Source organism: Ambystoma mexicanum, chromosome 12 (genome assembly GCF_040938575.1).
Source record: "Ambystoma mexicanum isolate Mex_15411 chromosome 12, UKY_AmexF1_1, whole genome shotgun sequence".
Lineage (NCBI taxonomy): Eukaryota > Metazoa > Chordata > Amphibia > Caudata > Ambystomatidae > Ambystoma > Ambystoma mexicanum.
The window spans coordinates 1,243,707,046-1,243,851,224 of NC_090936.1; the positions used below are offsets into that span (position 1 = coordinate 1,243,707,046).

Here is a 144,179-nt window from a genome sequence, read left to right on the forward strand (position 1 = left end):
AGAGGCAGAAGGCACAGGGTGAAGCAGGCTGTGCCCAGTCAGGGAGAGCCCAGGCAGGAGAGGCAGAAGGCACATGGTGAAGCAGCCTGTCCCCAGTCAGGAAGAACCCAGGCAAGAGGGGCAGAAGACCCAGGGTGAAGCAGCCTGTCCCCAGTCAGGAAGAACCCAGGCAAGAGGGGCAGAAGACCCAGGGTGAAGCAGGCTGTGCCCAGTTAGGGAGAGCCCAGGCAGGAGGGGCAGAAGGCACAGGGTGAAGCAGCCTGTGCCCAGTCAGGAAGAGCCCAGGCAGGAGGGGCAGGAGGCACAGGGCGAAGCAGACTGTGCCCAGTCAGGAAGAGCCCAGGCAGGAGAGGCAGAAGGCACAGGGCGAAGCAGACTGTGCCCAGTCAGGAAGAGCCCAGGCAGGAGAGGCAGAAGGCACAGGGTGAAGCAGACTGTGCCCAGTCAGGAAGAGCCCAGGCAGGAGAGGCAGAAGGCACAGGGTGAAGCAGACTGTGCCCAGTCAGGAAGAGCCCAGGCAGGAGAGGCAGAAGGCACAGGGTGAAGCAGACTGTGCCCAGTCAGGAAGAGCCCAGGCAGGAGAGGCAGAAGGCACAGGGTGAAGCAGCCTGTGCCCAGACAGGGAGAGCCCAGGCAAGAGGGACATACGACCCAGGGTGAAGCAGACTGTGCCCAGTCAGGAAGAGCCCAGGCAGGAAAGGCAGAAGGCACAGGGTGAAGCAGCCTGTCCCCAGTCAAGAAGAACCCAGGCAAGGAGGGGCAGAAGGTACAGGGTGAAGCAGCCTGTCCCCAGTCAGGAAGAGCCCAGGCAAGGGGGGCAGAAGACCCAGGGTGAAGCAGGCTGTGCCCAGTCAGGGAGAGGCCAGGCAAGAGGGGCAGAAGACCCAGGGTGAAGCAGGCTGTGCCCAGTCAGTAAGAGCCGAGGCAAGAGGGGTAGAAGGCACAGGATGAAGCAGCCTGTGCCCATCCAGGGAGAGCCCAGGCAGGAGGGCAGAATGCACAGGGTGAAGCAGGCTATCCCCTGTCAGGAAGAGCCGAGGCAAGTGGGGCAGAGTGCACAGGGTGAAGCTGGCTGTGCCCAGTCAGGGAGAGCCGAGGCAAGAGGGGCAGAAGGCACAGGGTGAAGCAGCCTGTCCCCAGTCAGGGAGAGCCCAGGCAAGAGGGGAGAAGGCACAGGGTGAAGTAGGCTGTCCCCAGTCAGGAAGAGCCCAGGCAAGAGGGGCAAAAGGCATACGGCTAAGCAGCCTGTGCCCAGTCAGGAAGAGCCCAGGCAGGAGGGGCAGAAGGTACAAGGTGAAGCAGCCTGTCCCCAGTCAGGGAGAGCCCAGGCAAGAGGGGAGAAGGCACAGGGTGAAGCAGGCTGTGCCCAGTCAGGAAGAGCCCCGGCAGGAGGGGCAGAAGGCACAGGGTGAAGCAGCCTGTCCCCATCCAGGAAGAGCCCAGGCAAGAGGGGCAGAAGGCACAGGGTGAAGAAGGCTATCCCCTGTCAGGAAGAGCCCAGGTAAGTGGGGCAGAAGGCACAGGGTGAAGCAGGCTGTGCCCAGTCAGTAAAAGCCGAGGCAAGAGGGGTAGAAGGCACAGGATGAAGCAGCCTGTGCCCATCCAGGGAGAGCCCAGGCAGGGGGGCAGAAGGCACAGGGTGAAGCTGCCTGTGCCCAGTCAGGGAGAGCCCAGGCAGGAGAGGCAGAAGACCCAGGGTGAAGCAGGCTGTGCCCAGTTAGGGAGAGCCCAGGCAGGAGAGGCAGAAGACCCAGGGTGAAGCAGACTGTGCCCAGTCAGGAAGAGCCCAGGCAGGAGAGGCAGAAGGCACAGGGTAAACCAGCCTGTGCCCAGTCAGGGAGAGCCCAGGCAGGAGGGGCAGGAGGCACAGGGCGAAGCAGCCTGTGCCCAGACAGGGAGAGCCCAGGCAAGAGGGGCAGAAGACCCAGGGTGAAGCAGACTGTGCCCAGTCAGGAAGAGCCCAGGCAGGAGAGGCAGAAGGCACAGGGTGAAGCAGGCTGTGCCCAGTCAGGAAGAGCCCAGGCAGGAGATGCAGAAGGCACAGGGTGAAGCAGCCTGTCCCCAGTCAAGAAGAACCCAGGCAAGGAGGGGCAGAAGGTACAGGGTGAAGCAGCCTGTCCCCAGTCAGGAAGAGCCCAGGCAAGGGGGGCAGAAGACCCAGGGTGAAGCAGGCTGTGCCCAGTCAGGGAGAGGCCAGGCAAGAGGGGCAGAAGACCCAGGGTGAAGCAGGCTGTGCCCAGTCAGTAAAAGCCGAGGCAAGAGGGGTAGAAGGCACAGGATGAAGCAGCCTGTGCCCATCCAGGGAGAGCCCAGGCAGGGGGGCAGAAGGCACAGGGTGAAGCTGCCTGTGCCCAGTCAGGGAGAGCCCAGGCAGGAGAGGCAGAAGACCCAGGGTGAAGCAGGCTGTGCCCAGTTAGGGAGAGCCCAGGCAGGAGAGGCAGAAGACCCAGGGTGAAGCAGACTGTGCCCAGTCAGGAAGAGCCCAGGCAGGAGAGGCAGAAGGCACAGGGTAAACCAGCCTGTGCCCAGTCAGGGAGAGCCCAGGCAGGAGGGGCAGGAGGCACAGGGCGAAGCAGCCTGTGCCCAGACAGGGAGAGCCCAGGCAAGAGGGGCAGAAGACCCAGGGTGAAGCAGACTGTGCCCAGTCAGGAAGAGCCCAGGCAGGAGAGGCAGAAGGCACAGGGTGAAGCAGGCTGTGCCCAGTCAGGAAGAGCCCAGGCAGGAGAGGCAGAAGGCACAGGGTGAAGCAGCCTGTGCCCAGACAGGGAGAGCCCAGGCAAGAGGGACATAAGACCCAGGGTGAAGCAGACTGTGCCCAGTCAGGAAGAGCCCAGGCAGGAGAGGCAGAAGGCACAGGGTGAAGCAGCCTGTCCCCAGTCAAGAAGAACCCAGGCAAGGAGGGGCAGAAGGTACAGGGTGAAGCAGCCTGACCCCAGTCAGGAAGAGCCCAGGCAAGGAGGGCAGAAGACCCAGGGTGAAGCAGGCTGTGCCCAGTCAGGGAGAGGCCAGGCAAGAGGGGCAGAAGACCCAGGGTGAAGCAGGCTGTGCCCAGTCAGTAAGAGCCGAGGCAAGAGGGGTAGAAGGCACAGGATGAAGCAACCTGTGCCCATCCAGGGAGAGCCCAGGCAGGAGGGCAGAATGCACAGGGTGAAGCAGGCTATCGCCTGTCAGGAAGAGCCGAGGCAAGTGGGGCAGAGGGCACAGGGTGAAGCTGGCTGTGCCCAGTCAGGGAGAGCCGAGGCAAGAGGGGCAGAAGGCACAGGGTGAAGCAGCCTGTCCCCAGTCAGGGAGAGCCCAGGAAAGAGGGGAGAAGGCACAGGGTGAAGCAGGCTGTCCCCAGTCAGGAAGAGCCCAGGCAAGAGGGGCAAAAGGCATAGGGCGAAGCAGCCTGTGCCCAGTCAGGAAGAGCCCAGGCAAGAGGGGCAAAAGGCATAGGGCGAAGCAGCCTGTGCCCAGTCAGGAAGAGCCCAGGCAGGAGGGGCAGAAGGTACAAGGTGAAGCAGCCTGTCCCCAGTCAGGGAGAGCCCAGGCAAGAGGGGAGAAGGCACAGGGTGAAGCAGGCTGTGCCCAGTCAGGAAGAGCCCCGGCAGGAGGGGCAGAAGGCACAGGGTGAAGCAGCCTGTCCCCATCCAGGAAGAGCCCAGGCAAGAGGGGCAGAAGGCACAGGGTGAAGAAGGCTATCCCCTGTCAGGAAGAGCCCAGGCAGTAGGGGCAGAAGGTACAAGGTGAAGCAGCCTGTCCCCAGTCAGGGAGAGCCCAGGCAAGAGGGGAGAAGGCACAGGGTGAAGCAGGCTATCCCCTGTCAGGAAGAGCCCAGGTAAGTGGGGCAGAAGGCACAGGGTGAAGCAGGCTGTGCCCAGTCAGTAAGAGCCGAGGCAAGAGGGGTAGAAGGCACAGGATGAAGCAGCCTGTGCCCATCCAGGGAGAGCCCAGGCAGGAGGGCAGAATGCACAGGGTGAAGCAGGCTATCCCCTGTCAGGAAGAGCCGAGGCAAGTGGGGCAGAGGGCACAGGGTGAAGCTGGCTGTGCCCATCCAGGAAGAGCCCAGGCAAGAGGGGCAGAAGGCACAGGGTGAAGAAGGCTATCCCCTGTCAGGAAGAGCCCAGGTAAGTGGGGCAGAAGGCACAGGGTGAAGCAGGCTGTGCCCAGTCAGTAAGAGCCGAGGCAAGAGGGGTAGAAGGCACAGGATGAAGCAGCCTGTGCCCATCCAGGGAGAGCCCAGGCAGGAGGGCAGAATGCACAGGGTGAAGCAGGCTATCCCCTGTCAGGAAGAGCCGAGGCAAGTGGGGCAGAGGGCACAGGGTGAAGCTGGCTGTGCCCATCCAGGAAGAGCCCAGGCAAGAGGGGCAGAAGGCACAGGGTGAAGAAGGCTATCCCCTGTCAGGAAGAGCCCAGGTAAGTGGGGCAGAAGGCACAGGGTGAAGCAGGCTGTGCCCAGTCAGTAAGAGCCGAGGCAAGAGGGGTAGAAGGCACAGGATGAAGCAGCCTGTGCCCATCCAGGGAGAGCCCAGGCAGGAGGGCAGAATGCACAGGGTGAAGCAGGCTATCCCCTGTCAGGAAGAGCCGAGGCAAGTGGGGCAGAGGGCACAGGGTGAAGCTGGCTGTGCCCAGTCAGGGAGAGCCGAGGCAAGAGGGGCAGAAGGCACAGGGTGAAGCAGCCTGTCCCCAGTCAGGAAGTGCTCAGGCAAGAGGGGAGAAGGCACAGGGTGAAGCAGGCTGTCCCCAGTCAGAAAGAGCCCAGGCAAGAGGGGCATAAGGCATAGGGCGAAGCAGCCTGTGCCCAGTCAGGAAGAGTCCAGGCAGGAGGGGCAGAAGGTACAGGGTGAAGCAGCCTGTGCCCAGTCAGGGAGAGCCCAGTGAAGGGGGGCAGAAGGCATATGGTGAAGTAGCCTTTGCCCATCCAGGGAGAGCTCAGGCAGGAGGCCAGAAGGCACAGTGTGAAGCAGCCTGTGCCCAGTCAGGGATAGCAAAGGCAAGAGGGGAGAAGGCACAGGGTGAAGCAGGCTGTGCCCAGTCAGAAAGAGCCCAGTCAAGGGGGGCAGAAGGCACAGGGTGAAGCAGGCTGTGCCCAGTCAGGAAGAGCCCAGGCAGGAAGGGGCAGAAGGCACAGGCGAAGCAGCCTCTCCACAGTCAGGAAGAGCCCAGGCAAGGGGGGCAGAAGGTACAGGGTGAAGCAGCCTGTCCTCAGTCAGGAAGAGCCGCCCAGGCAAGAGGGTTGCTCTGCTTCTCGAGGCAGATATGGAGTAAAAAGAGTAAAGGGAGGGCATTGCATATGTGTATCAGAAACACGTGCTTTTGACACATTTTCCTTATTCTTGAGACATTTTTTAAATAGGTACTTTTTAGACATAAATTTGACAATTGAGGAGAACCAATTGGAGAGATATTAAGGGCAAATTAGACACGCATTAGGGAGATGAAAAATAGTATTTAGACCAGCTACTAAGCGAATCCTGATTTCTCCGAGAGAGAAAGAGAGAGAAGAGAGACAGAGAGGAGTGAGAGAAAGAAATGATGAAATTAAGAGAGAGACAGAGAGAGAGACAGAGAGACAGAGAGACATAGAGAGAAGAGAGACAGAGAGGAGAGAGAGAAGCAGGTAGAGAGACATAAATAAGGAAAGAAAGAGAGGGAGAAGAGAGACAGAGACAAAGAGAGAGAGAGAGAGAGAGAGAGAAGGGAGAGACAGAAATAATGAAAGAAAGAGAGAGAGAAGAGGGATAGACAGAGGAGAGAGAGAGAGACAGAAAGAGAGAGAGACAAGAGGGACAGACCAAGAGGCTGGGAGAGAGAAAGAAATAATGAAAGAAAGAGAGAGCGAGAGAGAGAGAGAGATTATGGGAATCACAAAATATTGAGAGGATTTTAATTTGTGATGCCATTTGTTTTTTGGCATGTGGAGTCTACACTATGGGCCTCATTATCATTACATGTTCAATGACAAAACTGGTGGTGATTCTGGCAATCGGAATGATTGTTTCTGCCGTCATATGTTCTTGCGTTGATCAAACTGGCGGTAACAGAAACTATGTCTAGCGGAGTTATGGGTAAATCAATCTACTGAGTGCGATTCCGCCGGCCTTTGGTGGATTTACCTTTACTGCATTGTTGCCATGACAGAATAACGGAACATTAATTCCTCTAAAAAATGTACACAATTAAACCGGGTAGAAATTTGTCACAAAGGAAATGAGAACTTGCAGGGCAGCCATTTAGAAAAATCCAATCCACTTACAATCACTGCCGGAGGCAAATCAAAAGGCAAGGTGCCAGAAATTCGACTGAGAAAGCCCAAACTTACACGGACAGAACTGACTGTGCTGGCAGAGCAGGTCATGGGCCATGCAAAGGTTTGTGGTCCCTGAACAAGAAGACCACCCACCAGAGGAGGAAAAATACACAATATGGTGGTGGCTGTGGGTACAGTGCCCAGGACGGTGAGGACCTACAGAAAAGGTGGAATGACTGGAAAGCTATGATGCCATCCCTCATAGCCCTGAGCAAGCAGCTGCCAGTGGAGGAGGCACAGTGCAGCCCACGATGCGAGGGGGTGGTGAGCGGCAGAGAGGAAGGCCCCGAAGAGTACATGAATGGCCTGTAGGCTCTAAGGCAATGGCCAACCCCCCACCAGCATGCCATCCAACTCAATTGTTGTCACTTTGCAGAGCCCGCGCCAGCAGATGTGGGTGAACAATGAAGACCCCCAGCCACTGGACCATAAACGGCCCATTATGAGAGGTGGGAGGATGGCACTATCGGGCACTGATTAGTGATAGGCAGCTCCATGTATCCTGGAGTGTCCGTCTAGTTCCAGCTCCATCACCAATCACCATTGGCAGCAGCCACCCCACCCTTCTACCCCCAAAGTATGCTGGCCAAAGAGCCACCCCCCAGAAAACATGATCCTCCAAACAAGCAAACGCAATACACATGCTAAAAGGCCGAATCACACACACACACAGGCATGCAAACAAAATACCAGTTCAAAAGAGCTTCAGGAGGAAACCCTGTGTACGATGCAATCTCCAATAATTAGTGGTCACCACAACACGAGTGCTGCAACCACAACTCACAGGTGAGAGAACAACTCAGACTACTGACAATGTGCTTGGTGACCGTGCGTAGGTGAGCACCCAGTACTGTAAACAAGGTGAAAGGTGCATAAGAACACCGAGAGCAGCCATTACAGATTAGCAGCAAGCCAGGCACGTTGCCCATGTAACACAGAGTGCCGTTCCAACACTCGCCAAGTGTGACATCCTGACCCTTCTCACCATGACTTTCATCCTGTGGATGCCAAAAATGTACAGAAAACAACATTTCAACAAAGCAAATGACAGCATTTCCCAAGTCATCCAACAGGCACAACAGGCCTCCAGGAAGGCATGGAAGACTCAGCACAACTGCCACACCTGCGCCTGCCACAGGAAACACTGGCCCATCCTGTAATGCAGGGTCCAGGAAGGCATGGAAGACTCAGCACAACTGCCACACCTGCACCTGCCACAGGAAACACTGGCCCATCCTGTAATGCAGGCTCCAGGAAGGCATGGAAGGACCCAGGGCAACTGCCACACCTGCACCTGCCACAGGAAACACTGGCCCATCCTGTAATGCAGGGTCCAGGAAGGCATGGAAGGACCCAGGGCAACTGCCACCTGCTCTGTTACACTCCCAACTCACAGATGCCACTCCCCAGTTCCTCCTGCAGTCGACAGTTCTTCATTCTTTCTTGCTCATTCTGCATCTTGCATCCTTTCTCCCATTCTATCGCACTTGCTCCCAATCTTTCTTTTCTCCCAATCTGCAGCGTGCTGCCACTTTCTGGCCAACTGTTTCCTATCTGCTTTCTGGCCCACCACACCCCCTCTGGCTCATCGCCCCCCCCCTCTCTCCTTTCCCCCTAACATTGTGGCAGAGGTCGAAGTGAGTGGGAGCACAGTACCACCACTTTTATTATTGCAAAACCCCAGGCAAGGTGAGTTGCCTCTCTTCCCCCATGGCCTCATACAACCCCCCCACAACAGCGCCAGTGCCTTAAAAAGCATGCGGTGAATGGCGGCAGTGCGTTTCTCTCCCCAGGCTTCTCAGTTCCTGGATTCCCTTATCCCCGCCTTCCAATGGCCCTGATTGGCCCATTGCACCCTCATCAAGGGCACCCCAGGACAGCCCACTGCCCGGCAGCCCCCACGGCGATGCACCATGAGGCAAAGGGCGGCTCCTACATTGGCGGCTCCAAGATGTGTCTACAGGTGTCCGCAGGGGAAGCCAAGGAAGCCAGAAGCTAACAGAGACCAACAAAAACTGTGAGTGTGGCATGGGTGGGGAGTAGAGCAATCACTCCACTCCAGAAAACCCCTGCCACTCTTTCTTACCTCCCTTATTAGCATGTCCACATTTAGATAGAATTATGAATATTAGCATGTCCACACTTAGATAGAGTTGTAAATATTAGCATGTCCACACTTAGATAGAATTGTGAACATTAGCCTGTGTCGCGTCCAGATGGAATTGTGAATGTTAGCATGCCCGCACTTAGATAGAGTTGTAAATATTAGCATGTCCACACTTAGATAGAATTATTAATGTTGGCATGTGCACACTTGGATATAATTGTGAATGTTGGCATGTGCACACTTGGATAGAATTGTGAATGTTGTTATGTCCGCACTTAGATAGAATTGTAAATATTAGCATGTCCACACTTGGATAGAATTGTAAATATTACCATGTCCACACTTGGATAGAATTATGAATGTTGGCATGTCCACATTTAGATAGAATTGTGAATTTTGGCATGTCCACACTTAGATAGAATTGTAAATATTAGCATGTCCCTGCTTAGATAGAATTATGAATGTTGGCATGTCCACACTTAGATAGAATTGTGAATGTTGGCATGTCCACACTTAGATAGAAATATGAATGTTGGCATGTCCACATTTAGATAGAATTGTGAATGTTGGCATGTCCACACTTAGATATAATTATGAATGTTGGCATATCCACACTTAGATAGAATTATGAATGTTGGCATGTCCACATTTAGATAAAATTGTGAATGTTGGCATGTCCACACTTAGATAGAATTGTGAATGTTGGCATGTCCACACTTAGATAGAATTATGAATGTTGGCATATCCACACTTAGATAGAATTATGAATGTTGGCATGTCCACATTTAGATAGAATTGTGAATGTTGGCATGTCCACACTTAGATAGAATTGTAAATATTAGCATGTCCCCGCTTAAATAGAATTGTGAATGTTGGCATGTCCACACTTATAATTATGAATGTTGGCATGTCCACATTTAGATAGAATTGTGAATGTTGGCATGTCCACACTTGGATAGAATTGTGAACATTAGCCTGCGTCGCATCTAGTTGGAATTGTGAAGGTTGGCATGTCCACGCTTCGATATAATTGTGAACATTAGCCTGCATTGCATCTAGATAGGATTTTGACTGAAGGAGAGAATGCCCGCGCCTAGATGAAACTTGAATGTTAGCATGTGCCACACTTAAAGCTGTGAACACCAGCCTGCACCGCATCTAGATAGGGCTGTGAATGTTGGCATGCCCACACCTAGATAGAATTCTGAACATTGGCCTGCGCCGCATCTAGATAGGATTGTGAAGGCCAACAAGTGCCACACTTAGACAACACTGTGAATGTTAGCATGCTAAAGGTCAGGTAACCCACTAAATAATATAATCTCAAACTCTGCTTACTTATCTCACTCAAAAACTCACACAACCATCTCTCGCACCACAAGCCACACGCACTTCACAACACTGCAACAACACATAAGCCGGAGTAACAGCACACGCGGACTGACATCGATCCAATACCCGCACCAAAGCTCAGCATCTGGTGTATGCCGAGTTGAAGCTGCCAACAGAACACCACTCCTCTCACTATCCTACTCCCTCTTCACCTTACTAACCCATCCCCCCTTATCATTTACAGATCCGCCAGAGCGCCTGGGGACCAATTACGTTGGTGACGGTGCGCGGTACAAATACCTTTAACATTTAACATTTAACATTTAACAATTATTTTTTTTTAATGTAGGTTTAGGGCCCGATTCACAAACAATGGGGCATCTAAAATTAGAGCAGAGAATGTGCTGTTTTTAGATGCTCTATTTCTGGAAACTAGCAGGTCCCCTTATTCTCAAAGGTGGCCTGGGCGTTTCCATGGGGATGAGTTGTACTGCAAATGATCCACTGGGCAGCCAGATTGTATACCTTGACACTAAAGTACTACAGGTTCTCAGCGCATTTCATTGCAAAGGGCCCTTAAAGAGCTTGTCACTGAAAAATATGATACAAAAATGTTGTTCTCCTTTTTCAAGAATAGAAATGCTAGTGAGACATCAATTTTTCACAGCGCTGCTGTCACACTTCAAGAAATTGAATTAAAGGGTCTGAAAGACTCTGCCATGCAATGCGCACCCTCTGGGTTGAAATATAGCCCCTGCATGCAAGAAACAAAGAGGTCAGAGTCAGTTATGAGAGCTCACCAAAATGAAAGGCCTGCGCAGAAATGATGTTGGACATAAGGCCTAGTGAACCCAACTCAAAAGGAAAGAACGTGGGCCTCCACTTCTAGAGACTAAAATGCTCATGGTGTGTTTCATGAAGGGAAGGAAAGACACGTGGAGATAATGAGGTTGACAAATCCATGGAGAGCTGCACTGATATTCAAGAAACTTCAGTGCACAATATATTAAAAGAAATGCCAGAATTGTGTTCCCAAGCAGCCACAGTGAAACAAAGCATTTTTACACGTAAAATAAACAAATGCATGTCATTTCGTTTTTCCTCATCTAGACTAAAAAAATGCTCAGAAAAATGTTCACCAGACTTTAAAGCTTGGGAATGGCGTTCTCAAGTACATGTGTCAGTCGGGAATCATATGCATACATTGTAAATTGTGTGCCTTAATGTCATTTAAAATGCATTTATGCACGAGTTTACAGGCTGTTTGCTGAAACGCCATGAGCTGCTAGTGATTTCTTCATATGTGGAACTAAACTCTGGGCCTCCCTGTTGTCATGGAGATCCAGGCCTGGCTGCCTTCATTGTCAGTGCATTTCCTAGAATATGCAAGAAAAGAATTACTTTTGAAATCGGAAACTTGGGGGAAGACCAGATAAGGCAGGTCTGCTCTGCAGCACTTGTGACCTCAAGGTTGTCACAAGTCCCATAAAAAGTAAATTAGCTTGGCCATTAGCCCTTGAAGGGGTAGGCTAATATAAACCCCGATCCCTCTGCTTACTCATGTGCTTACCAGGAGGTGATTTGAAACTTAAGAAAAGGTGGGGCACTAGCAAATGAGTAGTGGAACTGTACATTGCTTTAAATGGCAGAAATGCATTTATTGTGCAAAAAGGACAGTGTAGATGGCACAACAGTCATTCCAGACTTTTATGAAAGGTGGCAGTTAACCCCTTCTGAACATGCTAAAACGATTCTGGTGGGATAAACACAGCTAAAGTTATCAATGAAAATGTGATGTGGGCCTCCTTGTGATTACCAGAGATGTGAAAAGTCGATAAAGTATGCCAATTATGATTAATAGGGTGTCCATAAAATGGAAGATTTTTCACTGATATGGTTCTGGAGTAAATGAAGAAAAACAGTTTCTCTGCACAGAAAGGACATGCAGAGCCCATATTAGTCTCATTTGATTCGCCTTGAAATGTAGTTATCATAAATATATTCATACATGTCAAGGTATGAAAATGAAGGGTGCTTGCTATGTGGTGAGATTTGTAAGAGCATAAACATGACCTAGGCCATCTGTCAAAGTGGGATGATGAATTTCTCTCCTCCCACTGCCAACCCAAAGCACTCCCCCATTTCCTTGTCCTAACAGCACAAAGGTGGGAGGAGGTAGTGACACTCCACCAATCCCTGTTGTTGGAATCATGACAAGTTAGTGATGTCATTTGCCCTTTAACTAAGCCACTTTGCCTCATGGCTGGACTTCTCCCACTAATTCCATGAGGTGACCTGCTGCTGAAATCTGGCGAGAAATATCCCAGCAAAGAGAGGCCTAATCTTGCAATGGAGACAGGACCCAGGAGACATAGAAACTGCTTGGGACCCTTGGAGGACTCAGAGGAAATCCTTGACGGACCCCATGCTGTCCCAGCAGTGTGTTCTAATGCTCCCTGATGCCCAGTCCAGACCTCTCCTGTAAGTAGAACTACCCCAAGCCATAGATTGTATAAGCCCTATGTTTTTCAAGCATTGTATTAGTTATTTCCCCATTGAAAAAGCCCTGATTTGCCTGTGTAGATCCTTAGCATATTTATCAAAGTAAATCAATAATTCCCCCATTGCATTCGCAGGATGGGTATTGTAGGCATTCGAAACGAACAATCTTTTCCCAGTGTTGTGAGCCGGAATAGTCGTAAATATCTGCCAGAAGAATTAGCCCCAAAAGCCCTGTTCAACGTGTGTGTGCAGGGTGCAAGAATACAATTTCCCAATGATCCCCTTCAGGGTAAATTAGAGGTGGGAAGCCCAGTAGTACCTGTGCATATGCAAGGTGCAAAACAACATTTACCCTGTGTACCCATTGTGCTTTGAAAAACGAAATCTTCCCTGTGTTCCCATTGTGCTCTCCACATTTGTTTTCCCATTTGCAGTTTCTTTCTCACGTTGCATCTGTGATTCCAACCCAAAAACGGATGTTTCCATTGTGTGCTGACTAACATCCCAAAGACCTGCTTGGCCTTTTTATGTGTAGAAAAACACATTTCCCATTTCTTTCTATTCTTTCCCATTGCAGCTGTGCTAGATAATTTAAAACTGATGTTCCCATTGTACTCTGCAAGACATATTTTCCCATTACCTTTCTGTCTCCCTTATTGTTTCTGTGAGTAAGTCTAAAAATACGATTTTCCCATTGTGTTCCCACTCCCTGCCACTGCCTTCCATTCAAAGCAATTAAACCTCATTGATGTTTGGATGGTGAGGGTTGCTGGGAGAAAAGCCTAACCCTGTTTGAATTCACTGTGTGCCTTGAACTGTTCTCTTCTTCTGTTCTGGTGGGTGACTTAAAGGAATTCATTGTGACAGAATATCTCTATGTTAGTACTTTACTGAAGTTATTGTGTTTTTGTGTTGCCACAACATTGGTGGCAGATGTAATCTAGTTGTGATCCTTGGCTAAATAAATTCATTAATAAATAATGTTTAATACAAACCGGCCTGGTTCCTAGTTCATTGTGGCACTGGGTATTTATTGGGGTTGTGTGAGAGACAGGTTGAAGGCCTTTCCATAGTGAACTCTTCAAATCAGAGGGGGCAATCTCACGCTCAAAATACGCCAGTTAGAAGCGAGACTCATCTGTAAATATCGTACTGTGTTTAGAGGTCTAAATTCAGACCATGAATTTGCAACCTATTTGTGAAAACCTACTGTTGTTCTCCTCTTTATTGTACACAGGTATCATGTTTTCCCTCCCTTTTTTTGTGGACATGAGTACTTTATTTACACCCAAGTGGTCATTTATAATCATGTGGGGTCTAGTGATCCATCTACAATGACTGTTTGCAGTCCCGTTACGTCACATTTTTCTATAGCAGCAAATTCACAGATGACAGATGCACAATTTATTTAACATCTTTCCCCACTGTGGTTCCTACGAGCATGCTCTAGTAGTCGCAATTCTTTGCGGTTTAATCCCCTTCATCTATATGAACCCGTTTTTCCTTTTGGTTATTCAGCTCAACAGCAATTGGTGCATGAGACGCAAATTTCCTTTTGTTCTCAGGCCTTACTAGTATATATTTATCTTGGCGCCCTCCGGGGCTCCATTTTTTGCAATCAGTGCATTTTTTTCTGTGCAACGCACTTTATATACATTTTTGCGGATTTCCAGCCCTGCTCATTTTTAAATTCAGAACAGGTTAATCTCTGCCTTTTTGCGGCGTTTGGTAAGCTCCTTACTGTTTGGGGCAAATTCACTCCTGAGGTATTCATTTCATTTCCATCATTCCAATATGGCGGTTTTCTTTCCTGACCTAATCGCCCATGTTCTAAAATACCTTGTGTATTTAAATAGTCCTGTTTCTATCTCTATGGGCTGGGCTTACTTTAATTTCATTCAGTTCAGCAGCATTGCACAGGTAAGACGGCTTTTCACGGCCCCCTGGCCGCTATGATACTTCTAATTAGTGCATCAGCACGTCTCAATTAAGTTTAGAGAAAGTCAATTTTTAGCTTTTGCCCATTCTTATTTGCGCACGCACGCCATGCTTTTGCGTTTTGGGTTTCCTCCTGCACTCCGGGTAGCTGCATTTTAGCAATCACAGTTGTTACGTTAATTTGTCCATGTTTAAGTGATGCTGAGGGAATTTCTTTTCCCTTACAGAGTTCCGCAATTGCCAAGCAGTGAGGTATGATTTGTCATTTAATCTCACACTCTCTTGTTCTTGCTGAATTTCACATTTGTGCTTGAACAGCGTATTTAAACAATTCATGTAAAATGCAAATCTTTTCTTCTCTCTTCCTTTGTAGAGAGTGCATCTGGCACTGGCCACAATATACTTCATCGGTTAGGCTAGCTCTTGAAACTTTCCGGTACCTTTTATTTATGATTCCAATTTGTTTGTTTTTTTTTGGCGGCTTTTGCCTCTTTGACTGCGCTGCTATAGCTGTTCCGTGGATGCATTATAACTAACTCCTTGCAACTTGTTTGTTTCTTTAGCCGTGTTTCTTACATGCATCCCGCAACCTAGGGATTCTCCATTCAATTCAATCCCCTCCTAATATGGTACTGTGCCAATCCTATTTATCTATTATTTTTTATTATTTTCGTTTGTTGCTATTTGATTTTATCTTAATATATATGCTGTAACTGCTGTTCTTTTTGGCCTACCTGCACTTGTGTTTGCCCTTTTGGTTGAATGTCCTTACTAATGTCCTTATCAATTTTTTATTGATTTTTTTCACAATGGACGACTTTCATTCAAACTGTTTATGTTGTGCTGTACTATTTGTGTTCATCATTATGCTGTGCATTATGTTCAGCCTCAGATGAAGAGTCGGTGATGACTTGAAACACGTGCCAGGCTACTTCGTTATTAAACTCATTGGACTCATGAGAAATCCCTCCTTCTTTGAATTACTTGGAACACCTGTCACTATTGCACTGTTCAGCGCAGTGAGGCTGAGAACTGTCTGTGTTCATTTAGGTTCTTAACTGTGGGTGGCATCTGGCAGTGCTCCCACACCCCTCAGCCACCTGCAGCTTTAGTGCTTCCCTAATTTCTTCAGTGTACAAGCGCTGTGGACTTTGACTTGTTCTGCCAAACCTGTGTGTTTCAACTCTTCAAATAAATCAAGTGTTTTTAACGGCGACAACACCTTTGCACCGGTTCCAAGCAGGCACCTGGGATTGCCTTCAATTTCTGTACATTTAAAAGTGCTCCTGTTTGTGAATTTGGGATGTGCTTTTAACTGTGCAGAAATGCCCCCCGATTTGTGCAAAAGCGCAAAGAGGTAAAAAAGGCCATCTGGATGTGCTGATATGAGGTGCGCCCATTCAGATGTCTTTAATGTATTGGGCTGCTCCTTTATAGCGCCAGCTACTTCCGCCCACAAAGTTTTGAGAACATGGACCGTTGTTTCTTTTTTTAAACGGCCGTTTTCTTGGGTGTTTTTGCAAAAACTGCAGTTTTCACAGTTTTTAAAAAATAAATCAGTTTTCACTGCATTTTGTGGGATTGCGAAATGGCAATAAGCAGGAGGCTCGGAATAAGGAACATGCTAATTGACCATTTGCTGACCAATTCCAGATAACCTGTGCTATTCTTGCTGTGCACTGTTGAGTGTCAGGATGTGGCAGAGGACTTGATAAATGCAAGGAACGGGGGTGGGGGAGGGCTGCTTGCATGCATTCCTGGCTGGCCCACTCAGGCGTTCACGCGGACCCCAATGTGCCCGGCAGAGGGTGAGGAATGTGCCATGAGCTAGTTCATGCATCTTGCAGTGGACAGTAAGTGACATGTGCTTCCATCACACATTGGGCCTCATTACGACCCTGGCGGAGTGGGTTTACGCCAGCGTTATTCGCGGCGGACCCGTCCGCCCTACTACGAGTTCCCGTAGCGCCATGGAACGTTTTCCGCCTGGTTTTTCCGGGCAGAGAAATCCATGGCGCTACGGGACCTTGATGTTAATTACGCCACCGTATTTTGCGGTGGCGCAATTAACGCCTTCCCCACTCCCATTATACCCTATGGGGCAAAAATGGGAATGGGGAAGGGTAAAATGGGGGATGGGGATTTACCGCCCCGCCAAGGTCGGCATGGGGCGGAAAATCCGCCATCCTCCATGGCGCTATCGGCAGCTTTCCGCCGTGCTCCGCGGTGCATTTAGCACCGCGATTTCCGCCAGGGTCGTAATGAGGGCCATTGTCTCTTCCCTTTCTGCTTTCTGCTTTCCTGCTGCCCGTCCCCATGCATCGCCAGTTCGACTACACTCCCAACATCCAGGAACACTGTCCTCTGTCGGTGTTCATGTATCCTGGCCCGGTGCTGGTGCTCGGGGCAATGGGCTCATGGGAGGAACCCGAGATACAGGCACAGCAGTGGCTGATGGTCAGATCAGCATTGCACGCCATCTGTCTGTTCATGGGATGCTGTTGTGTGTACAGTCCAGTGCTGGGATCACTTGGGAAAGTGGATATTGCGTAGAAGTGTGCCAGTGCAGGACGCACCTGGGTCTGGTGGAGGGCAGGGGGGTGTGCTGATGGGCACGCATGCCATGCAGGGACTCTGCAGTGTATTAGAATAAATGGAATTCAAGTGTGCCCCATGAATGAATGACACAATACTTGTCTGAAGTATCTGGAAGATTTGGACTCGGATCTAGAACCCTGAAGCTGTAAAAAGAAAGCTACAAAACAGAGAGTGGATCGCAGCGCTAAATCAAAGATGCTTGCAATGTAACTAAGAATCTGAAAATTCCTTGTAATGCACCTATATACCTCTGGGTTTAGAGCGCCCTATAAATAAATAAACAAACAAAGAGAACAATACCAACCTCTAATTTTGTACCCAAATGAACTACGTAGGCTGAATACCTTGCCAAAGTATCTTCAAAAGTTTCCTAGCTGACAACATCGTAACCGATTTCTACGCTTAAGGCTCAACTTATATCATACTAAAGAGATTTTATTTAGAAGAAAACAAAAGGACTGCCCTGACAATCTTTGCCGCTTCTGCAATCACGACACCACCATAGAATCAGTTAAACATCTGTTAAATCATGTGCCCTGGACTAAAAAAACAGAAAACAATATACCTAGGAAAGCACGTTATGTTATTTGGCATTTATACAGCGCTCTATATATCATTGGTATGACCTCAAAGCGCTTGTGGGTTGACTGCACTCAGGGACCGTAGTCCAGGTCAGTCAAGAGAGTAAGGTATCATAGGGTCCTTGGATGCACTCAATATGTGAGCAGCTGATGCGATTGCCTGTTGGTAGCTGCATCCTACAATTAGGTGTGGTGGTATTGAGAAATCAGTTGAAAGTGTGCAGTCTGGTGTTTGGTCTTCGAGACTGCATTCTGGCAGCATTAGGCCTGTCTAGAACGCCTATGTGTGCAGCTAGGCCGTTTTTTCATGGAGTAAAGCTGCATTATAGAAGAATGTTGAGGTGTTTGTGGGGTGTTGATCATATGTTAGCATCTAGGCCCAAATTGATTGAGGGGTGTAGCTGCACTCTATTGTGTGTTGATGTAGAGAGTGAGCATAGCAATAGGAGAGGTGAGTGTCTGGAGTGTTTTTTTTTATTCTTACGAGCCCACTGTTCCGGATTACATGTATGCATTTTGCGATAGCTGCGCTCAGAGGAGATGGCACAGGAGGGAGCTAGGCCTGTGCAGTGGCCTCAGGAAGCGGCTAGTCAGCACTCATCTATCTAGCGCCTGCAGGACGCTAAGGTTCTCATCTATGGGAGCCAGTTCCTGATTGTGTCTTGGTGACTTTATTAGTCCTTTTCAGTTCTGTTATTGCTCGGTATCTCGCCGAACATTTGTCTGCAGGTTGCAGGGTGTCAGCGGCCCTAGGTGGTCCTAATCGGGTTTATGGAAAGAGCCCGGTTTTTAGAGCTTTGCAGAAGGCCATGTAGTCTTCGGTGTGTCCTTGCTGAGTTGGAGGTTGGAATCACTAGTGGGAGGGCAGGGCTTGATGCAAGCTCACCATCTGTAGAAGAATGGTGGTGTCTATTCCTGCTTGGTGAGAAATCGCCTTGTGTATGTGCTGCTATAAACTTTCTCGACAAAATACTAGAATACATCTTTGCAGTGTTTGCAAGGAGCATATCTATCAGAGCAGCAGAGCTTCAACACGCAGCACAGCACGTACAACTGGGCTCAGACATAAAAGAGTACTATAAATGTGGGACATGTTTTTGGACAAATGTAACTGCGTTCTTCTGTGGCGAGATCAGTGGGCAAGCTGCAAATGCATCTGGCAAGTACAGCTTTGGGGGAATGTTGGGGACTGAGTGGTGCGCACAACCATGGCCCAACAATCGGCATAAGGAGGGTCTCACAATAGACATCACGCTGCTGGAGTTGTTCCATCATTGTAGCCTTTCAACTATGGAAAGACCAGCTCAGGAACAAAAGGGTTATTTTATGGTCAGACAACTTAGAAGTAGTACAGGTGATAAATAAAGGACGCACAAGCAGTGGCATGGTTCTGCGCTTACTCATGGAATCGTGCTCAGCGAGGCACATTCCGGGGGTTAAGAACATAGCGGCTGATGCTCTCTCTTGTTTGCAGTACCAAATGTTCAGAGAGAGGTCAGATGCCGACAAAAGGATGACCCCATTCAGAGAGAAACTATGGGCTGCAGATGGCAAGATCTGACCCCCCTCGTTGGCCGAGCCCTTGCTCCAAACACGGCTAAGAGGCACGAGGCCTTTTGGAACACATTTATGAATTTCAAGGAAGGACTGCAAGGTGAGCAGGCAAGGGCTCCTGTGCAAGCATTCATCGGGTGGACGTGGCGCAATCACACGACCAGGGCATGGGCATCATACCATTTGACAGCAATCGCCCATTGCTTAGGGAGAAAGACTGATCCAACCAAGGAGCATTATGTCAGGATGCAATGAAGAGGTGGCCAGACAAACAGAAAAGGCAGAAGATGCAAGACACCCCATAGATATTGTAAAACTACGTGGACATGCTCGGAGGGTTGGGGGTAATATGCAGAGACAGCTTTGAAGCCTTCATGTTTAGAGCAGCATTTCCCTGCCATGTTTGGGGCCCCAGGATCAGTGAACTGGTACCATGCAACAGAGAAGTGGGAGGAAAAGGCTTCCTCAGGATGGATGATGTAACAGCCGCGGCCGGAACAGTGCAGCCGCACCTGTGGAGGTCATTCAATGGCCCGATGGGGAACGGCAGGGCGATAGTGCTGCACTGCATTGATAACAGGCCGTGCTGCCCGGTGTGCAGCCTCTTGGCATATTTAACACACAGACCCCACAGCAGAAGCGGGGCATTAGAGCAGATTTCAATTTAAAGGGGTGATGGACATGGCGCTGAAACACATGGGAGCAACAGAAGGGGTCTTTGGCGCTGACTCGATTAGGATCAGACCTGCCACGTCTCCAGCAGGGGCGGGCATGCCCCCTCAAATCATCAAGAGAATTGGGGGTTGGAAGTCAAACTGTTTTAAGAAATTTGTGAGGCTGGAGAAAATGTGATAGGACAGAGTTTATCGTCATACCCACCCCACCCCCCCCATCCCCAATACACAGCATTAAGAAGCAACAGAAGAACAGTGTGGGTAGTGGGTCATTCGTTTGTGATGTAGGCAAATGCAAGGTGGACAGTCTGAAGAGAGCTAATGACTGCTAGGTGCTTCAAGGACGAGCAGGTGGCATACATAGGTACCCAAAGCAGAGGTCTTCCTCGTACATCTGGGTGGCAACCATCTTACCAGTCTGGGGAGAGGAGTGTTGCTTAGAGAAATTATGGCAACCTTGCAATGCATGGGTGCTCGTTTGGGGGACACAGACATTATGCGGTCAGAGATCATACCCAGGAGAAAATATAGAGGTGCTGAGTCACATCGGGTGATCGCGAAGTCTCGGAGGAAGTTGAATGGAGTGATGGCGAACTTTTGCAAAGGCATGGGGTTCACACAATTCTGCCACACCCTGATCAATTTAAATGCGCCAGAATATTATGAAGGTGATGGGGTACACATAACAAGGAGCAGCATGGATCTTTTCTTTTGGAACATAAGCATGAAATTGATGGAATAGTGAAATATCACGACAGGGGGGAGCCAAAGAAGGGCGTAGACCCTTCTGTGGCGTGGCGGTATGTAAGCGACCAGTTGGACCATAAAGACTATAAAGTGAGCTTATTCGGAATGAGGAGGGGTTTTCGCTCCACTCGGGACCATTCCCCTTTGAGGTCCAGCGGCGAAGGGGCTTGAGTATAAGAAGAGAGCTCAGCTTCTCCCCCGTCAGGAACGGCGCTCCTGCAGCCCAAGATCCCCTGCGATGGCAGGCATATTGAGGACATTTTTGGTTGGGGGAGCTTTGTGGAGTTGGTTGTAAATAAGGGAGCAAGGAATTTGTGACTTAGCTGACTGGTCGCCGCACAAGAATGACAATTTTGCCAAAATGTGTTTTGCAGTGATGACAATCATGTAGTCGTTTTGTATTAGCTGATTGGGGTGTCAATATAATAAACCTGCAGCCTTTATGCTACAAAGAGACAACTGACTCTGGCAATACCGTATTGGAGTAGGAAGAAGGTGGCAATACCGTATGGCGCTAGGAAGGAGGTGGCATTTCCGTATGGCGCTAGGAAGAAGGTGGCATTTCCGTATGGCGCTGGGAAGAAGGTGCTGGTATGAGCTGTAAGCGATTCACGTGTTGGGGTACAGGAAGTGGCCAAGTGCCTAGGTTAGAGTGCCACAGCATGTCTTTTTCTGGCCTATAACTGGCGCAAGGTTGTCAGTGCTCACAGCTACATCTCCATGCCCTGTGGGTGTGCATAAGGTGGGAGGTCTGTTGTGGTGTCAGGAGCCACTACATCCCCACTGGTGTCACTGGCACTGGGACCCCAGTAGCTGCTGCAAGATCTTCACAGCCAGCCAAAGCTCTCTATGTGCATGTCAGCATGTAGAGCACTTATATAGCGCTCTATGTTGGCTAAGCCTTCTCTAGGTGCGCTATATCTCTCTCAAGCATCACAGTAGCACATGTGGGCACATAGAGGTCGGCAGGTGGGAAAAGGTGGGGGCAGTGCCCTGACTCAGGAGCAGCAGTGGGCATCTACGGAAGTAAGAGTAGATGTGCCCATTGCCATAACAACCAACTCCACTTCCCACATCCAATTCCCACCCTAAAAGAGGATGACCAGGACCGAGATGCAGAAAACTTCCACCTAGGTTGAGTGTGTGCCACCTAGGCTGAGTGTAGGCCACCTAAACTGGGTGTATGCCACATAAACTGAGTGTAAGACTCTTAGGCAGGATGTATGCCACCTAAGCTGAGAGTAATGCCACTGTGCACCGTGGCCGGCTTGGGAGGATCATTGCCTCTACAATTAAGTGAAATGATTGCCTATGCTGAGTGTATGCCACTTATGCTGAGTGTATGCCACTTATGCTGAGCGCATGCCACTTATGCTGAGCGCATGCCACTTATGCTGAGCGCATGCCACTTATGCTGAGTGTATGCCACTTATGCTGAGTGTATGCCACTTATGCTGAGCGCATGCCACTTATGCTGAGCGCATGCCACTTATGCTGAGTGTATGCCACTTATGCTGAGTGTATGCCACTTATGCTGAGTGTATGTCACTTGTGCTGAGCGCATGCCACTTATGCTGAGTGTATGCCACCTAGGCTTAGAGTAATGATACAGTGCTCTGTGGCTGGATTGGGACCATCATTGCTACTACTCGTCAGTCACATGATTGCCTCTGCTGAGTGCATGCCACTTATGCTGAGTGTATGCCACCTAGGCTTAGAGTAATGATACAGTGCTCTGTGGCTGGATTGGGACCATCATTGCTACTACTCGTCAGTCACATGATTGCCTCTGCTGAGTGCATGCCACTTATGCTGAGTGTATGCCACTTATGCTGAGTGTATGCCACTTATGCTGAGCGCATGCCACTTATGCTGAGCGCATGCCACTTATGCTGAGTGTATGCCACTTATGCTGAGCGCATGCCACTTATGCTGAGCGCATTCCACTTATGCTGAGCGCATGCCACCTAGGCTTAGAGTAATGATACAGTGCTATGTGGCTGGATTGGGACCATCATTGCTACTACTCGTCAGTCACATGAGTGCCTAGGCTGAGGGTAATGCCACTTATGCTGAGTGTATCTCACTTATGCTGAGTGTATGTCACTTGTGCTGAGCGCATGCCACTTATGCTGAGTGTATGCCACCTAGGCTTAGAGTAATGATACAGTGCTCTGTGGCTGGATTGGGACCATCATTGCTACTACTCGTCAGTCACATGAGTGCCTAGGCTGAGTGTAATGCCACTTATGCTGAGTGTATCTCACTTATGCTGAGTGTATGTCACTTGTGCTGAGCGCATGCCACTTATGCTGAGTGTATGCCACCTAGGCTTAGAGTAATGATACAGTGCTCTGTGGCTGGATTGGGACCATCATTGCTACTACTCGTCAGTCACATGAGTGCCTAGGCTGAGGGTAATGCCACTTATGCTGAGTGTATCTCACTTATGCTGAGTGTATGTCACTTGTGCTGAGCGCATGCCACTTATGCTGAGCGCATGCCACCTAGGCTTAGAGTAATGATACAGTGCTATGTGGCTGGATTGGGACCATCATTGCTACTACTCGTCAGTCACATGAGTGCCTAGGCTGAGGGTAATGCCACTTATGCTGAGTGTATCTCACTTATGCTGAGTGTATGTCACTTGTGCTGAGCGCATGCCACTTATGCTGAGTGTATGCCACCTAGGCTTAGAGTAATGATACAGTGCTCTGTGGCTGGATTGGGACCATCATTGCTACTACTCGTCAGTCACATGAGTGCCTAGGCTGAGTGTAATGCCACTTATGCTGAGTGTATCTCACTTATGCTGAGTGTATGTCACTTGTGCTGAGCGCATGCCACTTATGCTGAGTGTATGCCACCTAGGCTTAGAGTAATGATACAGTGCTCTGTGGCTGGATTGGGACCATCATTGCTACTACTCGTCAGTCACATGAGTGCCTAGGCTGAGTGTAATGCCACTTATGCTGAGTGTATCTCACTTATGCTGAGTGTATGTCACTTGTGCTGAGCGCATGCCACTTATGCTGAGCGCATGCCACCTAGGCTTAGAGTAATGATACAGTGCTATGTGGCTGGATTGGGACCATCATTGCTACTACTCGTCAGTCACATGAGTGCCTAGGCTGAGGGTAATGCCACTTATGCTGAGTGTATCTCACTTATGCTGAGTGTATGTCACTTGTGCTGAGCGCATGCCACTTATGCTGAGTGTATGCCACCTAGGCTTAGAGTAATGATACAGTGCTCTGTGGCTGGATTGGGACCATCATTGCTACTACTCGTCAGTCACATGAGTGCCTAGGCTGAGTGTAATGCCACTTATGCTGAGTGTATCTCACTTATGCTGAGTGTATGTCACTTGTGCTGAGCGCATGCCACTTATGCTGAGTGTATGCCACCTAGGCTTAGAGTAATGATACAGTGCTCTGTGGCTGGATTGGGACCATCATTGCTACTACTCGTCAGTCACATGAGTGCCTAGGCTGAGTGTAATGCCACTTATGCTGAGTGTATCTCACTTATGCTGAGTGTATGTCACTTGTGCTGAGCGCATGCCACTTATGCTGAGTGTATGCCACCTAGGCTTAGAGTAATGATACAGTGCTATGTGGCTGGATTGGGACCATCATTGCTACTACTCGTCAGTCACATGAGTGCCTAGGCTGAGGGTAATGCCACTTATGCTGAGTGTATCTCACTTATGCTGAGTGTATGTCACTTGTGCTGAGCGCATGCCACTTATGCTGAGTGTATGCCACCTAGGCTTAGAGTAATGATACAGTGCTCTGTGGCTGGATTGGGACCATCATTGCTACTACTCGTCAGTCACATGAGTGCCTAGGCTGAGTGTAATGCCACTTATGCTGAGTGTATCTCACTTATGCTGAGTGTATGTCACTTGTGCTGAGCGCATGCCACTTATGCTGAGTGTATGCCACCTAGGCTTAGAGTAATGATACAGTGCTCTGTGGCTGGATTGGGACCATCATTGCTACTACTCGTCAGTCACATGAGTGCCTAGGCTGAGTGTAATGCCACTTATGCTGAGTGTATCTCACTTATGCTGAGTGTATGTCACTTGTGCTGAGCGCATGCCACTTATGCTGAGTGTATGCCACCTAGGCTTAGAGTAATGATACAGTGCTCTGTGGCTGGATTGGGACCATCATTGCTACTACTCGTCAGTCACATGATTGCCTCTGCTGAGTGCATGCCACTTATGCTGAGTGTATGCCACTTATGCTGAGTGTATGCCACTTATGCTGAGCGCATGCCACTTATGCTGAGCGCATGCCACTTATGCTGAGCGCATGCCACTTATGCTGAGTGTATGCCACTTATGCTGAGTGTATGTCACTTGTGCTGAGCGCATGCCACTTATGCTGAGTGTATGCCACCTAGGCTTAGAGTAATGATACAGTGCTCTGTGGCTGGATTGGGACCATCATTGCTACTACTCGTCAGTCACATGATTGCCTCTGCTGAGTGCATGCCACTTATGCTGAGTGTATGCCACTTATGCTGAGTGTATGCCACTTATGCTGAGCGCATGCCACTTATGCTGAGCGCATGCCACTTATGCTGAGTGTATGCCACTTATGCAGAGCGCATGCCACTTATGCTGAGCGCATGCCACTTATGCTGAGCGCATGCCACCTAGGCTTAGAGTAATGATACAGTGCTATGTGGCTGGATTGGGACCATCATTGCTACTACTCGTCAGTCACATGAGTGCCTAGGCTGAGTGTAATGCCACTTATGCTGAGTGTATCTCACTTATGCTGAGTGTATGTCACTTGTGCTGAGCGCATGCCACTTATGCTGAGCGCATGCCACCTAGGCTTAGAGTAATGATACAGTGCTATGTGGCTGGATTGGGACCATCATTGCTACTACTCGTCAGTCACATGAGTGCCTAGGCTGAGTGTAATGCCACTTATGCTGAGTGTATCTCACTTATGCTGAGTGTATGTCACTTGTGCTGAGCGCATGCCACTTATGCTGAGTGTATGCCACCTAGGCTTAGAGTAATGATACAGTGCTCTGTGGCTGGATTGGGACCATCATTGCTACTACTCGTCAGTCACATGAGTGCCTAGGCTGAGTGTAATGCCACTTATGCTGAGTGTATCTCACTTATGCTGAGTGTATGTCACTTGTGCTGAGCGCATGCCACTTATGCTGAGTGTATGCCACCTAGGCTTAGAGTAATGATACAGTGCTCTGTGGCTGGATTGGGACCATCATTGCTACTACTCGTCAGTCACATGATTGCCTCTGCTGAGTGCATGCCACTTATGCTGAGTGTATGCCACTTATGCTGAGTGTATGCCACTTATGCTGAGCGCATGCCACTTATGCTGAGCGCATGCCACTTATGCTGAGCGCATGCTACTTATGCTGAGTGTATGCCACTTATGCTGAGTGTATGTCACTTGTGCTGAGCGCATGCCACTTATGCTGAGTGTATGCCACCTAGGCTTAGAGTAATGATACAGTGCTCTGTGGCTGGATTGGGACCATCATTGCTACTACTCGTCAGTCACATGATTGCCTCTGCTGAGTGCATGCCACTTATGCTGAGTGTATGCCACTTATGCTGAGTGTATGCCACTTATGCTGAGCGCATGCCACTTATGCTGAGCGCATGCCACTTATGCTGAGTGTATGCCACTTATGCTGAGCGCATGCCACTTATGCTGAGCGCATGCCACTTATGCTGAGCGCATGCCACCTAGGCTTAGAGTAATGATACAGTGCTATGTGGCTGGATTGGGACCATCATTGCTACTACTCGTCAGTCACATGAGTGCCTAGGCTGAGTGTCATGCCACTTATGCTGAGTGTATCTCACTTATGCTGAGTGTATGTCACTTGTGCTGAGCGCATGCCACTTATGCTGAGCGCATGCCACCTAGGCTTAGAGTAATGATACAGTGCTATGTGGCTGGATTGGGACCATCATTGCTACTACTCGTCAGTCACATGAGTGCCTAGGCTGAGTGTAATGCCACTTATGCTGAGTGTATGCCACTTATGCTGAGTGTATGTCACTTGTGCTGAGCGCATGCCACTTATGCTGAGTGTATGCCACCTAGGCTTAGAGTAATGACACAGTGCTCTGTGGCTGGATTGGGACCCTCATTGCTACTACTCGTCAGTCACATGAGTGCCTAGGCTGAGTGTAATGCCACTTATGCTGAGTGTATGCCACTTATGCTGAGTGTATGTCACTTGTGCTGAGCGCATGCCACTTATGCTGAGTGTATGCCACCTAGGCTTAGAGTAATGACACAGTGCTCTGTGGCTGGATTGGGACCCTCATTGCTACTACTCGTCAGTCACATGAGTGCCTAGGCTGAGTGTAATGCCACTTATGCTGAGTGTATCTCACTTATGCTGAGTGTATGTCACTTGTGCTGAGCGCATGCCACTTATGCTGAGTGTATGCTACCTAGGCTTAGAGTAATGATACAGTGCTCTGTGGCTGGATTGGGACCATCATTGCTACTACTCGTCAGTCACATGAGTGCCTAGGCTGAGTGTAATGCCACTTATGCTGAGTGTATCTCACTTATGCTGAGTGTATGTCACTTGTGCTGAGCGCATGCCACTTATGCTGAGTGTATGCCACCTAGGCTTAGAGTAATGACACAGTGCTCTGTGGCTGGATTGGGACCCTCATTGCTACTACTCGTCAGTCACATGAGTGCCTAGGCTGAGTGTAATGCCACTTATGCTGAGTGTATCTCACTTATGCTGAGTGTATGTCACTTGTGCTGAGCGCATGCCACTTATGCTGAGTGTATGCCACCTAGGCTTAGAGTAATGAAACAGTGCTCTGTGGCTGGATTGGGACCCTCATTGCTACTACTCGTCAGTCACACAGCTAGAAGGACGTCCGGCGCATGATGGCATCTGCTAATTCAGCCACGACACCTGCTTCTCAATAAGCGTGCAAGACACCACCACCAGCATTAGTGCATTAATTCACAAGACCAGTCTGAGGCAGATTTTGGTCCAGACAAAATCACAAAAGAAATGATAACGCGTACCTGCTCATTACTACATGTGTCAAAATGTTGCCAGTCAGTAATATATTTATTTGTGGAAAAAAGGCCTTTATGGCTAATGTCAATCTCTAATCAATGCTGGGAAACATGCTGTGATAGTTACCTTTCCTGCAGTACTTTAACAGCCAAGTTAGCACAAGAAAGTTGAATGTTGAGACCGCGGGCTTACACACCAAAGAAAATAAGGACACCCCACTAGGGAATAAGGCAAGGAGATGTATATAATATAAATGCCAGCCAAGAACTCGGCTGCCCGAGGTGCTACTGCCAAAAATGACATAGGGGATGGCAGGCGCTAATTGGCGGTCTTTTCCCAGTCGATCTTGGTGCACGTGGGTCAGCTGGGCTCATCCACGCGGTGAAGGTCAGGCCGCATGTTAGAAACATTCTCTCTAATCTAAGCTAAACAGCAGGAACCAATTATTCATTAGCATGTCATGCACATGAACGTTACATGGCTAGGGCGCCTACAAGAAGGGAGAATAATATATAGGCATGCTGACCCCTGCATTCAGGACTTTGTTAATACCGTACTTCCCGCACCCAAGTTTCTCCCCCGGGGGTTTGATCTACAGTCCCTGGTGCTTCATGATACGAAGAGACACATGTTACTATTAGAAAGATATGCAGTCACGCAGGCTTTAGATCTGTGCTGGGTAATCTAAAATGGTCAGGATCAAAGGGTCGGATGTTTATCGAATGAGAAGAGTCAGAGGATCGAGGTGAGGAGGTGTGGTTGGCTCTGCTCTGGCGGGTGGAGGTCAGAAGTGCAATGGCAGTTTAGCGGAGATGGATAGACACTGCGCTGGGGCATGGTACTGTCTCACGCTTTGTAACAATGAGAGGACAGGGAAAGGATGGAATTCTGTGGTAACAAGGATTGTGCAGAGTTGGCGGATGGCACGGTACCACTGTGTGAACTCGAGATGAGAGCGCTGTAGCCTTCATTGTGTCTGTCGTGGGCCTAATACAAAATGGAGTCGCTGGGCAGGGCAGACCATATGTTATTCACCAATTTCTATGTGCTATTGGGCTTTTGTATGCACCCTGCAGGTTGGGGCTCCTGCCCCTTGATATGCATATGGTGTTTATTTAAGTCAGCCGTGACTGGGGGGGTGGCAAAGGACCACTTCCTTCCCAATATTTCCCCCTTTTGTTACTTCTACATTAACACCATTTCTTCACTCTGTTCAGCTTTGTCCCACGCTGGGCTACCTTTTAAAGGCATGCACGCTCTGCACACACTTCTCAAGCTTCCCCGCCCCCCGCTGGGCATATTGTTACGGGGTGCAGGTCACATATATATACATCCTCCATCACCAGCCAAATCTACACATACTTCTTTATAATTGTCGGGGTCTGGTGGGGTCCAATGGTCATATGATATAGACCATGGCCATTGTATGTTGCGACCATACGATATTTGGGGCCATCATTTTCTCCTGTCTGTATTTGCGCTTCCTGTGTATTACAAGGCACCTTTTGTCATTACTATTCCCAATTGTCACCATCATCATTGCACTATTAGGTATTGCTTTTGCACAGCATCAGAGACCCAACTGCCATACACAAAAAATCAGCAAGACGAACACAGCGATGGGGATCCGCATTTTCATAGTTGTTCCGAGCCACAAGGGTACCCAGCCGAATGCCATGTTGACCCAGTCGTCTTCTTGTATTCCTGCTTCCTTTTTAATTTTTACACCAAGTTCATGCACCACTGCTATCACGTGCGATAGTGTGCCGTTTTCAGCATCTGCATAAGGTACAAACGTGGAACATGAACTCCTGATCATTTTACAAACTCTGCCCGCTATAGCTGTGAGGAGGTCGAAGACATAGCAGTTCTGCATTATCATTAGCCAAAGTGCTCTCATTTCCACCAGGTTGACGTTGAACCCTTATTCAGTGTCATTTGCTCGTTGGATCAGCTCCCACCGGAAAATCTGGAGCCATCTGGCATTTGCTCTTGCTTGGATACTGGGCGCAAGAGATGCAAAAAATGTCTCTGCAGAGCTGAAGAGTTTGTATTCATCTGGTATTTGAGTGAGCAGGTCAGAGGAATCTTGGATCAAATAGTTGGAAGATCATTTTTTCCTAGGCGATCATGTCGCTCATCTTCTGGGAGTATTCGGAAGAAGAGGGCTGGTGTAGTAGGAATGGCTTGCCCATCATCCAGCACTGGTCCCCCTTCAGATGGTTTTTGGCTACTACCAACAGGGCCAAATGTAGCATTGCGAGCAAATAATACTGCCTCCCATGATATCGAGAGGTGCAAGTACACTTTTTTGTCAAAAACCCAGTAGTAGTCCATCAGCGTTGCTGTTCCTTTTCGAAGGTCAGGAATGATTACTGTTCTGTTGCAGTGTTTGTTGGTGCCCACAGAAACTCTTCCCTCACCATAGAAACAAAGTTCATAACTTTCCTCTTGCTGTGCTTTCACTGGTTTTTCGATAGTGGTGACCCATGTCAGCTGTGTGATATGCTCTGTCCATATTTGCGCACATGTTATCTCTGCAAATGCTAAGTTCTCATTGGAAAGGCCACAGAGTCTTTCTGCTTTGCACATCAACATTGACTCTCGCCATTTATTTTCTGTGAAGCTGGTTCCATCTATATCCAGGAATGGCTCCTTGAAGCATTTGGGATCGGTTGAGTCCACTTTACATTTTCGACTGTCTGGGTTAAGGTGCTTTTGTTTGAGGCTGCGTGCCTGAAAGGTGCCCTTCAACCTACATAGTGCAAGGTGGATGAGACGTTGTGACTCTACAAAGGGTACCTTATGAGGTACTAAAACCTTAGGTGCTCCAGATGCATGCAGTATTAAGGAACACATGTAGCAACTCCTGTTGGTCGTTCGCCTTCCCATGGCGCTCATATCCGAGTACCAACTATTCGACTGCCCGGGTTGACGGGGGTCCTCCACGTTATCTAGTCCTAAACTATGATATGCATCATATTTATATTGGTGTGTTTGCCTTCTCCTTCTACTGTTCTGCAAGAGAAGTTTTTGTTTCCCTGCCACACTTCTACATGATCTATCATTGTTGCATAGTGACTTTTGTACACGTGCTGGTAATAGCTGGACCATCAAACTACTGCACAGTGTGGATCAGGAGTCAGTACACGTGGCTTTTGTGATGTTAGGTATTACAGACTGTTCACTACTCCTTGGTAAAACATTATCATGAAAAGCAAACGCAGACTCTGACAACAGAACTGCTTTGATATTTCTATACCTCTCTGAGGCATTCGACAGAGTTAACCACGAAATCCTCATCACGATATTGGAAGAACTTGGAATCACCGACCGCACCCTATTGTGGATCAAATCCTTCTTAACAAACAGAACAGAGACCATATAGATAAAACCTCTCAAATCCAACCCAAGAGAATCCTCATGCAGAGTTCCACAAGGATCATCTTTCCCCCCGTTATTATTCAACATCTACCTGTCTCAACTAATCAAGCTCATTAAAAGACACGGCCTCACCTGCTACAACTACACTGAGGATACACAAATAGTATATAAAATACAAGACATTCAAGAATAAACCATAATATTAGAGAACTGCCTTCGTGAAATATACAACTGGATGAACTCAAACTACCTCAGACTCAACCCAGGCAAAACAGAAATAATGATCATCACAAAAAATGGAGGAGATAACCACTACATCCCTTGGCCAAGGGATCTCAGTACAACTCCAGCCCCATCATCGATTGTAAAAAACCTGGGAGTCCTGATGGACATCAAACTTACTCTAGAGCCACAAGTAAATGCTCTAATCAAGAAATGCTTCTTTTTCATGCAGGCGGTAAAAAGGATCCTACCATTCCTGTCATTCGGCAACAAAACACTCACTGTCATCACTTGCATCATGTCCAGAGTAGACTACACCAATAGCCTATATTTGGGTATGCCAGAACGACCTCTAAAAAAACTACAAAGCATACAAAATGCGGTGGTCCGACTGCTCCTCAAATTACCCCGAAGAGAACACATCACACCAGCACTGAAAAGACTGCACTGGATACCAATAAAACAGCGAATCAAGAGCAAATCAATGTGCATCACACAAAGAGCAATCCACAACCAAGGCGTGGAATTCCTGAGAGACAAATTAAGCCTGCATCACTCAACAATGACGCTCAGATCGTCATCGACATTCGCTTGGAACCAAACCCAACAACAAAAGAAAATTCGGAGGATCTTCTTTCTCTCACCTCACACCAAAATCTTTGAACGATTTACCAAAGAACATATGTGACACGAGAAACCACCTACTATTCAGATAACTCCTCAAATCCTGGCTCTTCAGCTCATAACTAGAAGAACGCCTAAAGGGGCATATACACAGCTGAAATGATGATGAGTGAAGAAAAGCGATCCTGGATCCCCCTAAGCTATCGTCCATAAACAGAATCTATGGAAGTAGATCTATGGCATTCCGACTTATCAACTGAGAGATAGATATGATAGGATCATAACATGGATTAAACACAGCTAGATTGGGATGCAAGGACACGGATTTATCAATAGCACCATGGCCTTCAAATTACACAGAATCACCAATGGACCAGAGACTGAAATCGATAGTGAGGGAGTAGGTGACTGCTAATCTACAGCACCAGTACCAGAGAGGGGGACTAGATGGACACCCAGTCCCATTACACTGAGTTCAAATACAACGCAGCCGGAAATGTGCCACACAATCACTTTTAACAATTAGATGGACAAGAAAGAAAAGTAGAAATAATGCCTACACACAGTGCAACTGAGTACATAGAACACGATCTGTAAGGACTGGGATATATAATCCACTAACCATATGCTCAAATCTCTGCATACCTAACTCATCCGAAAATTCACATGACCATCTTCTCACCCAGGGAACCGCGCACACTTCACCACACCACAACAACAAACAAACAAAACATAAACCGCACCAACAGCACACGAGGTCTCGCATTGGTCCAATATTCACACCAAAGCTCAGAACACGGTGAAAACCGAACTGAAGCTGTCAACAGCACACCACTTCTCTCACTTTCCTACTCCCTCTTCACCCAACTAACCCAACGTGCCTTCTTGTTTGCAGATCTGCCTGAGCTCCTGGAGAGCAGTTCCATTGGTGATGGTGCTTGATAAAAATACTTTAAACTTTATTATTAACATTAACATCATTTACACTCATTCGTTCATTTAACAATGTAGGATAAACAAAGCTTATTTCTGCATTAGAAACACGGGTAGGGAATTTGTTTCATACTGAGGTAAACAATATATTAGGTTGTGAGGTAGATTGTTGAACTGTAAACATTCTGGGGGGTGCGACAGTGGCATTTAGTACATCCAATAGTCTTTCAGTTACATTGTCATTGAATATAGGAACACCTGGGGCGGTTCTTGTTGCATTTTTATGCAAACCTGTTAGTTCAGGGATATATTACTTTCCCACTTCCATTTGACCCCCCCCTCTTTTATCTGGGATCCCCAGATAAAAGCTGCCCCCAACAAATCCCTAAAATAAACATTCATATTGGGAAAAGCATTGCACTAAAATGTAGCCCACATGTAAAACTATGGGTCCTAGTTGAGATAATTCTATTTCTACTCCTGTCTAAAATTACATTCTCATTGAGCGGAGTCAATTCCGTCTTCGTTGCACCTCGGGAGAGGAATAATAGAAGTATAGATGGGACAAAGGAAGGTTGATAGTGGATGAGAGAAGAGAAAGAGAGAGGAGCTCATAACATCTCATATCTTCAATATCTGCGTATGCTCTTCTTCTTCACACACATTTCGTGCGACAGTCACATGTGCACTTATGGTCACTGGCAAGGGGGCAGTGGCAGCATTCTGGTTTTCAATCTGGAGGTTTGGGGCCACATTACCCTGTGCTTTCTGAACATCTGAGAGATGGATCCAATACTGCAACCCTTTCACTTTTACAGCGAGCAGGGTGTAGTATACCACCTCATATACCACCTCATACGGACCATGGAACCTTGGAGAGTTCTACTTCTGAATGAAGCTTCTTACATAGGCCAATTCTCCTGGCATAAAAGGCTGTCTGCAGGACTCCCCGTGATTGTATCACTGTCTACTGTGAATGGAGGTGCAATTTGCTTTGATATGCACCATATCGCACGTGTAAACTGTGTGAGATTTTGTTTGAATTCTTCACCTAGAACTGTTGCTGTTTGATGAGCGTCATAGGCCCTTCTCACTGGTGACAGTGGTGTTTGCATGCATTGACTAGTTACAATTTCATGTGGGGACAGGCGTTGGTCCTTGCTAGGCTTTGTGCGCAGCTGGAACAGTGCCAGAGGCAGGCAGTACACCCAGTTTTTCTTCAGGGAGTTACACAGCCTGGACAATCTACTCTTGATGAGGCCATTTATTTCCTCTACCTATCCATTTGCTTGTGGGTGGTAAATCGAGCACATTTTGGGCCTGATTCATGGAACGTTTTCCTATGGGATTGCACCATTATAAAACACTTCCAATAATCAGGCCCTTTATGTTTTATTCCTAGCAGTGAGGTTACTTCTTTGAACAGCTCATTAAAGAAGTGTGTTCCATTTTCTGATAGAATGACCTCACACACTCCCCATCGGGGGAATACTTCTCTTACAAGGAATTTCACCATGCACTTCACATCAGGGTGGGCACAGGGCCCTGCCTCCACCCACCAAGAAAAAGGACATCCCACCACAATCAAGTATCAGGGCCATTGCATCTCTCACCCATGTCTGCATAATCAATGTGTAGTAACCCACAGGGTGGGGCAGAGTTTCCATTAATGTTCTTAGAGTCATGCATGTACTGAACACTTGGTACGTGGTGCACTGGGCCACCATTTTGTTTAGGTATTCCTGCAGGTTTGGGATAAACAAATCTCCCTGGAGATCGGCAGATATGTGTTGTTTAGAATTGTGTGCTGCGTAGTGTAGCTGTTTGAATACAATGTACAGTAATTCCACCGGCATGACAGCCTTCCCTGTCATTTGTTGTCGCCATAGCAGATCAGTGGTGACTGTGTACACCCACTTTTAAGCCATAGCTCTTGCCCCGCACTCGGTGATCTACTCTACAGCTCTATGACCTGTGCAACGGGGAGTGCATTGTAAGCGTCTGTTTTGGGAGTTCCTTCTTTGCTTGCTACAATGCATTCATAGGTATCGGGAGATATGCTGCTTGTTTGGCTGCTGTGTCTGTGGCTTCGTTCCCCAAAGATATTTCATCTGTGTTCTGTTTATGTGCTTGGTATTTAATGATGGCCACCACAGAAGGTTCTGTAAGGGCCAGGATCAATTTGTTCAGCAACTCTGCATGTTGCACTAGGGACTCGTCTGCCCTCCTGAATACTCTCCTTCTCCACCTTGATAGACCAGCATGTACCGTCGTGGTGACGTATGCTGAATCAGAATAAATTGTCACATAGCATCCCTTGGCTGCATGAAAGGCTTCAATTAGTGCTACGAGTTCTGCTGCCTGCGCAGAATAGTGCATGGGAAATTGTTTTTTGATCAGTGTTTCATATTCTCCTCTTCCATTCTCACTACCGCAGCCCTTACATGATTCTTTCATGTTTCTTGGTCAATGGACGCTGACCCATCAATGAAGAACACTTCCACCTCCTCTAAGGCATGCTCTTTGGCCTTTGTAATGTCATCCCTTTCTCCCTCATATGTTGCACATTCGTGTTCTTGCATGCCCTCAACAGTACATGGTTCTGTAACGAATGTGGGGATTTACTGTCTCACACCGTACCACATGGATATTGGGGCTGGACAGAATTATTTCATAAGATGATGCTCTTTGTGTACTCAGAGTGGATTTTGATTGTTCCAAAATTGAGAACAGCGAGTGTCCAATGCACAAAGTGACGGAGCATCCCATGACAAATGCAAAGGCGGCAGCTGCAAGGGCCTGTACACACACAAACTGACCATGCATTACCAAATCGAGTGTACCACTATAGTAGGCCAGCGGTTTGTGTCTCATTGATCATTTCTGTGTCAGCACTGCGGTCATGAGGGTGCCATTCGAATGTCAAAATAGATAGCATTCCTGATCATAATCAGGGGTTGCTAGGATGGTGCTGTTGAGATCAAACTCTTCAAGTCATTGAAATCTGTCACCATATCTGCTGTCCATGTAATGCCTGTTTTTTTCTTTCTGTGCTTCTTTTATCCCTTATAAGAGGGGCCTGGTGTAAGCTGCATATTCTAGGATGCAGGCCCTGCAATAATTGCAGAGGCCTAAGAACTTCTGCATTTCTATTTCTGTATTTGGTTTGGCAGTGGCTCGTACTGTTGCCACTCTTTCCATCTTTGGAAATAAGTTGGCCCATGTACAGGACCTCTGCCAAACAATACTGGAGTACCCTTTTTGAGCTAGAAGTTGGAGCAGGGTGATGTAATCTCTTCGACAGCTCTCTTCGCTCTCAATACAGACCAGTAGGTCGTCTACGTACTGAATGATTGTGCTAGGAACTTGAATATTGCCAAGGTCTTCGTGCTGCATTATTCTATTTAATATTCTGGAACTTTCGCAATAACCCTGGGGCAAGCAACAGTGTTCATATCTCCTCCCTCCAGGGTAAAGGCTGTGAGGTATTGTGAGTCTGGGTCGAGAGGTACTGAGAAAAAGGCGCTCTTCAAATCCACCACAATGAAGTGGGGGGCTTGCTTTGGGATGCAGCACAAGATGGAAGCCGGATTCGGGACAAGAGGAAACTCTTTCTGTACAATATCATTGAGGGGGCGAAGGTCCTGGATCATCCTCCAACTACCCCCTGTAGCTTTCTTAATGGGGTACACCGCAGTGTTTCAATGGGAAGTAGAGGGGATGATTATGCCTTGCATTGAGAGGGCTTGCAGTGTCTCTTGTATCCCCTCCTCTGCTTCCCTCGACATGGGGTATTGCTTCACTCTGGGTAGTATACCTCCTAGCTTAAGAGTTATTTTTACATGGTTCACTTCTTTTAACATTCCCACATCATGGTTGTTGGCGGTCCACAGGTGGGGCTGCACCTGCTGCTTGTCTAAGAGAACGGTGGTCTGCTGACAATACCCATGAGGGGGCTTGGCACTTTTCTGTACTGCACCATGATATCACAAGTGATGCTTATTTCTAGCACAATTTCCCCAACTCTGTTGCTGTCAGCGAACAGCTCTTCATCAGTTAATTCATGCAATGGTATATTGGGGCCAATGCACAGCACTGTGCGCCACTCACACCCATGAATGTCAGTACACATCACAACAATTCTTTTAGCAGACACTTGCACCCCTTCTAGACCTAGAGAAAAGATTGTGTAGAGGTGGAGTCAAGTACCCCACCCAAAGCTCCTCCCCCATGTTGCCTATATGTTGGGAGCCAGAGTGTGAGATACGTGCAATGCCAGTGAGAATACCTATACAGAAGAGAATCCTGGAAGTAAGATTCCCATTGTGAAAGCCATACATGCATTTACGAAAATATGATGGCGATTTGAATGAAATTCCGGAAGAAGTGTGAATACTGAGCAAAAGAGAAGATTGGTAACGTCACGAAGAACAGAGCTGACACACCCAGAAGAGACACAGAGACGGGGGAAAATAAACACTCTATAGGAACTCTAAGGAGGTGGTGCCACAGATTAACAACATTTTGGGCTCGAGATGATGATGTTCATGCTGCAGAAATAATTAAGAAGATATCAGGGCATTTTACAATTGTACAGGTGCAGTAACGCAAGTAGACAAAGTATTCTTAAAGGGTGGCTATGTAGTGAATAGATTACAGTGATGCGGCAACGTATATGCACAGGAATCTGATGAACTATGGATGATTCCACAGCGCACTTTAGCAGAGCTAGATCCAGTGAAAAGGATCGGAAAACGTAACCATGGAGGTGAACCAAGGAAGGGCTTGGTTGGCTCAACACCAAGAAGGCAAGGCCACTTTGGGCCTGAATGTTCGCACAGTGGTTACAAAACGTGTGAGAAGAACAAAACTCCTGTCTTAGGTGAGGAGTGAGAACATTGAAGACATCAGAGGTCCAACATTTAATAGTATTTTAAATACAGAAAGACTTGAAAACATGGTCTGCAGTCAAGTGGTTGGATGAAAATAAGACACTCGGGTGAGCTGTATCGAAACCGAGAAGACAGAGCAAGCCTATACTCCTTCATATTCTCAAGCTCAGAGAACATTTCCAATTCTAAGTTCAAAGCTTAATTGACTGGCAGAAGGCAAGAGTGATGATAGATGAACGGGCTAATTGGTGGGAATCTATGGTTATGACCAGCCGACCAGGAGGTGCTGGGCTTTTCACATCATCAAACAGCTTTAACCAAATAGAAAATGTCTGCTGATGTAGTGCCCATCATATCAAAGAACTAGTGCTGAGAAATAGTTTCACAAAAAATGCTGTTTGCTCAAAATATTGCTCACAAAAGAATATTCTTCCAGGTCAAAAGGAAGATAGAGATGATATGTGTACTGCAGGCAGCAGGCAGGATGGAGACAGGACAGCACTTGTACTCACAGTTTTTTCTTGTGGCCTTCTCTCTGCCTTTTGCCTCTTTCTACGCTCTCTCCAGGTCTTTCCTCTCTTGCCTCTCCGCTTCTTAAACTCCTCCACCCCCTCCTTCCTGCCAGCCCGCTCTTCTCACTCACTCAATCACTCACTCACTCACTCACTCACTCACTCACTCACTCACTCACTCACTCACTCACTCACTCACTCACTCACTCACTCCTTCTCTCTCTTCGCCATTCACAGAGTGTTCAAGCGGCTGCCACCAAGGCAGTGGCTGAGGGTCGCAAACACTGTTCTTCTGTGGAACTCAGGCTGGGGGACAGCCCCACTAATCATGCCAGGCGGGGGAGGAGGGGAGCTACACCATACATCTGAGAGGAACACCACACCATCACAACTGACCTTGGCTTGGAAAATGAGGCAAAAGGGAGGCGGACACTGCAGCAAGAGAGTGGATGGAGAGAGAGCAGGTGGACACTAGAATACCTCTAAGTAAAGGGGAAGTAAAACGTGTGAGTATGAGGGACGATATGTCACAATGGCAAGAAAGATGGGAAACAGCAGTAAAGGGGGTCATTAGTTACCTACAAAAAGAGGTTTGAGCTAGGAATAGGGGTCAGATAATTCATACCTAGAAAACAAGACACCATAATAAAATGGCCTTCATATGATCGGGCCAAATTAAAGGACCTGTTCTTCAAAGTGGGCATGCATGGGTCATGAGAGTGTGAGACTTGCGGGCAAGCAGACATAGGGGGTCATTCCGAGTTGGGTGGTAAGGGAAAAACGATGCTGTTAAAGGACTACCGGCATCGTTTCCCGTTACGGCCCATTCTGACCCACCAGACCGTTATTTACGGCGCTGTAAAGTACGAGGCCGTAAATAGCGGTTTAGTGGCGCGCGCCCGACACGCCATTCCGAAATTAGCGGCATGGCGTAAACCGGAGCTGATCCCAAGTAAAGCGGACATGGAAAAAATGGCCTCCACAAGACCGCAAAGTACCTTACCGCCATGGAGTAAATACCGGCATCGCTGAGATGGTGTAAAGAACCCTGAGCAGTGTTTCCAAGAGGAACAGGTGCACTCAATTAGCACAGATGGAGGCAATGGAGTCTGGCACAGCACAAAAGGAGCACACCCACACACCACACCCCCCTCCCACACCAAGATGATACCAATTGTAGCAGCATTCCTGGAGCTGGAGGCCCTGCTTGCAAGGCAGCAACTACAACAACCACAGCCCCCACCACAGAGGATACACAGGAGGAGAAGGAGGGTGAGACAGGCCCAGCATGCCCTACCGGTGCAGCCACACCGGCAGTCCCCAATCCCCCGCATCAGAGCCACTCCCTTCAACCTCACACCAGAGCAGATCCACACCCTGACCGGCTTGACCGGGACACCATTACCACCATAGTGGACCTGATACATGACGATATAGTGAGCCGCATAGAAATCAGCACTGCCACCCCCCCTCTACTGAAGGTAGTGTCTGTGCTCCACTTCCTTGCCACAGGCACCTACCAGCATACAGTGGGGCACATGCATGGCATTTCACAGCCCACATTTTCCCGGATACTCAACCAAGTGCTGGATGCCCTCCTCAACCACACAAGGGACTACATATCCCTACCCCGGACTCAACAGGAGATATATGACACCAAAGTTGTCTTCCATGCACTGGCAGGCATGCCAAATTGCATAGGTGCCCTCGACTGCACCCACGTTGAATTGGTGGTCCCGCATGCCATGGAGGTGCTGTATCGCAACCGCAAGCAATACCACTCCATCAACGTCCAGATGGTGTGTAATGCCAGTAAAGCCATCACACATTGCAATGCCCGATACCCCGGATCAACTCATGACTCCTTGGTCCTGCGGAACTCAACACTACCACGCTGCATGGAGCGACATGCTGGACGACGTGCCTGGCTGCTTGGTGAGTAACCTGAATGGGCCATGGCAGTGCATTGGGGCTGTGAGTAGGTTGTCTGCATACTCCACCTGGGTGGGAAAGGGGGGGGAGATACATACTCCACCTGGGTGGGAAAGGGGGGGGATGCATACTCCACCTGGGTGGGAAAGGGGTTGGATGCATACTCCACCTGGGTGGGAAATATGCATACTCCACCTGGGTGGGAAAGGGGGGGGAGATGCATACTCCACCTGGGTGGGAAAGGGGGGGGGTGCATACTCCAACTGGGTGGGAAAGGGGGGGGGTGCATACTCCACCTGGGTGGGAATGTTCACGCCAGTGCACGATGTTCACCTCACAGCACACTGTGCCCCAAGGCAAGTGACATGGCACATGACCACATAACCACACAGTGATGAATTCGAGCCGACACCTAACACTACATGACTAACAGGAAACCTGGCCAGATACCACAACACATGTACCACTCATTGGCAGCCCTTACACACCGTAGGGGCATCCTGCACCATGCAGTGCAATAGCACCATGTCGCAGACTCCTGCATCTCACCACACAGGACAGTCATCCCTGGGAGTGCATAGAAGTGAGTCTAACAGGGATCCCACAGCGTGTCACTGGTCCTGCACCCCCATAGGATTGCTGCAAGTCACCATGGCACAGATCAGTGCAGAATGACGAGTATGCTACTAACTACAGGCAACCCCCCCCTGTCACCAGAACTCGCACAACACATCAATGAATGCAGTCCAACACTGCTGCATGCATGTACGATGCACATGCAACAAGACGTGAGTGCACACCATGACCCATCAGGGAGAAGCTACCCCCTCCATCATTCCATTGCACATGACACATAGCCGGGCCAGTAATGGGGTGACTGTATCCTGGGACATGTGTGTATGGCCAGTAATCACCTGCGGCCATGTAAGACTAGTACAATTCTCCACCATGAATGCACAAACACTTACCTTCATTCCACTCTCATGCAGGTGATGCTGGCTACCCTTTGAAGCCGTGGCTCATGACCCCGGTCTGCAACCCACAGAACAGGCACGAGGGGGACTACAATAGATCCCATACCCGTACACGGGTGGTGATAGAGCAGACCTTCGGCCTGTTGAAGGCACGATTTCGTTGCCTCAGCCGGTCTGGTGGGGCACTCATCTATAGCCACGAGAAGGTGTCCAAGATCACCATGGCATGTGTAATGCTGCATAACATGTGCATCCGTCGGAACGTGCCACTGCCCCCTGACGTGGAACTGCTAACACCAGATGATGATGAGGGGGAGGAGGAAGGAATGGCAGGACAGCATCACGGTGCCGATGCATAGGAGGGACGTTCCGTGCGGCAATCATTGATCGGACAATATTTCTGACTCACAAGTCAGCTGAGGGTGTGAGGATGACAGGACATTGGGTACTGGGTGTGGGGATACATGTACACCATGCACTGTGCGACATTAAAAGACACATGCACAATGATCAATGTCCACTCTGTTTTTTAGGGATGATCAACCAGTGTATTGAATAATAATGTAGAAACGTGTACAATAAAACCTCCACCCTCACCCCCCTCCCCCTCCCCCCCAACTCCCACACACACCCTCACCCCTCTCCACCTCCCCCCCAACTCCCACACACACCCTCACCCCCCTCCCCCTTCCCCCCAACTCCCACACACACCCTCACCCCCCTTCACCTCCCCCACAACAACCCCAAAATAGTCCCATCAGTGCAACATAGGCCACATGTGTGTGGCAGTATGGTCAATGTGCACTCCCAGAGCCAGGGGGATCCATGTCGTGGCGGCGCAATGTACGCAGTGACCGACGGACAGGGCTGGTCTTCGTGGAGGAGCTTTGGGAGGGTGGGTACTCCCACTGGGGCTGTGGTCTGGGGGGTGCTGCCTCCAGGGCATCTGCGATCCGGCCCAGCACTTCACAGAGCCGGTTTGTGCTCGCAGTGATCACCTCGCCCAGAGCCTGAAGGTCATTGTGCCACTCCAACCTTGATTCGCGGTTGTCCCGGATAAAGTCCTCAATCAGGCCTGTGAGGTGCTGGGAGCGCACTGCATCCATGGCCGGTGTGGCCGATGTGCTTGGCAGGCTTGGTATTGAGACTGCAGCCCTTTCGGGACTTTCTGCAGGGGAAGTGGATCCAGGACAGGCAGGTGGTACTCCTTGGCCTGTGAGCCCTGGGGTGTCACTCTCCACAGAGTCGCTGTGTGCCACCTGGCTGTATAATAGAGTGTCTGGGCTATGTCCAATGTCATTGGGGTCCTCCACGTTGGCCACGGAAATTGATGTGGGGCTGTCTGGCACATCGAGGAGGCACATGGCAGCATTCTCCCCTGCCACACTGGACTCCTCAGAGTGCACCGTGGGGCATGTGTCCGGCGGCACTGCAGGCATGGGTAGGGGTGCGGGTGGGGGTTGTGCACCCTCCATGGGGGTTGCTGGAGCAGGTGGTGTTGCATGTGTTTTCTTCCTGCTTGCAGGTATACGGTGTCCCCTGGCTCTGCCCCTGGAGTTACTGGCCCGGGTGGCTTCCTGGTCCTCACTTTCATGCCCGCTGCCTGTGGGGGGGAAGAGAGAGATGGCATGAGCAATGATTTGGGGGTCAGCATTTCTTCAAGCCTATGGTATCACAATGGGATTGCAGCGTTTTGTTGACATTTGGGTGGTGAGTGGGACAGTGATCTGGGCTTGGATGGAAAATGCATGCAGATGTCTAGGTCACTCATGTTGGCGGAGTACTGTGTTGACTCACATTGTTATGTTATGTTACCTGGACTTGTAAAGCGCACGGTCGCCCAAGGGCATCATGGCGCTGGTGAGGAAGCTACCAAACAGGAAGGGCAGTAATAGTCAGAGAGCTAAAATAAAGTAGTTTTCAGGGCTTTCCTGAAAGCCAAATGGTTAGAGGTAGACTTGAGTGGCAGTGGGAGGGTGTTCCACAGCCTGGCTGCAGCAATGGAAAAGGCTCTGCCACCGAGTCTTTCCCGATTATACCTAGGAACCACCAAGAGGTTGGTATTCAGGGAGCGAAGATTACGTTCCTGGATATATCGGGCAAATTTGGTTTGAAGAAACTCAGCACCTAGGCCCTGGATTGCTCGGTGGACAATACACAGTGACTTAAACTTAACTCGCTGGGCCACTGGAAGCCAGTGAAGTTGGCGAAGCACTGGCGAGATATGTGCTCCATAGGGAGAACCTGTGGCCAGTCTAGCTGCCAGGTTCTGCATGCGTTGGAGACGTTGGAGAAGGCCCACCGGCTGAGCGAGGTATAGGGAGTTGCAATAGTCCAACCGTGAGAGGACTAATGCAGCCACCACAGGAGGGCGCATAGCTTCTGGGATCATAGGAAGGACCCTCTTAAGTACCCTAATCTGGTGGTGGGTAGATTGACAGACCGTTGAGACCTGATTTGTCATGGACAGGGAGGTGGAGAGAATGACCCCTAAGTTCTTTACTTTGTCCACTGGACAGGGCAGAGGGCCCAGTGAAGTAGGCCAAAAAGCAGGGGTCCATAGTGACGGGCTGGGAGGACAACCCACCAACATCACCTCAGTTTTATCGCCATTGAGCTTGAGCCAATTTTGGTCCATCCAGACACCGACTGATGTTAGACAGTCATGAAGACAGGCTGAGACCTCGGTATGATCCTGATCCAAACGGATCAGGATTTGAGTATCATCCGCGTAGGAATAACAATTAAGTCCATACGAACGGATAAGGCAGACAAGTGCCCAGATATAAATATTGAATAAAATAGGGGAAAGAGAGGAACCCTGGGGGACACCACAGGTGAGGACACAAGGGACAGAGAGGAAAGGGGGCATAGCAAGGGTCTGAGTGCGGTCTGCAAGAAAAGAGGTAAACCAAGCCAGGACTGAGCTGGAAATCCCGATTTGTGCTAGACGAGAGAGGAGGATAGGATGGTCCACCGTATCAAATGCGGCGGACAAATCCAACAGAATCAAAGCTCCAACTCCACCTGCGTCCGCGAGTCTGGACATATCGGCCCTCATTAGGACCCTGGCGGTAAGGGGTTTACGCTAGCGTTAGCTGCGCCGACCCCTTACCGCCAATTCCGAGTTCCCAGAGCGCCATGGTCATTTTTCCGCCCGCTTTTTGCGGGCGTAAAAATCCATGGCGCTATGGGACCTCGGTGTTAATTACGCCACCGTAGTGTACGGTGGCGTAATTAACACCTTCCCCACTCCCATTGAGCCCTATGGGGCCGAAATGGGAATGGGGAAGGGTAAATGGGTCAATGGGGACTTACCGCCCCGCCGACCTCGGAATGGGGCGGTAAGTCCGCCATCCGCCATGGCGTAAAGGGACTTTGCGCCATGGCGGAAAAGTCCGCCGATGGCGGAATAAATCCGCCAGGGTCGTAATGAGGGCCATCGTCTTGCACTGAAACAAGCACACTCTCCGTCCCTCTTCCTGGCCTAAAGCCTGCCTGGGCAGGATTGAAGATCTTAGAAGATTCTAGAAAGGAGGACAGAAGGGGCGTGACCAGAGATTCCAGGAGTTTAGACAAGAACGGGAGCAGGGATATGGGGCGAAAATTAGAAGGGATAGTGGGATCAAGTGACGGCTTCTTAAGCAGGGGAATAACCCTAGCAGATTTGAGTTCCGGCGGAACCAATCCAGATTGGCAAGAGTTATTTATAGCCACTGTGACGTCGGACAGAATGTCTGAGGCAATTGTCTTCATCATACTTGCCGGAATAGCATCCTCTGAAGAGGAGGATTTAATTTTAAGGATCGCTGCTAGAACCTCTGCCTCAGTGAACAGAGGAAAGGTAGACCAGCTAGCAGGGGGGTCAGTGAGGGTGAGTGGCACAAAGCTGGTAGTGCCGGAAGATTGCATAGCGGGAGATTTGGCGATGTTAGATCGAATCACATCAATTTTCGTGATAAAAAAAGATGCCAGGTCATTGCATAGCATTTGCGATGGTTTAACCGTAGAAGTGAGGGGCTCAGAGGAAGAGAGTGATTGAACAATAGAGAGTAGTGTTTTAGGTTTACATAGAGCACTTTCAATTTTTTGAGCAAAAAAAGTGGCTTTGGCCAGTTTGACATTGGCTAAGTAGGAGGAAAGACTAAGCTTGTACAAGTCTTTAAGTAAAGGGTCATAACTTGTCCGCCATTTGCGTTCAGCTTGTCTGAGTAGCAGGCGGGTGCTTTTAAGCTGATCAGTAAACCAGGGCTGAAAGAGTAATCTCCGACTCTGGGTAAGTTTAGGTGGAGCAAAAACATTGGCGGCGGACAGCAGCGACAATGAGAGCGTAGATAGAGATACAGGTCCCAAAGAGGTGCACTTAGAGACGATACAGGCACCAAGTGCCTTGGGATCAACTGATCGCCAGGAGCGAAGTAGCGTCTTAGGGGGGAGAACTTTACAGACAGGAGTGGCTGGGATGAACGGGCATGAAATCAGATGGTGATCAGACCAGGTCACTGGCTCAATAAGGCCTGGGCCAAGTAAAGCATCATTGGCAAATACCATGTCAAGAGTATTTCCATGCAGGTGAGTGGGTGCTTGGATCAATTGACAGAAATGAAGATCAGAGAGGCTATCCAGAAGCAAGTTGAGTTCATCCGATCTAGGAGGGTTAAAATGCAGATTTAAATCACCTAATACCACAGGATTGGTATACTGCAGGTTTAGGGCAGCAATGAGGTCAGCTAGGCCCTTCCCAAAAGTTCCTATAGGGCCCGGAGGGCGGTAGATAAGCAGGAGGTGGGTGACACAAGATGTCGACAGCACGCATCGACAGAGGAGGGCTTCCATATTAAGTGTATGTGAACAGGGTATCTGGCTAACCATGTACCTGTCTCTAAAAATAACTGCAATGCCTCCACCGCGCTTGGGGGGCGGGCGATCATAGTGGGTGATGCGGTAATTGGGGGGGAGGGCTTGCACTACCGTAGGCGCCGAGCTCGGTGTCAGCCAAGTTTCGGTTAAGCATAGGAGGGCTGGTTGCCTATTTGTTAGCAGGTCCCAGATCTCGCCCGTGTGAGCTGGAAGGGACCTTGTATTTAGCAGGCACAAAGTGGGGGCATCCAGTGTGGGCTCAATGCTATGAGTGCTTCTGGTGGGGGAGGGGGTTGGTAAGGCTGTGTTATGATTCCAGCCCGTTGGCCACCTAGTGTTGGGGGGCGCCAAAGAAATTAAGAAATTTCTATCTAAGTATCTCCTCCAGCACGTCCCGGCACGGACGGGAACAGACGGGCTTGCCTTAAGCGCGCCTTTGGCGCGCTGGCGGCGCGCCCGCTGCGCCCGCCCGCTGCGCGGGCAGCCGATCCAGCACATAAGTGCCTGATGCGGGATGAAAGCGAGGCGGGAGGCGGAGGCTAAGCCCAAGGCAAAGAAAGAGGACTAGCGGGTCGTCTGAGCCCAAGGGATTCCCCTCACCAATGCCGGAAGGATTTAGCAATCAGTCGGTACCTTCAGTCATTCAGTAACTTCATGCACTCAAGCACGTAAATACACACCACTACACATTTGTAATGACAGAAAGCAGTAATAAGATTAGTAAAGCAATACTTGAAATAAAAATGGTTTAAAAACCGATTTAGGAGCTGTCCTCGAGTGGAGCAGCTTCCTCAATGTGCGCGGGCGGCCTCTTTGTGTGGTATGGCCAATATGGGTTGCAGCCTTGCACCTGACATCAGCCTGGGTCCCACTTGTTACGGCATGATTTCATTGGGCGGGGGGGTTTCCCATACATGATGTGACAGCTTGCCCAGCCCTTGGCGGTGCCTTACATTAGGAATGCATTTACTGTCCTGACTCATGACACTCACCTCCATCAGCGGATGACGGAGCACCGCACCCCATTTCGCCAACCCCTTCTATGGCTTCTGTGCCCATCATGTCCGCACACGTTTGTCCCAGGGCATCATTTTGATGGGAGAAGCTGGGCCTCCTCCTGTCTCCAGGGCCTGACTTCGGTTGGCCTTTAGGATGGCCCGCACCCTGAGACGGAGGTCATCCCACCGTTTCCTGCAGTCCTTCGTGGTGCGGGGGGTGTTTCCTACGGCGCTCACCCTCTGTGCAACCAAGTCCCCGATCTCCTTCTTCCTGACGACGGTGGGCCTACGCATGTCACTGCTGAATACTATCTCTGCATGTTCGTGCAGAGTGTCCACCAGTACCTGGAACTCGTCCTGTGTAAAGCGCTCCTTCCTTATGCGGGCGGCACCCTTTTTCAGTGCTTTCGGCATGATGCTGGTCTATAATGGCTATTTTTCCGATCCAAATATGCCTCCGGGTCCTGTATGAAGAGGATGCCAATGGATTGTGTTTTTAAAGATGGCCGCCGCGCTCCTTCCCGTTCCTGTGCGATGACGTAATTTCCGTATCCGTTAATTAGCGGTGACCGTAATTTACGGTATCCGTAAATTACGGTCACCGCTAACTACGGACGGCGAAGCTTCGATGGCGGTGTTGTAAAGAACGTCTCACTTCATGCCGCTAAGGGGTTTAACGGGTCCTTTAGCGGTATGCCGCTAGGGGATTTACCGGCATGGCGGAAAGCTCGTGCCCGCGAGGTCGGAATAGCCTGTAAATAGCGGCGTGGTACCAGATCGGACTCGCTCTTTCCGCCATGCCGGTAAAAACCAATACTTACCGCCAACCTCGGAATGAGGCCCAAGGTCCAGACATGGTCCAGTGCTCTCTGTCTAGAGTATGGTGCTTGAGGCCAAGCAGGCATGGTGCAGTGTTCTCTGTCTAGAGTATGGTGCTTGAGGCCAAGCAGGCATGGTGCAGTGTTCTCTGTCTAGAGTATGGTGCTTCCGGGCAAGCAGACATGATGCAGTGCTCTCTGTCTAGAGTATGGCATTTGTGGGCAAGTAGACATGGTGCGGCGCTCTCGGTCTAGAGTTTGGCGCTTGCGGGCAAGCAGACATAGTGCGGCGCTCTCTGTCTAGAGTATGGTGCTTGCGGGCAAGAAGACATAGTGCGGCACTCTCTGTCTAGAGTATGGTGCTTGCGGGCAAGCAGACATGGTGCGATGCTCTCTGTCTAGAGTATGGCGCTTGCGGGCAAGCAGACATGGTGCGGCGCTCTCTGTCTAGAGTATGGTGCTTGCGGGCAAGCAGACATGGTGCAGCGCTCTCTTTCTAGAGTATGGTGCTTGCTGGCAAGCAGACATAGTGCGGCGCTCTCTGTCTAGAGTATGGTGCTTGCGGCCAAGCAGACATGGTGTAGTGCTCTCTGTCTAGAGTATGGCACTCGCGGCCAAGCAGACATGTACAGTGCTCTCGGTCTAGAGTATGGTGCTTGCGGGCAAGCAGACATGGTGCGGCGCTCTCTGTCTAGAGTATGGTGCTTGCGGGCAAGGAGACATGGTGCGGCACTCTCTGTCTAGAGTACTGCACTTGCAGGCAAGCAGACATGGTGCGGTGCTCTCTGTCTAGAGTATGGCGCTCAAAGAAAGAGCATGGAAGAAGGTCTGAGGACATTGAGGATAGAGGTTGGCTCTTTGAGGGAAGTCTTGAGGGAGGATGAGTATGACTAACAGAATAGACAGAGTCAGATACTCCCATAGCTGAGGGCGACCGGAAGTGGGGAGCGCTGTAATAGACAGGTGTCGCAGCGGACCTGGGTGCAAATCGTTAATATGCTGATGGCCGTCACCTAGCAACACCCTGGCAAGAGGCAGGTGCTCCTGCTGGCAATGTTTCTTATTATTATTATTCAGGATTTCTTCTTTAAGGTAAACATGATGAGCCTTGCCTGGGAGTGATGTGCTGCTCACATGTATACTCTAGACGCTTCTCTTCTGATTTTGGTTGCTTTTGTTGGGGGTTGAACCCTTTCTAAGGGAGGGCATTTGATCTAAACGCCACTTCATCTAGACTGGATGGAAACCATTCCCTCAGGGTCTTAAACCTTCCTGCGGTTCTCCCGGTGTTTTAGCCTCTGACTCCCATGATAGCTCACCCTTGACTCTGCTGGCTAGGACTAATGGTAGGTCTAAAACATCTGAAGAGCCATAGGTTGCAGACCACCCCAGCTGTTTGAGCTGTCCACCTGGAGCCATCTCCTCACCTGGAAGATTCTGGAGAGAAATCTTCCCATTGCCTTGTGGGCAGCTCCCCATACCACAGCTTAACGTTCTCCCTAATTCAAAGTTCTGAGTTCCTGAACGTGCACTCTACGTCCTTATATTTAATATGTATTTAAACCACAAAGGAGCTCATGTTTCTCCTGAGCAGCCTGTTACGTGTGCACTCAGGCATAGACAGGTCCTTACCGCAAAATGTTTGTCATTTGCACTGCGTGGTGCAAATGTGAAGGGCAAAAGGCGCCGTACATGAATGTATGCCTCCTTTTCCCTTTCTTATTTGCACTTTGCAGTTCAGAGTGAGTAAACTTTGCCTGGCAGTCTAGCATTCCAGGCAGCATTCACTTTTTATTGTGAGCACCGCTTGCCATGTTTGCATGGCAAGCAGTTGTCACAATTTAAATGAAACCCTCCCTGACATGATGGCATGACAGGGAGGGTTTGATTTCATTTGTACACGCTCTCTGTCATTCCCATAAGGGAGCGTGTACAATGAATCCCCATGGGGTTCGCCTGCTTTATGCTGGCGGATTACGCAGGCGCACCTCCACAGGGTTCTCCAGCAATTTGCGCCGGCAAAAAAATCCATGCCAGTGTAAATGCTGTGCGTTTGCCTGGTGGAGAGGAAGTGATGGAGTGTAAAAGCAAGATGCGTTCCGCCCGTCCTCACAGCTATGCCAACAACTGAACATGAGCCGTGGCAAGAATGCAAGGCCTTAAAGCCCTGCCTTCACGCCACGCCTCTAATGAACATGAGCCCCACAGTCTTTGTTCTTAGATCCAGTACATATCTTGCTTTATTGCGCACGACATCACACTTTACCCCTACACGAGTTTCCAGCGAGGTTTCCTATATCATTCACTTTGATAAATACCAGTATGAGTTTAACCCTGTGCTTTCAATGGTCGGTTTACTTCGATTAATCTTGATTCACTTTTGTCTACCTCTGCGCTTTGAGTCGTCTTTTTTGTCCATCAATGGATTGCTTCTTGAATAGTTCTGGTATTAGTTAGTATTAGTTTAGTGTGACTGAACAGCTAAGTTTAGACTCGGGAAGGCATGAGAGTGAAGAGTTGCACCCCCAGACATGTAGGCAGAGGCATCGATGAGTCACGCCAAGAAAGTACAGAGCACGCACAGAAAAGACCCCATGCACCCCCAGGTACAGGAACCACACCCTCAGGTACAGGACCTGCACTCGGTCTCAGCCATGACTCACGGGCCCGTATCACACCCCATCTAAATGGAAGAGCGCCGTAGCCCTCCCACGGCAAGGCTACCCACCCGCACTCATCTCCAATCACCTGCGACCTGATCTCATATCACACATCACCTCTGCCACTGGAATGCTGCTAAATCCCACGATAACTGCATCCAGCTGGACACATAACTAGTCTTCTAGAGTCGCATACTCTCCCGACAGCCTTCACAGCACCCAAGCACAAGCCAGCTCTACATGGCTCGCTGGCAGGGACTTAGCCCCCTACCTACCTTTGCACTGTCTAAAATGCACACAGGCCAATATCTCACACCTCTGACTTTGGTCCTCCAACGGTGTTCACCTCCAGCGCTTTGCGCCATACCAATAGTAAAAGGCGCTATACAAATGCCATATTACATTACAAGAAATCATGGTGTAAAAGCAGGGTGCAGTGCTTGTATGCACTGATTCGCTTCTCTGCCCCATTGGGATGCAGTGACGAGGTGGAGGAGGGGCACGGAGCAGAGATAAGCCGCCCCTATCTTGTCCATAAATGAGTACCAGCACAGGTCGGGTGATATTGTGTGCATATTTGTTCTATAAGAAAAGAGCTTAAGCATAAGTGCTAGACAATAACATTATCATTTGGCCTTGGACTTCTGCATTGCATTCACAGTAATTCAGTGCACTTAGGAACAATGCTATTTGATGCCACTTCCTGTTTTGTCAAGTGGTGAAAGGTCGTGTTTCATCACTTCCCGGGATGTCACTTTGAGGTGGGGTCAAATGACATCACTTCTGGTGATGTCGTCAGTGGTCAAGGGTCATGAGGCGAGGGGTGGGCCACTTTTTTGAGGCGATGTGTGGGCCACTTTCTTTTGGGTGACCGGGCCTATTTCTTGTCCCAGTCCGACCCTGCCTGCGACAGATGGAAAAGTCATGCATCCAGAGGGGGGTAGAGAGGTGCAGAACCCCAGGACTGTAGCAAACAGGAGACAGGTGGGAGGCCACTTCTCCCCTCCCCGCTGAGAAGGCACCAGTTCAATTAAGCACGTAACATTGTGTCATATTAGCGCAGATAGTCCCTGTTATTGCCAGTCATTCCACACGGGGGCAGCATTGGACCATCATCTTCTTTGAAAATATTGATTTTCTTTTCAAGAGGTGTGCTGACATGTTAAACACGAAAATCACATATTGCCTGATGTGTAACATACTGAGAACATGATTAGATCCACCTGTCCCTAAGTCGTCACCTGCCTCTTTCTGATTGACATCTTAACTATGTGCCAAGCACGTTCTAGAGAGATGAAAAGCAGCAGAAACTCCAAGGCGAGTACGTTGCCCCTGAGCTATCCTCCCTCGAAAGAGGAGAACTTTCAGCTCCTTCATGAACTGCTGAAGCGAGGGGTGAGTCTGGTGTTGATGGGGAGGAGGTTCTGGAGTCTGGGGGCGTAGACAGAGAAGGCCTGTCTTCTGATTCTTTCTTTCCTGCACTGTGATCTCAGCAGAAAGCAACACACTCAGTGAGCTCCATAGCCTTGTACGTGACTATACACTAAGCAGGTGTGTCTGACGAGTACCCAGCCTGTGTGCAAAAGATTAGCAGAGCCTGTTAGTGTGCACTTGTATTGACATACCTGGGGACATACGACTTTGTTACTTCATAGGACCAAGGAAAGTAAAATTGGAGTGAAATAACAGCAAAGGACATCAGTAATATTGGGTAATAAATTAATTATAATTGTAAGTACATGTTATGATTAAATATGCTACAGTGGACATTGTTGCTTCACACCACCGTTGCAGGCGGTGTAAGTGTCTGCTATGCATGGCCGCTGAGCTGCAAGGGGTGCTAGAAATCTAACTGGGCGGGTCTCGGGGCACTGGGCACAGACCTGGAGGGAACCTTGGAATCATGACTGGATCAGCCTTCGCATTGTTGAGTAAAATGTATGTCCGTTTTTCTTTGCATAGTTTTTTGGTTCCTAACATAAACTGCTAGGCGATGTCTGTAGCATAAAGAGCTTCTACTGGCATTGTGTCATGACTGGATGCGCCATGGACCATGGTGCCAATAGCGCCATGGTCCTCCGCCAAGTTCGTAATGAGGCCCATTGTGTCATGACTGGATGCGCCATGGACCATGGTGCCAATAGCGCCATGGTCCTCCGCCAAGGTCGTAATGAGGCCCATTGTGTCATGACTGAATGCGCCATGGACCATGGTGCCAATAGCGCCATGGTCCTCCGCCAAGGTCGTAATGAGGTCCATTGTGTCATGACTGGATGCGCCATGGACCATGGTGCCAATAGCGCCATGGTCCTCCGCCAAGGTCGTAATGAGGCCCATTGTGTCATGACTGGATGCGCCATGGACCATGGTGCCAATAGCGCCATGGTCCTCCGCCAAGGTCGTAATGAGGCCCATTGTGTCATGACTGGATGCGCCATGGACCATGGTGCCAATAGCGCCATGGTCCTCCGCCAAGGTCGTAATGAGGCCCATGGTGTCATGACTGGATGCGCCATGGTGCATGTTGCCAGAAAGAGCCAACACGTGTTTCTCACCCCTCCACTCGCTTTATCAAGGCATGGAAGGATCAGGAGTGAATGTCACGTTGATTAATGTGGCTATTTAAAGCCTCACACGCCCGGGGTGCCATCGCAATATGGCAATGTGATAGCGGCGGTGCTCCCCCATTTCAGAGCGTCTCCATCATTGAGCAAGTGAGTGCCAATGTGTGGGTGGTAACACTTCATTTTCAGGCACTTGGAACGAATTCTCTTTGTGGTGTACATTGCAAATGGGTCTCCAGGCTCAAGACCCTACCCCCTCCCCAATACATGCCATTTGGGACCTTTTGCCTCCTCGATTACTACTCCTGGCCTCACATCAACCATCCATAGATATTTGGCTCCGAAAGGCCTCTAACCAAAAATAGTACCACATTCAACCCCCATCAAAAGATGCCTAATGATGCCTGCCTACACACGCTCTGGCGTAAGACTGGTTCCAGGGAAGCACCTCAACTCCCAACTCTGTCCTTTGTTGGTCGTGACTCGAATGTCTCCAAGGCTGTTGCATTCTCTGAGGGTGACTGGGTGTGGTAGGAGTGAAGTCTTTGGTTCAGCTGAGTGTGTGTGGCTGGCCGTCAGACCCGCCACGCAGTCCCTTCTCTACTTACGTGCTTCCCTGTCACTGCAGCCTGTCTGCCAACCGCATTGCCATGCCACGTGGTCGAACCACTTGCCATTGTAGGCTCCTCTCCTTCAGATCAAGGACTCACTGCTTAACTAGTCCCTTCCCTTCTGGGTTTACTCCCACTGATACATTACTTCACCTTCCCCTGTGCTTTCCATAGACTTCTCACCTTCTCCAACAAATTGCCCTGGTTAAACTCTGCAACCTCCTAGTTAAACCCTGCAACCTCCTGGTTAAACCCTGCAACCTCCTGGTTAAACCCTGCATCCTCCTGGGTAAACCCTGCAACCTCCTGGGTAAACTCCGCAAACTCCTGGTTAAACCCTGCATCCTCCTGGGTAAACCCTACAACCTCCTGGGTAAACCCTGCAACCTCCTGGGTAAACTCTGCAACCTCCTGGTTAAACCCTGCATCCTCCTGGGTAAACCCTGCAACCTCCTGGGTAAACCCTGCAACCTCCTGGTTAAACCCTGCATCCTCCTGGGTAAACCCTGCATCTCCTGGGTAAACTCTGCAACCTCCTGGTTAAACCCTGCATCCTCCTGGGTAAACCCTGCAACCTCCTGGGTAAACTCTGCAACCTCCTGGTTAAACTCTGCAACCTTCTGGGTAAAGTCTGCAACCTCCTGGTTAAACTCTGCAACCTCCTGGTTAAACTCTGCAACCTCCTGGTTAAACCCTGCATCCTCCTGGGGAAACTCTCCAGTGTCCTGCAACAGCGGCCTTATATCTTCCTTACCTTCCATAACCTCCTCCAAAAACATTCCCAACGCCTTCTTAGCTCTCCAAACCTCCTCCAACAAGTCTCCTCCATCGTCCTCCTTTTCTCTAGATAGTGATCCCCTCTGTAGCCCTTTCCACCCTCTAACCTGCCACAGCAGTCCTGATGTTATGCTTTTCTCCAATCCTTCTCTTCCTGCAGAAATCTACTGCCAGTCTCCTCTCCATCTGAGATGATACCAGCTCTCCACCACACTCTGTTCCTCCAATCTACATTTCTCTGATCCAAATGGCTCCTTCCTCCCCTTCACTAGCTCACTCTAGACGGGCTGTCCTCCTCTCCAGTACCCCACGCACTGACTGTGTTTGGATCTGTTTTTATAGTGTTGTGGGCCTGCCTCTGGGATGGTTCCCAAAGCAATAGGTTGCAGCTGTGACTCTAGGCGGTTCCCCAATGTGATTGGCTGGGTCTTCTTCCTACCTGTGACACTGTGGATTGGGCTTAGTGCCAGATGCTCTTAAGGCTGGGGCGGCCATCTTGTTTTTCACAGGTCTGCCCCGCCTCTCTCTGTCTGCTGCTGCCTGTAGTTCCCGCATTTCAGAAACAATTTTCCCTACAGTCATTTTTTACGGCTGAAACAAATAGTATCAGAGGAGGAAGTCCCATTAACAGAAAATATAAAAATGGCAGATAAACACATCGAGAGGGTATATGCGGAGAAGGTCGTGGGGACAGTGCGGATGAAAGTGAATCAGCTTAAACAGGAAGAACTCCTCACGCCTAAGACAGAGGGCCTCATTACGACCCAGGCGCTAAGTGGTTAATGGGGCCGTAAAAGGCTGCGGCGCCGTTAACCACTTAACGCCTTACTACGAGGTCCCTTTGCGGGACCCGACCTGAATGGCTGGTCTGGACCAGCCGTTAAAGTAGGGACCCGCAAAGGGACCTCGCAGGCAATTACGGGACCGCAGTTTGTGGCACCGTAATTGCCGCCTTCCCCATTCCCATTGAGCCCTATGGTGCAAAAATGGGAATGGGGAAGGGCCATGGTGAAATGGGGAAATACCGCCCCGCCAACCTTAGAATGGGGCGGTATTTCCCCATTTTACCATGGCGGACTCGTTACAACACAGGCACCAACCATGATGCTAATAGCGCGATGGTTTAGCGCCGGTGTTGTAATGAGGGCTAGGGACTAGAGCGATACCATGGGCCTCATTACACGTTAGGCGGTAAAAAATGCGATTTACCGGCATGGCGCTATTAGCGTGTCCGCCCTCGCAGGAGACCGCTAATAGCGTTCCATTACGAGTAAGCGGACACGCGCATAGGGCCATGCCGGTAAGTGACCCTACCGCCATGGCGCAAAAGCACCTTTCCGGCTCCGACCAAAGTGCTGATAGCACCTCCGCCCTCATGCTGCATGCTATTAGCGGTCACCGCTATTAGCGGTCACTGCTATTAGCGGTCACCGTAAAACACCGGAACCGGAAATAGCGTCATCGCACAGGAACGGGAAAGAGCCCGGCGGCCATCTTTAAAAACACAATCCATTGCCATCCCCTGCACTCAGGACCTGCAGCAACACCACAACTGGCAAAACCACTTCCCACAATAACAAACAATGGCCAAGGCCCTAAAGAAAGCCGATGTGCGCCAGCGCAAAGAACGCTTTTCAAACGAGGAATTGAAAATGCTGGCAGACACCCTGGCTGCAAATGCAGACGTAGTGTTTGCTAGCGACATGCGGCGCCCTGCACTCCTGAGAAAAAAGGAGATCTGGGCTGAGGTGGCGCAGAAAGTCAGTGCGGTGGGCTCCACCCCCCGCACCGTAAAGGACGTGCGCAAGCGGTGGGATGATCTGCGCCTCCGTGTACGCAGCATATTATCGGCCAACAGGAATCTGGCCATGGGCACAGGAGGCGGTGGAGGATCCCCGATGAAGATGCAGGAGTGGGAGGAGACATGTGCCAGCACCATTGGCATTGAATCCATCGAGGGAGTGGGCCGAATGGAGTGCGGTGTGGCAACAACGTCAGACGGAGGTGAGTGTCCACGCAAAACACTGCAATGCAAAGCATGAGTTCCTCCCCCAAATGTGAAATGGGAATTAGCTAATGGATGGGGTCATCACACACACATGTACACAACCCTGCATGTATGCCGTGCACATCCCCACACAACCACATGCATGCAGCACCTCACACACGTGTCACCCTGACTCATGTCCGGATGACCCACCCATCTGGCCAAATACCTGCAGGCCCAAACTAGATGTCCAAATCCAAAGAACTGCAGCAACAACAACATATGCATGATGCACGTTGACCCATCACTGATGCTATCCCTGTCTTGCTCCCCCACAGGCTCACAATCTGACAGTGAGGAGCTGGACTCTGCAACGCAGGCCCCACCACCCAAAAAGCAGGCCAAGGGCAAGGATGCAGGCACCAGGCCCAGTACATCGAGGGGCACTGGGAAATCTGGAGTGGCCCAGCGTTCACAAGCCACACACGCACCGACCACACCAAGGGTCGAAATGCCATCCGACACTGTGGTAGCACCCACACCACCCACCCCCACCACTCAGGAGCCAGTGCCAGAAGGCACGCCATCCGCAGCCAATAGCTCCATCGGGGAAGCAGCAGCCACGGCACCCATGAGTGATGTGGACGACCCATGTCCGACACCGGAAGGGCAGCGTACACCCAGCACCCAGCTGTCCCCACACCACAGCCCATGCAACACATCCAATGGCAGCATGCATGAGGTGCATGCCGGAGATTCAATGGATGGGTCATTCAGTCCCGTGGCGAGCTCACCTGATGTCGGCCACATGCAGCAAGCTGCGCCGAGGAGTAACAGGGGCAGGGCCGCAGACGACAGCATGAGCCTGATACGACAGCGCCAGGAGGAGCTCAATGCCCTGGTTGCCCGGCAAGTGAGCGAGGCTGCCTCGACCAGGGAGGAGATCCGGGGGTTATCAAGGGACATGAAAGCTGCCTTGGACAGCAACACAACACGCCTATGTGACGAGATGGCCGCTGTGAGGAAGGTCCTAACGCGCATTGCTGAGGCGATGGAGAGCATGCGTCACACACAAGGAGCAGATCAACCAGCCACCCCCTCGTCTACTAGCTCCGACCAAACAACCATCCTGCGCAGGTCCAGCCGGTCCTTGCGGTGGTCAGACTCACAACCCCCCAATGGTGGTAGTGGAGGAGGGAAGAAGGGCCAGCCTGTCACTGTTGACACTTGGAGACTAATGCAGCACTGATGTGCACACCATGTTTGGTGGAGTTGTGGGGGGAGGGGGGTGAGGGTGTTTGGTGGAGTTATGGGGGGTGGGGGGGAGGGTGTTTGGTGGAGTTGTGGGGGGAGGGGGTGAGGGTGTTTGGTGGAGTTGTGGGGGGAGGGGGGTGAGGGTGTTTGGGGTGGAGGGTACATGCACGTTTGAATGACATAATGCTCAATACACACGTAATGGCATGGATAATCACATGACTGGACATTGATTATTGTGTATGTGTGCTTTATTGTTGAAGGGTGCACTGTGTTAATGTCCTCCATACACCCCGTGCCCTGAGCTCCACATCAATTGCACCCTCCTAATCCATGTGCATCAGAAACAATGGTCTATCAGGTGCTGCCGCACAGCACGTCCCTCATGGGCATCGCCACCTGCATGACCTGCAGCCCCCTCTCCTCCATCCTCATCCCCGTCATCATCCTCAGACGGTGGTCGCAGTTCTATGTCAGGGGGCATTGGCACATTCCGTCTGATACACATGTTGTGCAGCATGACACATGCCATGGTGATCTTGGCCACCTTCTCATGCCCGTACAGGAGTGCCCCGCCTGACCTGCTGAGGCACCGGAAGCGTTCCTTCAATAGGCCGAATGTCTGCTCGATCACCACGCGGGTACGGGTGTGTGCATGATTGTAGTCCTCTTCGTGCCTGTTCTGTGGGTTCCGCACAGGGGTAAGGAGCCACCTCTTCAGGGGATAACCTGCGTCACCTGCATGGGTGCAACAATGGGTATGTGTAAGTGTCTACATAAAGTGGAGCCTGCACATATCACACAAACAAACATAGCATTTTCAACGACATCCACTGATCCAAGCACGCATGGCAATCAGGGTAACTGCAATGTGGGAAGGTGAGGTGGTCCTTGCAAGTGGACATGCACCATGCATGCATACAGCAGGGATTGCCATGTCCCGCCTGAGTTTAAGTCATTTGTGTTTCCTGGCCCTGGCAACGTTAGTGCCACACTGCGAGTACACTGCCATTCCTTTGTTGATGTCCCCATGCTGTTCAATGGCAATTCAGTGGTGGGTTACGGGTGTGGCTCACTACAATGGCTACAGGAGATCCATTTGTATGCACTCATGTGCGCGGATCATTTCTGATGTTGTTCAGCGTAAATTTCAGATGTGATTTTTATATGCATGTTGCTGATTTGTGTAATGGGGGAATGGTGTGTTGTGCGGTGTGCATGTTGTTTGGAATGGCCTGTTTGGCGTAATGGATTGATATGTTTGTCGTGGCACTCACTTCTAGCATGTGGTTTTGTGTCTGGTCCATTGTGGGCTGCCTCACTGTACAGTGATGCAAATATGTGTGTCCATTCTTCTCCTGACACCAGTTCACGCCCAGTTGGAGTATGCATCTCCCACCCCCCAATCACGCCCAGTTGGAGTATGCATCCCCCCCCAATCACGCCCAGTTGGAGTATGCATCTCCCCCCCAATCACGCCCAGTTGGAGTATGCATCTATCCCCCCACTCACAATCCACATCACACTGCCATGTGGTTGGTCTGCTACTCACCAAGTAGCCACGAACGTTGTCCAGCATGTCGCTCCATGTATCGTGGTATTGTCGAGTTCCGCAGGACCATTGCATCATGGGTTGAACCGGGATATCGGGCACAGCAATGTGTGATGATCTTGTTGGAGTCACATACCATTTGGAGTGGTATAGCTTTCTGTTACGGTACACTACCTCATTGGCATGTGGGACCACCAGTTCAACATGGGTACAGTCGATGGCCCCGATGCAACTTGGGATGCCTGCCAGTGAATGGAAGCCAACTTTGGTGTTGGAGATCTCCTGAGCAGTCCGTGGCATGTATATGTGTTGACTTGTGTGCTTCAGGAGGGCATTGAGCACCTGGTTCAGTGTGCGTGAGAATACTGGTTGTGATATGCCATGCATCTGACCTACCGTAGGCTGGTAGGTGCCTGTGGCCAAGAAGTGGAGCACAGTTACCACCTTCAGTAGAGGGGGGATGGCAGTACGGATGTCAATGAGACTCACAATGTCGTTGTATATCATGTCTACTATGGTGGTGATGGTATCCCGGTCCAGACGGTACAGGGTGTGTATCTGCTCAGGGGTTAGGTTGACTGGACTGGCTCTGATCCTGGGAATTGGTGGCTGCCTCTGTGGTATCACTAGGTGCACTGGTAGTGCTTGCTGCACCTGTCTTGCCCTCCTCCTCCTCCTCCTCCTCCTGCGTCTCCTCTGTGCTGCCTGTTGTTGTAGCTGCTGCACTGCAATCATGTCCTCTAGCCCATGTAATGCTGCTAGTATTGCATCCATCTTGGTGTGGGAATGGGTGTGGGAAGGGGTGTGGTGTGCTCTTTTGTGCTGCCAGTCTCCATTGCCTCCACCTGTGCTGATTTTGTCAACCTGTGGCAGGTGGGAACACTGCTGTGCTCTTTTAACGTGTGGTTCGCGATGCCGGTATTAGCGCCTTGCCGGTAAGGGGTTTTTGGGTCTACTACATGCCGGTATTGTCATGTCCGCATGGCTCGTGATGGCGTGCTATTAGCGCTATGCCGCTATTTCCGGACTGAGGGGGCGCGCGCTCACGGACTTGCCGCTAATAGTGCCACCGTACTTAGCGGTGCCGCTAATGGCGATATGTCCGGGTCGTAATTGGGGAGGGGATTTACCGATACCGGTAATCCCTTACCGGTAACGGTAAATCCCTACCGCCTAACGTGTAATGAGGCCCCATATCTGTGTACCCTAAAACACTCAAGTCAAAGTCACGATGTCATGAGACTTCTTAAGAAGAACTGGAGAATGATCCCATTGGATCCCCAGTGACAGACACTCTTTCCAAAGCCACCAATCATAGCGCACAAAAGAGGTTGCACTTTTCAAGATCAATTGCTAAGGGCAGAAAGATCGAAAACCAGCAAACAGTTAACACTGCACAAGAAAAAGACATGCACATTTTCGTGCCTTCATTGCAATAATTGCAATAAAATCATCAAAGGCAGTTATGTAAAACGTCCACGTACAGGAACCAAAATTAAATTAAAGAACTTAGCCAATTGTCATACACACTCAGTCAACAAGAATAGCGAAGGTACGCTGGAATGAACATACAAGCAACATAAGAACAAAATAGACTTGCTCCCCAGTCACAAGACATTTTGCAGAGTAGAGGCACACAGTGGCACAACTCATGGTGATCACACTAGAAGTAGTGCAACAATCACAGAGGGGTGGCAACCTAGGCAACAAACTAGAAGAAAGGCAACTCTGGATTGATGAATTAGCCAGCGTGACTCCAGACGGGATGAATGAGGGCTTCTATTTAGGAGCCACAGTGAAACATGGAAACATAGGGTTCATGACACGGTAGGCGGTAAACCATGGTGCTATTAGCACCATGGTTGCCGCCGGTACCATACCGGTACCACCATGGAGGAAAGGGGAATTACCACCCCATTCCGAGGTTGGTGGGGCGGTAATTCCCCCTTCCTCCATGGCCCTTCCCCATTCCCATTTTTGCCCCCTAGGGCCCAATGGGAATGGGGAAGGCGCTAAGTACGGTGCCTCAAATTGCGGTACCGTAATTAGCACCAAGGTCCCTTTGCGGGTCCCAACTTTAACGGCTGGTCTACATCAGCCATTCAGGTCAGTTCCCGCAAAGGGACCTCGTAGTAAGGCGGTAAGGGTTAATGGTCACCGGTACCCTTACGGTCACCGTTAACCCTTACCGCCTTCCGTGTAATGAGGCCCATAGACTTTAAACATCTGAACTAAGGCTCCACTGTATATGTGTATTTTAGATGGACCATAGCTACTCCAGCTAAGAACTGAGTGTAAAATAAGATTTGGATCTGCTTATAATTGGTAAATAATGACTGAAACAAATGATAAGCAGTCAAATATATCTTCTGTATGACACAGAGTTGTGTATGTTGGACTTATAAACCAATGATGTGGACACAGAAAAGGAACAGTGTTGTGTGTAGGTCATGGTCCATCACATGGAAATGATTGCTGCAAACAGTTGAGCTACATGAATGATTAACTAAAATGATGCAACTTAAAAATGATGACTGTGTTGATAAGCGCCGTTGCCACGGGGAAGAAGTGGAAACCAATACCATAGGAGAAATAAAGTTTGCATTAAAGTGTTTCTCGATTATCATGAATTTAACTGTGATACTTAACTTGCACATGTCATCAACATTATCATTTGAAAGTAAATTGTTATAGACTGGAAGCACGATCTGTTATCCTAATACTGCAACTGCGGTAGCACCATCGATTTTCATTGCTTACGGGGGTTTCACGCGGATCACAAGTGAATACAACATCTCCCCACTTCCTTGCAACACCTCATTACTTTATGAGCGCAATCATATTCTATCGCTTGAGCCACATTAGGTAGGCTTGCTGCGATTCCCGAAATAACATCTGGAACGGCATCCCGCTTATTGACGTGATGACGTCACACTGCACATGGTGGCCGTGGAGGAGGATCTAATTTGTTAATGACTAGCTTGGGCTGTGTTAGGCAACCTCCCGGCAGGAGAATATTAGGAAACAGATTGTGATAGACCCTTACTCTTGATGTGTTCAGATTACACATGCTTTGCAGAGAGCAGCTCACTAGACAGAAATACCCTTTTTCTATAATTTGTAGAACAAAGCGCATTGGAGGCACAAAAAAACATTGAGAATAGCTCCAGATAAAGGAAAAGGTATTCTCGAAACGCGTTGAGCAATTGCAAATAACACATTGGGCCTCATTATAAGTTTGGCGGTAGCCGTGCCTTTATTAAGAGCATGGCTACCGCCAAATTCGCTACCAGCCCTGGCACCCACGAATGGGCAATTACCGGCCCATCACCAGATGAATCGGCCAGTAATTGCCCATTCACGGGTGCCAGTGCCGGTGCAATCACGAGTTCTGCTTGCGGGTGCCGGGCTGCACGCCTGATCAGAACATGCGTGCAGTCCAGCACTGGCAAGCAGAACTCGTAATTTGGCGGAGAGGTAACAACGGCACCGGTAGCACTACTACGATACCGGAGGGTTCGTAGCGCTATATAAATGAGGCCCATTGACTGTTGTTGATCAATATTGTTCTTTGATTATTGTAAAAATGACTGTGATTAGAAAAACAGTTGCATGAAATGTATTGTGTGTAAAAAGAAATGTAATATATGAAGGGTCAGGGAGATCCTCATTTAACCAACACTGAAGTGTAATTTATTCCAAAATGACATATTTCTTTTTTTTTTTTTTCCAATTATCGAATGCGTTGTACCCACGCAGGCGCTTCCCCATCCAAAAGGATGATGCGCACCTCCCCACCAATCTTACACACAACCCTCACATTCTCATAACTCCTCCCACCGCCCCGTCTGCCCCACAAAATCCAGCAGCACACTGCTCCTCTCCCTACCTCTCACCCCGACCCCTCCCAGCAAAGCCTTCCCACTCAGTTCAGCCACACCCAGCGCAGACATCCGAACCTTCATCAACTCTCTCTCCTCGACATGCCTCTCACACGCAAGCAAAAAATGTCCCACAGTCTCAGGCACCCCACACACCACACAGTCCCTCGACTCACGCTTCCCCACTCGAAACAGACTGTCATTCAGCCCCACATGCCCTATCCTCAACCGGTTCAGCATCACCTCCTCCCTCCTCCTCCATTCCAGTTTCCCTGCCTCCACCTTCACAGACACTTTCTCACGAACACCAAACATCCACCTGCCCTTCACCCCACTCTCCCACCTCTCCTGCCACTCATCCATAACCCGCTTCACCACCACAGCCTTCACCTCATCCACACTCAAAGCTATCCTCACATCAACCGCTCCTCTCCTCATACCCGCACCCACCGCCAAATCCACCAACTCATTACCCAAAATTCCACTGTGACTGGGGACCCACGCCAACTCCAGATCCATCCCCCCACGCACACACCGATCAATCTTCCTCCTGATGTCCAAAATCACATCCTTCCTATCACCATCCCCTGCCACAATCGCCTGCAACCCACTCAATGAATCCGAAAACACCACCACCTTCTCAAACCCCAACTTGCACACCCTATCAATCGCCAATGCAATCGCCACCAACTCAGCCGTACAAATTGACACGTCACTCGTCAGTCACCCACTTTATACTCCCCAGTGCTTTCCAGATAAAATGCCATACCCACTCTCCCAGACACAGGATCCTTCGAACCATCCGTGAACACCTTACACCCTTCCTTCCCTGCCACATACGCCTGACCCAAAGCCTTGATCTCACCCCACAAATCCCGCTTCTTTGACACCACACTCGCCAACTCTAAACACACCTTCGGAGACCCCATCATCCACATTGGCCATCTCACCAAATCTGTACACGTCACAGCCAACAACTCGCCTACACCCCACTTCACCCCCTTCTCCCACATATGAAACCCCAAAGTGCCCCCCTTCCTCCTCCACCGGTCCCTATAGTAGTCAAACCTACAATTATACTTCAAACATTCACGCACCGGATGAGCCACACTCTTCGCACTACACTTCACCCACCACCTCATATTTAACGCATCCCTCCTCATCCCCAACGGCATCTCCCCCACAAGCACCTGCACCACATTCACTGGAGAGGACCTCATCACAACCAAACACACCCTCAATGACCTCGCCTACACCCTATCTAACCGCAACTTCTGACTCGATGTATAACCCACTGACACCTGACACCCAAAATCCATCACACTCAAAATCAACCCCTTATACAACATTCGTAAACACTTCTGTTGCGCACCCCATTCTTTCCCAGTCACCGCCCGCAACAAATTCAACCTACGTTTACACGTATCCACCATACCATCCGCCTGCAAATTCCAGTTCAACTTCCTATCCAAGATCACCCCCAATTACCGAAACTCCTCTACGCTCTTTACCCTCACACCTTTCAAAACCAAGTCCAACTCCTGTTGCACCCTTCTCCTCGAGAAAACAATACTCACACTTTTATCCACAGACACCGAAAAGCCCCATTTCCCACACCACTCCTCCATACGCCCAATCGCAGCTTGCAGCCGACTCTGCACCAACAACAAACACCGCCCTCTTACCCAGACCACACCATCATCTGCAAAGAAATCCACCTGACATCCGATTCCCGCCAAAGCTCGAATCAACCCATCCACCATCACATTAAACAGCATCGCACTAATCACACTCCCCTGCGGCGTCCCATTCTCCATCTTCCAAACCCCAGACAGCAACCCCCTCACTCTCACCTGAAAGGTCCTATCAGCCAAAAACGCCCTAATCCACTGAAACATCCTCCCCTTCACACCCATCTCCAACAGTCTCACCAACAACCCACTCTTCCACACCATACCATACGCCTTTTCCAAATCCAAAATGAACGCTCCCACCAACTCCCCATCACACAACGCCTCCTCCACACCAGTCATCAACCTCACTAACGGATCAGCCACCGACCGATTCCTCCTGAACCCACTCTGAAAATCATTCAAACACCCATTCGACTCCAAATAAAACCCCAATCGCTCAACCACCATCCGTTCCATAACCTTACACAGCACAACAGTCAACGCAATTGGCCTATATGCCTTACACTCTGTAGGAACCTTGCCACCCTTCAAAATCGCCACTACAATCGCTCTTTTCCACAACTTTGGCAAAACTCCGCTCTTCCAGATCTCATTGAACAGAGCCAACACCTCCAACTTAAATTCCACTGGCAACTTTTCCAAAAATAGATACATGACCCCATCCACCCCTGGGCTAGACCACTTCCCCTTCCGAATCGCTCCATCCAACTCCACCATAGAAAACGGAACCTCATTCTGCTCTTCCCAAGGCTCAACATCCGCCAACAACTCCCGCATCTCCTCCTCAATGACACCCATACCTAGCCTCACCGCCTCCGGGAAGTTCCCTGAACTGTGCAAATTAAAATGACATATTAATGTGCAATCATAAACATTAATATAATTTATATAATTCACCTTAAATATTGATTGTTGTGCAGTGGACAGGGGTGTGCAGGGGACAGCGGTGGGCACGGGGCAAGGGAGTGCAGGGGGCAGGGGTGTGCAGGGGACAGCGGTGTGCAGGGGGCAGGGGTCTGTAGGGGACACGGGTCTGCAGGGGACAGCAGTGTGCAGGGGACAGGGGTGTGCAGGGGACAGCGGTGTGCAGGGGGCAGGGGTGTGCAGGGGACAGGAGTGTGCAGGGGACAGGGGTGTGCAGAGGACAGGGGTGTGCAGGGGACAGGGGTGTGCAGGGGACAGTGGCAGGGGACAGGGTTGTGCAGGGGCAGGGGTGTGCAGGGGACAGGGGTGTGCAGAGGACAGGGGTGTGCAGGGGACAGTGGCAGGGGACAGGATTGTTCAGGGGACAGTGGCAGGAGACAGGGATGTGCAGGGGACAGGGGTGTGCAGGGGACAGGGGTGTGCAGGGGACAGCAGTGTGCAGGGGACAGGGGTGTGCAGGGGACAGCGGTGTGCAGGGGAAGGGGTGTGCAGGGGACAGTGGCAGGGGACAGGGTTGTTCAGGGGACAGTGGCAGGGGACAGGGGACAGGGTTGTGCAGGGGACAGGGGTTTGCAGGAGACAGGGGTGTGCAGGGGACAGCGGTGTGCAGGGAACAGGGGTGTGCAGGGGACAGCGGTGTGCACGGGACAGGGATGTGCAGGGGACAGGGGTGTGCAGGAGACAGGTGTGTGCAGGGGACATGGGTGTGCAGGGGACAGGGGTGTGCAGAGGACAGGGGTGTGCAGGGGAAAGAGGTGCGCAGGGGTGTGCAGGGAACAGGCGTGTGCAGGGAACAGGCGTGTGTAGGGGACAGTGGTGTGCAGGGAGCAGGGGTGTGCAGGGGACAGGGGTGTGCAGGGGACAGGGGTGTGCAGGGGACAGGGATGTGCAGGAGACAGGGATGTGCAGGGAACAGGCGTGTGCAGGGGACAGCGGTGTGCAAGGGGCAGAGGTGTGCAGAGAGCAGGGGTGTGCAGGGGACAGGGGTGTGCAGGGGGCAGGGGTGTGCAGGAGACAGGGTTGTGCAGGGGACACGGGTGTGCAGGGTGCAGGAGAGGGCAAGGGGCTGGGGTGTGCAGGGGACAGCGGTGTGCAGGGGGCAGGGGTGTGCAAGGGTCTGGGGGGTGCAGGGGGCAGGGGTGTGCAGGGGTCAGGGGTGTGCAGGGGACAGGGGTGTGCAGGGGACAGTGGCAGGGGACAGGGTTGTGCAGGGGACAGTGGCAGGGGACAGGGTTGTTCAGGGGACAGGGTTGTGCAGGGGACACAGGTGTGCAGGGTGCAGGGGAGGGCAAGGGGTTGGGGTGTGAAGGGGACAGCGGTGAGCAGGGTCAATTGTGAAAAGGTCAATTGTGACCCTTTAAATTCGGTCAATTGTTCATTCGAACAATTGTAAAGGAACAATTTGGGTAATACCGTGCAAAGACAGGGGACAGGGGTGTGCAGGGGGCAGGGGTGTGCAGGGGACAGGGGTGTGCAGGGGCCAGTGGCAGGGGACAGGGTTGTACAGGGGACATGGGTGTGCAGGGGACAGGGATGTGCAGGGGGCAGGGGTGTGAGGGGACATGGCTGTGCAGGGGACAGTGGTGTGCAGGGGACAGGGGTGTGCAGGGGACAAGGGTGTGCAGGAGACAGGGGTGTGCAGGGGACAGGGCTGTGCAGGGGACAGGGGTGTGCAGAGGACAGGGGTGTGCAGGGGACAGGGGTGTGCAGGGGACAGTGGCAGGGGACAGGGTTGTGCAGGGGACATGGGTGTGCAGGGGACAGGGGTGTGCGGGGGACAACAGTGTGCAGGGGACAGGGCTGTGCAGGGGACAGCGGTGTGCAGGGGACAGCGGTGTGCAGGTTGACAGGGGTGTGCAGGAGACAGGGGTGTGCAGGGGACAGGGCTGTGCAGGGGACAGGGGTGTGCAGAGGACAGGGGTGTGCAGGGGACAGCAGTGTGCAGGGGACATGGCTGTGCAGGGGACAGCAGTGTGCAGGGGACAGGGGTGTGCAGGGGACAGGGGTGTGCAGGAGACAGGGGTGTGCAGGGGACAGGGCTGTGCAGGAGACAGGGGTGTGCAGAGGACAGGGGTGTGCAGGGGACAGGGGTGTGCAGGGGACAGGGGTGTGCAGGGAACAGGTGTATGCAGGGAACAGGCGTGTGCAGGGGACAGCGGTGTGCAGGGGGCAGGGGTGTGCAGGGAGCAGGGGTGTGCAGGGGGCATGGGTGTGCAGGAGACAGGGGTGTGCAGGGGGCAGGGGTGTGCAGGGGACAGGGGGGTGCAGGGGACAGTGGTGTGCAGGAGACAGGGGTGTGCAGGGGGCAGAGGTGTGCAGTGGTCAGGTGTGTGCAGGGGACAGTGGCAGCGGACAGGGTTGTGCAGGGGACAGGGGTGTGGAGGGGAAAGGGTTGTGCAGGGGACACGGGTGTGCAGGGGGCAGGGGTGGGCATGGGGCCGGGGTGTGCAGGGGTCAGCGGTGTGCAGGGGGCAGGGGTGTGCAGAGGACAGGGATGTGCAGGGGCCAGGGGACAGCGGTGTGCAGACGACAGGGGTGTGCAGGGGACGGGGTGTGCAGGGGGCAGGGGTGTGCAGGGGACAGCAGTGTGCATGGGACAGGTGTGTGCAGGGGACAGGGGTGTGCAGGGGGCAGGGGTGTGCAGGGGACAGGGGTGTGCAGGGGCCAGTGGCAGGGGACAGGGTTGTACAGGGGACAGGGGTGTGGAGGGGACAGGGTTGTTCAGGGAACACGGGTGTGCAGGGGGAAGGGGTGGGCAAGGGGCTGGGATGTGCAGGGGGCAGGGGACAGAGGTATGCAGGCGACAGGGGTGTGCAGGGGATGGGGTGTGCAGGGGACAGGGGTGTGCAGGGAACAGGCGTGTGCAGGGAACAGGCGGGTGCAGGGAATAGCCATGTGCAGTCGACAGTGTTGTTCAGGGGGCAGAGGTGTGCAGGGACCAGGGGTGTGCAGGAGGCAGGGATGTGCAGGGGACAGGGGTGTGCAGGGGACAGTGGCAGGGCACAGGGTTGTGCAGGGGACAGGGGTGTGGAGGGGAAATGGTTGTGCAGGGGACACTGGTGTGCAGGGGGCAAGGGTGGGCAAGGGGCCGGTGTGTGCAGGGGTCAGCGGGGTGCAGGGGGCAGGGGTGTGCAGGGGACAGGGATGTGCAGGGTGCAGGGGACAGCGGTGTTCAGGCGACAGGTGTGTGCAGGGGACGGGGTGTGCAGGGGCAGGAGTGTGCAGGGGACAGCAGTGTGCATGGGACAGGTGTGTGCAGGGGACAGGGGTGTGCAGGGGGCAGGGGTGTGCAGGGGACAGGGGTGTGCAGGGGCCAGTGGCAGGGGACAGGGTTGTACAGGGGACAGGGGTGTGGAGGGGACAGGGTTGTTCAGGGAACACGGGTGTGCAGGGGGAAGGGGTGGGCAAGGGGCTGGGATGTGCAGGGGGCAGGGGACAGAGGTATGCAGGCGACAGGGGTGTGCAGGGGATGGGGTGTGCAGGGGACAGGGGTGTGCAGGGAACAGGCGTGTGCAGGGAACAGGCGGGTGCAGGGAATAGCCATGTGCAGTCGACAGTGTTGTTCAGGGGGCAGAGGTGTGCAGGGACCAGGGGTGTGCAGGAGGCAGGGATGTGCAGGGGACAGGGGTGTGCAGGGGACAGTGGCAGGGGACAGGGTTGTGCAGGGGACAGTGGCAGGGGACAGGGTTGTGCAGGGGACATGGGTGTGCAGGGATCAGGGGTGTGCAGGGAACAGCAGTGTGCAGGGGAAAGGGGTGTGCAGGGGACAGCGGCGTGCAGGGGGCAGGGGTGTGCAGGGGACAGGCGTGTGCAGGGGACAGGGGTGTGCAGGGGACAGTGGTGTGCAAGAGACAGGGGTGTGCAGGGGACAGGGGTGTGCAGGAGACAGGGGTGTGCAGGGGACAGGGCTGTGCAGGAGACAGGGGTGTGCAGAGGACAGGGGTGTGCAGGGGACAGGGGTGTGCAGGGGACAGGGGTGTGCAGGGAACAGGTGTATGCAGGGAACAGGCGTGTGCAGGGGACAGCGGTGTGCAGGGGGCAGGGGTGTGCAGGGAGCAGGGGTGTGCAGGGGGCATGGGTGTGCAGGAGACAGGGGTGTGCAGGGGGCAGGGGTGTGCAGGGGACAGGGGTGTGCAGGGGACAGTGGTGTGCAGGAGACAGGGGTGTGCAGGGGGCAGAGGTGTGCAGTGGTCAGGGGTGTGCAGGGGACAGTGGCAGCGGACAGGGTTGTGCAGGGGACAGGGGTGTGGAGGGGAAAGGGTTGTACAGGGGACACGGGTGTGCAGGGGGCAGGGGTGGGCATGGGGCCGGGGTGTGCAGGGGTCAGCGGTGTGCAGGGGGCAGGGGTGTGCAGAGGACAGGGATGTGCAGGGGCCAGGGGACAGCGGTGTGCAGACGACAGGGGTGTGCAGGGGACGGGGTGTGCAGGGGGCAGGGGTGTGCAGGGGACAGCAGTGTGCATGGGACAGGTGTGTGCAGGGGACAGGGGTGTGCAGGGGGGAGGGGTGTGCAGGGGACAGCGGTGTACAGGGGACAGGGGTGGGCAGGGGCCAGTGGCAGGGGACAGGGCTGTACAGGGGACAGGGGTGAGCAGGGGACAGGGGTGTGGAGGGGACAGGGTTGTGCAGGGGACATGGGTTTGCAGGAGGCAAGGGTGGGCAAGGGGCTGTGGTGTGCAGGGGACAGCGGTGTGCAGGGGGCAGGGGTGTGCAGGGGACAGGGATGTGTAGGGGGCAGCGGTGTGCAGGGGTGGGCAATGGGCCGGGGTGTGCAGTGGTCAGCGGTGTGCAGGGGGCAGGGGTGTGCAGGGGACAGAGATGTGCAGGGGGCAGGGGACAGTGGTGTGCAGGCGACAGGGGTGTGCAGGGGACGGGGTGTGCAGGGGACAGGGGTGTGCAGGAACAGGCGTGTGCAGGGAACAGGCATATGCAGGGAACAGCGATGTGCAAGGGACAGTGTTGTGCAGGGGGCAGGGGTGTGCAGGGAGCAGGGGTGTGCAGGCGACAGCGGTGTGCAGGGGACAGGAGTGTGCAGGAGGCAGGGGCATGCAGGGGACAGGGATGTGCAGGGGGCAGTGGCAGGGGACAGGGTTGTGCAGGGGACAGTGGCAGGGGACAGGGTTGTGCAGGGGACAACGGTGTGCAGGAAACAGGGGTGTGCCGGGAACAGCAGTGTGCAGGGGACAGAGGTGTGCAGGGGACAGGGGTGTGCAGGGGACAGGGGTGTGCAGGGGACAGTGGCAGGGCACAGGGTTGTGCAGGGGACAGGGGTGTGGAGGGGAAATGGTTGTGCAGGGGACACTGGTGTGCAGGGGGCAAGGGTGGGCAAGGGGCCGGTGTGTGCAGGGGTCAGCGGGGTGCAGGGGGCAGGGGTGTGCAGGGGACAGGGATGTGCAGGGTGCAGGGGACAGCGGTGTTCAGGCGACAGGTGTGTGCAGGGGACGGGGTGTGCAGGGGCAGGAGTGTGCAGGGGACAGCAGTGTGCATGGGACAGGTGTGTGCAGGGGACAGGGGTGTGCAGGGGGCAGGGGTGTGCAGGGGACAGGGGTGTGCAGGGGCCAGTGGCAGGGGACAGGGTTGTACAGGGGACAGGGGTGTGGAGGGGACAGGGTTGTTCAGGGAACACGGGTGTGCAGGGGGAAGGGGTGGGCAAGGGGCTGGGATGTGCAGGGGGCAGGGGACAGCGGTATGCAGGCGACAGGGGTGTGCAGGGGATGGGGTGTGCAGGGGACAGGGGTGTGCAGGGAACAGGCGTGTGCAGGGAACAGGCGGGTGCAGGGAATAGCCATGTGCAGTCGACAGTGTTGTTCAGGGGGCAGAGGTGTGCAGGGACCAGGGGTGTGCAGGAGGCAGGGATGTGCAGGGGACAGGGGTGTGCAGGGGACAGTGGCAGGGGACAGGGTTGTGCAGGGGACAGTGGCAGGGGACAGGGTTGTGCAGGGGACAGGGTTGTGCAGGGGACATGGGTGTGCAGGGAACAGGGGTGTGCAGGGAACAGCAGTGTGCAGGGGAAAGGGGTGTGCAGGGGACAGCGGCGTGCAGGGGGCAGGGGTGTGCAGGGGACAGGCGTGTGCAGGGGACAGGGGTGTGCAGGGGACAGTGGTGTGCAAGAGACAGGGGTGTGCAGGGGACAGGGGTGTGCAGGGGACAGGGGTGTGCAGGGGACAGTGGCAGCGGACCGGGTTGTGCAGGGGACAGGGGTGTGGAGGGGAAAGGGTTGTGCAGGGGACACTGGTGTGCAGGGGGCAGGGGTGGGCAAGGGGCCGGCTTGTGCATGGGTCAGTGGTGTGCAGGGGCAGGGGTGTGCAGGGGACAGGGGTGTGCAGGGGGCAGGGGACAGCGTTGTGCAGGCGACAGGGGTGTGCAGAGGACGGGGTGTGCAGGGGGCAGTGGTGTGCAGGGGACAGCAGTGTGCAAGGGACAGGTGTGTGCAGGGGCAGGGGTGTGCAGGGGACAGGGGTGTACAGGGGACAGGGGTGTGGAGGGGACAGGGCTGTGCAGGGGACACGGGTGTGCAGGGGGCAGTGGCAGGGGACAGGGTTGTGCAGGGGACAGGGGTTTGCAATGAACAGGGGTGTGCAGGGGCCAGTGGCAGGGGACAGGGTTTGTTCAGGGGACAAGGGTGTGCAGGGGACAGGGGTGTGGAGGGGACAGGGCTGTGCAGGGGACACGGGTGTGCAGGGGGCAGTGGCAGGGGACAGGGTTGTGCAGGGGACAGGGGTGTGCAATGAACAGGGGTGTGCAGGGGCCAGTGGCAGGGGACAGGGTTTGTTCAGGGAACACGGGTGTGCAGGGGGCAGGGGTGGGCAAGGGGCTGGGGTGTGCAGGGGACAGCGGTGTGCAGGGGCAGGGGTGTGCAGGGGACAGGGATGTGCAGGGGGCAGCAGTGTGCAGGGGGCAGGGGTGGGCAGGGGACAGCCGTGTGCAGGCGACGGGGGTGTGCATGGGGCAGGGGTGTGCAGGGGGCAGGGGTGTGCAGGGGACAGTGACAGGGGACAGGGTTGTGCATGGGACAGTGGCAGGGGGCAGGGTTGTGCAGGGGACAGGGGTGTCCAGGGGATATGAGTGTGCAATGAACAGGGGTGTGCAGGGGACAGCAGTGTGCAGGGGTGTACAGGGGACAGCAGTGTGCATGGGACAGGTGTGTGCAGGGTCAGTGGTGTGCAGGGGGCAGGGGTGTACAGGGGACAGGGGTGTACAGGGGACAGGGGTGTGCAGGGGCCAGTGGCAGGGGACAGGGTTGTACAGGGGACAGAGGTGTGCAGGGGATAGGGGTGTGCAGGGGACAGGGTTGTGCAGGGGACACAGGTGTGCAGGCGGCAGGATTGGCAAGGGGCTGGGGTGTGCAGGGGACAGCGGTGTGCAGGGGGCAAGGGTGTGCAGGGGACAGGGATGTGCAGGGGGCAGCGGTGTGCAGGGGGCAGAGGTGGGCAAGGGGCCGGGGTGTGCAGGGTTCAGCGGTGTGCCGGGGGCAGGGGTGTGCAGGGGACAGGGATGTGCAGGAGGCAGGGGACAGTGGTAAGCAGGCGACAGGGGTGTGCAGGGGATGGGGTGTGCAGGGGACAGGGGTGTGCAGGGAACAGGCGTGTGCAGGGAACAGGCGGGTGCAGGGAATAGCCATGTGCAGGGGACAGTGTTGTTCAGGGGGCAGAGGTGTGCAGGGAGCAGGGGTGTGTAGGAGGCAGGGATGTGCAGGGGACAGGGGTGTGCCGGGGACAGTGGCAGGGGACAGGGTTGTGCAGGGGACAGTGGCAGGGGACAGGGTTGTGCAGGGGACATGGGTGTGCAGGGAACAGGGGTGTGCAGGGAACAGCAGTGTGCAGGGGACAGGGGTGTGCAGGGGACAGCGGCGTGCAGGGGGCAGGGGTGTGCAGGGGACAGGGGTGTGCAGGGGACAGGGGTGTGCAGGGGACAGTGGTGTGCAGGAGACAGGGGTGTGCAGGGGACAGGGGTGTGCAGGGGACAGTGGTGTGCAGGGGACAGTGGCAGCAGACTGGGTTGTGCAGGGGACAGGCGTGTGGAGGGGAAAGGGTTGTGCAGGGGACACTGGTGTGCAGGGGGCAGGAGTGGGCAAGGGGCCGGCCTGTGCATGGGTCAGTGGTGTGCACGGGGAGGGGTGTGCAGGGGACAGGGATGTGCAGGGGGCAGGGGACAGCGTTGTGCAGGCGACAGGGGTGTGCAGAGGACGGGGTGTGCAGGGGGCAGTGGTGTGCAGGGGACAGCAGTGTGCAAGGGACAGGTGTGTGCAGGGGCAGGGGTGTGCAGGGGACAGGGTTGTGCAGGGGCCAGTGGCAGGGGACAGGGTTGTACAGGGGACAAGGGTGTGCAGGGGACAGGGGTGTGGAGGGGACAGGGTTGTGCAGGGGACACGGGTGTGCAGGGGCAGTGGCAGGGGACAGGGTTGTGCAGGGGACAGGGGTGTGCAATGAACAGGGGTGTGCAGGGGCCAGTGGCAGGGGACAGGGTTCTACAGGGGACAGGGGTGGGCAAGGGGCTGGGGTGTGCAGGGGACAGTGGCAGGGGACAGGGTTGTGCAGGGGGCAGTGGTGTGCAGGGGACAGCAGTGTGCATTGGACAGGTGTGTGCAGGGGCAGGGGTGTGCAGGTGACAGGGGTGTACAGGGGACAGGGGTGTGCATGGGCCAGTGGCAGGGGACAGGGTTGTACAGGGGACGGGGGTGAGCAAGGGGCTGGGGTGTGCAGGGGACAGTGGCAGGGGACAGGGTTGTGCAGGGGACAGTGACAGGGGACAGGGTTGTGCAGGGGACAGGGGTGTGCAGGGGACAGGGGTGTGCAATGAACAGGGGTGTGCAGGGGACAGGGGTGTGCGGGGGATAGGGGTGTGCAGAGGACAGGGGTGTGCAGGGGACAGTGGCATGGGACAGGGTTGTGCAGGGGACAGCGTTGTTCAGGGTGCAGGGGTGTGCAGGGAGCAGGGTTGTGCAGGGGACAGGGGTGTGCAGCAGGCAGGGGTGTGCCGGGGACAAGGGTGTGCAGGGGACAGGGGTGTGCAGGGGACAGGGGTGTGCAGGGGACAGGGTTGGGCAAGGGGCTGGGGTGTGCAGGGGGCAGGGGACAGGGTTGTGCAGGGGACAATGGCAGGGGACAGGGTTGTGCAGGGGACAGGGGTGTGCAGGGGACAGGGGTGTGCAATCAACAGGGGTGTGCAGGGAACAGGGGTGTGCAGGGGACAGGGCTGTGCAGGGGACAGGGGTGTGCAGAGGACAGGGGTGTGCAGGGGACAGGGGTGTGCAGGGGACAGTGGCATGGGACAGGGTTGTGCAGGGGACAGCGTTGTTCAGGGGACAGGGCTGTGCAGGGGGCATGGCTGTGCTGGGGGCAGGGTGTGCAGGGGGCAGGGGTGTGCCGGGGACAAGGGTGTGCATGGGACAGGGGTGTGCAGGGGACAGGGGTGTGCAGGGGCTAGTGGCAGGGGACAGGGTTGTGCAGGGGACAGGGGTGTGCAGGGGACAGGGGTGTGCAGGGGGCAGGTGTGTGCAGGGGACAAGGGTGTGCAGGGGACAGGGGTGTGCAGGGGACAGCTGTGTGCATGGGACAGGGGTGTGCAGGGTGCAGGGGTCTGCAGGGGACTGGGTGGTGCAGGGGGTAGGAGTGTGCAGGGGGAAGGGATGTGCAGGGGACAGGGGTGTGCAGGGGACAGTGGCAGGGGACAGGGTTGTGCAGGGGACAGTGGCAGGGGACAGGGTTTTTCAGGGGACAGGGGTGTGCAGGGGGCAGGGGTGTGCAGGGAACAGGGGTCTGTAGGGGACACCAGTGTGCAGGGGACAGAGGTGTGCAGGGGACAGATGTAGGCACGGGACAGGGGAGTGCAGGTGGACAGCGTTGTGCAGGGGACAGGGGTGTGCAGGGGACAGGGGTGTGCAGAGGACAGGGGTGTGCAGGGGACAGGGGTGTGCAGGGGACAGTGGTACGGGACAGGGTTGTGCAGGGGACAGTGGCAGGGGACAGGGTTGTGCAGAGGACAGGGGTGTGCAGGGGGCAGGGGTGTGCAGGGGCAGGGGTGTACAGGGGACAGGGGTGTGCAGGGGCCAATGGGAGGGGACAGGGTTGTACAGGGGATAGGGGTGTGCAGGGGACAGGGGTGTGGAGGGGACAGGGTTGTGCAGGGGACACGGGTGTGCAGGGGGCAGGGTTGGCAAGGGGCTGGGGTGTGCAGGGGACAGTGGTGTGCAGGGGACAGTGGTGTGCAGGGGACAGGGATGTGCAAGGGGCAGCGGTGTGCAGGGGGCAGGGGTGGGCAAGGGGCTGGGGTGTGCAGGGGTCAGCGGTGTGCCGGGGGCAGGGGTGTGCAGGGGACAGGGATGTGCAGGGGGCAGGGGACAGTGGTATGCAGGCGACAGGAGTGTGCAGTGGACGGGGTTTGCAGGGGACAGGGGTGTGCAGGGAACAGGCGTGTGCAGGGAACAGGCGGGTGCAGGGAATAGCCATGTGCAGGGGACAGTGTTGTGCAGGGGGCAGGGGGGTGCATGGAGCAGGGGTGTGCAGGAGGCAGGGGTGTGCAGGGGACGGGGTGTGCAGGGGACAGTGGCAGGGGACAGGGTTGTGCAGGGGACAGTGGCAAGGGACAGGGTTGTGCAGGGGACATAGGTGTGCAGGGAACAGGGGTGTGCAGGGAGCAGGGGTGTGCAGGGGACAGGGGTGTGCAGGGGACAGCGGTGTGCAGGGGACAGGGGTGTGCAGGGGACAGGGGTGTGCAGGGGGCAGGGGTGTGCAGGGGACTGGGGTGTGCAGGGGGCAGGGGTGTGCAGGGGACTGGGGGGTGCAGGGGGTAGGGGTGTGCCGGGGCAGGGGTGTGCAGGGGACAAGGGTGTGCAGGGGACAGTGACAGGGGACAGGGCTGTGCAGGGGACAGTGGCAGGGGACAGGGTTGTTCAGGGGACAGCGGTGTGCAGGGGACAGGGGTGTGCAGGGGACAGATGTAGGCACGGGACAGGGGAGTGCAGGGGACTGCAGGGGGCAGGGGTGTGCAGGGGACAGCGGTGTGCAGGGGACTGCAGGGGGCAGGGGTGTGCAGGGGACAGCATTGTGCAGGGGACAGGGGTGTGCAGGGGCAGGGGTGTACAGAGGACAGGGGTGTGCAGGGGCCAATGGCAGGGGACAGGGTTGTACAGGGGACAGGGGTGTGCAGGGGACATGGGTGTGGAGGGGACAGGGTTGTGCAGAGGACACGGGTGTGCAGGGAGCAGGGTTGGCAAGGGGCTGGGGTGTGCAGGGGACAGCGGTGTGCAGGGGGCAAGGGTGTGCAGGGGACAGGGATGTGCAGGGGCCAGCGGTGTGCAGGGGGCAGGGGTGGGCAAGGGTACAGTGGCAGGGGACAGGGTTGTGCAGGGGACATGGGTGTGCAGGGAACAGGGGTGTGCAGGGAACAGCAGTGTGCAGGGGACAGGGGTGTGCAGGGGACAGCGGTGTGCAGGGGACAGGGGTGTGCAGTGGACAGGGGTGTGCAGAGGGCAGGGGTGTGCAGGGGACAAGCGTGTGCAGGGGGCAGGGGTGTGCAGGGGACAGCGGTGTGCATGGGACAGGGGTGTGCAGGGGTGTGCAGGGGACTGGGGGATGCAGGGGGTAGGGGTGTGCAGGGGGCAAGGGTGTGCAGGGGACAGGGGTGTGCAGGGGACAGTGGCAGGGGACAGGGTTGTGAAGGGGCCAGTGGCAGTGGACAGGGTTGTTCAGGAGACAGCGGTGTGCAGGGGACAGGGGTGTGCAGGGAACAGGGGTGTGTAGGGGACAGCAGTGTGCAGGGGACAGGGGTGTGCAGGGGACAGATGTAGGCACGGGACAGCAGAGTGCAGGGGGCAGGGATGTGCAGGGCACAGCGGTGTGCAGGGGGCAGGGGACTGCAGGGGGCAGGGGTGTGCAGGGGACAGCGTTGTGCAGGGGACATGGGTGTGCAGCGGAGAGGGGTGTACAGAGGACAGGGGTGTGCAGGGGCCAATGGCAGGGGACAGGGTTGTACAGGGAACAGCAGTGTGCAGGGGACAGGGGTGTGCAGGGGACAGCGGTGTGCAGGGGACAGGGGTGTGCAGTGGACAGGGGTGTGCAGAGTGCAGGGGTGTGCAGGGGACAAGCGTGTGCAGGGGGCAGGGGTGTGCAGGGGACAGCGGTGTGCATGGGACAGGGGTGTGCAGGGGTGTGCAGGGGACTGGGGGATGCAGGGGGTAGGGGTGTGCAGGGGGCAAGGGTGTGCAGGGGACAGGGGTGTGCAGGGGACAGTGGCAGGGGACAGGGTTGTGAAGGGGCCAGTGGCAGTGGACAGGGTTGTTCAGGAGACAGCGGTGTGCAGGGGACAGGGGTGTGCAGGGAACAGGGGTGTGTAGGGGACAGCAGTGTGCAGGGGACAGGGGTGTGCAGGGGACAGATGTAGGCACGGGACAGCAGAGTGCAGGGGGCAGGGATGTGCAGGGCACAGCGGTGTGCAGGGGGCAGGGGACTGCAGGGGGCAGGGGTGTGCAGGGGACAGCGTTGTGCAGGGGACATGGGTGTGCAGCGGAGAGGGGTGTACAGAGGACAGGGGTGTGCAGGGGCCAATGGCAGGGGACAGGGTTGTACAGGGGACAGGGGTGTGCAGGGGACAGGGGTGTGGAGGGGACAGGGGTGTGGAAGGGAAAGGGTTGTGCAGTGGACACTGGTGTGCAGGGGGCAGGGGTGGGCAAGGGGCCAGGGTGTGCAGGGGTCAGCGGTGTGCAGGGGGAAGGCGTGTGCAGGGGACAGGGATGTGCAGAGGGCAGGCGTGTGCAGGGGACAGGGATGTGCAGTGGTGTGCAGGGGACAGCAGTGTGAATGGGAACAGGGGTGTGCAGGGAACAGCAGTGTGCAGGGGACAGGGGTGTGCAGGGGACAGGGTTGTGCAGGGGACATGGGTGTGCAGGGAACAGGGGTGTGCAGGGAACAGCAGTGTGCAGGGGACAGGGGTGTGCAGGGGACAGCGGTGTGCAGGGGGCAGGGGTGTGCAGGGGACAGGGGTGTGCAGGGGACAGGGGTGTGCAGGGTACAGTGGTGTGCAGGAGACAGGGTTGTGCAGGGGACAAGGGTGTGCAGGGGACAGGGGCAGGGGACAGGGTTGTGCAGGGGACAGGGGTGTGGAGGGGAAAGGATTGTGCAGTGGACACTGGTGTGCAGGGGGCAGGGGTGTGCAGGGGGCAGGGGTGTGCAGGGGACAGGGGTGTACAGGGGACAGGGGTGTGCAGGGGCCAGTGGCAGGGGACAGGGTTATACAGGGGACAGGGGTGTGCAGGGGACAGGGGTGTGGAGGGGACAGGGTTGTGCAGGGGACACGGGTGTGCAGGGGGCAGTGGCAGGGGACAGGGTTGTGCAGGGGACAGGGGTGTGCAGGGGACAGGGGTGTACAATGAACAGGGTTGTGCAGGGGACAGCAGTGTGCAGGGGGCAGTGATGTGCAGGGGACAGCAGTGTGCATGGGACAGGGGTGTACAGGGGACAGGGGTGTGCAGGGGCCAGTGGCAGGGGACAGGGTTGTGCAGGGGACAGTGGCAGGGGACAGGGTTGTGCAGGGTACAGGGGTGTGCTGTTGCCAGGGATGTGCAATGAACAGGGGTGTGCAGGGGACAGCAGTGTGCAGGGGACAGGGGTGTGCCGGGGACAGCGGTGTGCAGGGGACAGGGATGTGCAGGGGGCAGGGGTGGGCAAGGGGCCGGAGTGTGCAGGGGTCAGCGGTGTGCCGAGGGCAGGGGTGTGCAGGGGACATGGATGTGCATGGGGCAGGGGACAGTGGTATGCAGGCGACAGGGGTGTACAGTGGATGGGGTGTGCAGGGGACAGGGGTGTGCAGGCAACAGGGGTGTGCAGGGAACAGGCGTGTGCAGGGAATAGCCATGGGCAGGGGACAGTGTTGTGCAGGGGGCAGGGGTGTGCAGGGAGCAGGGGTGTGCAGGAGGCAGGGGTGTGCAGGGGACAGGGGTGTGCAGGGGGCAGGGGTGTGCAGGGGACAGGGGTGTGCAGGGGACAGTGGCAGGGGACAGGGTTGTGCAGGGGACAGTGGCAGGGGACAGGGTTGTGCAGGGGACATGGGTGTGCAGGGAACAGGGGTGTGCAGGGAACAGCAGTGTGCATGGAACAGGGGTGTGCAGGGGACAGGGGTGTGCAGGGGACAGGGGTGTGCAGGGGGCAGGGTTGTGCAGGGGACAAGGGTGTGCAGGGGACAGGGGTGTGCAGGGGACAGCGGTGTGCATGGGACAGGGTTGTGCGGGGTGCAGGGGTGTGCAGGGGGCTGGGGGGTGCAGGGGGTAGGGGTGTGCAGGGGGCAGGGGTGTGCAGGGGACAGGGGTGTGCAGGGGACAGTGGGAGGGGACAGGGTTGTGCAGGGGACAGTGGCAGGGGACAGGGTTGTTCAGGGGACAGGGGTGTGCAGGGGACAGGGGTGTGCAGGGAACAGGGGTGTGTAGGGGACAGCAGTGTGCAGGGGACAGGGGTGTGCAGGGGACAGATGTAGGCACAGGACAGGGGAGTGCAGGGGGCAGGGATGTGCAGGGGACAGCGGTGTGCAGGGGGCAGGGGACTGCAGGGGGCAGTGGTGTGCAGGGGACAGCGTTGTGCAGGGGACAGGGGTGTGCAGGGGACAGGGGTGTGCAGAGGACAGGGGTGTGCAGGGGACAGGGGTGTGCAGGGGACAGTGGTAGGGGACAGAATTGTGCAGGGGACAGTGGCAGGCACAGGGTTGTGCAGGGGACAGGGGTGTGCAGGGGGCAGGGGTGTGCAGGGGACAGGGGTGTACAGGGGACAGGGGTGTGCAGGGGACAGGGGTGTGGAGGGGACAGGGTTGTGCAGGGGACACGGGTGTGCAGGGGGCAGGGTTGCAAGGGGCTTGGGTGTGCAGGGGACAGCGGTGTGCAGGGGGCAGGGGTGTGCAGGGGACAGGGATGTGCAGGGGGCAGCGGTGTTCAGGGGGCAGGGGTGGGCAAGGGGCCGGGTTGTGCAGGGGTCAGCGGTGTGCCGGGGGCAGGGGTGTGCAGGGGACAGGGATGTGCAGGGGGCAGGGGATAGTGGTATGCAGGCAACAGGGGTGTGCAGTGGACGGGGTGTGCAGGGGACAGGGGTGTGCAGGGAACAGGCGTGTGCAGGGAACAGGCGGGTGCAGGGAATAGCCATGTGCAGGGGACAGTGTTGTGCAGGGGGCAGTGGCAGGGGACAGGGTTGTGCAGGGGACAGTGGCGGGGACAGGGTTGTGCAGGGGACATGGGTGTGCAGGGATCAGGGGTGTGCAGGGAACAGCAGTGTGCAGGGGACAGGGGTGTGCAGCGGACAGCGGTGTGCAGGGGGCAGGGGTGTGCAGGGGACAGGGGTGTGCAGGGGCCAATGGCAGGGGACAGGGTTGTACAGGGGACAGGGGTGTGCAGGGGACAGGGGTGTGGAGGGGACAGGGGTGTGGAAGGGAAAGGGTTGTGCAGTGGACACTGGTGTGCAGGGGGCAGGGGTGGGCAAGGGGCCAGGGTGTGCAGGGGTCAGCGGTGTGCAGGGGGCAGGCGTGTGCAGGGGACAGGGATGTGCAGAGGGCAGGCGTGTGCAGGGGACAGGGATGTGCAGTGGTGTGCAGGGGACAGCAGTGTGAATGGGAACAGGGGTGTGCAGGGAACAGCAGTGTGCAGGGGACAGGGGTGTGCAGGGGACAGGGTTGTGCAGGGGACATGGGTGTGCAGGGAACAGGGGTGTGCAGGGAACAGCAGTGTGCAGGGGACAGGGGTGTGCAGGGGACAGCGGTGTGCAGGGGGCAGGGGTGTGCAGGGGACAGGGGTGTGCAGGGGACAGGGGTGTGCAGGGTACAGTGGTTTGCAGGAGACAGGGTTGTGCAGGGGACAAGGGTGTGCAGGGGACAGGGGCAGGGGACAGGGTTGTGCAGGGGACAGGGGTGTGGAGGGGAAAGGATTGTGCAGTGGACACTGGTGTGCAGGGGGCAGGGGTGTGCAGGGGGCAGGGGTGTGCAGGGGACAGGGGTGTACAGGGGACAGGGGTGTGCAGGGGCCAGTGGCAGGGGACAGGGTTATACAGGGGACAGGGGTGTGCAGGGGACAGGGGTGTGGAGGGGACAGGGTTGTGCAGGGGACACGGGTGTGCAGGGGGCAGTGGCAGGGGACAGGGTTGTGCAGGGGACAGGGGTGTGCAGGGGACAGGGGTGTACAATGAACAGGGGTGTGCAGGGGACAGCAGTGTGCAGGGGGCAGTGATGTGCAGGGGACAGCAGTGTGCATGGGACAGGGGTGTACAGGGGACAGGGGTGTGCAGGGGCCAGTGGCAGGGGACAGGGTTGTGCAGGGGACAGTGGCAGGGGACAGGGTTGTGCAGGGTACAGGGGTGTGCAGTTGCCAGGGATGTGCAATGAACAGGGGTGTGCAGGGGACAGCAGTGTGCAGGGGACAGGGGTGTGCCGGGGACAGCGGTGTGCAGGGGACAGGGATGTGCAGGGGGCAGCGGTGTGCAGGGGGCAGGGGTGGGCAAGGGGCCGGGGTGTGCAGGGGTCAGCGGTGTGCCGAGGGCAGGGGTGTGCAGGGGACATGGATGTGCATGGGGCAGGGGACAGTGGTATGCAGGCGACAGGGGTGTACAGTGGATGGGGTGTGCAGGGGACAGGGGTGTGCAGGCAACAGGGGTGTGCAGGGAACAGGCGTGTGCAGGGAATAGCCATGTGCAGGGGACAGTGTTGTGCAGGGGGCAGGGGTGTGCAGGGAGCAGGGGTGTGCAGGAGGCAGGGGTGTGCAGGGGACAGGGGTGTGCAGGGGGCAGGGGTGTGCAGGGGACAGGGTTGTGCAGGGGACAGTGGCAGGGGACAGGGTTGTGCAGGGGACATGGGTGTGCAGGGAACAGGGGTGTGCAGGGAACAGCAGTGTGCATGGAACAGGGGTGTGCAGGGGACAGGGGTGTGCAGGGGACAGGGGTGTGCAGGGGGCAGGGTTGTGCAGGGGACAAGGGTGTGCAGGGGACAGGGGTGTGCAGGGGACAGCGGTGTGCATGGGACAGGGTTGTGCGGGGTGCAGGGGTGTGCAGGGGGCTGGGGGGTGCAGGGGGTAGGGGTGTGCAGGGGGCAGGGGTGTGCAGGGGACAGGGGTGTGCAGGGGACAGTGGGAGGGGACAGGGTTGTGCAGGGGACAGTGGCAGGGGACAGGGTTGTTCAGGGGACAGGGGTGTGCAGGGGACAGGGGTGTGCAGGGAACAGGGGTGTGTAGGGGACAGCAGTGTGCAGGGGACAGGGGTGTGCAGGGGACAGATGTAGGCACAGGACAGGGGAGTGCAGGGGGCAGGGATGTGCAGGGGACAGCGGTGTGCAGGGGGCAGGGGACTGCAGGGGGCAGTGGTGTGCAGGGGACAGCGTTGTGCAGGGGACAGCGGTGTGCAGGGGACAGGGGTGTGCAGAGGACAGGGGTGTGCAGGGGACAGGGGTGTGCAGGGGACAGTGGTAGGGGACAGAGTTGTGCAGGGGACAGTGGCAGGCACAGGGTTGTGCAGGGGACAGGGGTGTGCAGGGGGCAGGGGTGTGCAGGGGACAGGGGTGTACAGGGGACAGGGGTGTGCAGGGGACAGGGGTGTGGAGGGGACAGGGTTGTGCAGGGGACACGGGTGTGCAGGGGGCAGGGTTGCAAGGGGCTTGGGTGTGCAGGGGACAGCGGTGTGCAGGGGGCAGGGGTGTGCAGGGGACAGGGATGTGCAGGGGGCAGCGGTGTTCAGGGGGCAGGGGTGGGCAAGGGGCCGGGTTGTGCAGGGGTCAGCGGTGTGCCGGGGGCAGGGGTGTGCAGGGGACAGGGATGTGCAGGGGGCAGGGGATAGTGGTATGCAGGCAACAGGGGTGTGCAGTGGACGGGGTGTGCAGGGGACAGGGGTGTGCAGGGAACAGGCGTGTGCAGGGAACAGGCGGGTGCAGGGAATAGCCATGTGCAGGGGACAGTGTTGTGCAGGGGGCAGTGGCAGGGGACAGGGTTGTGCAGGGGACAGTGGCGGGGACAGGGTTGTGCAGGGGACATGGGTGTGCAGGGATCAGGGGTGTGCAGGGAACAGCAGTGTGCAGGGGACAGGGGTGTGCAGCGGACAGCGGTGTGCAGGGGGCAGGGGTGTGCAGGGGACAGGGGTGTGCAGGGGACAGGGGTGTGCAGGGGACAATGGTGTGCAGGAGACAGGGTTGTGCAGGGGACATGGGTGTGCAGGGATCAGGGGTGTGCACGGAACAGCAGTGTGCCGGGGACAGGGGTGTGCAGCGGACAGCGGTGTGCAGGGGACAGTGGCAGGGGACAGGGTTGTGCAGGGGACAGGGGTGTGGAGGGGAAAGGGTTGTGCAGTGGACAATGGTATGCAGGGGGCAGGGGTGGGCAAGGGTCCAGGGTGTGCAGGGGTCAGCGGTGTGCAGGGGGCAGGCGTGTGCAGGGGACAGGGATGTGCCGTGGTGTGCAGGGGACAGCAGTGTGATTGGGACAGGTGTGTGCAGGGGGCAGGGGTGTGCAGGGGACAGGGGTGTACAGGGGACAGGGGTGTGCAGGGGCCAGTGGCAGGGGACAGGGTTGTACAGGGGACAGGGGTGTGCAGGGGACAGGGGTGTGGAGGGGACAGGGTTGTGCAGGGGACACGGGTGTGCAGGGGGCAGTGGCAGGGGACAGGGTTGTGCAGGGGACAGGGGTCTGCAGGGGACAGGGGTGTGCAATGAACAGGTGTGTGCAGGGGACAGCAGTGTGCAGGGGGCAGTGATGTGCAGGGGACAGCAGTGTGCATGGGACAGGTGTGTGCAGCGGGCAGGGGTGTGCAGGGGACAGGGGTGTACAGGGGACAGGGGTGTGCAGGGGCCAGTGGCAGGGGACAGGGTTGTGCAGGGGACAGTGGCAGGGGACAGGGTTGTGCAGGGGACAGGGGTGTGCAGGGGACAGGGGTGTGCAATGAACAGGGGTGTGCAGGGGACAGCAGTGTGCAGGGGGCAGGGGTGTGCCGGGGACAGCGGTGTGCAGGGGACAGGGGTGTGCAGGGGACAGGGCTGTGCAGGGGATAGGGGTGTGCAGAGGACAGGGGTGTGCCGGGGACAGGGGTGTGCAGGGGACAGTGGCATGGGACAGGGTTGTGCAGGGGACAGCGTTGTTCAGGGGGCAGGGGTGTGCAGGGAGTAGGGTTGTGCAGGGGACAGGGGTGTGCAGTGGGCAGGGGTGTGCAGGGGACAGGGCTGTGCAGGGGGCAAGGGTATGCAGGGGGCAGGGGTGTGCAGGGGACAGGTTTGTGCAGGGGACACACGTGTGCAGCGGACAGGGGTGGGCAAGGGGCCGGTGTGTGCAGGGGACAGCGGTGTGCAGGGGACAGGGGCGTGCAGGGGACAGGGATGTGCAGGGGACAGGGGTGTGCGGGGGGAAGGGGTGGGCAGGGGACAGTGGGTTTCAGGGGACAGGGGTGTGCAGGGGACCGGGGTGTGCAGGGGGCAGGGGTGTGCAGGGGACAGCGGTGTGCATGGGACAGGTGAGTGCAGGGGACAGGGGTGTGCAGGGGGCAGGGGTGTGCAGGGGACAGGGGTGTGCAGGGGACAGGTTTGTGCAGGGGCCAGTGGCAGGGGACAGGATTGTACAGGGGACAGGGGTGTGCAGGGGACAGGGGTGTGCAGGGGGAAGGGGTGTGCAGGGGACAAGGGTGTGCAGGGGACAGGGGTGTGCAGGGGACAGCGGTATGCAGGGGACAGGGGTGTGCAGGGGGCAGGGGTGTGCAGGGGACTGGCGGTGCTGGGGGCAGGGGTGTGCAGGGGGCAGGGGTGTGCAGGGGACAGGGGTGTGCAGGGGACAGTGGCAGGGGACAGGGTTGTGCAGGGGACAGTGGCAAGGGACAGGGTTGTTCAGGGGACAGGGGTGTGCAGGGGACAGGGGTGTGCAGGGAACAGGGGTGTGTAGGGGACAGCAGTGTGCAGAGGACAGGGGTGTGCAGGGGACAGGGGACTGCAGGGGGCAGGGGACTGCAGGGGACAGCGGTGTGCATGGGACAGGTGAGTGCAGGGGACAGGGGAGTGGAGGGGGCAGGGATGTGCAGGGGACAGCGGTGTGCAGGGGGCAGGGGACTGCAGGGGGCAGGGGTGTGCAGGGGACAGCATTGTGCAGGGGACAGGGGTGTGCAGGGGACAGGGGTGTGCAGAGGACAGGGGTGTGCAGGGGACAGGGGTGTGCAGGGGACAGTGGTAGGGGACAGGGTTGTGCAGGGGACAGTGGCAGGGGACAGGGTTGTGCAGGGGACAGGGGTGTGGGGGGCAGGGGTGTGCAATGGACAGTGGTTTTCAGGGGGCAGGGATCTGCAGGGGACAGGGTTATGCATGGGACAGCAGTGTGCAGGGGACAGGGGTGTGCAGGGGACAGGGGTGTGCATGGGAAAGGCGTGTGCACAGGACAGGGGTGTGCAGTGGGCGGGGGTGTGAAGGGGACAGGGGTGTGCAGGGGACAGCGGTGTGCAGGGGACAGGGGTGTGCAGGAGACAGGGGTGTGCAGGAGACAGGGGTGTGCAGGGGACAGCGGTGTGCAGGGGACAGGGGTCTGCAGGAGACAGGGGTGTGCAGGGGACAGGGGTGTGCAGGGGACAGGGGTGTGCAGAGGATAGGGGTGTGCAGGGGACAGGGGTGTGCAGGGGACAGTGGCAGGGCACAGGGTTGTGCAGGGGACAGGGGTATGCAGGGGACAGGGGTGTGCAGGGAACAGGCGTGTGCAGGGAACAGGTGTGTGCAGGGGACAGCGGTGTGCAGGGGGCAGGGGTGTGCAGGGGACAGCAGTGTGCTGGGGACAGGGCTGTGCAGGGGACAGCGGTGTGCAGGGGACAGCGGTGTGCAGGGGACAGGGATGTGCAGGAGACAGGGGTGTGCAGGGGACAGGGGTGTGCAGGTGACAGGGGTGTGCAGACGATAGGGGTGTGCAGGGGACAGGGGTGTGTAGGGGACAGTGGCAGGGGACAGGGTTGTGCAGGGGACAGGGGTGTGCAGGGGACAGGTGTGTGCAGGGAACAGGCGTGTGCAGGGAACAGGTGTGTGCAGGGGACAGCGGTGTGCAGGGGGCAGGGGTGTGCAGGGAGCAGGGGTGTGCAGGGGACAGGGGTGTGCAGGGGGCAGTGGTGTGCAGGGGGCCGGGGTGTGCAGGGGACTGGGGTGTGCAGGGGACAGTGCTGTGCAGGAGACAGGGGTGTGCAGGGGACAGGGGTGTGCAGGGGACAGGGGTGGGCACGGGACAGTGGCAGGGGACAGGGTTGTGCAGGGGACAGGGCTGTGGAGTGGACAGGGTCAGGGTTGTGCAGGGGACATGGGGGTGCAGGGGGCAGGGGTGTTCAAGGGGCCGGGGTGTGCAGGGGACAGCGGTGTGCAGGGCGCAGGGTTCTGCAGGGGACAGGGATATGCAGGGGGCAGAGTTGTGCAGGGGACAGCGGTGTGCATGGGGCAGGTGTGTGCAGGAGATAGGGGTGTGCAGGGGACAGGGATGTGCAGGGGCCAGTGGCAGGGGACAGGGTTCTACAGGGGACAGAGTTTTGCAGGGGAAAGGGGTGTGCAGTGGGCGGGGGTGTGAAGGGGACAGGGGTGTGCAGGGGACAGCGGTGTGCAGGGGACAACGGTGTGCAGGGGACAGGGGTGTGCAGGGGACAGGGGTGTGCAGGGGCAGGGGTGTGCCGGGGACAGGGGTGTGCAGGGGACAGTGGCAGGGGACAGGGTTGTGCAGGGGAGTGTGGCAGGGGACAGGGTTGTGCAGGGGACAGGGGTGTGCAGGCGACTAGGGTGTGCAGGGAACAGGGGTGTACAGGGGACAGCAGTGTGCAGAGGACAGGGCTGTGCAGGGGACAGCGGTGTGCAGGGGACAGGGGTGTACAGGAGACAGGGGTGTGCAGGGGACAGGGGTGTGCAGGGGACAGGGGTGTGCAGAGGATAGGGGTGTGCAGGGGACAGGGGTGTGCAGGGGACAGTGGCAGGGGACAGGGTTGTGCAGGGGACAGGGGTGTGCAGGGGACAACGGTGTGCAGGGAACAGGCATGTGCAGGGAACAGGTGTGTGCAGGGGACAGCGGTGTGCAGGGGGCGGGGGTGTGCAGGGAGCAGGGGTGTGCAGGGGACAGGGGTGTGCAGGGGGCAGGGGTGTGCAGGGGGCCGGGGTGTGCAGGGGACAGGGGTGTGCAGGGGACAGTGCTGTGCAGGAGACAGGGGTGTGCAGGAGACAGGGGTGGGCACGGGACAGTGGCAGGGGACAGGGTTGTGCAGGGGACAGGGCTGTGGAGTGGACAGGGTCAAGGGTTTTGCAGGGGACAAGGTGGTGCAGGGGGCAGGGGTGTTCAAGGGGCCGGAGTGTGCAGGGGACAGCGGTGTGCAGGGCGCAGTGTTCTGCAGGGGACGGGGATGTGCAGGGGGCCGGGGTGTGCAGGGAGCCGGGGTGTGCAGGGGGCAAGGGTGGGCAGGGGACAGCGGTTTGCAGGGGACAGGGGTGTGCATTGGATAGGGGTGTGCAGGGGGCACGGTTGTGCAGGGGACAGCGGTGTGCATGGGACAGGTGTGTGCAGGGGACAGGGGTGTGCAGGGGGCAGGGTTGTGCAGGGGACAGGGGTGTGCAGGGGACAGGGGTGTGCAGTGGCCAGTGGCAGGGGACAGGGTTGTACAGGGGACAGGGCTGTGCAAGTGACAGGGGTGTGCAGGGGGCAGGGGTGTGCAGGGGGCAAGGGTGTGCTGTGGGCAGGGGTGTGCAGGGGACAGGGGTGTGCAGGGGGCATGGGTGTGCAGGGGACAGGGGTGTCACGGGGACAGCGGTGTGCAGGGGACAGGGATGTGCAGGGGACAGGGGTGTGCAGGGGACAGGGGTTTGCAGGGGGCAGGGGTGTGCAGGGGACAGGGGTGTGCAGGGGACAGGCGTGTGCGTGGGACAAGAGTGTGCAGGGGGCAGGGGTGTGCAGGGGACAGAGGTGTGCCGGGGGCAGGGGTGTGCAGGGGAGAGGGGGGCACAGGAGACAGGGGTGCGCAGGGGACAGGGGTGCACAGCGGACAGGAGTGCGCAGGGGACAGGGGTGCTCAGGGGGCAAGGGTGTGCCAGGGGACAGGGGTGTGCAGGGGACAGGTGTGTGCAGGGGACAGGGGCGTGCAGTGGGCAAGGGTGTGCAGGGGACAGAGTTGTGCAGGGGACAGGGTTGTGCAGGGGACAGGCGTGTGCAGGAGACAGGCTTGTGCAGCGGACAGGGGTGTGCAGGGGACAGGGGTGTGCAGGGGCAGGGGTGTGCGGTGGACAGGGGTGTGCATGGGGTAGGTGTATGCAGGGGAGAGGGTTGTTCAGGGGACAGGGATGTGCAGGGGACAGGGGTGTGCAGGTTGTGGAATCAGAAAAATACAATATTAAGGCTTTTACACTATGCAAAAGGAAAATACACCGACACAGGTTCCCAGAATCTTTATTACAAAACAGAACAGTTACAAAACTAAGTACACAAATAGCTATTTGGCCGCCAATACATCACAGAGACCACCAGCAGGGTTCAATGTGAGCAGTGAGCAGGATTTGCTAGCTAGACATCGGCGTATTTATACATTTTCGTTATAACGATTTCCAGCCTCTTTCAAGTTAATCATGTACTGGGCTATGGTCATGCCAGGTTCGTTCCTAATTTACATATCTCGTGCATGCGGTTTACTTTTTAATACATTTACTAACAAACATTATTATTCCCTAAGTTTAACGTTACACTCTTTACACATTACTTTTATACAGATCAAACAAATGTTTTGCATGTCGTATTTGGATAGCGTTATTGTTCTTGTATACTTGTAGGTTAACATCACTGATTCAAGTAATCCCCTGATCCCGAGGTCAACAAACGACAAGGTCTACATGTCCCTAACATGTAGCCTGAAGGCAGGTTGGACATTAACTCTCCTACAGAGGTTGAAGAGGTTAAGGCAAGAACAAGAGCACACGAGACGGCCATTTTAGACCACAGGGTGACTTTGTACAATAAACTAAAATGGTGGCTCTAACCTAAAATGGAGGCTTGATTCACTTAAGGTCACGACCTTGTAATACGAATTTCCTCGCAAAGCGACTGGGCATAGGCCAACATATACAATGAGGACGAAACAATATTATATCAGTTCTAACAAACCCTCCTTTTGGCCTATGCCAAGCGCTAAACTACCTTCAATCATTTTGCGATTAACTCCACATTTCAACGTCTATACACCCCGAATCATTGTCGGACATATCTATTGCCATTAGATCAGACACTAGAGTTTCTTTCAACACATACTCTTTGGAAACCTTATCTGGGGCGTATATTTTATACCCTAATACACTTGTTTCTTGCGCGCAACACCCCCCTAATACTGAACATATACCAGGGAGACACTGTATACAACAACAATGGAATAGAAAACTTCCCAAGATAATCAGCAGGGCCGAAAACAACTTCCATCCCCACGACCGTAGGAGGTCCCAAAACCATGCACGAAGTTCCCAGTTTCCCTCAGGAGCATGCACTTCTGAACTAAGAACATGTAGATTTTGGATAGCCCTAAAGATCGTTGGAGAGGAGTCTGGAACATAAACGCAGCAAGTGGACCGCACTAATTTACATACTCCTCCACGCTCAGCCAGAATGACATATAATGCCATCCGGTTCTGAAGAGCCACTAATCTTATCGCTTTCTGTTCTAACATCATATTACAGAGTATGTCAATGGTCCGGTTAATGGTTCTCTCCAATACTCTCGCTAGTCCCCTGATATCTTCTGAATTCGTAATTTGCCCAAATAATGGCACAAAGGATTTCATGATGTCCCCTAGAGTTTGCGCTGGAGTATCCCCTTTCACACCTCGTTGTGGACGAGTTTTCAAAATTTCTGCAGTACTGGCAATAAATACCCCAGGTAATAGAATCCCTAAATAGCAGGTTCCTTGCCAATCCCTGGGCAACCATGGAAATGCCACATTACCACAAACAAATTAGACAGGTTCGCCTACGTACAGAGGTCTGTTCTCACTAATCAAATTCGCAACGTTGGCGCACTTTCTAAAATTACCCATTGACCGTGATCCATTCCTCTGTATGCAGAAGGATACTGAATTGGGGCTATGATTAACAGATTAAGATGGAGGCGTGGCATCCTTATTGCCTATAGGAGCCATTTTGAAAGAGATCAAAGACTGAAAAGGACGAGACAATCTATCAGAGGGTTTAACAGAAGCAACGTTCGGTTTACTCCTATTTGCAAACAGCAAGCATCCCAGGGGTATCAAAACACGTTTTTCAAAACTATTCAAATTTGTACCATCAAAGTTCCCTGAGATGCTGTCATTCCATCGGCCAAAGAATAGTGCTCTAAGAGAAGCGTAGCAGGCAGTTGTTAAAGGTAGGGGATGAATATACCAACCTAGCCCCTTACCCCCATGTTGCGGTAGATGTGAACAGATACAGCAATTGGTTCTATTTAAAATTGCATGAGTGGCATTCATGATTAACAAAAGGGTATTATTCTGATAGTTCCGTCTATGCGAAGAATCTCTAGGCGATAAAGTATGCAATTGCACGGAAGGAGTAGGGATAACAGATACATTTTCAATAGGTAAAAAGTCCTCTAGCGGATATGCTTCCTCCAGATACCATAACCCAAATCCAAGAGTTACTAAAAATCCCGTTATTATTACAAAAAGGCAACAATACACTTTTTGGTACGAGCGGTAGCAGGCATTGTAGTCTTCAATCGAAAAAACACCAATTGTTCGTTTGCTGGCAACTCCAGTCGCGCGTCTTCTTAATGTCTTTCCCACAACCCTTAGCCAACAGAATCCTCCCGTCCAGTCGGGCCAAAAGGCAAGCCCTCAAATGATTTTCCTCAATCGCACAGTCAGACCGTGTTGTACGTCTATTTCCTTGGACGTAAATTATATTTCACAAATTCTGGTAAGAACAAAGTGTCGTCACTTCCTAATGGAGGTGGCGAGTGAACGGAAATGGGATCAGAAAAGGATTGATCCGGAAGTTCCACTGTTGGAGAGTGCGGAGACAAGATGGCCGTTTTGTCTGAATTCTAGAACGGTCTCCGATACTCTCTTGTCGGTTGTTGCTGTTTCAGGCACGTTAGTTACAGCAGTGGGAAGGGATTCTGTGTTTTCTGTATCGTATGGCACGGGCTGCGGGATCCGTTTGGTGTGCGTCGCATGGATCCAGTTCTTACGCCCCGCTACCCACACAGCAGTCTGGGTGACTAGCAGGACTTGGTAGGGACCCCTCCACCGAGGTGCAAGTGAAGATGACCTCTCAAAAACTTTCATGAGGATCCAGTACCCCGGTCATAGACTGTGACCAGGACCCTCGTATCGTACAGGTAATGCCTCTCACACCTGGTGATAAATTGAAAACAGATTTTTAGTCAACTGGTTACAGTAATCTGAAAGAAGCACATTCTCTATATCCCGCAACAAACTGCGTTTTGGCAAACCCCAAATATTAGCAGGTCTCCCCATTACCACCTCAAAGAGAAAGAGCCCAGTCTTAGTTTGAGGGGTTGTTCTCATCGTCAGCAACACGATCGGTAAGGCGTCCGGCCATTTTAACTTGGTGCCAGCACACGTCTTAGCGAGCTTGTTCTTTATAATGCCGTTATGCCTTTCCACTAATCCGGCACTTTGGGCATGTCTGGCCGAATGGAACCATTTATCAATCTGTAATCCTTCACATATTTCTGGGATTACAGCAGCGATAAAGTGTGGCCCATTATCCGACCAGAGGAGTCTCGGCAGCCCGAACCTATTAAAAAACTCTTTCAACAGAGTCTTTGCCGTGGTTATGGCCGTTGCATCTCTAACCGGGAAGGCCTCAACCCATTTACTGAAGGCACAAATGACAACCAACACATATTTAAGATTGTTGCAACGTTCTATTTCAATAAAATCAAAGTGAATAACCTCAAACAGAACAGACGGTGGAGCGAAACTTCCTCTAGGAGTCGAGGTACCTTTTCCTATATTATGCTGCAAGCATACCATGCACCCTTGGACAAATCGCTCCGCAGTTTTGAAAATCTTATCATTGGCCCATACACTGTGTAGCATTTTAGTCAATTTACGCACACAGACATGTGTCGGACCATGAGCCATAATAACCATCATTGTAATATAGGCGTCAGGGAGTAACCATTTTCCTTCAACATTGTCCACCCAACACCCATCATCATCCAGTCTTCCTGCACCCTCGACCCATCTCTTAGTTTCCTCTATAGTAGCATCTGCTTGAATGTCTTTTACATAATCGATACTTTCACTCAAAGTGCATATATTTACAGTTTCTCTTACAGCATACATTTCTGAACTAAAATCAGTGGCAGTTTGTTTAGCTATCTGATCAGCAAAAGCATTCCCTTTTCCTACATCATCTGTAACCTTTTGATGTGCTGCACATTTTATGATAGCTAGCTGAACAGGGAGTGCGAGTGCCGAAAGTAATCGTACTATTAAAGTGCCATGCTGAATTTTCGTGCCATGCGAGGTCAAGAAACCTCGTTCTTTCCAAAGTCTACCGAAGTTGTGGACCACCCCAAAAGCATACTGACTATCGGCATATATATTTAATGTAAGCCTTCAGAAAGGTCACAAGCTCGAGTTAACGCTATAATTTGTAAGGCCTGCCTGCGCGGAATTATGCATAATTATTTTGGTTTCCATAATCGTGCTTAAAGTAGTAACAGCATAAGCAGCCGCGGATGTACCATTCGGAAGTTTAAAACAAGAGCCATCACAAAATAGCTCTCCTTGTGGGCTATTCAAAGGCGTGTCTTTCAGATCGATTCTACCTTTAGTCTCTTTTTCTATCGCATAAAGGCAATCGTGTGACGTTTTGTCACCTTCAACAGTATCTTGCGGGACAGGTAAAAGCTCAGCCGGATTTAATACACAGCACCTCTGAATTTGAATGTGGGGGGCAAACAAGATTAGTTCATATCTTGTCAATCGTGCGGAAGTGAGGTCTTGCGTTTGAGTTCTATTCAATAAAATATCTACAGAGTGAGGTACCATTAGGGTTAACGCATGACCCAGGACCATTCCCTCACTCTGTTTTACAGACGCAGCAGCAGCAGCGACAGCTCTCAAACATCTCGGCAAAGCGCATGCAACAGGATCAAGGATGGATGAGAAATAGCCGCACAGCCTATTCTTCCCTCCATGTTCCTGCATTAACAAAGCCAAAGCACATCCATCACGTTCATGCACATACAACACAAAGGCCTTGTCATAATTCGGAGTTCCTAAAACCGTCGCTGAACACAGCGCGGATTTGAGCAAATCAAATGCTGTCTGGTGTTCCAAAGTCCATGGCAATGGCAAAGAAATGCCCTTCTTTGTCAAAGCCAGCATTGGTTTAATCGTTAACGAAAAGTTAGGGATCCACAATCTACAGTTAGAAGCTATACCTATCAGGGCTCTAACTTCCTTCTGCGTATTTGGGACAGACATGCCAGAAATAGTCTTTATTCGTTCAGGTGTCAACCGTCTTCCCTCCTTTGACAGGAGATAGCCTAAATAGGCGACCTCCTGACAACAATATTGGAATTTTTTGAGTGAAGCTTTGTGGCCATGTTTTGCTAGATGACAAAGCAACAACACGGTACCTTCTTTACAGGCGCTCTCAGAATCAGCAGCCAAGAGGAGGTCTTCTACATACTGTAGTAACGTGCAAGTAGTAGGTAACTCGAGAGTATCGAGCTGCTCTTTTAATGCCCTACTATAAATACTTGGACTCTCAGTGTACCCTTTTGGTGGATGAGTGAATGTGAACGAGCGTCCACCTAGGGTAAACGCGAACAAATACCTGCTATCCTTGTGTATAGGAATACTGAAAAACGCGTTTTTCAGATCAACAATGCTAAAATGCGTGGCAGAAGCCGGAATCATGGTTAGTATCGTTGTAACATCAGGTACAATAGGAAATTGAGGAGCCACAATTTTGTTAATAGCGCGTAAATCAATTATAAACCGAAAGGGAATCACATTTTCACCTTTTTTGTATACTGGCAAAATGGGGATGTTACATAGGCTACCCGTAATTTCCTCAATTACTTCACGATGTACAAAATCAGAAACTATACATTTCAAAGCCTGCTCGCCTTCAACTGAGATCTTATATTGCGGGATGCGAGGCAATTTTACTCCATGTTTCAGAATAATTTTAACAGGTTCAATTTGAAGAATGCCCACATCATTATCATCAATTGCCCATAAGCATTCCGATACATTACTGAATTCTGGTGGGAAAGGTCGAGTCAAAAACTGATAGGCGAGTGATTGCTGAGGTGAAATTGTTAACCGAACTCCGTCCGGAGAACAATGTATTACTGCATGCAATACCTTCAACAAATTTAACCCCAGCAAGTTCTCCCCACAGTTTGTGGTAAGTAGAAATGGACACTGCTCCGTGAAGGGACCCAGTGTTATCGGTACCGGCAAAGAGACTGGACAAACTACAGGTGTGCCTGAAAACCCTACAGAAATGTTAGACTGCCCTGACAGGGGAATATTTGGAACCCATGAATGGTCTACTAAAAATAGATGCTTCCTATTTCCCACCGCCATCTCAACATAGGGGCCTTTCTGATGAACGGGAATAGGCGTCAGTTCCAAATCCTGCTTTGGGCAATCCTAGCGAAACAGAATGTTATCAAAAGGAAGCTCTTCAGAGAGGTATGCGGCAGAAGGGTGATCAAAAATGTTTCTATTATCCACATTCGAAACATGCTTATCTTGTGAAGGATGTTGCTGTGATTCTGGTGCAAACTGACCTCTACCAGGGTCCCCTGTACCTGGGCGACCTCTGGATCATCTACCCATGTTTCCAAATGACCTTTGCTGCAAGGTCGGACATTGTGCGCGCCAGTGGCCTTCCTGTCGATAATAGGCACACTGGTTAACGGTTACCGGAGCCAGGGGCGTACTTCCCTGTGGAAAGTACTGACCTCTAGATTGATTGCCCCCTCTAGGGTTTCTAACAATCTGTTGTAATAGGACTTTTGTTTTCAGGTCACCCTTTTTTTTCTCAAGTTTTTCCTTTTCATTATTCACACGATTTTCATAGTACTGAGCCATATGCAGTACTTCTGATTGAGACTTCGCCTGCCAAGCGCTTTCAGAAGACATAATCTGTAACTGGATGTCAGGCAGCAATCCACATACAAATTTGTCGACAAACAGCCTTTTCCCTGACTCTGTGCCTAAGTCTTGTCCACTGAAATCTGAAAATACCTGTTCAAACCAATTGAAAAAATCGGTAGCACCCTCAGACTTTCCTTGGACAAAGGCCGTAAGCTTGTCCCAAATGATTCTTTTTTCAGGAACTATAGTTTTCAGTTTTACAATAATCCTATCAGGCAAGGTTAATATCACTTGAGGCGGTCGTTCGCCAGCTGGTCTTTCTCTGTGGAGCCTACCCATGTTATCCCATGTATCTCCTAACCCAGGTATGTCATCTACAGTCCTAATCTGTTTCCATAAATCAACTGGCAGGAGTAGGGGAAATAATAAATCAATATCATTTGAGGTGAATGCCAACGACTGTAAGACCGACTCTATTTCTTTATAGAACCCGGTCGGATTCTTTCTTACATCGGGAATAGATTGCTTTATGGTGTTCACTTCCTGTCTTGAAAACGGGATGTGAACAAACTGCGATACTTAATGTGAAGGAATGTCCACCGCAAGTATTCCTCGCGCAGCATCGGCCGTAATCTCAACTTTCGGGACAAATGTCGGAGGGACCTCTCTCATAGGCAACTGAGAAGTAGGCAGCTCCGAACGCTTACTAAGCAACAGAGCCAAATCAAGCGCTAAGGCAGTCAAAGAAGTATCAATCGAAAAGGCTCTCTTATAAACACTCAACAATTCTGCGGGACAACAAATCTTTCTTTTTACACACTCATTCTGCAGGTATTCTACCATCACCTGTATCACGTTCTTTTGCGTTTCTAACGTGTACTGACTATATGTGTCATATACTTCATCTGGAGTTATCGACATATCCAAAATCCATCTTATCGCATCCTTTGTACAAATTCGCGCTTCCTCACCTTTTAATTCACGGCGAGGAGAAAACCGTTTGTGTAAGTACATAATACCTAAACTACCACCATCTGCTTCCTCATTCTGTAACCCTTCCAACTCCTTCCTATACTCAAAAATCTTCTCGACATGTTCGTATACTTTCTCTGCAGTATCTCTGGACAACGCTAAGGTGTTCAAATCCCGTAACCCTTGTGGGAAATCTACATTGTTTAATCTATTCCACATTATACTCAAATGAGTCCCTAATCCTTCAATAAAAACATTTTTCTCAGGAATACTTTTTAAATTTTCGAGTGTGGAAAAAACATCAGCTTGTTCACCCTTTTCCATACAATGTTTAGCCCAAGCAATCAATTCACTTTTTTGTTCTGGGGGCACAGTATTACGAGTCACATCCCTTGGACTCGCTCCCTGGTCTACTACAAGCGATGCAGAATCACTTGGAAGAGGAAGAGTAGGCACATTCTGAATATCAATAGGTGGAGGCAAAGGGGCAGGCAAAGGAGCGACGGCTGGAAGAATAGGAAGAACAGCAGGGGGGACCGGAGGAACTATCGGAGGGGGAATAACAACGGGAAGGGGCAAAGCACCAGGAGGAGGGACGTACAGAGGTGGCGCGGAGGCACCGGGCCTTCGTTCATGCAAAAGTTTATTAATCAATTCATCTGACGTATGAAAATCTTTTGAAGGGTAAATTTTCTGAATGCCTAATTGAAACGCCCTGTCCGTGTTCCTAACTGAATCCAATTGTTTATTTTGATCATATAACCGTGCCTTTTCAACACTTGTCATATGTCTACGCATATGTTTCTCTCTACTCTTTTGTTACTGCAAAGCTTCTGTTTTCCAACCATGCAATGCGTCAAATGCTGCAGGTCTAGCCTTTTTTCTTTACTAATACTGTAACGCTCACCTGATTCCCATAGAGGCGCCGGTCTTGACTGGGCGTATACCGTATCTTCAAAGTTGACGTGTAACACACGGCTGGCTCTTTGGGCTGGACCTCTGTGCACTGTATGTTTGACTCGAAGGGTAAGATGTCTGCAGATAGAAAATATGGGATTAATGAACTGGGTTATTGAATGTCTCTCTCTTCTTCCCTTTCTCTTCTCCTGTAGAACCCCGAAGGTTAACGCTCTCACCTTAGGTAAGTGAACGCCGTGCTCTCCATCTGCCTCGGGGCAGGGTGCTGTAACCAGTTTCTTCACTGGATAAGGGAAGCAGGCCTCTTGACTTCAGAGGACTGCTGTCCGTCGTTTACTGCACGAACGGTAAGTTTCGAGTAATTCTAATGTCTTTAAAGTCTTTAGTAATGATGTCTCTTGTTTTGCAGGGTTCCGGCGATGGTGGATGACGGGCTGAAGTGAGTTGAAGATGGAGCCCCTGTGATGAATAGAAGCACCTGGAAGCACGTAAGTAAGCGCTTGTTGCCTGCTTCACGATGCGCTCTAACTGTCTTTTTATTTTGCAGGTACAAGTTCGGAGCGGCTGCAGGGTGCCGGAATACCCACTGGGTTAGATGTGGAAAGGAGTAATGGCACGTGAGTATTAAAGTTCCCCAATGTCTTTAAACGCACCTTGTTTTGTCTTTCAGATGCGGGATGCAGCGCCGAAGGCCTCCGGAGAGTGCGAAGAGTTGGTAAGCTTTTGTCTTTCAGATGCCGGAATGCAGTGTGAAGACCTCCAGAGCGCACGAAGAGTAGGTAAGCCTTTGTCTTTCAGAATGCAGCGTGAGGCGTTGGTGACAGCCGATGGCCCAGGTAAGTGAAGAGCTGTCACTGAAGACCGTAATGCTAACCTGTTCTTTCTTGTCTTTATAGGTGTTGCTGAAGACTGGATTCAGGATGGTAAGCCTTTTTCCTTAGGCCCAGGATCAGATGCAGAAGACACGATGAGCGTTCTGCTGCAGAGGATGCAGAATAACGCAAAGCAAGATTCATCCATCGGGTGTGGTTTAAATAGCCTCCTGTAGTGCTTAGGTGTCTCCTTCCACAGCCACGCCTAGGTAAGAAAAGAGTTCCTGCTTTCCAGAAGAGTTCCAGTGTTCTGAACCTAGGGAGTGGCTCCTGCCCCACCCAACAGGAAAAGTAGTTCCAAACAGAAGAGGATCAGAGGCTCAACTGGCAGGCAAGTAAGCAGCATGGTCTGCTGCAGGTAAGTCCACCCAAGCATTATGAGCCCGGCGCTTCCAGCGCTGGGACTGGGCATATTTATGAGCCTGGTGCCACTGGCGCCAGGACTGGGTCCAAAAGGTCCCAATTGGGACTGGTTGGCACTCGGAACCTGGGTTATGAATCTGCTTCCAAGGGAGTTAGGAAAACCCTGACCTTTTGGAAGCAGAGATCATGACAGTACCCCCCCCTCAAGGCCCCTCCCAAACCGGGCTTCTCCGGGGGTTTTGGCTTGTCAGGAAATGTTCGGTGAAATCTTTTGATTAGGCGAGGAGCGTGGACATATTCAGCAGGTTCCCAGGATCTCTCTTGGGGGCCGTAGCCTTTCCAGTCAATTAGGTAAAATAGTTTAGATTTGGAGATCTTGGAGTCCAGAATGCTTTTGACTTCAAACTCGAGTTCCCCATTGTAAAGAAGACCGGTGGGGGGGTCTGTACTTCTGCTCTCTATATGGTAGAGGGGAGGCACAGAGGACCCCAGCCAAGATTCTCTAATACGGTAGCGATGGGCGAGCAATCAAGGCCTAGCTTCTCAGGAGGTGATGCAGGCTGGTTCTTAAGTACAGTGTATCCCCAAGCCCCCACAAAGGAATGTCCACACACTGTATTACTGAAAACACAGTCTTTATATAATTAATATTCAAGGGTTATGTACACTTATCACAATAACGCACTTTGTGCTCAGGAAAATCAGCAATGGTAAATATCTACAATTCTAAAGTGGTACCACTAATATTAGACCTCATTAAAGCGCATTCACAATACTGTAGAAATGGCACACAGATCAATAAGAAGGAAACCAGCAATAGAGAGAGGAGAGATAACAGAGGGTTGAAACAATAGGCAGAATACTGGCCCTTGCTACTGGACACAGTTCTGTGTGGAGATCCCCCCACCTGGGCAACCTGCAAAATAAAGAGATATAACACCAGCCCAGTCCAGATATTGTTCAATAGTCTATTTCTCTCCTATAATGTTTTTACCCCCCCAATGTACCTGGTGGAGTCGAGTTCCTCGAAAAGGCGTCGACAAGCGTCGAGAAACGTCGAAGACCTCGGGGTTCGGCGACGGGGAATCGACGGCCCTTCTTGAATGCCTTCCCTTTCAAGCGGGAGGCACGGGGCGTCGAACGTCCGTCGACGAACGAGGTAGAACGATGTCGAAGAGGCGGCAGCTTCGTCCGAGCGGTGCTCGTCGGCGTCGGGGCGTCGGCGTCCTGCAAGGCGGAGGTGTGCGGGGCACCTCGATGACAATAGTTCTGGACCGCAAAGATTGTAGAGACGGGAGCCCAGCAAGGGCGTCGAGTCGCTCGAGTCTTTGGGATCGTGAGGTGGCGGGAAACCCACCGGCAGGTTTCTCCTCGGCGCGTTGGTCGTCCTCGACTTTCTCCGGCAGGATAAGCGGTCGACGATGCGGTCGAGGGAGTCCTTCGATTGAAACGTTCTTAGGCAAGGAGCGGACGGCTCCGGTCGTCGGCGGCACGGCGTCAAGTGGTTCCCACGGCTGGGCAACACAACTTCGACGGGCCTACAGCGGTTACACAGACCTGCGAACCCTGGTCGACGGCAATGGACTTCGACAGCGTCGATGTCCGGGTGCTTCACTTCGATCTCCTCGGCGGTCCCGTCTCGGGTCGGCAGCCTTTCGAGGGTCTGACTTCCAGGGCGCTTCGGCGAAGATTCAGCGGTGCTCGATGGTCCCTCGGAGCACGGGAAGAGGGCGCCTTACCAGGTCCTCTCTCGGGTCAGTCCTCGACGATTTCGACAACCTTCAGTTCCGTCGAAGCAAATGCCACAGCAAGTCTTCTTCTTCCAGCTGGACGTCGAGGATCAGCAAATCCAGTTACTCTTGAGTGGAGACTCAGCTTCTGAATGCTTCTGAACAATTTCCAGTGGTGAGAGGTCCCCAGATATACTATTCTGTCTCTCATCCACACTGCTGGCACACACACAGCAGCCAATCACACAGAAGGGCATTCATGCAGTCAGTCAGCCAATCAGGCACACAGTGCATTCAGGCCACACTCCTCCCTTTCAGACACTCACAACAAGGAATGTGGATTGGGACAAGTACCCAGCCATTCAACACTACACACTGCATTCAGGCCAGTTTCGGGCAGGGCTGTCTCAGTCTTTGTCTCTCATGCCAGAAACCAGACAACCACAACAAGGAGTGTATATTGGTCACACACTCCATTCACCCAGGTCCCACCCACAGGAGGTACCCACAACATACAGTCACTGGGAAGGCTCCAGTCAGTCTAGCTGGGCCTTCACAACAACACCATATATGGAACTTCCACCCAACAGCCAGTCAGGGGGAAGGGACAGAGTCAGGGCTTCCCAGGACTTTGGGAAAAACAAGATAACAGGCAATAGAAAGCAAGAGGCCACAGGGGCCATCTTGTTTCCTATCAGGAATCAACTGATTCCAATGGCAGGGCCTGGGTATCCCAAAATGGAGGACACCCAGAGCACCTGTCAAATTCAGCATGGAGCTGCCACCAGCCCATACCCTGCTCTGTGGGCCACCCACAGGTGCCCAAAAACATACACTAGGGGCACAGGGTTGTACCCCTACCCATGGGTGCCATAAGGGTATCCCATGGGTCTGTTCACCAAATCAAAAGAGAGCTGCACTGCCAGGAGTCCCTCATGGACTCCTGGGCAGAAAACATGACAGAACACACGGTAAAAACAGAGAAAGGACAAGGATTCAGAGGCCCTGTCCCTCAGATGCATTTCCGGCATCACAGTCGCCCCCCCCAGACTGAGGTGGAGGGTGCCTAATCTCCCACGGGATAGACACCCTCATCCAGACGGTCAACATACCTTCTGGAAAGGCCATCTGCATTATCGTGACTCTTCCCTGGTCTGTGCTCTATGGTGAAGTCTAGCCCTTGTAGGCTAATCGACCACCTGAGCAATTTCGGATTCTCACCCTTCATCTGCATAAGCCACTTCAGGGGCTTATGATCTGTTTGGACCTTGAAGGTGGACCCCGTAAGGTAGGGCCTAAAACGCCTAAGGCTCCAAACTATACTAAAACATTCCTTTTCAACAGTAGCCCACCTAAGTTCTCTACCCTTGAGTTGTCTACTGATGAATATGATAGGATGTTCTCTCCCTTTGTCATCTAACTGGGACAAGACAGCTCCAATTCCGGTGTCGCAGGCATCCGTCTGGACGATAAAGGGTCGGCTGTAGTCAGGCGCACTCAACACAGGTGCCCTACACAGACTTTCTTTCAAGCCATCAAAGGCCCTCTGACAGTCTTCAGTCCAATTAACCTTCCTAGGCTGTTTGGGTGAAGTTAGAGCTGTCAGGGGTGCAGCTATGGTTCCATAGTCTGCCATGAAATTGCGATAGTACCCAGTGAGGCCCAAAAAGGCTCTCACCTGGGTTTGAGTAGTGGGCGTCTCCCAGTTCTGTACGTCCTGTACTTTACTGGAGAGAGGTTGGATTTGACCCCCTCCTACCTCATGACCAAGATAGGTAACTTTCCCCTGAGCTATCTGGCACTTGGTGGCCTTGATAGTGAGGTTAGCCCTTTTCAAGGCCTGCAACACCTTATCCAGATGTGTCAAATGCTCTTCCCAGGTGGAACTGTAGACGGCAATGTCGTCTAAGTAAGCCACACAAAAGGCTTCCAGCCCACTGAGCGCATGGTTGACCAATCTCTGGAAGGTGGCAGGGGCATTCTTCAACCCAAAGGGCATGACCCTAAACTGGTAGAGTCCCTCAGGTGTGGAGAATGCCGTCTTTTCCTTGGCATGGTCCGTCAGAGCTATTTGCCAATAGCCTGAGGTAAGGTCAAAGGTGCTCACAAATTTGGCAGCACCTATAGTGTCCACGAGCTCATCAGCCCTGGGCAATGGGTGCGCGTCAGTTTTGGTGACGGCATTGACTCCTCGGTAGTCCACACAGAACCTCCAATCCTTGGTACCCGCCGGGGAACTTGCCTTGGGGACAAGGACCACTGGACTGGACCAGGGACTGGTGGAGGGTTCAATAACACCCAGATCCAACATCTTGGCGACCTCAGCCTGGATGTGGTTTTTGACGGTATCTGACATACGATAGCTCCTGCTTTTGACAGGCACACTGTCACCAGTGTCAATTTCGTGCTTACACCACGGTGTAAGGCCCGGTGTCAGTGAAAACAGAGGGGCATACTGCTGGAGCAAAGCCCGGCAGGCCCTCTGCTGCTCTGTTGTCAAATCGGGAGAGAGTTGTACTCCCTCCACTGAGCCATCCTGAGGGTTGCTATGCAGCAAATCAGGAAGGGGCTCACTCTCATCCTCTTCTTGCCCTGAAGCTAGCAAGAGACATGAGACCTCTGCTCGCCTGTGGAAAGGCTTGAGCCTGTTGACATGGAATACCTGGGGGGCTACCCCAGAGGCTCCCATGTCCACCAGATAATTGACTTCGCCCATCTTGGAGATGATCCTGAAGGGTCCAGTCCACTTGTCTGCCAAAGCTCTAGGCTTGGTAGGCTCCATCACAAGGATTTCCTGTCCCGGAGTCCAATCCACTTGCGAAGCTTTCAGGTCATGCCAGTACTTATTCAATTCCTGGCTGGCCTTGAGATTTGCTGTTGCCTGACCCATCATTTGTGTCATCCTCCGCCTGAGGCCTAACACATAGTCCCCCACTTGCTTGGCGGGACCTGGAGGGGTGGCTTCCAAGCCTTCTCGGATCAAGGCGAGGGGCCCCCTCACGGGATGTCCAAAGAGTAACTCAAAGGGGCTGAAACCAACACCCTCTTGAGGTACCTCTCTGTAAGCAAACAGCAGGCATGGCAGGAGGAGATCCCATTTCCTCCTTAGGGGCTCTTCCAAAGCACCTAGCATGCCCTTGAGAGTTTTGTTAAATCTCTCAACCAGACCATTGGTCTGGGGGTGGTAAGAGGTGGAGAACTTGTAGGTTACCCCGCACTCTTTCCACATGGTTTTCATGTAACTAGACATGAAGTTGGATCCTCGGTCAGAGACAACCTCCTTGGGGAATCCAACACGGGTGAAAATGCCCAGGAGAGCCCTGGCAACCACCTTGGCAGTAACAGTCCGAAGGGGTATTGCCTCAGGGTACCTGGTGGCATGATCTACCAAGACCAGGATGAACCGATGTCCACCTGAAGTGGGAGGGTCAAGGGGACCGACGATGTCGATGCCCACCCTCTCAAATGGTGTGCCAACCACTGGTAATGGCTGCAGTGGGGCAATGACCCTGCCTCCAGTCTTGCCAGACAACTGACAAGTTGGGCAGGTCCTGCAGTGGGACTCCACCTCTACTCCCATCCGTGGCCAGTAGAAATGGGCAGAGAGCCTCTGCTTAGTCTTCTTGGTCCCAAGATGACCAGCCAAGGGCACCTCATGCGCCAACTGCAGTAGGAAGGGCCTGTAAACCTGGGGTACCACCAACCTCTTGCGGGCACCAGGTTCGGGCTTAGTGGGCTCACTAACAAGGAGCTCACCCTCCCAATAAATCTTGAATGTCCTAGGCACTTCACCTTGTGCCTGGGACAGGGCCTGTTTCCTCAGGCCCTCGAGAGAGTGGCACTCTCTCTGTCCCTTACAGAAGTCTGCCCGGGAGGGTCCCCCTTCAGCTAACAAGCATTGAAGGTCGGGATGATCCTCCGGGTTGAGAACCTCTCCCACAGGAGAGTCTTCTGTCTCTTCTCCCACAGGAGTTGAGTTTGGGTTTTCCGCTGGACCCAGCCCGTCCGGAGCATGGATCCCATTGGGTGCTGTCGGAACAGCAGGAAGAGAAGGTGTTCCCTCCACAGAGGTGGCCTTCTTGGTCTTCCTTCTTCTTGCCTTAGGCCTCGCCTTTGGCTCGGATACCTGACTCACAGCCAGACCCGGTGTCACCTGTGACCTAGTGACTGCAGCAGCAGTCATGGGAAGACCATCCGAGATCAACCCCAACTCTACTAGATCATTTCCTAACAGAATGTTAGCAGGGACATTGTCCTGAACCAGGACAGGAAGCTTTGCTGTCTTGTCTCCAATCATGAGTGTGACTAGGGCTACAGGCGATAATTTGGGAGGCCCACCAGCTAACCTGGTGGTTTGCAGAGGAGCACCTTCATAGTCCTCTGGCTTGAGCAGGGTCCTGTCCACCACTGTCATGCTTGCCCCAGTGTCTCTCAAACCAGTAGAAGGCTGGCCATTCAAGAGGACACTTCTCAAAAATCTACGGGTGTTCTGTGGGATAGTCGCCAGTACTTCTGCGTACTGGTCCCAGGCCCCAAGGGACACTAAGGAAATCTCTACTGGAGCACCAAATGTGATTCCTGTAGAGGAGGGGAGGACAGTGGCCTCCACCTCAGACACGGGGTAAGGGTAGGTCAGGCTGACAGCCTGTACTCCAAGTGCCTTACCTTTACACTTGGGGTCACCCCTTTTGTGATCCAGAGCCCCACAATCCCAACAAGTGCCAGGAGTGCGGGGTACGGTACTGGAACCACTGGGAGCCTGCTTTGCAGCAGGTGGACCACTACTCTTATTCCCACCCACAGAGGACTTATCCCCACTAGATTTTTGGGTCTTAGGAGAGGAAGGTTTTGGTTTACCCGACTGTGACTGCTTTTGGGACTCCTCAGCTTTCTGAGAGGCCCCCTTTTCTTTGTCCTTGTCCTTCCCACTGGAGTCCTTAGGGGACACCCGGTGGGAGACCCACTTGTCAGCCAACCTAGCCAGCTTAAAGGGGTCCAAAATGTTCTGGTCAGCCACATACTGACGCAGCTCTGGTGAACAGGCTTCAGAAAAATGCTCAAAAAACAAGAGGTGGGACAACTCAACAAAAGTTTTCACCTTGTATCCATCAATCCACCCCATCATGTTCATGTGCGCAGTACTCACCCAGTCAACCCAAGACACATTCTCTCTTTTCTTAAATTCCCTGAACCTTTTAAGGTATTGGGCAGGTGTCTTGCCAAACTTGGCAATCAAAGCAGACTTCATACACTCATACTGACCCCTTTCTTCCACACTCAGCTTCAGAATACAGTCATATCCAGTTTGAGGCACTCTGCTTAACAAACACTTAGCCCAATCTCTTTTATCTACATCATGAATTGCACAAGCCATTTCAAACGCTTCAATCCATTGGAGGATATCTGAACCCTCCACAAACACACCAACCAAATCTTTCATAAACTTGGTGGCTGGGGACCTGCCACTCTCAATTGGTCTAGCTGAAGTCTCCACTCTAGCTCTCTCTAGCTGGATTCTCTGACATTCAGTGTCCTTGTCTTTGAGCGCAAGATCCCTATTCTTGAGTTCCACTTGCTGTGCCAGCTCCTCTTTCTTAAGCTCAGCTTCTATTTCCAACTTGCGATATTCAAAGGCCAATTTCATCCTTAATAACTCAAGTTCCATGGAATTGCTGGGGTTTGGAACAGAGGCAGCAGGAATGGTGGCATTCCCAGAAACAGATTCAGCGACAACCCCAGGGGCAGAGTCCTCACTGGTTGCATCCCCCCCTTCATCAAGGGTTTCACCATCAGTCTGGTAGTCCACCAGGGCAGCTATCAGCTCAGCCCTAGACTTATCCACAAAGTCCAACTCCCTGGCTTCACAAGCACTCTGGAGAGCCTCTAAGCTCATCCGAGTCAATTTACCATTTGCAATGGGCTCCATTGCCTGTAATGCAGTTATTTGGTACACACCCAAACCTTAATCTAATAAAGTGCGGATATTTTGTAAGTGGCACGGTTATACACTGAGTCTTAAAACCATAAGCATCCCACCGCTGCCACCAGCTTTGTAAAGAAGACCGGTGGGGGGGTCTGTACTTCTGCTCTCTATATGGTAGAGGGGAGGCACAGAGGACCCCAGCCAAGATTCTCTAATACGGTAGCGATGGGCGAGCAATCAAGGCCTAGCTTCTCAGGAGGTGATGCAGGCTGGTTCTTAAGTACAGTGTATCCCCAAGCCCCCACAAAGGAATGTCCACACACTGTATTACTGAAAACACAGTCTTTATATAATTAATATTCAAGGGTTATGTACACTTATCACAATAACGCACTTTGTGCTCAGGAAAATCAGCAATGGTAAATATCTACAATTCTAAAGTGGTACCACTAATATTAGACCTCATTAAAGCGCATTCACAATACTGTAGAAATGGCACACAGATCAATAAGAAGGAAACCAGCAATAGAGAGAGGAGAGATAACAGAGGGTTGAAACAATAGGCAGAATACTGGCCCTTGCTACTGGACACAGTTCTGTGTGGAGATCCCCCCACCTGGGCAACCTGCAAAATAAAGAGATATAACACCAGCCCAGTCCAGATATTGTTCAATAGTCTATTTCTCTCCTATAATGTTTTTACCCCCCCAATGTACCTGGTGGAGTCGAGTTCCTCGAAAAGGCGTCGACAAGCGTCGAGAAACGTCGAAGACCTCGGGGTTCGGCGACGGGGAATCGACGGCCCTTCTTGAATGCCTTCCCTTTCAAGCGGGAGGCACGGGGCGTCGAACGTCCGTCGACGAACGAGGTAGAACGATGTCGAAGAGGCGGCAGCTTCGTCCGAGCGGTGCTCGTCGGCGTCGGGGCGTCGGCGTCCTGCAAGGCGGAGGTGTGCGGGGCACCTCGATGACAATAGTTCTGGACCGCAAAGATTGTAGAGACGGGAGCCCAGCAAGGGCGTCGAGTCGCTCGAGTCTTTGGGATCGTGAGGTGGCGGGAAACCCACCGGCAGGTTTCTCCTCGGCGCGTTGGTCGTCCTCGACTTTCTCCGGCAGGATAAGCGGTCGACGATGCGGTCGAGGGAGTCCTTCGATTGAAACGTTCTTAGGCAAGGAGCGGACGGCTCCGGTCGTCGGCGGCACGGCGTCAAGTGGTTCCCACGGCTGGGCAACACAACTTCGACGGGCCTACAGCGGTTACACAGACCTGCGAACCCTGGTCGACGGCAATGGACTTCGACAGCGTCGATGTCCGGGTGCTTCACTTCGATCTCCTCGGCGGTCCCGTCTCGGGTCGGCAGCCTTTCGAGGGTCTGACTTCCAGGGCGCTTCGGCGAAGATTCAGCGGTGCTCGATGGTCCCTCGGAGCACGGGAAGAGGGCGCCTTACCAGGTCCTCTCTCGGGTCAGTCCTCGACGATTTCGACAACCTTCAGTTCCGTCGAAGCAAATGCCACAGCAAGTCTTCTTCTTCCAGCTGGACGTCGAGGATCAGCAAATCCAGTTACTCTTGAGTGGAGACTCAGCTTCTGAATGCTTCTGAACAATTTCCAGTGGTGAGAGGTCCCCAGATATACTATTCTGTCTCTCATCCACACTGCTGGCACACACACAGCAGCCAATCACACAGAAGGGCATTCATGCAGTCAGTCAGCCAATCAGGCACACAGTGCATTCAGGCCACACTCCTCCCTTTCAGACACTCACAACAAGGAATGTGGATTGGGACAAGTACCCAGCCATTCAACACTACACACTGCATTCAGGCCAGTTTCGGGCAGGGCTGTCTCAGTCTTTGTCTCTCATGCCAGAAACCAGACAACCACAACAAGGAGTGTATATTGGTCACACACTCCATTCACCCAGGTCCCACCCACAGGAGGTACCCACAACATACAGTCACTGGGAAGGCTCCAGTCAGTCTAGCTGGGCCTTCACAACAACACCATATATGGAACTTCCACCCAACAGCCAGTCAGGGGGAAGGGACAGAGTCAGGGCTTCCCAGGACTTTGGGAAAAACAAGATAACAGGCAATAGAAAGCAAGAGGCCACAGGGGCCATCTTGTTTCCTATCAGGAATCAACTGATTCCAATGGCAGGGCCTGGGTATCCCAAAATGGAGGACACCCAGAGCACCTGTCAAATTCAGCATGGAGCTGCCACCAGCCCATACCCTGCTCTGTGGGCCACCCACAGGTGCCCAAAAACATACACTAGGGGCACAGGGTTGTACCCCTACCCATGGGTGCCATAAGGGTATCCCATGGGTCTGTTCACCAAATCAAAAGAGAGCTGCACTGCCAGGAGTCCCTCATGGACTCCTGGGCAGAAAACATGACAGAACACACGGTAAAAACAGAGAAAGGACAAGGATTCAGAGGCCCTGTCCCTCAGATGCATTTCCGGCATCACACCCATCAACTAGGATAGGTTTTGGAGATTTAGTTAGTCGGGTTTGAGGTTGCACGGGTTTTAATAGAGAGACGTGGAAGACCGGATGTATCTTCATGTGCGGGGGCAAGTCCAACTTGACAGCTACTGGGTTTACTATGGTAGTGATGGAATAGGGACCAAGGTATCTTGGGTTGAATGTGCGTGGCCCTTTTAGATGTCGATATTTGGTGGATAACCAGACTTGATCCCCTACTCGATATTGAGGGGCTTCCTTCCGATGTTGATCTGCTCCTTTCTTGTATTGTTCTTTAGCCCTTTGAAGGTGAGAAACAGCTTCCTTAAAGGCTTGGGTGATTGTAGAATGCAGGTAGTCTACTGCTGGTGTTTCAAGATCTTGGAGGGGATCCAACTCTGAGGTTCGAGGGTGTCTGCCGTACAAAAGAAAAAACAGGGTTTTCCCAGTTCCCGAATGGACAGAGTTATTGTAGGCATATTCGGCTATCCAAAGGATGTCTTTCCAAGTTTTTTCAGTTTGTTGCAGCATGCAGCGTAAATACTGTTCCAGAGTTTGATTGGTCCTCTCGGTTTGTCCGTCGGTCTGAGGGTGGTGACTGGTCGAGAGTCTCACATCAATTTGAGCCGACCGACAGCAACTTCGCCAAAAATGAGAAATAAATTGACTACCTCGATCCGAAATTAGAACCGAAGGAAAACCGTGCAGTCGGACGATGTTTTCGAGAAATTCTCGGGCCAGAGTTGCTGCTGTTGGCAAGCCTTTGAGCGGAATGAAATGCGCCATCTTGGAGAATAAGTCCACGATTACTAGAATCGTATTGTATCCGGAGCATGGAGGTAGATCGGTGATGAAGTCCATAGAAAGCGTATGCCAAGGGCGAGGTGGGATGTCAATAGGGCGTAAGAGGCCTGCTGGTCTTTCCTTTTGACTCTTGTTTTGGGCGCATACTCCACAGGACATTATAAAGTCTCTGATATCTTTTTTCCAAGACGGCCACCAGAAGTAGCGCTTGATCTTTTCTGAGGTCTTGGCTATACCGGGATGTCCTTCCATTAAAGAATCGTGATAACAAGAGATTACTTCTTTCTGTAAATCTGTGCTGGGTAGGTATAATCGTTCTTGGAAATACAATAAGTTGTCCTTTACTGCAAAGTCCTTTCCTTGCAGATGCCAATTCTGCCTGTCTGCTGGAGTTACAAGTTGCCTGGCTTTATCCTTAACTTCCTCTATTGATTGTGTGGCGATTACACCCAGAATTCTTTGTTCGGGAATGATTGGTACAGGTTTAGGGTTGATCAAGTGTTCTTCCACTCCCATCCGAGAAAGGGCATCAGCTTTACCGTTTTTTGTACCAGGTCGATAGGTAATTATGAAGTCAAACTCGGCAAAGAATAATGCCCAACGGAGTTGTCTAGAGGATTGGGCTTTTGCGGTTTTCAAATATTGCAGGTTTCGGTGATCCGTAATCACAGTAACGGTGTGTCGGGCCCCCAGCAGATAATGCCGCCAAGCCTTAAAGGCAGACTTGATAGCCAGAAGTTCCTTGTCAGTAATCGTGTAATTGATTTCAGGAGGCGAGAATTTGCGGGACCAAAATGCCACGGGATGCAACTGATTGGTTACCGGGTCCTTTTGTGATAGAACTGCCCCCATGGCAAGGCTTGAAGCATCAGTTTCCACGATGTAGGGGAGTTCGGGGCGAGGGTGTTTTAAGATTGGTGCAGAGATAAATTTAGTCTTCAAATCCTGGAAAGCTTGTTCCGCCTCGGTAGACCATTCAAAACGTTTGTTTTTCTTTAACAAGGCAGTGATGGGCTGGACTATTCGAGAGAATTCGGGGATAAACCTGCGGTAAAAGTTAGCGAAGCCTAACATGCTTTGCACACCTTTTACGGAGGATGGTGATGGCCATTTGAGAACTGCATCGACCTTCTTTGAATCCATACGCACTCCGCCAGGTGATAATATGAATCCCAAGAATTCAACTTCAGTCACATTGAAAACACATTTTTCCAACTTAGCGAAAAGTTTGTGTTGACGCAATCTTTCGAGGACCATTTTCACGTGTTTCCGATGTTCAGATTCCGATGAAGAATAAACGAGGATGTCGTCAATGTAAACAACAACACACACATCTATGAGCTCTCTGAGGACATCGTTCATAAAATATTGAAAGGCGGCCGGGGCATTGCAAAGTCCGAAGGGCATGACCTGATATTCAAATAGCCCATACTTGGTGCGGAAGGCCGTCTTCCATTCATCGCCCTCTTTTACTCGTACCAAGTGGTAAGCTCCTCTAAGATCCAGCTTTGTATATATGCATGCTTTTCTGACTTGGTCCAGGAGTTCAGGGATCAAAGGTAATGGATATCTATTCTTAACGGTGATCTGGTTCAGGGAGCGATAATCTATACAAGTTCTAAGGTCTCCTTCCTTTTTTGGAACGAAGAACAAAGCTGAAGAACCAGGGGACTTGGAAGGACGAATAAACCCATTTGCCAGGTATTGATCCAGGTATTGTCGAAGGTGAAGGTTCTCAGGCTCGGTGAGGGCATACATTCTACTACAAGGAGGAGTAGATCCAGGTATCAGGTCTATCTGGCAGTCATAAGACCTATGAGGAGGTAGAGAGTTAGCCTGATCCTTCCGGAAAACATCTTGGTATTCTAGGTATTCGGGAGGTAACTGGGGAGTCTCTGAAGAAATTGCTGCCAGTGCAACACCAGGTGGAGGGTGACAAGTAGAGACACATTCTGGAAACTGGACCGTTCTTGCTTGCCAATCGATCAGAGGATTGTGTTTCTCTAACCAAGGTATTCCTAGAATAATCTGAAACTGAGGGGCCTTGATCACATCGAACACGATCTTCTCATGGTGTCCATCTTGACTTATTAGCGTCACTTCTTGAGTGGTATGCGTTACTGGCCCGGAGGCTATCTCCGTACCATCCACCGTAGTAATGACGTCCTTTACAGCCTTGGGACAAAGAGTTAGATTCATCCTCAAAACCATTTCATGATCCACATAATTGCCGATGGCACCGCTGTCGACGTAAGCTTCAATTGCATGTAATCGATCCGGATTATCAGGGCTAATGAGGACCATAGGTATCACGAAATGCGAGGTCACGGAACTAGTTTTCACGCTCGGCAAGAGGACCTCTATTCTTGTCGGGCGAGGTCGTTTCCCTGCTCAGAGTTTGTAACTTTGGTAACTGCAGCTCCTACTGCCTTCTTAGCAGGTTTCACCGGACAGTCTCGAAGAAAGTGCCCTGAGTTTCCGCAATAGGGGCATAATTGCAACTGTTTTCTCCTTTCCCGCTCCTTTTGTGTTAGAGGACCTTTCAGACCCCCTATTTGCATGGGTTCCCCGGAGTCTACTCCTTTGGAAGGAGTTGGCGGTTTGGAAAATACTCGAGCATCAAACTTGGAACGATCGGCCTTCCTGTTCTGCAGTCTGTGATCTATTTGAACGACTAAGTCTATATAGTCCGAACAATCTTGTGGGGGATTCACTACTTGGGCTAACACATCTTTGAGCTCTCCACGTAGACCTCTATAAAACAGCGTAATCCTTTTGTCCTCAGGCCATTGAGTTTCCACTATCAGTCTGTTGAAAGACGCAATATAAGCCAAAAGGTCTTGATTACTTTGTCGCAACGAAAGAAGCTCATTGTCCAAGGCCTGCCCCTGTGAATGTCTTGCGAACAGTTTTTCCATACTGAGCTGAAAAGCTTGAAAATCATGGAGGACCGGATCATCTTGATTTACTAGAGGGATCGACCAGTCTGCCGCATTGCCACTAAGGTACGAAAGCACGAAAGCTACTTTAGCTTGATCAGTTGGAAAGGCTGCTGGCCGGCATAAGAAATGCAACCGGCACTGATTGATAAATACTGCAAACCTCTTTGGGTCACCAGAAAATCGTTCGGGCGGAGCCAGAGGTACATTCCCAGGTAGGTTGATCTGCACTGGATTCATAGAGGGTGTAGAAGGAAGATTTCCCCCAGATGCAGGTAACGGGGTCTGTCCGGATTGTGACTGTAGCAATTGTCTAGCGAGATCATCTGTTCGCTCCTTGGAAATAATCAGTTCCCTTCTTAGAGCGTTCGTTTCCTGACGGGCTGCATGCACTTCTGTCCTTAGTTCCCCAAGTAACTGGGCTAGTTGGTCGGTATCCGAGGTTTCCATAGCGCCTGGACGGGAGTTTTGTGGTAGGCTTTGCGTTCTGTAACGCTCACCTGATTCCCGTAGAGGCGCCGGTCTTGACTGGGCGTATACCGTATCTTCAAAGGTGACGTGTAACACACGGCTGGCTCTTTGGGCTGGACCTCTGTGCACTGTATGTTTGACTCGAAGGGTAAGATGTCTGCAGATAGGAAATATGGAATTAATGAACTGGGTTATTGAATGTCTCTCTCTTCTTCCCTTTCTCTTCTCCTGTAGAACCCCGAAGGTTAATGCTCTCGCCTTAGGTAAGTGAACGCCGTGCTCTCCATCTGCCTCGGGGCAGGGTGCTGTAACCAGTTTCTTCACTGGATAAGGGAAGCAGGCCTCTTGACTTCAGAGGACTGCTGTCCGTCGTTTACTGCACGAACGGTAAGTTTCGAGTAATTCTAATGTCTTTAAAGTCTTTAGTAATGATGTCTCTTGTTTTGCAGGGTTCCGGCGATGGTGGATGACGGGCTGAAGTGAGTTGAAGATGGAGCCCGTGTGATGAATAGAAGCGCCTGGAAGCACGTAAGTAAGCGCTTGTTGCCTGCTTCACGATGCGCTCTAACTGTCTTTTTATTTTGCAGGTACAAGTTCGGAGCGGCTGCAGGGTGCCGGAATACCCACTGGGTTAGATGTGGAAAGGAGTAATGGCACGTGAGTATTAAAGTTCCCCAATGTCTTTAAACGCACCTTGTTTTGTCTTTCAGATGCGGGATGCAGCGCCGAAGGCCTCCGGAGCGTGCGAAGAGTTGGTAAGCTTTTGTCTTTCAGATGCCGGAATGCAGTGTGAAGACCTCCAGAGCGCACGAAGAGTAGGTAAGCCTTTGTCTTTCAGAATGCAGCGCGAGGCGTTGGTGACAGCCGATGGCCCAGGTAAGTGAAGAGCTGTCACTGAAGACCGTAATGCTAACCTGTTCTTTCTTGTCTTTATAGGTGTTGCTGAAGACTGGATTCAGGATGGTAAGCCTTTTTCCTTAGGCCCAGGATCAGATGCAGAAGACACGATGAGCGTTCTGCTGCAGAGGATGCAGAATAACGCAAAGCAAGATTCATCCATCGGGTGTGGTTTAAATAGCCTCCTGTAGTGCTTAGGTATCTCCTTCCACAGCCACGCCTAGGTAAGAAAAGAGTTCCTGCTTTCCAGAAGAGTTCCAGTGTTCTGAACCTAGGGAGTGGCTCCTGCCCCACCCAACAGGAAAAGTAGTTCCAAACAGAAGAGGATCAGAGGCTCAACTGGCAGGCAAGTAAGCAGCATGGTCTGCTGCAAGTAAGTCCACCCAAGCATTATGAGCCCGGCGCTTCCAGCGCTGGGACTGGGCATATTTATGAGCCTGGTGCCACTGGCGCCAGGACTGGGTCCAAAAGGTCCCAATTGGGACTGGTTGGCACTCGGAACCTGGGTTATGAATCTGCTTGCAAGGGAGTTGGGAAAACCCTGACCTTTTGGAAGCAGAGATCATGACAAATACAGACTCTAGATATTCTATACGAGGGATTTCAAAACTTCCATTGGTTGGCCACCGAAGATTAGAATTATGTCTGGTCTGTCTGTGCCAAATGTCATTAAATGCTATGCTACCGAAGCCTTTCTTACAGTACATAGTACATGCCGGCGACCGCTCCTGTGGTGCGGGACGGCTATCTTCCAAAGATTGTCTGTCGCTGCGGAATAATGCCCTAAAGCAGGCAGACAATTTCCCAGGCATATCAAAGTTCTGGTGTTATCTGGTCAAGTAATTGTGCTCGCGAGTACAATGCGTCAAATTCAAATTGTCAGGGTTAAATTAAGAATCGGGTCACGATTCACCTGACCAAAGGACTGGGAGACTCGATCGGGTTACTAAGGACAATGCTAAGGACCCACGTGTCTGGTGATTTTCGGCAAATTTACCCACCTCGATATATGGTCCCTCATCAAGACGTCATCTCGGGTTACAGCTCACCGTTCAGGGATCGGATTGTGCAGTTTTTTCGAGGAATTCACTTCTCGTCCAGAGTGGCCGTTTCTGTTGGCACCGTCCGATCCCGGTCCGATAGCCGAGCCAACCTTCAATGAGACAAAGTCGTTCTTGAGGGTCCCTATTCGGGCGCCATCTGTGGAATCAGAAAAATACAATATTAAGGCTTTTACACCATGCAAAGGAAAATACACCGACACAGGCTTGTAAAGATTCCCAGAATCGTTATTACAAAACTGAACAGTTACAAAACAAAGTACACAAATAGCTATTTGGCCGTCAATACATCACAGAGAACACCAGCAGGGTTCAATGTGAGCAGTGAGCAGGATTTGCAAGCTGGACATCGGCGTATTTATACATTTTCGTTATAACGATGTCCAGCCTCTTTCAAGTTAATCATGTACTGGGCTAGGGTCACGGCAGGTTCGTTCCTAATTTACATATCTCGTGCATGCGGTTTACTTTTTAATACATTTACTAACAAACATTATTATTCTCCAGGTTTAACGTTACACTCTTTACACATTACTTTTATACAGATCAAACAAATGTTTTGCATGTCGTATTTGGATAGCGTTATTGTTCTTGTATACTTGTAGGTTAACATCACTGATTCAAGTAATCCCCTGATCCCGAGGTCAACAAAGGACAAGGTCTACATGACCCTAACATGTAGCCTAAAGATTGGACATTAACTCTCCTACAGAGGTTGAAGAGGTTAAGGCAAGAACAAGAGCACACGAGACGGCCATTTTAGACCACAGGGTGACTTTGTACAATAAACTAAAATGGCGGCTCTAACCTAAAATGGAGGCTTGATTCACTTAAGGTCACGACCTTGTAATACGAATTTCCTCGCAAAGCGACTGGGCATAGGCCAACATATACAATGAGGACGAAACAATATTATATCAGTTCTAACAAGGTGACAGCGGTGTGCAGGAGACAGGGGTGTGCCTGGGACAGGGGTCTGCAGGGGACAGGGGTGTGCAGGGGACATGGGTGTGCAGGGGGCAGGGGTGTGCAGGGGACAGGGGTGTGCAGGGGGCAGGGGTGTGCAGGGGACAGGGGTGTGCAGGGGACAGCGGTGTGCAGGGGACAGGGGTGTGCAGGGGACAGGGATGTGCAGGGGACAGGGGTTTGCAGGGGACAGGGGGTGCCACATATTTTGTGTTTCTGTAGTTCCTGTTTTCCCAGTAATAACATGAGCTTACTTCTCTAACTTTACTTTTCTGGGCTTTTCTGGTCAGAAATACTCTCTCTGAGGCTTGCAGGGCACATGTAGGTATTTTCTAGGTCATTTCTAATGTTTTTGTCATTTTTCAAATTCACTGGTTTGTGGTTTCCATCAAATTTTTGTAATTTTGTTTTTCGTTTTTCTATCAAAATCTCAACCTACAGGGAGCCACTCCTCCAAAAGACCAGGATTTTTCTGCCATCCCAAAGCGGCGTCCAAAGGGCTGGATTTGTATCCCTTCAGGGGGTTTTACACCCTGGATGTACCTTTGTGCCGCTGCCCCATCCCTCCCTCTTGTCCCTGCCACATCCTGGACCTCAGACGCCCCCCCCACACTTCCTAACCAAAGCAAGCAGGGCCCAGCACAGTAAGACCCACCTCTCTGTCCCTGTTAGCGCCCGGGACTTCCCTCTTCCGGGGCGCTATGGACCACCCGACCGACATGTGGTTAATAAGCAGTGTTTCCTGGGCGGGCTTTTTAAAAGGTGGCCCAGAAAACACCATCTAAAGGCCCTGTACTGGGGTCTGTGGTAGGGGGTCCTCTCGTAGGCCCAGTATGAGTGTCCAGGTGATGCCACATTGTGATGGATTTAAATTGTCCTGTTCAGGTTTTTCTTGGGTGTTGGGGTTGTTTCTCCAGTGGCCTTTTTGATCTATTATTATTATTATGTTTTATTTGTATTTTTGTTGTTTTATTTGGTTGGCTGATAACATCAACTTTTCAAATACAATGTTAAATACAAATAATTCACAACATTTACAAACTTAAAACATTTGAAATACATTTAAAATAAAATAATGTCTCAATTAGATATTCACCTACACATTAAAAACAAAATTAGCATTACAAAATTAGACTCATTTTCAATTCTTTCTATGTAACTTTAAGTCAGGATTTCTCTGTTGGAAAAGGAACTCATAATTATAGTAATGCTCCTATATTGAGATCCCATTTTACTTGTGTGTGAGTATTATGTTGTAACTGTTGTTGTCTTGTCATTTGTTAAAGGTAAGGCTGAATCCCAAAAGTGTACTAATGCAAGTCTAACTGCACGTGTGGTACTGGAGAACATAATGTGCTGTATTTGATTGGAATCCAAGGGCCGGTATATGTTGAATAATTTTTTGGGAAAAATACTTGTCGGTTTGTGATTAAAGAAGGACAGTCCACAATTATGTGTTGTAAAGTTTCTTTCTGCAATGAATCGAAGCAAAATCGACAAAAACTATGTTCTTCAGGTATTTGCCTTCTCCTAGCGAAGACATCTTTGGTGTGCCGCAGATTGAGCCTAAAACACAGATATTGATTTCTGATGGGCGGCGAGGAACATTTTACCAAATAATCAGCCATCATTCGATATTTCTTAATACCAAATAGAAATACATTAACGTCTTCGGAAGTATTACATTTAGTTTGATTCCAAATACAATTATATAGGAAAGGTTGGATCTTGACTCGCCCTGAGTTCTCTATTAAGAGCTCAAAGCCAATGGATGCATCTGACAATGTTATTGGCATTAAGACCCAGCAAACGCTTCCTTTACACGATGCACATTTTCCATAGAACCTGAGAGAATAAAGACAGTGAGACCAGTTCAAAGTGTATACTAGGCAAAGGAGTATATTTCGGTAGTTTCAGGACTTGTTTCCAGAAACGGGACTCAAGTCCCTGCGTTTCCGGTCTCTCTGAAGCTTCGTTTCTGAGCCATAGAGCAAACTAGGTGTCACTTTCTGCTGGTCATATGGCTATAAGAACATTTGCCATATATGTAAACTAGAATTTCTACCTGTGATACCAGGGTTTGCTCTTTGAGATCTAAACTGTGGCTATAGGCGTCATCAGTAGGAGTGTTGTCAACAAACACAGCCAAATAGTTATATTACGATACAATCAATAGTTCAGAGTTTTGTAAAGTCCACTTGTTTTTGGAAAGTTTGTATCTAGCATTTATTTTGCAAACCATGATTTGTTTTTTTCCGTGTTCATCATCAGATTGCTTTCTTGTTCATATGCATCTAAATGTTCAACAGATTTTGCAGTCCATCTGGTGTTGGTACAAAAGGAAAAGATTCTCCGCGTACAGCAACCACGTTGTTTTGTGAGTGCCAAGTTTTGGAGCATCTCCATAAAAGTTTCACCCATGTCTAATATAAACAAATTAAAAAGTGTGGAAGCCAAAATGCATCCCTGTTTTAAGCCTCGTTCTGTGGAGAAGGAGGCAGATAAAAGGCCTTCAAGTGACATGTTCACCTGCATGGCTGTGTACGTGGGAAGCTGCACGGTCAGGGAAAGCAGCGAGGCTGGACACTGGTAATGGATGAATCAGAGGCCGCCCGGAAATCCACAAAGGCCAGGTATAGTGCTTGTTTCCGGGTGGCACAATGTGACTTAATCATGTTAAGAGAAAGAATGTTAAGGGCTGTGCCAAGAGCAGCTATGAACCCTGGTTGAAATGGATCTCTCCTGTGAGCCTCAGGGTCCATTCGTTCAGATCTCTAAGCATTGATTCGGCTGAAGATCTTCCCAGGAGCATCTAAAAGGGCGATCAGCCTATAGCCTGATGAATGTTGCCAATCGCCATTCCTATAAACTGGTAATATGGTGGAATGCTTCCACGTCTGAGGTAGAGTTTGGGTGAGATTTATGTGGGCGAATATATTATACACAATTGTCACCCAGATCTCAGGATGTTGTTTGAGAGTGTGATTTGGAATATCTGGGTAAACAATACACACAGGGCTGATAGAAGATGAATAAAGCTGCGAAAATGAGCTCCCAATTGTGCTCTGTGACATTAGTCTGAATCGCTACTTCAGAGCCATTTGTGGCTTGATTTAAAGTTGACCATATTTCAGCTGTGCTCTTATACTGCAAGACGCTTAGCATCTTGGCTACGTTGCTTTGGTAAATGAGAGATTTCCCACCTCACAGCCAGTTTTTATACCTGGGTTTAATTTAAATGAGGGGGGAATCTCTGTCTTCAAGTGGTAGTTTCAATGCTTCACGCTTTTGTGACCTAAACAAAGCTTTCCTCATTTTGATGTCATGATTATAAGCACGTAGCTTCAGCACATTTTTTGGATGTTTTCGAGAGTTAGTTTGAAAAAGCTGCATCCAATCGTAGTAAACTGTGTCCTGACTCACTACACCCCAAAGTAGCTTTGTGTATCTCTGAGGCTAGATGGCTACTAAAGAACTGCAGAGAGTCCTCAGACCAGCAGAGTCCGTTGTGACTGGGCTCAAGTGACATAAAACCTTGACAATGCGTGCTAGAGTGATCCACAGGGAGCATGTCATGGTCACTGGAGTCAGACTCCTGAATACACAATGGCGTAACATGAGAAATAAATACAACATCCACACATATGTAATCGATTGTGGCCACAATCCTAACTCTACGCCAAGTTGGGTGGGGAGGTATGTCATCTTTATAGGCTCCATTCAGCATATGTCCATTACGAGATTTAACAAGAGGATTCCATTGAGACAGTCTGCCCTTGTGCTGAGAGGCGTCTTATATGAGCAATGAAGGCTTAGGCTCCTGCCAGTCTAATGTTGGAAATGTTTGTGTCAAGGAGAATGAGACCCATTAAATCATTCAGGTCTTTGAAGAAGCGAGCATCGCTATTCCCACAGGATTCCAATATAAGTTCACCAAAGCACCGGAAGTGAACTGCAAATGCGGTTTTACTAGCAGCATGTATGCATTTGGAGATGCTCAGGTTTCTGACTTGAGCCTCGGGATTGATTTGATAGCTATTAATAGACCAGAGGTGGGTCTCCCATGCCTCGCTTTACTAGCTGGATTCAGATGGGTGTCATGATTATCCCAAATAGGGGGAAGACGTAAGCCACGTCTCTTGGTAAAGAACCACATCATACTTTTCAATGTGATTTACAACCGCCCTGGTAGCGTCTCCAGTATATGCTGTGCTGGGTTCGCCCACGGCTAACCCTACTATATCTCCACGCTTACTTCTCTGTACTCTGTTCCAACCTAGGCAAGGGATTGTCTTTAATAACACGCTTGTGCATTGGTTACAAGTTGTTTACACCTCGATCCACTGATAACGAGGAAGGTGTTTTTCTGCTCCTTTTTGCAGCGGGATCACTGACCGTGGCTTGCAGAACGCTCAGTTTCTGGTCACAGGCGCATGCATTCTTGCCAGCGCTCTAAGGTATTTATCCTCCCGTTGCTCTGTTATATCCATATATATATCCCGAAGGATGTAACTTACTCACTATTTTATATTTATTTTTATTTGTAGACCAGATGGATTTATATGATCCTGACACACATGAGGTCCTTTGACATCAGTACCCGTTTCCTACTTAGAGAGCCACCACAATCAGCTATAAGATGTTTGGCCCCTCCTAAGGTACTTTTGGCCTTATTCCTTGCTATCTCTTTTGTATTGCCGTGCTACCAATTCCCTGAGAGACTGTGCAAACTGCCATAGTAATTATAGCTGTCCCTGTTACCTTTCTAGGTGATATCTTCACTGTGTGGAGCCCCAGTCTCCTGAGGACCAATTGTCCTGAAAGGTGAGCATCCATGTTGACTACCTCTCCACCGTGTCTGCCCTACTGCTATATATCTAGGTGGGTTCTATTTTGTTCCACCGCTCTTTTTTATAATTGTAATTCTAAAGGTTGGTTGTTCTGGTCTGTTCTAAACCTGCTAGCGATCTAAAAGCTATTTATTATACTTTTTTGCAGTAACGCCTAAGGAGTACTGCGTGTATCCTTTGACTCTTCTCTGCTGAGTTGCCGCCCCCACTAGCACCAACTCGAGGTAATCTTGCTGCCTTGTTGTACTGGTTCACAAACCACATTTGGGTTCTTTCTGGAGATCAACACAGCATCTGTAGCTGACCCTGTCCTCCTTTTTTATCTTATGACAGGTCTGGCGAGTGGCCTACGCCTTTTGGTTGAATATAGGAAATCCATGTGTACCTCTCACCTGAAGAAAGTTCTGTACATCTGACATATGAACTGAAACATGTCGAGACTGTATGACTCTGTATAATACCAGAGATGTTGGAATTAAAATTTGTGCTAACCTACTGCAAATTGAACACAGTGATTTACTACTGATTTTTGTACTTACGCTTGCAATTCTCTTTCCATTAAGAGGTTTCTGTTTCCTATGATATATGGTGTGAAAAATCACGAAATTGTTTGATCTATGAATATCATTTCACACTATTGTTGATTTAATACTTGTTTTAAAATGTATTTGTTTTTGATTTAAACTTTGTTTTTAAGTGGCTGTTCTATTCTTGTGCACCCAGTCACTCTTTTCACTGGACCTGTCTACCCTTGTTCTATCTCTCTTTATTTACTGTCTATCCGACCCCCGATCAGATAGAAGCAGACACTATTGACGTTTAGTGTCGTCAAGTGTCACCCAGGATTCCTCCCTTCTTACTATATATACCCAGAAGGAGACACTTCACCATCTAACAAAGGTGAATGACTGACGGCTGGTAAACTCCACACATTTACACAAGGCATAGTTTGACAAGAGTTGGAGAATAACACAGTACGAGATCTTATGGAATCAAAAATGGCACCTGCTTTAAGGTTCAAGGAGTTCTTTAGATTATTTTGCCAAGTCAGAATGTTTTTATTTGTAGAGCTTGTGCGGACATTTGAATGTCAAGGGTCTCAAAGAGTTTTCCCAGAGATTGTATGGCCAAGTTCATCGCATTGTGTTATCTCTAGAAGTTTATTTGTGTGTTCTGAGTTGTCTGGAGTACTAGCTCCAATTGAAGGTACTTGCGATTTTTCAGGAGTGGGAGCAGTGTAAGAGACAGCTAGTTCGGAATTAGGTTGGCTGATATCGGGGAAAAGAACCGGAGAACCAGATACGTTTTTAGATAATTCCCAAACTGATAAAGAGGAGCCATTTGATTCGAGGTCTTTTATAGTCCTATCGACAGGTTCCGTGCATAACTCTTCATTTGCACCAGTTAACGCTGGCGCTGTTAGCACATTACCCAAAATCACGCTGTCAGACAATGACATATTGTTTGTATTCGCTGTTAGAGCAGAGAAAACAGCAATAGATGATTTGCCACATTTTTGGGGATCAAGAGTTGTTTTTCGAAGAACTTGGTCCAAATGTTGAGGCTGCACCATAATTGATCCTATAGCCACTGACGGCGCAATCAAAGCGGCATTCATGTTGGAAGACAGGGGGCCTCATTACAACCCTGGCGGTACGGGGTTAACGGCGCCGTAAAAGGTGCCGGCGCCGTTAACTCGGTACCGCCTCATTACAAGGTCCCCTCGCGGGACACGTTAAGCACACCTGGCAAAACCAGGCGTGCTTACCGGGTCCCGCGAGGGGAAGAGGGAGCAAACAACGGGCCAACTCGTAATGGCCCGTTGTTTGCTCCCTCTCCCATTCCCATTCAGCCCTATGGGGGCTGAAATGGGAATGGGGAAGGACCGGGTGCGGGTCCTTGGAGGGAGGAATTACCGGGCCTTCCGAACTCGGAATGGCCCGGAAATTCCTCATTCTGTGGACACAGACCCAGACGCAATTTCGGTGGAAGACATGCCACCAATAGCGGCATGGCTACCGCCGAGGTCGTAATGAGGGCCAGAGTCCTTATTTTCATCCGAGGGTCAGGGGGCAACCTCATTTCGGCTGATGAGGGAGTAATGTTATGCGTATGTCAGAATTCTTAGCAGCATTAGATGACGGCATGAGGGATTTCCTGTTAGCAAGAGCTATCGGAGTTGAGCAAGTTTGGTTAAATGTCCTTTTTACGGGAGAACTGAGTGGGAGTGCTCCGTTTATCAGCTGGCATGGACATGTGATCAGAAGAAGGCATGCCCGTCATCAGCGTGAATAGGGTGTGCTGCATTTATCCACAAGTAATAGAACATATACACCAGAATTGTACTCATGAGTAGCCGGCGAAGAAACCGGGTTGCCGCGACGCTGCGATGCACGCGGTGAAGCGGCAAAGCGGTACTTCGCTGGTACTTTGCTTTGGTGCGCACACATGGGTGCGTGCGCATTCTGGGTTATAAGGATTCATGCCCAAAGGGGCGGGGCTTATGGTTTGGTAATACAAATAAGCCTTAAAACGAGCCCTCAGAGGATCTAAATAACAAAAGAAAAGTGTATATGTGTTAGTTGGAAGTTCTCTGGAAGAGATTTATAACAGCAAGTTATACCATGGAGTGTTGATTGTAGAAGTCCAAGTCCAAATCCACAGAAGAACGAGCAGAGTGAGCGGCAAAGCGGTACTTCGCCAGTACTTCGCTTTGGTGCGCGCGTGGACTGAATTATTGATGCATGCCTCTACAGATGATTGTACTCAAGTGCTGCAGGGCTTATGGGAATTGTAGTCTCCCTGTGACTACCCCCAGCTAAGTGGAAGGGCCGCAGTGCAGTGTCACAGGGGAGCACACTGCTTGCTTCTTGTCGCAGAGATTGCGAGTGATTAGGTGATGTGCAAGACCCTTAGACTGATGCTTCCCTCCTCTGTACAAAGGACCTCAAATTATCAATCGTAGGATTCTTGGTTGGGGTGCATTGTAGAAGTCCTCGAATGAGGTCCTGTGGAACAGCTCGACATCTGGAGTTACACCCAGGTAATTATTCATGAGGGACAAACAACCATCCCTTTTCTCTTGAACCTTGCTCAGACTTCAATCTTGCAGAAATGTTTTTTTTCAAACCTTGCTGTGGCTCGGGCAGACCATGGGATATGGCCCGGCACACAAGAGGCTCTCCTGAGGCAAAGCTCCTTATTACTCACCCATTTCCTTAGTTTTCTTCTAATACAAAAGGTACTGAAACGCACAAAATTGAATGGGACTCGGGCTGTCCCTGCAATAGTGACTCCAAAAGGACAGAGACGACATCAAGGACACAAAGGAGGCTTGGAATCCATGCAGGGAAACTCATTTTATAAGACACTGATTTCATTTGGGGAAGAGTGGCTAACTATTAGAACAAACACAAGCCAATGTGATAGTGTTTTGGAGTTCTTGGTCATCACCTCTACGATCGGGGAGATGAGGAGAGATTACGCAGACACATGCTTCCTACTCGGTGGGGCACAAGGTCCAGCATCCTGGTGAAATTGACAAAGGATGTACTGTGCTATTGCCTGCACAGGGGGGTACTTTGGTGATTGTGGAGTACTTGATGCACTGGTCATGGCTTGATCCCCTTGTAAAGGGGCTTGCCTCAATGAACAATAACTCCCTCAAAACTGTAGCTCACAAACTCTTAAAATACAATCCTGGAACAGCTGTGCTTTCAAAAGCCTATTTTCTTGGCTGAGCTCTTTAACCATACAGAATAAACCATCCACCCTGTTCATTCAAGAAACCACTGAAAACTCTGTTTTTCATGTTAATGGTTATTCCACTTTTACTCAGGCTGTCTCTTTGGGAAACTCAGACCATCCCATAGGAGACCTGGCTATACTAATTGATAATAACTTGAACGTGTCGGCAACCAAATTAATTGACTCCAATGATTTACTTGTACTGGAACTCATTTCCCTGACAGACAAGAACATGGTTTTCATTTTAATATGTCTATACTGGAATCCCATTAAAACTCTAATTGATAGTATATTCTCTCGACTGGACAGACTTCTTGAAGAAGCCTTCTGTCGAAATGTAAACTTTCATATCATCCTCGGTGGTGACTTTAATGCTCACTGCCTGTCTTCCTTGATAGTCCCTGATCATGCCTTGTTTGGTCAAAACAGCTCAAGGAAACACGGGCTTCAATGGAGAGAATTTTTTGCAAATTGGGACTTACAGTTGGTCAACTTTGCAGACAAGGGTAACCTCCTCACTTGCCGGTGTGGTTTGTCTAGCTCGTGCATTGACTACATTTTAGTCTCCTCAACGATTTACGGTCTCACAGACCCTATAGACATCAGCAATCCCTTCTTTGGTGATCAAATGCTTCTTACCTTAACATTGCATTTATCTATCAGTGCCTACAACACCGATGTGAGGCTCGCGCTGACCTCTATTGATAGGCCAAATGTGTCTGTACATTGGTGATCTTTGCTATGTCGTGAACTAACCTATAGGGTTAGCCCATCCTCGCACTCAACTTCCCAAATGTATACAAATGATATGACATTTTATCAAATTGAGAAATGGAATCGAGACTTAATTGATTTCCATCTTAATGCACTTGCTCAGGCAACCAACAAATCCATAGCCCGCCTTAAAGGTGAGAAAAACAGGCAAATGCGTACGTACGCTTATGAAACTGGGTCAAACAAATTCAATTGTTATTCAGCAAAAACACCATTGCATACAAGATACAAAGGTAAACTCAAATGTTTCAAATGTCAGCAACATTTGGAGGATAATCAGAAGATGGTATTGCATCCAAGTAAAATGAGAAGCATTTGGGAAATGTTAAGAGGCATACATTCTCCTTCTTCTGCCAGTACACATTGCTCTAAACCCTCGGAAGGCTGGCAATCCTACATATTGAATACATTTCAACTACCAATCAAATTCAAAAGTATTTCTTGTACCTCCGCCAATATTTGATCGTTATTCCATAATGGACCCTCTGTCCTAGATATTAGATCAGCAATTATCCAATTGAAAGCATCTAAGGCTGCAGGACGTAATGGTCTCCCCGCATGCGTCCTCAAGGCAGATCCATTTTTTTGGGCGACAGTAAAAAAACTAAAATTTGACAACCTCTTTTGTTCCAATCGCATTCCTGTTCCATGGCTCGCTGCCACTATTATTCCAATATATAAAAAGGTTGATCCTGGCAAGCCTGCCAACATTTGACCCATCACCCTAATGGACGCCTCTGCTAAGGTGTTTGCTCTCATTTTGCTGAAGCATTTAGAGGAATTTATTATCAGTCATGACACTTTGTCACAATGCCAAGTAGGATTCAGAAAAGCAATGGGCACTGCATTAAATGCGACTATTCCTGCGCATATCCTGGCTAATGTCAAAGCGAGTAACACTGGTCCCATATACATGGCAGCTTTGGACCTTACGACTGCATTGGATTGTGTCATTAGAAACATCCTATGGCACAAAATGATTTGTCTTGGTATTCCCCTATCGTTAGTTGGCCTAATTCCATTGCTTCATCAACAAACCAGCTTTCAAATTCGCTTAAACCAACAAGGGGCTCTAACACCATTGATCCCAACTCAAGTTGGTGTGAAGCAAGGCTCTAACCTTGAGGCCACATTATTTAATCTTTATCTCTGTGATATTGATCAAATTTGGCAGGATGAAAATATGTTTCCAATGAGATTGGGTCACCTACGCTTACATTGGCTTGTGTTTTGCAGACGATATTATTTTATTTGATCGGACGCCGTTTGGCCTTTAAAGTAAGTTGAATGCATTTGCAAAATATGCCACTGACCATAACTTATTAGCGAACTTCACAAAATCCCAGATAATAATCTTCACAACAGGAAGAGTATTTAATAATATAAATGGTCCATACTGAGCAATCCAATGGAAAGAGTGTATTCACTCCGGTACCTGGGATATACAATCTCAGATTGTAACTCATTGGGAATGTGGATTCAATATTAGCAACGGCTGTTATCTCAAGTGAGGATCATATACAGACGGTATCTCCAACTACTGATTATTATACACTAAAGGTTGAGCCCATCATCCTATATTGTCTCGATATTTGTCTCTTAGATCTTGACAAGTGCCTTGATCGTATTCAAGGAGAACTAGGGACATTTATGTTGGGTTTACCTATGGGTTTATCAAATGCTATGCTCAGATATGAACTGGGCATTAGCTCACTGTCCTCAAAATTTCAATGGCGCAAATTATCAACATACTCTAAAATTTTGAATCCACCACGCAATTCACTGTTTGAACCTTTGCATGAGATGTTAACTTTAGAGAACTTGACCTCGCTAACAATATTTAAAAACAACATGGAAACATCATTTTCTAGGATAAACCTTACCAAAGAGGATCTTATCCTCAGGCTCCCGAAAGTAAAAAAAAAACATTATGAATTTGACTGGTTGTTAACCATCGAAGCGATTAATTTATTTAAGACCCATGTTGAATGCACATTATTTACCCATAAAAGGAAACCTTGTGCCAAATATTTATTGCTATTCCCATGTGATACTGCACAAGCTTCATTCATGCCTTTTAAATTTAATCTCTCACCCACAAATGAGAGAATCCAACATTGGAAACAATATGATGGCAACTTCCCGTATAAATCTTGTCGGTTTTGTGATCATACGGCTGAGATAGAAACCATTAAACATCTTGTTCTTTAACTTCCTTATTTTGAAATAATGAGAAGACAGATTTTTGCAAGCTTCGATTATGGTGAACTGATATTTTCAGGCGAATGCTTTGGTTCGCGTTTTTTGGAGGGAAAGAACAAGTCCTTAGTCTTGCGCTGACAAAACTTTTAGTGTGTATCAACAAAGCTCTGATATTGTTAAATGATCAACACATTATCAATGCAGGTTCTTGTGAGATTTTTCAATTTGCCAGATACTCTGAACATAAGTATTATCCAGACATTTCTAACTGGTCTCGGAACTATTTGTAGAAGGAGCATGTTGCCTTATTGTTTTTTCTTTTAAATTCAACCAAGAACTGGTATAGTGACAACTTTAATGATGTATTGCATGATTGCAACTGTATCTCATGTAAACATGATTTATTGTTTGTATTTCCTCTTGTATTAATGGTAACTTGTTATGTAGTTCACCTTCTTTATACATAAATGTTGGTCTAGTTTGTTTTGTATCATTATCCATTATAGTCTATTTGCTCAGAGTTTGCTAAAATGATCATCCTTTGAAGATCACACCCTTGTAAAGCACAAATCTTATTTTCTTTGTTTCCGTGTTCTATTTTGCCAGATTTTTCTTTCTTTATTTTTGTGATTGATTTAAAGTTGTCTGAATATTATGCCAATTGCATGTTTTGATTATTAAGTGGAAAGATTGTATTAGGTTGCGAATGATGGGTTGACTATTCTTGTTTGTTTTGTGTCTTGATCTTTTAAAATATGCATACATTTTATCTATTTTGCTCTTGTGACATATTCTTACATTATCAAACTGAGGGGATATGTTAGGTCTAATGAAAATGTATTTCTGAATAACACTTTTCGAAAAGTTTGCAATGGGTGATACTCTATGGGTTGGCTTTGTTTTTATCTGTTGCTTGATTTGGATAATCTTTTTACTTTTCTTCGTCTTTTGTACTGTATTGTATACATTTATATTGCTTTGTAAAACATCCATTGCAATGGCAAGGCAATTGAATTTTTAATTTGTAAAGATTGGTAAAGGTTTTGTATACAAACCAAAAACAAATAAAAAAAACAAAGTGCTTGCTGCACCTGTCCATGGTGGTGGCCGAGGAGCACTGTGGGCATCTCAGGCATCTCATTCACAGCGTCTTGTGCTGTGTCTGCTCACAGAAAGCCTCTGATGGCAGCTCCAATCCTCATCTCCTAGGCCTGCTCGGTTGGAGGCAAGACTGTTTTTCAGTAGTGTTGAAGGACTTCGCCCACCCCTGGAGACCAGGGACAGAGTAGACATGTCCACCATGTTCTCTGATTCTCAGACTGCTTCTGAAGGCTCCTTTATGGATGGCTCTGGCTTGATTTCTGATTCTTCTGGAGCCTTGTAAGATTTTTCGATCCTTCTTCCTCGGAATCCCCAAAAGTTGGACGGATCCACCGGGGAGTTCCAGTCACTGCTGCACAAGGAGCTTGTTTTGTGGTGTGAGCTTATGGTCCCTTGGAACGTGCATGTGGTAATAGATGGGATTACACCAGAATACTTCTAAAAACAGGGAGGTTGCAACAAACATCAACGGACGTACGCTTAGTCTCCCAATGATCTCCACAAAAAATAAAATTGTTATACTTTATAATGCGCCAGAGTGGCATCATACTACATGGCAATAGTGAAAAACCTATCAATGGTCGGGATTGGTTAAGGGAAATATCTAGATATACATTTGTTTAGAAGCTAGGATTGTCATTGGCTGTCCTTTATCAGGTGGACAACGTATGCTTACCTCTTCACACATGTCACTTTAGAAACATTAGATACACAGTTTCTCATTGGTCTTACAAGCTATTAGGTCCTTTGTTACAAAGTCTAATATAATTGGTTGGCATGCTTGTCCATGTTTGGAACATTCGGTTCATTTAGCAGCACTGAAGCCCAGACTTAAATGCAGGGAAACAGGACATGAAGCTACCTCATACCCAATTAGCCCAGCATCTCTCATCTCCCATGCCTTCTGCATTGAAATTGTCTTTGTACTTGGTCTTGTAGCATTCTCATCTTTGGGAATGCACGGGAGTGAGGGCACTTGCTATCGTGTCTGGGACTCCAGGTTCAAGCTCTATTTCCATCCTTGGCTCACGTGACAGGAGACCACGATCTGGTCCATTTTGCACGGTTTAATTGCTGTAAATGAATTCAAACTTGGCATCCTTTGTGTTCTTTCTTGCGCCTTAATGTGAGAAGGTTCATCCTCCACACACTCGTTCTTCTTCCGAGCAGATAGCTGACCTGAATTTCTACGGTCTTGACTTCAAGCCAAGCAGCCTCACCAGGCAGCTCCATGACCTGCTATTCCGCTGCGACACAGCTTGCTATTCACCCTTGATGGTTTCTGGTTTACTTATTTCATGATACCAATGTCCAGTTTCTGTACAATGGCGGTTTCGCATGCATTCTATTTACTACTCATAGCTAGCTTCTATGATGACTTGATGTACCTTGCATTTCAGCATCTGTACATTCATTGAACTTTGGTTTTCTGCAACATTTTGTGCATGTGTAATCATCTTCTTTTACACTTGAGAGTTTGCTTGGTTCTTTGCTTCATTGTTCATCCTTTATGATCCATACCTTGTCTTTAGTCATTATCTCGGGACGTCATGCACACTTTCTTATGATGTCATCAGTTCATGTGTCTAGATCTTTCTCATATTCCTTCAGGGAGTTCCTCCTGCAGGCTGTCATCACTTCGGGGTACATTCAATAGGGTTGCCTCAATGGGTTTCTACTTTCAAATACTCACTGTGGTATTTGTACAATAGCTGCTGTTAGGAAAGGCACAATCTCATATCTCCAATACTGGGCAAGTAGAGGGCAGGATCTCCTGCAGATGTACCCAGCTGCTCCTCTGCAGGTGCAATCGGATCCACCAGGACTTTCGGTTTTAGCTGCTGGCTTTGCCCAAGATTCCTGTGCCCCATCTACAGGGAGGAGTTATGAGGCGGCATCCCAGGTTTATGGAGAGGGGTATCAATCCCGTTTCAGCTTCTTCATTGGAAATGGTGACCCCCGTTGGCCTTCCAAGCTGATGCTGGCGAGGTTGTCCACACTCTGGGGGTGTATAGGTCGGCCATTTCAGCCAGACACAAATAGTTGGATTACAAAGCAATGTGTGATAGCCCTTTGGTCTGACATTTCTGAGGCCTCCTGAGTCTTGATATGCTTTCCTCTGGGATGTGGAAAGACTGCTGTCCTTTTTTGAGAATTGGAAGGGCAACGCTGACTTTGGGCTAAAGGAATTGGCCTTTTTGCTGACCATGTTAATGTGCCTGGCGTCTTGAAAACATGCATTTTCTGCGGAGGATTTGCTCCCCTGAGGGAGCATGTTTTGCTTTTTCCCATGATGCCAAGAGAGGCAATAGTTTGGCGTCTCATCTGGCCTTTACCACTCATCCTTGGTTGTGTTTGGTCTACTGCCTGAAAAGATACGAAGAGATTCAGCCTCTGACAGACCATCTGCTTACAGGCAGCTCCTCTTGGCCAGTAGCTGGAATGTAGGCTACTGTCTGATGCCACGCTTGACCCATCACGTGAATCATCATGGATCAGGCCGGCATTGTTTTTCCTTCTTCTAGGGATGCCATGGCATCTAAGGCCTACCTTTTTACATTAAGGTTTTAGGATATCATGAAGCCAGCTGTTTGGTCTGGCAACTCTGTTTTCAAGGAGTTCTCTTTTCAGCCGAGAGAGATGTTCTCATCAACTTCCTCCCTTCCCCTGCCTCTCCTCTGTCTGCCACCTCTGCTGCTCCTTCCCCATGTCTGAAGTGCGTACCACATGCCTGTACCCCTCCTCAGAAGACCTTTAAATGTGGCAAACAGCTTCACCTTGCTACCCTCAATTCTCGCTGTGCTGTTAAACACTCCTCTGATATCTGTCTCCTTCTTCAAGACTTTGACCTTGACATTCTCACTCTCACTGAGACGTGGTTCACTACCAGATCTGTCACTGCTTCTCACACTCCTCCCTGAAGGCTACAGGATCCTCTCTACACGCAGGCCTAACTGGTCTGGAGGCAGAGTAGCCTTGACCTTCTCTGAATGTGTCCCTGATACTATCATTCCCACTCAGGCCTACTCGTCCTTGGAATACCTTGTCTGCAAGTTTTGTGTCTCTCCAACCCTCTTGTTGACTCTTGCCACCATCTACAGGACCCCTGGTCCAATCTCCCTCCTCCTCTCATAGAGGTCTGACCTATCCTCTTCTTTTCTTGCCTCCATCTCCAAATTTCTCCTCCTCTAAGACTTCAATATTCACCTTCACACTCCTGATTCGGCCAGTGGACTCATCCATTCTTCCCTCCTGTCCGACACACTCAGCTGGACATACCTAGGATGCTCTCATCTCTGCAGACATCCCCATCTCCAACTTTCTCACTACACCTCTCTCATGGTCTGACTATGCTCTCCTGTCCTCCCACCTGAATCTCTTAGGTCTCTTATGTCCTCCAGCTAAGCATCTGTCTGCACTGCTCTATGGAATCCACCACGTTCCCACTCCCGTGCGCATAGTAAACCTTCTACGCGCTGCGTTTCGTTCCAGGAACGCTGGGGGCTGTCATGGAACCGTTGGCAGCCTATCCATAGATGCCCATTGGTTCGGGCACGGCGAGACATTTTTTGCATGGAGTCAGCTGATACCTGTAAGACTCCGCCTAGCTTCCAGTGCGCTGCTTCTGAATCTCGTTTCAAGTGGCGTTTGTTACTGTTTACTCTCCAGGTTTTTGTGTTCTACGTCCCTCCTTTGCATTTGGACTGCTCAACTTCCTTATCCTTGGCCTTTCTACGATCCTACGGTACTTTGACCCGGAATGCTTAACGGACTGCTTAATAACTCCTGTCCGGTCATTTCTGCATTATCTGGTTTTCGACTTCAGATTCCCCTTTGGATTGCCCATGTCTCACCCTCATACTGTTACCTTTCATTTACGGAACTTTGCCACGCACTACCTTGAACTTGTTTGGATATGAGACTTTGGTTACAGGCATCCGCATTTCGTTGGGTGATAGGTGGATTCAGAACATTAACAGGTGTCCTCGTTCCGTCGGGATAGTCTGTTACAGGATCAGCTTTTGGGCTTCCACATCCGTCGCACAGACTCTCCACCATAAGGACTCCGGAACTCTCTCAAGGAGACATTGCTCCATTTACTTACGGTAAGACTGGTTTTTGAATGCTAGTGAATATTTAGCCAGTTATTGATTACTAGCTTACTAGTGTTGGTTATTGTTCTAGGGGTACACCTCTCATCTTGTGACAATATCCTTGGCAGATATCATTAACGCTTCGTTAGTGAGTATTGCTATTATCAGTCACTGTTACATTCTGGTGTGTCTTCTCGGCTAACCATTGTTTCATTTTTTCTTTGCAGCCAGCGGTGTACCAGGGTGTACTCATTTTTGGGCAATACTCACTTCAATCTGTCGTTTTGTACTCTTGAGGGGTATATTGTCGGAAAGACCAAATTACTTTATGACGTGTCAAAGACTGCCTTTTTTCTTCTGTTTCTAGATGCACGTCTAACAACCGCCAGTCTCCTTTTCCATCATTCGACCAATGAAGCGAGTGTCAGTTGCTGCTTTTGTCGCCACTTTCATTCCCACTCCTACCAATGACTCCTACATTGACTCAGCCCTTGCTGATCTTCATCTCTATATCACCAACACCCTGCACATCCTTGCCCCTGTCATGAGGATCTGCATAAAGCCTGTCTCGAAGCACAACACCTGGTATGACTACGACCTGACCCTCTGAAACACAAGTGCAGAGGAGCTGAGCAGAAGTGCACATCCTCTGACAATATGGCCTGCCGCCTGCTCTAAAGGCAATACAGAGACTCCATCCGCTCAAAGACTTCTTAACAAAAACTCTCCCTCATCTGCTCCCAGGCCTCGCTCAGCCTCCCTCGCCACTTCCCTACTACTCTCTTCATTCTTGACCATAACACTGGATGAGGTCTGTAGACAAGTCCTCTCTATGAAAGTCTCCTCCAAACAGGTGCTCTCCTGCTCTTCCAGAACTACCAAGGACAACATTGTCTCACTTGCGCCAGGATTGGCCAATTTCTGTGATAACTCCATTGCCAGTGGCTCCTGGCTGCTCTCTCTCAAGCACTTCTTTGTGCATCCTCTCCTCAAAAAGACCTCTGTCGACACGTCCTGCCCTGCTAACTACCAGCCTATCTCCATTACCCCATTCATGGACAAACTCTTGGAGAAGCTGGTCCTCTCCCAACTGCTCCAACACACTGAACCACCAGTCTGGCTTCAGAGCAGCCAGAGGCACGGTAACTGCTCTCCAAACACTCATGAAGACCTGCTCTCAAATCTTGATTCCAATTCTCCATCCGTTTTCATCCTTCTGGATATTTCCTCTGCCTTTTACACAGTCAATCATGCCACCTTAACTAATTGGCTCTGTGACACCCTTGGCATCACAGGCCTGGCACTTGACTGGTTGACTTCTTTCCTTTCCGACCATCCTTCCCAGGTTCAACTGGGTCCTTTCGTCTCCCCTATCACACTCTCCACCTGCAGAGTCCCTCATGGCTCTATCCTCTCCCTGTGGCTTTTCAACATCTACCTTGCCCTCTGGACCACCTGATCTCCTCCTTTTCTCCTCACGTCCAGTGTTATGCAGATGACATGCAGCCCTCGTACAAGCTTCCCTCCACTGCCTCCTCTTCCTCCACTCTTATGCCTGGCTGTCTGACTGCTAATCAGGTGTTTTGTACTGCCAATGATCTCTGCCTTAATGCCAGTAAAACTGGGATCCTTCTCGTTGGGACCCCAGCTCCCTCGTTCCCTCATAACCTCTGGTCACCCTCTATGAGTCCCCTCCCCTCACCGTCTTGTCAGGCGACAAACCTTAGTGTCATCTTTAATTCCTCTCTCTCCTCACATCACAGACCTTTCCAAGAAGGCCTACTATCAGCTGCACCTCCTCAGAGGCTTTCTCTCTTACCTCACCTTCCCAGAGAAACTCAATGGGCCTCATTATAAGGGTGGCGCTCCTGTAATGAAGGGGGCTGGTACGGGACCGGCCCCCTTCATTGCAGGAGCGCCGATTATGAGCTTCCCTTTGCGGGACCCGGATCAGATGCTTACTAAAACCAGGCGTCCTTTCCGGGTCCCGCGAGGGGAAGAGGGAGGTAATAACGGGCCAGATGTAATCTGCCCGTTAGTACCTCCCTCCCCAATCCCATTGATCCCTATGGGGGCTCCAATGGGAATGGGGAATGGTTCCTGCAAGGAGGAATTACCGGGTCCTCCTATGTCGGAATGACCCGGTTGTTCCTCATTGCAGGAACCCGGTAAAGGAGCCCGGTTTGGAGGCAGCCATGGAGCTAATAGCACCATGGCTACCTCCAAACTCGTAATGAGGCCCACTGTCTCCAGAGCCCTGGTCCTTTGCAGGCTGGATTATTGCAACAGCCTCTTCCTCAATATTCTTTTATCCTCCCTTTGCCCCGTTCAGCTAATCCAGAATAGGACTGCAAGACCTATCCTTGGCCTCTAGCCCAGGGACTGCATCTCTCCAGCCCTAAAATGTCTCCATTGGGTCTCACTTGCTGCTAGAATCAAGTTCAAGACCCTCTCAATCATCTACAAGTCTCTGGGGCCTGGGACCCTTCCGCATTCAACTCTCTCTCCCTAAATACCTCCATTTTAGAGACCTTCGGTCCTCTAGCTCCAACTCTCTGCAGGTTAGATGTTTTGCTAAGCAGAGAGTGGGGGGTAGATCATTCTCCTCCACAGGTGCCTCCCTCTAGAATGGTCTCCCTGCCCCTCTCAGGCTTGACTCACATCTTCTTAAGTTCTGGAAGCTCCTCAAGAACCTCCTTTTCCCTTTCCTCTTCGCCTGCCCTGCTAATACCCTTATCTGCTGCAGTTACTGGCTGCCTGGTGTCCTCTGAGTTCTACAACTCACCACCCCCCTCCTCGCTCTTAGCATGTGGACCCTCACTCTCTGCACCCCATACAATTCCCTGGCACTTGCCCTCCTGGCCTCCCCTTAGCACTCTCTTAGTCCCTGTTATCCTCCACCCCCCTTCACTTGCACTCTCTCCCCCACCCTAGAACTTTGCACTCGAGCAGACTGCCCCCCTCCTCTGCACTTCTTGTTACTGCACTTACGTGATCCGAATGTCACAAGGCCTAGTAAGACCGTTATTGTTTTTTTCTCCCCTGTCCCTCACCCCCTTTTTGTCTTGTGGTGCCTTGAAACACCATTTGCTGTATAGGTGTCTTACAAATAACCAATAGATAAAGTAATTATGTAAATGTTCCTTCATTGGTGATGAGTATACTTTAAACCAGCATAATAGGTGCCTACAGAGTTCTAATTCTAGTAAAGACACTGAGGTGAGTATTATCTCACCATTCTATGTATCATGTAATGTGCTGTTCTATACTTTCTCATTATGATCTTGGCGTCTGTAATAGCCTAACACTGTCTCTCGGCCAACCATTGATTTTTTTTTGTCTTCTCAGTTGTCAACCTCTAGTTGACTTGAAGATGATGGGCTTGCCACATTTCTTGGGGTTCTGCGTGGCTGGGCAGACCATTGTCCAGGGGAACCAGACTGTCTTGAAGATGATGGGCTTGCCACATTTCTTGGGGTTCTGCGTGGCTGGGCAGACCATTGTCCACGGGCACCAGGCTGTCTTGAAGATGATGGGTTTGCCACATATGTTTGGGGTTCTGTGTGGCCGGGCAGACCATTGTCCACGGGTACCAGGCTGTCTTGAAGATGATGGGTTTGCCACATTTGTTTGGGGTTCTGTGTGGCTGGGCAGTCCATTGTCCACGAGCACTAGACTGTCTTGAAGATGATGGGTTTGCCACATTCTTGGGGTTCTGTGTGGCTGGGCAGACCATTGACCACAGTCACCAGACTGTCTTGAAGATGATGGGTTTGCCACATTTCTTGGGGTTCTGTGTGGCTGGGCAGACCATTGTCCAGGAGCCCCAGACTGTCTTGAAGATGATGGGTTTGCCACATTTCTTGGGGTTCCTTGTGGCTGGGCAGACCATTGTCCACAGTCACCAGACTGTCTTGAAGATGATGGGTTTTCCACATTTCTTGGGGTTCTGTGTGGCTGGGCAGATCATTGTCCACGGGCACTGGACTGTCTTGAAGATGATGGGTTTGCCACATTTCTTGGGGTTCTGTGTGGCTGGGCAGATCATTGTCCACGGGCACCAGACTGTCGTGAAGATGATGGGTTTGCAACATTTCTTGGGGTTCTGTGTGGCTGGGCAGACCATTGTCCACAGGCACCAGACTGTCTTGAAGATGATAAGTTTGCCACATTTCTTGGGGTTCTGTGTGGCTTGGGAGACCATTGTCCATGGGCAGCAGACTGTCTTGAAGATGATGGGCTTGCCACATTTCTTGGGTTTCTGCGTGGTTGGGAGACCATTGTCCACGGGCAGCAGACTGTCTTGAAGATGATGGGTTTGCCACATTTCTTGGGGTTCTGTGTGGCCGGGCAGACCATTGTCCACGGACACTAGACTGTCTTGAAGATGATGGGTTTGTCACATTTCTTGGGGGTTCTGTGTGGCTGGGAAGACCATTGTGCACAGGCACCAGACTGTCTTGAAGATGATGGGTTTGCCACATTTCTTGGGGTTCTGTGTGGTTGGGCAGACCATTGTGCACGGGCACCAGACTGTCTTGAAGATGATGGGTTTGCCACATTTCTTGGGATTCTGTGTGGTTGGGCAGACCATTGTCCACGGGCCCCAGACTGTCTTGAAGATGATGGGTTTGCCACATTTCTTGGGGTTCTGCGTGGCTGGGCAGACCATTGTCCAGGGGAACCAGACTGTCTTGAAGATGATGGGTTTGCCAGATTTCTTGGGGTTCTGTGTGGCTGGGCAGACCATTGTCCACGGGCACCAGACTGTCTTGAAAATGATGGGGATGCCACATTTCTTGGGGTTCTGTGTGGTTGGGCAGACCATTGTCCACGGGCACCAGACTGTCTTGAAGATGATGGGTTTGCCACATTGCTTGGGATTCTGTGTGGCTGGGCAGACCATTGTCCACGGGCACCAGACTGTCTTGAAGATGATGGGGATGCCACATTTCTTGGGGTTCTGTGTGGCTGGGCAGACCATTGTCCACGGGCACCAGACTGTCTTGAAGATGATGGGTTTACCACATTTGTTTGGGGTTCTGTGTGGCTGGGCAGACCATTGTCCACGGGCCCCAGACTGTCTTGAAGATGATGGGCTTGCCACATTTCTTGGGGTTCTGTGTGGCTGGGCAGACCATTGTCCACGGGCACTAGACTGTCTTGAAGATGATGGGTTTGCCACATTCTTGGGGTTCTGTGTGGCTGGGCAGACCATTGTCCACGGGCCCCAGACTGTCTTGAAGATGAAGGGCTTGCCACATTTCTTGGGGTTCTGTGTGGCTGGGCAGACCATTGTCCACGGGCAGCAGACTGGCTTGAAGATGATGAGCTTGCCACATTTCTTGGGGTTCTGTGCGGCTGGGCAGACCATTGTCCACGGGCAGCAGACTGTCTTGAAGATGATGGGTTTGCCACATTCTTGGGGTTCTGTGTGGCTGGGCAGATCATTGTCCACGGGCCCCAGACTGTCTTGAAGATGATGGGTTTGCCACATTTCTTGGGGGTTCTGTGTGGCTGGGCAGACCATTGTCCACGGGCACCAGACTGTCTTGATGATGATGGGTTTGCCACATTTCTTGGGGTTCTGTGTGGCTGGGCAGACCATTGTCCACGGGCACCAGACTGTCTTGAAGTTGATGGGTTTGCCACATTTCTTGGGATTCGGCGTGGCTGGGCAGACCATTGTCCACGGGCACCAGACTGTCTTGAAGATGATGGGTTTTCCACATTCCTTGGGGTTCTGTGTGGCTGCATGGCTGGGCAGACCATTGTCCACTAGACTGTCTTGTTGCCTTAATCGGACTGTTGTGTCTGTCTCTTGGGATTCTGAGCTGTTTCCTAGAGTTTGCTGTTTTTGGCTTTCCATGGGGACTCCGTTGAGGTGGTTACATCCACGAAAGAAATGGGGCTTAGAACAGGACTGTGGTTTGCAATAGTTCTACTGTTATAAATTCAAGGAAACCGCTGAAAATCCCAGATGCTGCTGGCAAATATAGTTTATTGTGAGAATTGAGTTTTCTGCTGAAGGATTTATTGAAGGAAGTAAAGGCCAATGTTTGCTTCCCTGTCTTTAATAGAATTAGAGCTCCCTGGTGGGGAACCTCGGTGATATGAGGCCTGAGAAGATGGGCCATCAGAATGCTTGTGGCCTTGATAACTGTGGAGATGAGACAGCCAGGCCAAGGTATTCCCCGGGGAATTCCCAAGTGTCCATGAGCAACGCTGGTTCCATAATAACAGCGTGATGCTTCTGGGAGGAAGGTGAGCCAGACTCAACAAAGACCTGTCCAGACATTGCAGATTCAGGGTATATGAGCCGAGTCCTGCGATTTCTGCACAAATGACCTCAATTGGTCTGACTGCAAGCCAATCCCTTTCAAGTGCACACTTCAGCCTCTCACCACAGCCCAAGCATGAGTCATTGGGATCTTGTATTTATGTAGAGGAGGGGGGATTTGGATGAGAATGACTTGCAAAAGGTCTATTGCAGGGAGAGCCCCTCATCACTGGTTGCCTTATGAGGGGGGTCAGCAAATTGGTTCTTACATAAGCCATGATTTGAACGGGGGCCCGGGGAGGGCTTAGAATACAGGACTGGGGGCATCATAAGCGAAGCTTTGTGCAATACACGAGAACAATATGTGTAAATACGGCTTCATGTATTGTGAGAATCGGCCACATCACACACGCATCTATTAGGGCCAGGGCAGGTTCGAGGCACTATGGCGGCCAAGGCAAACAGCTAAAGGTGCTGCTCCGTCAAATGCCGCAAGCTTGCCTGTGCGTGCAATCTCTCCCCCGCGGCACATACCCGCTGCATACCCAACATGAGTGCGCCCCTCTTGCCTAAGACATAGCATAGCAGAAGGTACAGCTTCCGCCGCTACAGACCAATGAGCTGGGGGTGGCAAAAGCATCTGTGTATGCCGGCTCCTCCCCGGTCCAAGGACGAGGTATCTCGTCCTTGGGATTACCTCCCCAGTCCAAGAACGAGGTATCTCGTCCTTGGGATTACCTCCCCAGTGCCAAGGACGAGATAGCTCGTCCTTGGCACTTAAGGGGTTAATGAAGGAGAAAATGTTAGAAGGCTTTGCATGGTGAAATACTGAAATCACCAAAAAAAGGCCTTGGCACTGGGGGGGAAAACCCATGGCAGTACAGGCCTTGCCCAGACAGATCCACCTCTAACCACCAAACACTGCAATATATTATTCACATCACCCAGACCTCTCAATCTTTCTAAGCCACCCAAGTGGATGACGTCATATTCAGCACGGGAGCCCGTTGAAATCTATGGATGGCATTAGGCTAGCGGTGATACAGGCGTTGGCGTGTGAGGTGCGAGGCGCGCCTCAGCGCACCATTCAGAGAGGAAAGGATCATACCTTGCATGTGATGATGAAGTGAGCGTGGCCAGGCACAGAAGCCTGTGGTGCACATCACACAAAAGATCAACATTATGTATAAAATAGTGCAGACCTTAAAACTGTGCATGAGCACGGTTTTCCTGGGACTGCAGGTTGGTGTATTGTGGGTTGGAAAATGGCCTGAGATTTTTCAGGCATTAGCCAGCAACATGGCGATTGCAATATGTTTTCAGGAACTGTTGGGAACCGACCTAAATACCAATACGAGTGATTGGCCAGCACCGGCAAGAAGCACCGGCAAGAAGCACCGGCAAGACGGTGGCATAGCAATTGTGCAGGCAGAGAACCAGCCTCTTATGGAGTAGGAGGCACCCACGATCCAGGGAGAGATGAGAGCAGTCCTTTCTATATCTAGTTCCCATTTTCTGTGTGTGCAGCCCCCCCTTTCCTGGCCCCCTCTACTGCATGTCCCTACTCTCGGCCAGCGTTCTCTCCCTCTTTCACCATTTCATGTTTTAATCTCATTCTGTATTCCTTTTGTTTTTTGTTCATTTTCCTTCTTTCTTTTGATCATTTACACCCTTTCCTTTACAGTTTTTTCTCATTTGACACTTGATTTCCTCTCGTTAATTGCGGCCTTTTTTCATGCACTCTTCACTTTCTTCTTTTCCCCCTCTTTTCTTTAATTCTTGTACATTTTCCATCTGCGTTTTCTCCTTTCATCCCTGTGTTCATGTTCTTTGCCCTTTTCCACGCACTAACCCCACCCTTTGTTTCGTAGTGATTATGCCGTAGGCACATGCGCGTAGTCAATAAAGGAAGTCCCGGCCGGCAGTTGCGGCCGGGACCCCGAGCAGTCAACACGCGTCCCGTGTGGGTTCTTACGTGTGAATGCCGGCGCACGTGTGAATGCCTGCAGGGGCCCGGGGGGTCACTCGCCACTACAACACTGGCGACGAAGAGTAGCGACGACGGTGAAACGAGACATTGCTCCGAATGAGTCGGAGATAGTGTCTTTTCCTCACATAGTTGTGTACCTATGCACTTGGCCGGCGGCCATCTTGGTTGATACACAGATCGCAGCGGTAGTGGCCCAGGCGGGTGCTCGTGCGCCGCTGCGATCCACTTTGCATATGAACAATTTTTGGACACTCCATGGCCCTTTCTGACTGAAGGGCCGTGGCTACAAAAAAAAAGCTGGAAGTGATCTGGAACGGCTGGAGACATCACCATCAACAGCTGCAGACCCAGTACTCATCCATCCTGTGCTTTTGGTACCTGGGCACCCGTCCTGTGGCTGGAAGGTCAGTGCAAGCGGTCAAGGGGTGATTTGGCTGGCATACCCTCCCATCAGGACCTCAAGTTCCCCCCTCACCCCTTGCCGTTCTCTTCAGTTTCACTTGGATCCGTCTTTTATTATGAGGCATTTCAGCGCCCACTCAACCCTGGCAATGCCCTCCCTGTTGGGGGCTAACGGTCCCAACTTGTCTCAGGCTGGCAGCGCCCTGCCAAGGTTAGGGCGATTTAGGGTGATAAAGAGGAGCTAAGTGCTTTTGGGAGGAGGCGCTACAGGGAAGCACAGGCTTCTGTCTTCTGTGGGAGGGTGGGGTCGGGGGGATCAGTGCATCACTGACACGGATGTTAACCCGATGAAACAATCAGTCCCTCACTATCTGTCCCTCATGCCAGGAGATGATACACACCTGCCCCTGCAGAGCCCCTCCCCCACTCTGAGCTTCGGGCTGCCGACCACTTCGGCCGCCCCTAGAAACGCCTACCTGGACCTGGTGCACTCATGCTAGACTGGGAATGAGGGTCCGACCCTGGTGGGAACCTCATCAATGCGTGTCCCCACAAGCCCTGCCCCCACACCAGCTTGTTTGCTGGCATCCAGAGAGCCTGGCTCAGTGCCACTCACTCATTACAATGCAGGTCCAGGAAAGCCAAGTGAAGAATATGCCGGGCTCATGGATTGGCTCCCTCCAATCACATGCAATGTCCCAAAAGGCAGTCAAATGCACCCAGGCCCAGGAAAAGCAAGCAGCACACACACCCAGGGTACATAATACACACACCTGAATTCCACAGCACAGAGAGAGAGAGAGAGAGAGAGAGAGTATAAAGGGACAGGAGGACCTGGAAGTATGGGAGTTTGCCAATAGTAGGAGGGTGATGGAGGTGAGGAGGCCATTACTTTGCAAATGGTTGGAGTAGTGCAGAGGAAGTATTGGAAGGGAGGAGGAGGAATGTTGTAGAAGAGAAGTGGTGACGGCTGGCTGGGCTGAAGTTTAGAAATGTTGGAGAAGATCCAAGACTTTGACCTAGGTTAGGAAGGAGGAGAGCTTGGAGAGAGAATGACGCCAGAGGTTGGGGAAAGAAAGACCTCGAGGTGTGGGCAGAGAGAGGGGCCTGAGGTTTGTGAGAGAAAGAACACAGAGGCTGTGGATAGGGAGACCCCATGGGGCAGGGGGGAGTATGCCCCCAGAGCCGGGGAGAGTGAGACTCAGAAGGTTGGAATGAGAGGAATCGGGAGAGTCTGAGGTGAAAGACCAGGGTAGAAGTTATGTGTAGATGTAAAGTTATGTTTAGAATGTTGTATACAGCACATATTACCCACAAAGTGGTGTTAGATCACTGAGGCCTCTGTGAACAGAACCAAATTGGAAAATTTGCTAAATTAAAAAGCAGCTATTTTCCCCCAAAATTCTATTGCTCTTCTATTCTTGTATGCGTTTGACTTGCTGGATCCAGTAGTTTTAGAAATATTTGAGAGAGAAGCAGGTGCCCCCGGCACCTTAAAACCTTTATATCGATATTGGTGCTTTGCAGCCGAGGAGATAATAATCTTTGACCTTCTGGATGGATGTGAGTCGAGTGCCCCCCCTCCCAAACCAGACATTCTGGGAACAATTCATATAAAAATGAAAAAGTTATTAAGAATGGTGTGGATAGTTTATAGGGGCGCAGGAATGCATAACGGCCATTGCCTTTGGCCGTGGCTGCCTACTGGGTCCAAAAGAAGAATTTTGGGGGAACATGTACAGTGGACATGGCTGAAGACCATGGCTAGTGTCCTATTAGTGTTTTACAGTGGGCACTGTCAATGGGCGTGTTCACTAGACAGAGCCAAAGGTCCTGGCCACTGGGCCCAAAAGATATGGATAGAGGCCACGGCCCAAGGCCCCGGCCACCTAGTGGGAGTAAAAGACACATATAGGGGGAACATCTTCTGTGGACACGGCCGATGGCCTTGGCCACTGTCCATGGTCGAAAGCCATGGCTAGTGGCTCATAAAAATTATGGTATACCAAAACCCTTGAAATTCACTGAAAACACCTTAGTTAAGCTGCAATTAAGTGGTGCAGATTTAAAGTAACAAGACCCTTAAACTTCAGTGGATGTGGGAAGTCATGACCATCTTAACTCAGTGTGTTCCCGTTGCAAAACCCATGAGCACATACATATTATATGAGACGATATTCACAATGACTTACAAAATGGCATTATGGGGAATTGGCATTAGAGGGCACATCAGCGGGAACGCGCCGAGTTCACCTGGTCATGACTTCCCACATCCACTAAATTTCAAGGGTTTTGTTGCATTAAATCTGCTCAACTTAACAACCTATTTTTCAGTGAATATATATGTAACTGGTGGTAGACCATTCAAGGGCCAGCTATTGACCAACTGTGCAACGTTATAAGGTGCAGACCCAGGGGCATAATGGATAAATGGATGAAGAAAGATGTACATTGTCTGCTCATGCCCATTGCTTACCCTGGGAATGAATCACACAATGAGGACATCCTCCCACTCTCTCCAACCATATACTCACCTACCAAAGATAAATCATCAGTGCCGATCAACAGTTTAAACACACATGGCCTGAGGGGATAGCTCTGCCTGTTGAGCGTGGTGGGATGGGTCCTTTAGGTGTTATTAATATGCTGCACAGTCCCAGCAGATAGTATGCTGGTGGGGGGAGAGCAAACTCGATTTATCAGCTAAGATGATACAAGGGATATCAGGAGAACGTAGATTGCTACGTTTTCTGTGCTGCGATGCAGCGAAGGCTGGGGGGTTGCCTGCGCCAGTCAGAACACTATACGCAATGAGGGCTCAACTGGGATCGCGTGTAGGAGACAAACAGGTAATGGCGCATGAGATCC

The 144,179-nt window shown here is 51.5% G+C and overlaps 1 long non-coding RNA gene across 1 annotated transcript; it reads left to right on the plus strand.

Moving 5' to 3' along the window:
• The first annotated feature begins 14,357 nt into the window (after positions 1-14,357).
• On the plus strand, positions 14,358-120,520 carry LOC138513130 (uncharacterized). Its single transcript, XR_011281722.1, has 5 exons — positions 14,358-14,420; positions 14,542-14,604; positions 14,732-14,797; positions 120,254-120,328; positions 120,419-120,520. It is a non-coding gene; the product is annotated as an uncharacterized lncRNA (long non-coding RNA).
• The last annotated feature ends 23,659 nt before the right edge of the window (positions 120,521-144,179 follow it).